General features: G+C 31.0%; 16 protein-coding genes, 1 long non-coding RNA gene and 2 other non-coding genes across 24 annotated transcripts; 9 read left to right on the top strand and 10 right to left on the bottom strand.

Moving 5' to 3' along the window:
* Positions 1-822: 822 nt before the first annotated feature.
* Positions 823-6,392, bottom strand: LOC114177871 (cellulose synthase A catalytic subunit 7 [UDP-forming]-like). The gene is made up of 13 exons (XM_028063460.2): positions 6,203-6,392; positions 5,884-6,079; positions 4,875-5,074; positions 4,663-4,750; positions 4,382-4,484; positions 4,032-4,298; positions 3,613-3,958; positions 3,274-3,537; positions 2,963-3,175; positions 2,604-2,814; positions 2,308-2,504; positions 1,865-2,218; positions 823-1,651 (listed from the first exon to the last, which is right to left on the bottom strand). The coding sequence occupies exons 1-13, from the start codon at positions 6,275-6,277 to the stop codon at positions 1,070-1,072; spliced, it is 3,096 nt and encodes a 1,031-aa protein (XP_027919261.1). The 5' UTR covers positions 6,278-6,392; the 3' UTR covers positions 823-1,069.
* A 3,273-nt stretch (positions 6,393-9,665) lies between these two features.
* On the bottom strand, positions 9,666-15,147 carry LOC114176678 (Translation initiation factor 3 protein). Its single transcript, XM_028061789.2, has 9 exons — positions 14,762-15,147; positions 14,636-14,675; positions 14,381-14,440; positions 13,675-13,727; positions 13,036-13,091; positions 12,917-12,950; positions 10,480-10,552; positions 10,297-10,389; positions 9,666-9,963 (listed from the first exon to the last, which is right to left on the bottom strand). Exons 1-9 carry the CDS (start codon positions 15,034-15,036, stop codon positions 9,814-9,816), a joined length of 834 nt encoding a protein of 277 aa, XP_027917590.1. The 5' UTR covers positions 15,037-15,147; the 3' UTR covers positions 9,666-9,813.
* A 1,240-nt stretch (positions 15,148-16,387) lies between these two features.
* On the bottom strand, positions 16,388-18,805 carry LOC114176677 (heat shock 70 kDa protein). Its single transcript, XM_028061788.2, has one exon. The coding sequence runs from the start codon at positions 18,558-18,560 to the stop codon at positions 16,611-16,613; it is 1,950 nt and encodes a 649-aa protein (XP_027917589.1). The 5' UTR covers positions 18,561-18,805; the 3' UTR covers positions 16,388-16,610.
* Positions 18,806-32,439: 13,634 nt separating this feature from the next.
* Positions 32,440-38,480, top strand: EIFISO4G1 (MIF4G domain-containing protein / MA3 domain-containing protein). The gene is made up of 9 exons (XM_028061602.2): positions 32,440-32,903; positions 34,105-34,176; positions 34,634-34,729; positions 35,023-35,217; positions 35,385-35,482; positions 36,098-36,185; positions 36,260-36,610; positions 36,704-36,949; positions 37,056-38,480. The coding sequence occupies exons 1-9, from the start codon at positions 32,721-32,723 to the stop codon at positions 38,091-38,093; spliced, it is 2,367 nt and encodes a 788-aa protein (XP_027917403.1). The 5' UTR covers positions 32,440-32,720; the 3' UTR covers positions 38,094-38,480.
* On the top strand, positions 33,539-33,642 carry LOC114179990 (small nucleolar RNA snoR103). The gene has a single exon (XR_003603570.1). It is a non-coding gene; the product is annotated as a small nucleolar RNA snoR103 (small nucleolar RNA).
* A 2,722-nt stretch (positions 38,481-41,202) lies between the features above and the next one.
* On the top strand, positions 41,203-44,616 carry MPS1 (multipolar spindle 1). The gene is made up of 10 exons (XM_028063240.2): positions 41,203-41,397; positions 41,473-41,530; positions 41,607-41,753; positions 41,837-41,902; positions 42,097-42,176; positions 42,548-42,602; positions 43,148-43,261; positions 43,480-43,672; positions 43,807-43,877; positions 44,093-44,616. The coding sequence occupies exons 1-10, from the start codon at positions 41,245-41,247 to the stop codon at positions 44,275-44,277; spliced, it is 1,122 nt and encodes a 373-aa protein (XP_027919041.1). The 5' UTR covers positions 41,203-41,244; the 3' UTR covers positions 44,278-44,616.
* Positions 44,617-45,336: 720 nt separating this feature from the next.
* SKIP1 (SKP1 interacting partner 1) lies at positions 45,337-47,018 on the bottom strand. The gene is made up of 2 exons (XM_028063241.2): positions 46,590-47,018; positions 45,337-46,257 (listed from the first exon to the last, which is right to left on the bottom strand). The coding sequence occupies exons 1-2, from the start codon at positions 46,934-46,936 to the stop codon at positions 45,684-45,686; spliced, it is 921 nt and encodes a 306-aa protein (XP_027919042.1). The 5' UTR covers positions 46,937-47,018; the 3' UTR covers positions 45,337-45,683.
* A 4,372-nt stretch (positions 47,019-51,390) lies between these two features.
* Positions 51,391-52,012, bottom strand: LOC114177740 (PMP3 family protein At4g30660-like). The gene is made up of 2 exons (XM_028063242.2): positions 51,799-52,012; positions 51,391-51,714 (listed from the first exon to the last, which is right to left on the bottom strand). Exons 1-2 carry the CDS (start codon positions 51,886-51,888, stop codon positions 51,577-51,579), a joined length of 228 nt encoding a protein of 75 aa, XP_027919043.1. The 5' UTR covers positions 51,889-52,012; the 3' UTR covers positions 51,391-51,576.
* Positions 52,013-65,681: 13,669 nt separating this feature from the next.
* Positions 65,682-68,637, top strand: LOC114176770 (uncharacterized). 3 transcript variants are annotated; one of them, XM_028061927.2, is made up of 4 exons: positions 65,691-65,996; positions 66,115-66,527; positions 67,697-67,988; positions 68,073-68,637. In XM_028061927.2, the coding sequence occupies exons 1-4, from the start codon at positions 65,882-65,884 to the stop codon at positions 68,423-68,425; spliced, it is 1,173 nt and encodes a 390-aa protein (XP_027917728.1). In that variant the 5' UTR covers positions 65,691-65,881; the 3' UTR covers positions 68,426-68,637. The 3 variants fall into 3 exon arrangements, with proteins under 3 accessions (XP_027917727.1, XP_027917726.1, XP_027917728.1); XM_028061926.2 differs by having other exon boundaries at positions 65,682-65,996; positions 67,700-68,637; XM_028061925.2 differs by having other exon boundaries at positions 65,687-65,996; positions 67,697-68,637.
* Positions 68,638-69,743: 1,106 nt separating this feature from the next.
* LOC114178626 (uncharacterized) lies at positions 69,744-78,596 on the top strand. The gene is made up of 3 exons (XR_003603359.2): positions 69,744-69,871; positions 70,332-70,386; positions 78,141-78,596. It is a non-coding gene; the product is annotated as an uncharacterized LOC114178626 (long non-coding RNA).
* LOC114178625 (ribosomal RNA small subunit methyltransferase G) lies at positions 73,917-76,919 on the bottom strand. Its single transcript, XM_028064634.2, has 4 exons — positions 75,950-76,919; positions 74,896-74,966; positions 74,394-74,793; positions 73,917-74,292 (listed from the first exon to the last, which is right to left on the bottom strand). Exons 1-4 carry the CDS (start codon positions 76,061-76,063, stop codon positions 74,098-74,100), a joined length of 780 nt encoding a protein of 259 aa, XP_027920435.1. The 5' UTR covers positions 76,064-76,919; the 3' UTR covers positions 73,917-74,097.
* On the top strand, positions 78,597-78,669 carry TRNAK-CUU (transfer RNA lysine (anticodon CUU)). The gene has a single exon. It is a non-coding gene; the product is annotated as a tRNA-Lys (tRNA).
* A 565-nt stretch (positions 78,670-79,234) lies between these two features.
* On the bottom strand, positions 79,235-85,110 carry BRS1 (alpha/beta-Hydrolases superfamily protein). Its single transcript, XM_028061961.2, has 9 exons — positions 84,618-85,110; positions 82,077-82,184; positions 81,787-81,882; positions 81,602-81,694; positions 81,441-81,523; positions 80,949-81,340; positions 80,717-80,812; positions 79,688-79,793; positions 79,235-79,464 (listed from the first exon to the last, which is right to left on the bottom strand). Exons 1-9 carry the CDS (start codon positions 84,883-84,885, stop codon positions 79,321-79,323), a joined length of 1,386 nt encoding a protein of 461 aa, XP_027917762.1. The 5' UTR covers positions 84,886-85,110; the 3' UTR covers positions 79,235-79,320.
* Positions 85,111-92,115: 7,005 nt separating this feature from the next.
* On the top strand, positions 92,116-95,975 carry LOC114177955 (uncharacterized). The gene is made up of 9 exons (XM_028063575.2): positions 92,116-93,214; positions 93,951-94,035; positions 94,145-94,240; positions 94,346-94,498; positions 94,594-94,701; positions 94,836-94,955; positions 95,231-95,356; positions 95,442-95,525; positions 95,612-95,975. The coding sequence occupies exons 1-9, from the start codon at positions 92,232-92,234 to the stop codon at positions 95,735-95,737; spliced, it is 1,881 nt and encodes a 626-aa protein (XP_027919376.1). The 5' UTR covers positions 92,116-92,231; the 3' UTR covers positions 95,738-95,975.
* Positions 95,976-100,253: 4,278 nt separating this feature from the next.
* On the top strand, positions 100,254-101,349 carry ENODL10 (early nodulin-like protein 10). The gene is made up of 2 exons (XM_028059792.2): positions 100,254-100,583; positions 100,706-101,349. The coding sequence occupies exons 1-2, from the start codon at positions 100,385-100,387 to the stop codon at positions 101,107-101,109; spliced, it is 603 nt and encodes a 200-aa protein (XP_027915593.1). The 5' UTR covers positions 100,254-100,384; the 3' UTR covers positions 101,110-101,349.
* Positions 101,350-104,732: 3,383 nt separating this feature from the next.
* On the top strand, positions 104,733-113,160 carry CNGC5 (cyclic nucleotide gated channel 5). 3 transcript variants are annotated; one of them, XM_028065673.2, is made up of 8 exons: positions 104,733-104,926; positions 106,234-106,321; positions 106,974-107,556; positions 108,042-108,254; positions 108,377-108,684; positions 110,352-110,463; positions 111,655-111,891; positions 112,226-113,160. In XM_028065673.2, the coding sequence occupies exons 2-8, from the start codon at positions 106,260-106,262 to the stop codon at positions 112,919-112,921; spliced, it is 2,211 nt and encodes a 736-aa protein (XP_027921474.1). In that variant the 5' UTR covers positions 104,733-104,926; positions 106,234-106,259; the 3' UTR covers positions 112,922-113,160. The 3 variants fall into 3 exon arrangements, with proteins under 3 accessions (XP_027921474.1, XP_085526851.1, XP_027921473.1); XM_085670725.1 differs by lacking the exon at positions 104,733-104,926 and adding an exon at positions 105,400-105,510; XM_028065672.2 differs by lacking the exon at positions 104,733-104,926 and adding an exon at positions 105,723-105,982.
* A 1,098-nt stretch (positions 113,161-114,258) lies between these two features.
* Positions 114,259-117,562, bottom strand: LOC114179559 (transmembrane 9 superfamily member 10-like). Of its 2 annotated transcripts, XM_028065941.2 has the most exons (7): positions 117,229-117,562; positions 116,630-116,794; positions 116,428-116,537; positions 116,213-116,321; positions 116,022-116,134; positions 115,781-115,934; positions 114,259-115,680 (listed from the first exon to the last, which is right to left on the bottom strand). In XM_028065941.2, the coding sequence occupies exons 1-7, from the start codon at positions 117,346-117,348 to the stop codon at positions 114,520-114,522; spliced, it is 1,932 nt and encodes a 643-aa protein (XP_027921742.1). In that variant the 5' UTR covers positions 117,349-117,562; the 3' UTR covers positions 114,259-114,519. The 2 variants fall into 2 exon arrangements, with proteins under 2 accessions (XP_027921742.1, XP_085526990.1); XM_085670864.1 differs by lacking the exon at positions 117,229-117,562 and having other exon boundaries at positions 116,607-116,707.
* A 5,750-nt stretch (positions 117,563-123,312) lies between these two features.
* Positions 123,313-126,363, bottom strand: LOC114176458 (DNAse I-like superfamily protein). Its single transcript, XM_028061502.2, has 7 exons — positions 126,116-126,363; positions 125,726-125,767; positions 124,577-124,659; positions 124,390-124,491; positions 124,075-124,289; positions 123,900-123,994; positions 123,313-123,812 (listed from the first exon to the last, which is right to left on the bottom strand). The coding sequence occupies exons 1-7, from the start codon at positions 126,255-126,257 to the stop codon at positions 123,559-123,561; spliced, it is 933 nt and encodes a 310-aa protein (XP_027917303.1). The 5' UTR covers positions 126,258-126,363; the 3' UTR covers positions 123,313-123,558.
* Positions 126,364-128,027: 1,664 nt separating this feature from the next.
* On the bottom strand, positions 128,028-133,566 carry LOC114178397 (leucine aminopeptidase 1-like). The gene is made up of 10 exons (XM_028064262.2): positions 133,303-133,566; positions 132,626-133,040; positions 132,338-132,532; positions 131,965-132,190; positions 130,358-130,484; positions 129,883-129,978; positions 129,615-129,692; positions 129,120-129,180; positions 128,698-128,885; positions 128,028-128,377 (listed from the first exon to the last, which is right to left on the bottom strand). The coding sequence occupies exons 1-10, from the start codon at positions 133,489-133,491 to the stop codon at positions 128,240-128,242; spliced, it is 1,713 nt and encodes a 570-aa protein (XP_027920063.1). The 5' UTR covers positions 133,492-133,566; the 3' UTR covers positions 128,028-128,239.
* Between the last annotated feature and the right edge of the window lie 7,882 nt (positions 133,567-141,448).

Genomic DNA, 141,448 nt, shown 5'->3' with positions numbered 1-141,448 from the left:
AATTAATGTATGTGTTTGGCTCAAAGGGAAACAAACGGAAGGAAGGAGGACATGGAGGATTTTTTTTTATTTTTTTTATTTTAGAGATGACGGGGCTAAAATCCCACCCTTCCCATTTTTGTCTCCCCTTTAAGTGTCGGAGAGGAGCTGTTTTCTAATTTTTGAAACGTGTTGATTAAATTATCCATGAGGTTTGTCCTCTCCTTTCCAATAATTCTTATAAAGGCACAGCATGGTACAATTATTTTCTCTCTCCTCCCCTTGCCAAGGAGACTCCCCTATCTTCAACCAACCCAAACAAGGGGGAAGCTGTCCTTCCTTTCCCTCCTCGCCGTTGAATCAAACATCAAAGTATCACATGCAGCACTTTTGTTCCTAAATGTGTTTATTATGCATTTTACATTAGGTATCTTCGTGTCAATTCCTGTGCTTGTAATTATTAGAAACATCAGATTTGAAAGTTCGTGTTAGCGGTTAATATGTTACTTTTTGAACTTAGACCTATGGTATCCCTTGCTCCCTTCCACTTTTACCACCAAGACTATTTTAACTTTAACTAAACATGAAAGTAACTGCTTTTGGCTCACTGTTGAAAGAGAAATGCGGGAGACCTGAACGCAATCCAGTCGTTTTCATCCAATTTTGCACTCTGTTTCATGGAGAATATGCAATAATAAGCAAGTGTTTTTACACTTCTCTCTCCGTTTCTTCTCATTTACTTCTTGTAGCAAGCAAGAGAATGCTGCTGCTCTTGCTTCCTGGGTCAAAGACTATCAATGATTTAAATTGGCCAGCATATATATGTGCTAACTTGCAAGAATGTAAAAGATAAACCTATAACTTTGACTTACTTTCCAATCCTCGGGCAACTGGAGCCAAAACAATTGCTAACAAACATCCAATACATTACACTGATGAGAAAACTGCATTTCCACTACCCAATTTTCACTCTTTTTTTCATCCTTGTACATGTAAAGTTTGTAGGTTCACGCATCATACAGCACAACAAAGAATTTACATTCATCTTCAAAAGATGCCCTCAAAAGGAAGGCGTAGGAAAACCAGTCTTTTAACAGTTGATTCCACATAGCTTGGTATCAGGTCCCTTAGTTTTTAATACGAATGGATCAATTCTTACCCAAAGCAAGGAGAAAATGGAAGCCAACAGTATCGACCATATAACAACTATGGTGGGTGTGCGGTTTTGGCGACCCATCAAACCTTTAAGGAATGGATACAGATGGACAATCACCCAAAATGAGAAGAACAATTTTCCAAATAGAGGTCCCCAGGATTGGTACCCATTGTTTATGGCATCTGAGATTCCAGCAACAACGCCGACAATATTGATTATTAGGATAGTGGTTGGAGGAATCAGGAGAGTAGTCCACTTAAAGGTGTATAGTTCTCCAAATTCTTCATCATCCGCTGCCTTTGATGTAACAGTGAAGTTAGTGTCAATTCCAGCCAAAACCTTCAGAAGACCTTGTATGACAGCAAAGAGATGAGCTGACACACCACCAATGACCCAGAATTGCTCATTTCTCCACCATTCCTCAATGCTCACTCCACTCCATTTCAACTCAAGAAGACCAGTTGCAATGATTGAAGAGAATAGAGCAACGAAGTACAAACCCGCAAAAGTGCTTATCTGCATCATCAGCAACCAAAAGGTATATTTATAAGCAAATAAGCTTGGCACCCATTCTATAATTACAGATTTAAGTCGTGCTCTACATTCGAAAGTCGTGAGAATTCAGATTTTTTTAAGCTAACATTACGGAAATTTGGAATTCTATAATTTCAAAAGCATGGTATGTCTAACTAATTTTTCAGCATGTGAGAATTAGAATGATGTTGTTACCGGTGGCATGATGAATTTATCAGTGAGCAAACAGACAGCAGGAAGGACACAGTAGGCAACTAGAGGTATGGAGGTGAAGGGGTAGACAGTTGTGTTTGCATACGCAAATCGCTCAAGCCACTTCAACTTCCCTTCCTTATAGCCATACCATAAAGGACAATGGCGACTGAAGAAGATTTCAATGGAGCCAAGTGCCCAACGAAGCACCTGGTTAAGCCTATCAGACAAGTTGATGGGAGCAGTACCCTTGAATGCAGGTCTCTTAGGCATGCAATAAATGGACCTCCAACCACGGCAATGCATCTTAAAACCTGTTAGAATATCCTCTGTAATAGACCCATAAATCCAACCCAGCTGCATATTTGAAAAGAAAAATACCATGGATGAGCTGATTTTCATAGTGTGAACAAGATATCAAGGAGTCTTTAGGTTACTTGTGTTACCTCAATTCCCCATTCAGTTTTATCTTCATATCCACAGCTGATTACGTGAATGGCTTCTTTAAGCTGGCTTGCTGGACTTGAGGAAGGAGGCACACCACCCTCTTCCATCAAGGTTGAAGTCACAAAGATAGATGACTGCCCAAATTTCTTCTCAAAATTCATCTGGGACATCAACATCTGTTTTTCATCATCCGGTCCTATTTAGACATGGAATGGAACATGAGTTAGAAAAGGTAAAAATTAAATATATTTGAATTGAAGTTACTGTCAACATTAGTGATCATAAATATTAGAACCTGTTAGGGTTGCAACCTCTCCATCTGCACCATTCCCTTCATACTTAACCTTCTTGCGCTTTCCAAAACATGGGCAGCAGTCACAGCTTATCATTTTTGGACGTTTGGTACCCTTGGGAGGATTATAACCGTATAAAGCTTGTCTCCTAAATACACACCCAGTACCAACATATGCAGGACCCTGAATACCATCTAGACCCTTCATATTTATCTGCACAGAAACAGAAAGAAGTTTTGGAAATGGTTAATACTAACTTACACTACTAAACAAAAGAGTAAAAATGAAAAAAAAAATAAAAAAATCAAATGTTCGAGAAAAGACCAATCCATGCTGATGTTATGTTTCTTGCAGGACTTACATCAAAGAAAACTGTGTTCCTATTGGCATAACGATCGTGCCTATCAATGCCATCGAATCTTTGAGGAAACTGGACATAGCAGACCTTCTTCCCAGTTTGGGGGTCCATTAAGAAACACATGGCCTCTCTAGCAGCTTTGCTGTTATTGACATAATGATCACAATCCAAATTCAGCATGAAAGGAGCATTTGTAAGCACAGCAGAGACCCGAATCTGTAAATTGCAGCATTAATTTTAAAAGTCTAGTATTTGTGGCTCATAAAGGTGAATGGACATCATAAGAACAGCAAAAACTGCTAAAAAAGCTCTACCAAAGCATTCATAGCCCCAGCTTTCTTGTGGTGCTGGAATCCTGGCCTTTTCTCTCTGGAAACATAAACAAGACGAGGAAGCTCGTTTCCTTCAGTATCATGACCTCCACTGTGACCAAGAAAGACTTGAATCATACCAGGATGATCCTTCGTATTGTTTCCTGGCCATGGTGTTCCATCCTGCATAATCCATCCTCCCTGTGGAACCTTCTGAGCTTTTGCCACAAGTGCATTGATCCTTACCTTAAACTCTTCATATTCTCTCTGTCAAACACCCAAATAACAGTGAATAAACTTTAAAGTAACTTCTAATTCCATATTTTCAAGTACTATACAAACCTTCATAGCTCGACGCTCCTTGACAAAGGTGGGCTGCACCTTGTCCTTGAGGTAATCAATTTTCTCAGAGAAGTACATCTCTGGTGCCCGAGGTTCGATAGAAAATTTCTTGCAGAATGGTACCCACTTCCTAGCAAACTCTGCAGTTTCAGATAGGGACTCAAAAGTACACATTGAAGCTCCATCATCAGAAATGTAACATGATATCTTCTCAACCGGGTAATCCATGGCCAAGATCGAGAGAACAGTGTTTGCTGTAACCAGTGGAGGTTCCTTCATGGGATCCACAGTACTGACAAAGACATCTACAGGAGCAAGCATGTTTGGTTCACCTTCACGCTCATACCTAACAAACAACTTTTCTGTCAGCAATGTAAGTTGGAGGTTTTGGACTTCAGAATGAAGGTGCCTCATTTTACCTTATTGAAAGACGATCAAGGTAGGTCTCTCGATCAATGGGAAACCACTTGGGAAACTGATCAAGAATCCATGAAAAAGCAAACCAGATTTCACATATAATAGATGTTAGCCACAGCCCCAGTGCATCATGCACAGGATTCATGAGTCTATATCGGAGAAAGAAGGCAAGGACAACAAGCCGTGCTACGATCACCATCCTATACGGATTCACTTTGCTGGATGCTATTGGTATCTTCCTTGACAGTGGTTGCCTTGCTTCATCCAACCTGCACAGTTAATTTCTTTCCATCATTACTATTAATCAAAATCAATGCATCACAGTTTCATAATGGTAGCACTGTAAGCATACATGGCTGCATCTGGATCTTCATCAGGTTCAGGCCCCAAATTTCCTTGTTGCAACTTCCAGTCATCCATTCTATCATCTTTGCTTTCATCCCATCTCCCATTCCCTGCTTCGATAACAGCATTGTAAGCAAAAATTTAACCGTGTTTCTATACCAAGAAAATTCTAAAAGCCACATTTCAGAGCTGTAGTTAAACAAGTTCCGGAACTATACCAAGAAAATTCTAAAAGAAAGCTATTAAATTCTTTCTAAAAGATAAGATTATTATAAGCCACATTCTTACTAGGATCAGATGCCGGATAAGGATGCACACGATTATGCAGTGAAGGGTGCTCCCCATAATGAGATGATATTGGCAACTCTCCACTGACCTGCATGCATGCAAAGTTAATGTAAGATTTTTTTTGGTAAATACATGCAAAATTATTATAAGTGTATTGAACATGGGAAGTTTTGTAGAGTAAAATGAAGCGATTAATGATTTGGAAATCTTACAGGGCGAGAACGACCACCGGCAATAACGGCTGGGAATTGAGAATTGTCCTCATCTTCAGGACCTCTTCCGTAGCTCATCTTCCCATGCAGCATGGCCTCCGCAGAGTGATTATGCTTGTTCATTTGGTCATCAATGTTGAATTCATGTTCGATATCATCCACGTCTTCCTCATCATCATCTCCCTCAACCCGTGGGCTACCTTAATTTACAAAATCAGAACACAATGAATTGACACAGTTCCCTCATCATTTTTTGTTTTTCTCCATTTCAATCCAACCAACAAAACCAAATACTACTATTAGCTAACTACAAGTGCTAAAAACTAAATCCACTGAAATTAACGTATGGATGAACATGTTTTGGTGCTTACCATCTCCGTTGAAAAGAAAGCTCAATATTTTTAATGGAAAAGTTTTGAAAACTCGTTTTAGTAGTATTCAAGTTGATCCAACAAAAAACACACACAGACCTACCTATCTATCTATATATATGTTTCTATATGTTTAATAGTTTCATTTATGAGGCATGTCGAAGAACAACTTAAATACACCATATTCTCTTAACCTTCCAAGACACTTTTTATTCGTAATAAAACCATTGATTGATCTAACGGTATTATCTCCATAGCATAAATTCTAAAACTCTTATTTATACTTATCTTCTTCTCAGTCATATGCTGGCCACAATCCGAAGTCCTCATTCCTAATTTTCATTCAGCAATTAACGGTATTTCTGATTTTTATTAAGAATATTTTACTTTTATACAAGTTGTCAATCAAATAGCGTCAAACAATTTTTTTCCTTTATACATTACATTAATCAGAATTTAAAATTAACATGTAGTATTAAATACTTTTTTACTTCATATTTAAGTTATTTATTTTCATAAATTTTCTAAAAACTTCTACAAAGCCTCGATATTAATTGTAAGAAGTCTAAATTAGATGCAAAGAAGTGTTTTGAAAGACATAAAGGGTTTGATTTGAAAGATGGTTAAAAGTTATCTACCTTTAAGACGCTTGTATCTGGTCTTGCACTGTGGACAAACTTGTCTCCCTTCTCTTCTTTCATACTCATAGCACGGTCGGCACGCCGGAAAACCACACTCATTGCATGCTACAAACAAATCTCCGTCCACCGTCACTCCCACATCATCGCCACATATCTCACACACTTGCCCATCCAAGTTCTTCAAAGGCTTGTGCTGCACCAAAACCAACAATATAAATTAATCAATAAACTTTCTGTGAACTCAATGAGTGCCATGGTTAAACACCCTTTTGAATTTTCTGCAAGTAGCTTTCGTGCATGGTTAGTGATTGATTACCTCTTCATGGCCATGAATGACAACGAGCTCGTTCCTATTGTGAGAACCAGCGACCAGTCCAGCGCTGGCTTCCATGTTGGTGGTGGTGACTGGTGAATGGGACAACAATGTGACACAACACAACACAACACAAAAATAGTGAGTGGTGAAGTTGAGAGCAAAGTTTATGTTTTATGAAGGAAAACTGAGGCTTGCAGGTTTTGGTGTGTTCACCTAATATGTGCATGTTGTTGGTTGCAGGGTCTCCATTGCCTTGAAGTTAAGCTTCTTCCTTTTGTTTTTTTCAACCACCGTCTCCTTCATGCAATCATCAACAATGACTACACGTTGGTGAGAGATGTATATACGTACCTTTCTTTCCTCATTATTTTCCAAGAACCTTAATATCATTTCATAGGATGTTTTGTTCTTAATTACTTTATATTTGTGACATTATAAATCTTTTTCATTAATTAGGAATTGTAGTTGTACAAATAAGAGAGATAAAAAAAGAGAAATATAAAATAAAACTTCAAAAAGTATCGTAAATTTAACAGTGTTCATGAATAATATAATATCGTTTTTATATTTTTCATGCACTCGCTTTGAATTTGTGTTTATTCTCGTCTTCTTTTTCTTTTCACGAATTATCTTACTATGACTTCATAATTTACTTTTAATGTATAAATTAAAAAGAGTGTCAAAATGGTAAAAAATTACACTAAATTTTCTTCTTCTTTTCTCAATCATCCAAAAGTTTATTAAGTTTTGAAAAGAGTTATAGCTAGTTCGAGTTAATTAGAAATTAAAAAAAAAAAAATATGTTCATACAGTAAAATTATAAAGTGAGAAAATTATACTGTAATTTATATAAGTTTCGTATCTTTATTATATCAGTTATCTGTATTATTTCCATATTTGTTTTTAAATTGATTTGTGTTTCTTTGTAGCTGTTGTTCATACAAAAATAGCGTAAAAAATGGGCAAGAACTGTCAGATGCGAAAGGATGGCATTTTCATATGTAACTACTACTAGTTTATGCATTAGCTTCTGCTTTAATTTTTGGAATAATTTAAGCAACAAAACTATAAAATTGGAGGTAGCACAAAAGTACCAATAAAATAATTAAAACGTGTATTGAAAATTAGCGATATATATTCAAGAATTAAGGTAATAGTAAGTAATTAAAAACTTATTTCATATCATAAAAAACTTGTTTTGAATTTACTTAATGTTAAGAATTTTTTGCATGGCAGCTTTATATTTTCGGGGACTAGAATAATGTTTTATTTATTAAAAAGAAAACACTTAAAAGAAAATAATTCAAAACTATTCTCATATAAGCAACCATCTATCTCCGAGAATTTGAAACTTCCATGTAAATGAATGAAGAGATAATTTGATTTTAAATAACGTGGAAATATGACCTCGTGTTAGTTACTCTATCGCTTAACATGTTCTTTTAAAATAGATTTTTATTCTCTCATGGTTGTTAGCCAAAGTAACCACATGTTATCTGAATTTTAAAAACAAGGGTCTTTTTAATTATTATCTTCAAGATAATGGTTCAAAATTTAATAAAAAAAATTATCGAATATCATGTTAACATAATACATTAGCAAAAATCTAAGGCGATCCCAAATAAAGCTCTATATAAATAGTAATGCAATCTCAAACCACACAATGTCAAACAATTTCTTTTTATATATAAATACGAAAAGAGTTACACTTTTTTATATTAAAATATTATATAAGTTAAACTTGTTCTTTCTTATAATTGTTAATTAAAAAATTATACGAACAATTAATCTTATTAAAGAGGAGATTATTGTAAATGGTATCAACTGTCCTGTGACAAGAGTCAAGTTGACCGAGTCATAATACTGTAGTGTTTGAACTGTTAAACTCTTAAGTAAGTGAAAAGAGTTACATCTTAACTAATAGTATAGCTTTTAATCTAGTGATAAGCGTTCGATCCAACAATTAGTATAAAATTGAGTTACCTGAATTATGGTAAAAGAACTTTATAATTTTAAAGTAGACCAATCCCTTTACGTGTACGTTATTAATAATCTTTTTTTTTTCTTACAGAAATGCAAGAGTAGTTAAACTCATTACATTTTTGGTTGTTTGATAATAATGGGTGAGAAGTATCCACTTATGTATAGGCCTTTTCTCTATAAGAAACTATATGAATATCCCCTGAAGATTAGGCACGTAATGGACCAGAAAAGGGGCAATCAACGTCTCAACAACAAAACAAGTCAAAACAAGTCACTGCAGAAAGCAAAGGATGTTACTCGACTTACCTTAAATACACTTCCTATTACTTTGGCTTAATTGCCTCTTCTTTAGGAAAATGCAATTAGAAAGTGCACTAAACATTCCAGTTAGAGAAGATTTCACGTCATCTCACAAAAACCAGAAGATATTACTTAGACTTCATTAACATTTTTAGTCACTCTACTTTAGACTTTTTAGGATTTTTGGTCTTTTAATTTTATGAGGGTAAAGTAAGTCTATGTTAAATTAAGTAATGTTAATCCCCAGATAAACCTATCAACCAAAAATATCAAATTGAACTAAACAAATTCAGTCTTCTTCACTCCAAACCGTAATTTTATTGCATAAAATATTTCAAATTTTTATAATTTTGTTACTAATTTCTTAGCTTTAAACTTTTAATCTCAGATCATCCTAATCCACCTTAAATATTTATAAAAAAAAAATAGAAATTTAAGATTATAGAACAGAAGAACATCAGCAAATAGTATTTTTTTTTAATTTCTAAAAATGAATAAATATATGCAAATAGCTTAAGTGATCACGTCCAACGGAGAAAATATGTCAAAGTATCACACGATGTCTTTCGGTCTCTCTTTTCATATGTCACTTATAAATATAAATAAATTTCATCTTATTAGTTTTTAAAATATATACCAACTTAAAATATATTTATTATAAAATAAAATAAGGCGCAGGATAACGTGTTGCTTTCAGGAGGAGTGGAGTACGTTGTGCTTACTCATGCGAGCAAAAACATGTGGAAGATTTTAGTTTTCTTGGGACGTAAGCACTTCAAAACTAAGCTACCTTCAAATCGTTAGGTCCGTAAGTTGCAGCCTCTACATCTTTAGTTAAAATAACAAGCGTTAGAGCAGAACCTACACATAAGCAGGATCCAGAAAGAGGTACTTAGCGTTAGCTTAACCAAATTAGGCAGGAACAAACCCAAAAATTGACGGGCTTCCTTCCAAATCAATCGTTTGTTAGGACCATGTGCTTCTTGTCTTCATCAAGGTATGGACCCTTCCACCTGTCACTAACTTTACATGCATTGAATTGGAACACAAGTATGCAAATATTACTGTCAAACTCAAAAATTAAATGAGCATGCATATATTACCCACATGCGATTGTCCTTTTATGATTAGTCTTGCGAAGACGGTTAGTGGTATACTGGTATGGTATCCCTTCAGCAACTTGTGTTCGAAAAGCCAAGGCTGCCTCTATAATTAAAATCCTCGAGAATTTATATGATATTATTGCACATGAATTATAAATCATACAACTCAGACCAATAAGTTACTCAATTCATTCTACAATTAGAAACTAGCTTGGAAGTTTTCGGTTACGCTTGGACACTGGCGGAGACTTCATCTTTAGCGGACTTATCTTTTTTCTTTGGTGGTTCCTGAGTTTTCTGTACAGCAGCTTTGTTTGGTACCAAAATTATGAAGATATTTCTGTCACGGAAGTTTTTTGCCTCCTCTAGTCCAGCCTGCACATATGTGGTTTTGATAGAAAATTTAAACAGGTAATAAGATATGTCTCTAATGACCATAAAATTAGATATCGGGACAGAAGACTGAAATGAATTCACTAAAAGTAAATCCAATGCACAAAAGAAATCAAACGGAAATAGAAAATGTAGTGGTGCCTGAGAATTATTAAAGTGTGCTAAGTAAGGGACTATAACACAATAAAATACCAGAGTATAACATATCAGGATCTACTTTTCTTGTAAGCAGTATCGTTTTGTATGGAAAATAGTCAGGTTTTTAATACCTAAAAATATGATGAGTATAACACACGGGAAAGTGACATGACGTACCTCCCCAACATCATTCTGAAAACGTGTAATAAGCTCAATAGCAATATTCCTGAATTCATTTTCACGACCCTTAAGGTTTACTATGACCTTAACCTGCAGGAATGGATCCCAATGATCTCAATATATTAGTATACGTGTAGGAGCACCGTGCTTAATATGACATGACAATATAATTCATGCAACCTTGTCACCATCTTTCAAAAATTTCCGTGCAGCTCTCAAACGCACTGAATAATCATGCTCATCTATGTTGTAACTGTTAAAATTAAGTACAAAGAATTAGTAACAGAAAGCCATAAGTACAAGACTGTTCTAGTAAAAATAACTGAGAATAACTACAACTCAACCACAGCTCATGAAAGGCAATAGCTGTAACTGCTCTAATTATGGAAGAAAAGCGTAATTACAGAATAAGTTTTATGCATGTAATTAGTACTGCAACAGCAGTTTCCTATATCTTTACAGCGTGATGATCATTGATCACATAAAACTTCCTCAGTTCATCATTGAGCAAATATGGTAAACAAACTCCTTTTAGCGCATCTTGGCCTAATTGATCCCATGTTCAATACCAAGAAACAGTATATTAATGATAAAATGCCCAACATACGCAATTTTTTTTCTATATTACTTTCATCTAGTCTCTTAAAATAGTAGACAGCCTGATTAAGACCAGAACAAATTGTCTCTAGAAGAAAATAAGGCTGGTAGGAAAAAACATGAATTAGAGATACCTAAGTTTTAAGTTGTAGCTTGTTGTAAAACTTAAATCAAAGGGGGAAGTATTTAATTATATATAAGTATTGAGAAAATATGTTGTGAATGTACAGAGGTTAGGAGATAGGACCATAGCTCTATAATTTGTAAAGGGTAAATATGTTAAGTTCTTATAAAATGAACGAACAATATAAATACCATTCATTTTAGGGACCAAAATAATTTCTGGAAGTCAAGTGTTGACATGACACCACATACACACTATTGGATGCCACCTAGGTTGCTATGCAACCTCCCATTAAACATGTAAATGGTTAACTAATGTTTATAGCAGTTGGAATCAAAAGTATTAATTTTAGATTCTAAACGGCTAAAGTCCAAGGGAAAACTTTACAAGAAATAAAAATTAAAATGTGCTCATTTTACAAATTTAACCCAATTTGTAAAAGAAAGGGGGGCTTTAAATGTGATCAATGCTTATGTACCACTAGAAAAGGTAGAAGGGTGCCACGACATAAGATTTTGGGAAGATTTCGAAGCTTTAGAGGTAATATTACCACTAGGAGAAAAAAAAATAGAGGGAACATAAATGGCTGTGCAGAGAGCACATCTAGAAGTGTAGAAGATACATGGATTTAAATGGGGATTATGATCAAGTAGAAACAAATAAGATGGTTATGTTCTCATTATTATTTTTCATAAGGAAATCAGAGAGAAAACTTTGCATGGACTACAAAGTCAGACATAGTGAGAGCTTGAGTCCCCAACATTGAATCTTGATCACGGCCATAAGAGATGAGAGGGGAGTAAGAAGGAAAAGCCAAGGCAGGATTAAGAGGTGAATTGAATTGAAAGAATAAGAAAAAACTTTCAGTGAAGAGTTATAGAAGTGAGTTAGGAGCCACATGGAAGTGTAGATGATATGTAGCACTGCACCAAAGGTCAACTTTGAACCCTTATCCCTTTACCTTACTATTGAATGCGTTTTGAGCATACTGAAAGATTTGATGCCATGATGCGTGCTTTATACCACTGACATAGCTGTAGTTGGAGAATCAAGAGAGGAAATATATAAAGTTGAAGATGTAATGACGAGCTTTGAAATCTCACGGATTTTGCTGACGCAATAACCCTAGCAAGAAAGTAAAACTAGGAGAGTATAGTACACCACAAGTCATGTTATTTAAGTATCTAGTTTCCATCACATGGACTAACAGAGAAACGGTGGGAAGTATATACAATAGGATTCACGATAAAGAAAATGGAGGAGTTCTTTGGGTATCATTAGTGACAAAAAGGTACCAACCAAGCTTAAAGGAAGATTTTATCACACAACTCTGTTGTATGGAACTGAATGTTGGGTGGTAAAAAGCTAAGAGATAATTTCATTGTAGCAAAAATGAGTGGACACACCAAACGAGATAAAATTAGGAATCTATTAGAGAAAAAAGTAAGAATGGCTTCTATAGTAGAAGAAATGATAGAAACTCACGTTAGGGGATTTGGACATGCATAGAAAAGATATTTAAAACCCCCAACAAGGTGAGTAGATTGGATGAAAGGTAGCCTGATCAATACAGACAGAGGAAAACTGAGAAAAACTATATGTGAAACCATATGACATCATTTGGTCCATGTAGTCAAATTCGTCTAGTGGGGAAAGATTAGGTTGTTGTTGCTCCTCTAGTTTCCTGACATTAACATAAATAATTAACTTGTGTAGATGTGTGTGATACCTTTCCCGAGAACACATAGTTAACCAAAACCAAACTAGATTGCCTGAAATATCGAAATATACTTCTTCAGATTTCTAACACTTATTAAAAATATTAATAAAAGTGGTATTTGATCCATAATTAAGAAATCTGAAGAAAAATAGTTCAAGATTAGCTTAGGACATTACCCCATTTTGAGCTCCTTCAAATCCATCCGACTAGCTACATTTAAAAGACTTTTAGGTCAGTAATTTATTGTTTTTTTCTGAGTTTTGCATATAATTTAGAAGAAAAAATCAATGTTTACCAGCACTTTTCTTCTGTTGTCCTCTTTTCTTCTTCTGTTGTTCGTATCGATATTTGCTGTTCAGAATAAAATATAAGGATCAATTACATGGTCCAGCAACTCTTAAACTATAAGAATACAAGTGCTCAATCATGTCAAACAGATGTAGATTTAGGCACGTCCTTTCATGCAGATTCATTTCATTTAGTCAAACGAACATCAAATGCTATAGTCTTTATTGAAACAACTACACAAGTGTCAATTAATCTCCCCATTGATCCCCGGTTACTTATTTCTGTATCATGAGTTCACAACACCCCACCCCAAAAATACGTGGAAGCACGACATTCATTTACAGACAGCTGAATGCAAACAATACTCCCACCTCAGCCGCCACTGTTCCCAAACTAATAAAATTGAACACAACATAGTTGCACAAGGCCAGAATCAAGAGAAACTGGAAACTAAATTTTATTAGTCCTCTATCAACCCGATTCAAACTACTTAATTTTCAAGTATTGTTAAACAAGTATACACACAGATCATTAACTGCTAAATAGATTGAAAAAATGCATAAATATTTTGATACGGCCATCAACCATCGCCATTTTGATACCAGAAATGCAGAGGTTTTTCTCTCGTGATACACAAAGATCATACCTGTAATTCATTATTCTAACAACAGGAGGATCTGCTTCCGGGGATAATATTACCTGACCAATAAACGAGAGTAAATAAGCTTAGACATTGACGTCACAAACTTCCCACTGAATGAATTGTCAACTTTCCTGAACCAATTAGGTTTTCAAGACCATATTAAAACAGACTGCATTCACTTTTATTTGTGATATCTGTTTAAAGCTTTGTTTGGATAGATTTCTCTGTAATCACTCATGGGGAAGAAAATAAAAAGGTAAAATGAATTGAGATTCTAATATAAGTTAAAACCAACTTATCACCTGTTGCGGAAATTAGATGAGAGAACTTCTGTAAAAGTTAAAGTGCTTAAGTTTATCTTAATTTATGGAAAAAAAAAAAAAAACTTGATTCATTTTACCTTCTTGTTTTCCTACAAGTGTTTATAGAAAAGTTTATTCAAACATGAACTAAGTGAAACTATAGGAAGTACTTTCGCTTTCTATTTACTGCCATTTCCATCATCTACCGAAACTAGGCATAGTGAAAATAAGTTATATTAATTAAGCTGAAATTATATGGCAAAACATATACAACTAAAGAGTATACTTTCGAACTCAGACAAAAACATAAGATGGGGAAATGTAAATGAGAAAACCACAACATTGTAGTCAACAAGTAGTGGAAAACTTAACACAGAAACAGCAATCTCAGGCACAAGACATCATACCAAATCAAGTTCGACATCTTCAGCCATTTGAATGGCGTCGTCAATTGACATTACTCCAACCTACAAAAGCACAACAAGTTCAGCAACCTCCGCTAGCTTGAGACCGAATTAGAAAGATTCACAACTCAAAGAATACAATCCTCGATTCAATCAATCAAACAAAACTTCTAAACGTAGTAGCTTAGTTTAGAAGTGCTTCTCTAGCGCACAGAATTGAAAGCGTTGAAATACAAAAGAAGGAAAAAAAGAACAAACCATGTTCTGGTTCTGATCAATAAGCCTCACGGTATCTGACCTATTTCAAATTCAAAGCATTCTCAATCACGAAATTCCAGAGGAAGCATAAGAGAGAAAGGAATAGACGAGGAGCGAGTAGAGAACCTGAGAGTGGAGAGGTCGAGAGCTTGGTCGTCATCGGTTTCGGGCTGGCGTCTCCGGGGGTCGCCGGAGCCGAAGGAGCGAGAGCCGCCGCCGCCGCCACCGCCGTAGCGTGCGGTTACGTAGAAGAGAGAGGTGGAGAGAGAAGGATCGTATTTGAGGGAATTGGGATTAGAGAGGGAAAGGCCGAAGACTTTGGAATGAGAAGAAGTGAAGAGAGGAGAAGGTGTGGCGTGGTAGTGAAAGAGTTTGAAGGGGACGGAGGTGATGCCAGCCATGGCACGCGGACCCTTCCTTATTCACGCTTCAACTATGGCGCATATCTCTTATCCTAAACTCTGAGACACATATTAGCTCCACTCGCTCCTTTCAAACTCCAGCAGCGCAAAAATACTACTACATAACTCAAACATTTAAGCCTAATAATAATAATAAGCTCTATTTTTTTTTCATTTATTTTATTTCTTATCACAAATTTTTGGTTAAAATAATAATTACAATATGCACTAGTGACTGAAAATTACAAAATGTTTCGGTATTAATGTTTTTATCAACCGAGAAAGTATTTAATACCTTTACATTTTTAGCATGTTGATATATTTATTTTATGTTAAAATGTTTTTGTTATCATCTATCTAGGGTTATATATAATGTGAAGAAAACATTAAATATATCTTATTTTGAACAATTTAAATTACTTAAAAAAACAAGTACGACTATTATGTCAGATACTTTTAATGAAAAATCAAATTTAATTTATTCCCAGTATTATCCATTAATTTTAACAAAACATCTTATAACACGTTTATTATTTTAAAGTTATAGTTACATGTGAAAATCATAAATCCTTGAATCTTATTTTTAGTTTTTGCGTTTCTTGGCACCTCTTTTATATTAATTATTGTTCAATTTTATCAAAATAAAAAAAAAATCATAAATTCAAACTTCGTCTTCTACACTGATCTAGAATTAACTAACTATTTGAGGAAGTGTCATCATCACCTTATAAAAAAGTCTTAACCTCGTCCATGCGAACATATAAAATTTTCATTTCATATCCTATCTTGTAAAGCAGTGATTCATTTCATACAATTCAGTAACTGAAATCTTGTAACTTCAAAATTCTTGTAACATATTATATAATGTAATTCTTAAATAAGGTAAAGTGTTTATATTTAATAGATGAGAAGTGATACTTTAACAAAGTTTTTTTTACAAATTTTGACAAATAACCATCTTTGATAAAAAAAATCTTAAAATTTTATTATTTCATTATCTTAACTTCCATTAAAAATAAAAAAACTACTCTATTTAGTAATTTTGTCAACTTTATTAACCTAATCTTTGTCAAAAAATTATTTTCCAGATTAATTCAAAAACTGAGTCTAGTGACTTTCAACATCAAAGTCAGCTTTCCCATACAGGTGCAGGGCTGAGTGATCTTTGAGAGTGGCAATGATACCTAAATATTCTATTTTCTTTCCCTCGATAGGTATTTGATAATTCAAAATATTTTCTTTGAAATAAATTATATGCAATTCTTCTGACAAGATAGGAAACATAACCACAGGAGTTACATGCAATGAAAACAAATCAACATATTCCTTTAGAAAATTCACAGTAGCAAACTTGTTCTGAATCAAAACATTTATTGTTGAACCAAACTGTAAAATTACATTAATCTCAGCTTCCTACTGAAAGAACTAAACAAAGTTTTATTCACTCTTCATGAAACTTCACATCACTAACCTTACCAAAATAAGAACAGAATTAACAGAGTACACAACAACAAAGATCCTGGTCTTGATTCACTCTGGAACAGAAGTTGAAGTTAGTCACACACATCTCAGTCTCAGTCAACTTCTTCAATCTTAGGTCCAGCGCCAGAACCAGAACCAGATCCACCACCAGGCATGTCATCAGCCATGGGAACATCTCCACCAGCCCCACCCTGATACATCTTAGCAATAATGGGGTTGCAGATCCCTTCCAACTCCTTCTGCTTGTCTTCAAACTCATCCACTTCCGCCAACTGGTTCCCCTCCAGCCACTGAATCGCATCCTCCACAGCCTTCTCAATCTTCTGCTTATCATCCGCCCCCAACTTCCCCCCAATCTTCTCATCCTTTATCGTGTTCCTCATGTTGTAAGCATAGTTCTCAAGCGAGTTTTTCGCTTCCACCTTCTTCTTCACCTCTTCATCCTCTGCCTTGTACCTCTCCGCATCCTTCACCATCTTCTCTATCTCCTCCTTGCTCAACCTTCCCTTGTCGTTGGTGATAGTAATCTTGTTCTTCACACCCGCGGTTTTATCCTCCGCAGAGACATTCAAAATCCCATTAGCATCAATGTCGAAGCAGACATTAATCTGAGGAACCCCTCTTGGTGCAGGAGGGATCCCAGTGAGCTCAAACTTCCCCAGAAGATTGTTGTCCTTTGTTCGAGCACGTTCTCCTTCAAACACTTGGATTAAAACCCCGGGTTGGTTGTCGGAATAAGTCGAGAAAATCTGCTCCTTCTTGGTGGGAATCGTTGTGTTCCTCGGAATCAACACTGTCATAACACCACCGGCAGTTTCAAGCCCAAGACTGAGTGGAGTCACATCCAACAGCAACAAATCCTGAACCTTCTCGTCCCCTTCACCGCTCAAAATCGCAGCCTGAACAGCTGCACCATAAGCAACAGCTTCATCGGGGTTAATGCTCTTGCAAAGCTCTTTCCCGTTGAAGAAATCCTGCAATAGTTGCTGAACCTTCGGGATCCTAGTGGACCCTCCAACAAGAACAACTTCATGAACGTTACTCTTGTCAATCTTGGCATCACGCAGACACTTCTCCACCGGCTCCATGCACTTCCTGAACAAGTCCATGTTCATCTCCTCAAACCTGGCTCTGGTAATTGTTGCATAGAAATCAATCCCTTCGTATAAAGAATCGATTTCAATGGTTGTCTGCGCGGTGGAAGACAACGTCCTCTTGGCTCTCTCACACGCTGTCCTCAACCTCCTCAACGCTCTGGCATTCCCAGAAATATCCTTTTTGTGCTTCCTTTTGAACTCTGTAACAAAGTGATTCACCAACCTGTTATCAAAATCTTCACCTCCAAGATGAGTATCACCAGCAGTGGCCTTCACTTCGAAAATCCCCTCCTCGATAGTCAATATGGAAACATCAAAGGTTCCACCACCCAAGTCGAAAATAAGCACGTTCTGTTCACCTTTTCTTGAAGCCTTCTTGTCCAACCCGTACGCAATAGCAGCGGCAGTGGGTTCGTTGATGATCCTCAACACATTCAACCCTGAAATTGCCCCTGCGTCCTTAGTGGCCTGCCTTTGCGAGTCGTTGAAATAAGCAGGGACAGTAATAACAGCGTTCTTCACGGAATGACCAAGAAACGCCTCTGCCACTTCCCTCATCTTGATCAACACCATGGAAGATATCTCTTCAGCAGAAAACTTCTTCTCCTCACCCTTGTACGTGACCACGATCATGGGTTTGTCGCCCGGACCCGGCACCACCTTAAACGGCCACAGCTTCATGTCGTTTTGAACCGACGAGTCGGAGAATCTGCGTCCGATTAGACGCTTGGCATCGAAGACGGTGTTCTGCGGATTCATAGCAACTTGGTTCTTGGCAGCGTCTCCGATGAGCCTCTCGGTGTCGGTGAAAGCCACATAAGAGGGTGTGGTTCGGTTGCCTTGGTCGTTGGGGATGATCTCAACGCGGTCGTTTTGCCACACACCTACGCAGCTGTAGGTAGTGCCGAGGTCTATGCCAATTGCTTTGCCTTCCTTCGCAGCCATTGATCACTGAATTAGTAATCCAGAAAACAAGATTCTGAAACTTTGAGAGCTTTGTTGTGTTTGGAGAGTAGTTTGTATTGTGCAGAAACTATGTGTGAGGAGAGAGTATAGCCACAATGGTATATATAGTAGCAGTTAGAAAGTAGAGGGTGAGTTCGAGAATTCACCGGGTGAATTTGGAGGAAGAATGTTTCAGAGCGTGCTAGAGTGTTCTGGACTGTTTCTTCAACATTCGAGAAGGGAAGAGAGAGTGGGTAAGAACTATTTTATGCACTCAATTTATATTATTTTTAAGGAAATTGTTATTTTTACATTCGGACATTTTATATTAAGTATTTTATCTTTTAATTTTTTGTTTTTTTCTTATAAATATAAAAGTTATTTTTTTAATAATCAAAATATTTGTGAAAGTGAAGTGTGTAAAAAATCTTTTTTATTTATAATAATTAATTTCTAAAATAAGTCTTTAAAACCATTTTGCGTTTTATTTCTACTCTTAAGTGATAAAAAGGTTATAGAAAAACAAAATAAATTATTTAAGTTTTAAACTTAAATTTTGATATAATAATAAAATAAAATTTTAGAAATTAGATTGAGTTTTGAAGGAAGGTTGTGAACGTGGCGAGAGTAGAAAGGTGGAAAGTGGCGGTGCATGGGTGTAGCTCCGTGACGACGTTAAAACAGGTGTTGAAAGGAGGAGGACCGCAAAATCGAAAGCAATGACTAGATGGAGATCAACGACAACTATTCATAAGCTGATATCAATAAAACCATCTTCAAGTTTTGGATTTTCCTCTTCCACAGCTCATATCGTCAGATATTAGAATAGGTTCTGTTATTTACTTTCACACTTTAATAATTTTTTACGCCTATTTTACATTTACTTTTTTAGTTTTTATTTCTTTTCTTCCTTACTGATATCAAAAGTCAGTTGTCAAAGTGTTGAAAATACACCTTTCATTCAAATATATTTTTTAAAACTATTAAATAATACATTTAATATTTTAAACACTAAATAATATCTAAAATAACAAATATTTTTATTATTATCAAGTTAAAAATAAATTAGTTTAATTTAATTCTTTGAAAATCATAAATATTTTATTATTTTAATATTTTATATATTTATTATAATATAATTAAAATAGATTAATTTATTATAGTGTTTCAATCAAAGTATTCACCTCTTCATAAAATATTATTATAAAAATAATGATCCAAAATTAAATTATAAATTATATAGTTTTATCAACATAATAATATTTATAAATATCAAATTATTGATCTACAAAATTAAAAATAATAAATAATTATGATAAAAAAGTTTATAAAATTACTAAAAAAACTAATAAAATATTATTCTATATTATAGATTGATTAACTCTCAACATAACTCAAACTCATTTAAACATCAAATTAAGTAAGTAAAATTTAATTTGATTCACTTTTAAAAAAATAATAATATTTTGACTTATTTTTTTTATTCATTCCAAAATATAATATTTGATTCATTTTTAAATTTTCATATCCCGTCATTCAAACAAATTCAAAATAAATAATTAAATAATAATTAAAATGATAAACTAAAATTAATAAAATATTATTATTAATTCGAGTTAATTTTTTATTTTAAAACTCATTTTCACACGTAGTTTTACTTTATGGATTTATCTAATTGGAATTAAAATAATTATTTTTTTTGAAAAATAATGATACAATCATTTTTAAAATGTATTAAATTTTATTATATATTGTACCCTCATTGTTATTATGCTCTTATGATAAAACTAATCACTCAATAACAAAATTAATATACAGGATAAATCATTCTTTACTAGGGGTGGTAATTAAGGTCTGGTCCATCGGACCAATCCACAGACCCACAAAAAAAAGCAAGACGGGCTAGGGTAATGAGTTTGCAGGCCCACAGTGGATCGGCTCACATAAGCCCACAGCCCGCGCAGGACGGCCCGCAAGCTTGCATAAATTTTTTTTTTAAAAAAAAAAACTTCCACTTGTATATATTAATTATTTTTTTATGACTATTGCATTAACATTTCAAGTTCTTGTATAACTGGCAAAGACAAGTATTATGTATTATTTAATATGCTAAAATTTAGAGAATACATTGTGTATGTCATAGTATGAATATGATGAAAATGTTAAATTATCAATTTATCATCTAATTTCCCAAAGTCTTTACTTAATTTTGTGAACTTCTTAAAGTTTCTCAATTTTTAAACATTGAAAGTTTTATCACAAAAATTAAAAATTAAAAATAAAAATAAAAAAAAAATAAAAAAAAATGAGCCAGTCCGCGGGTCCGCAGACCATGAAATATGCAGGACAGATCCGTATTTACAATCCGCATAAAGTGTGCGGGACGGAACGGACTAGCCCGTGTTGTGCGGGTCTTATGCAGGTCGGGCCTAAACGGGCCGGGCCGCATTACCACCCACCCATGTTATTTACCCTATAATTGACTAGTTATGAGGTAGAAAAAAATATATTGAGTGTCTTTAGATCAACCTTATTGACAAGTGATAATAATAGGAAGAGTATTTCATTGTTCGTGTTTGGAATCTATTTTTCTAAAACTTTTCGTTTAGAAAAATTGTTTTAAAATTATCTTGAAAGAATTTAAAGGAGATATTTTCTATAAATATAAAGTACTTTTTTATGCAGAGAACATTTAAACTGTTAACTTTGAAATCACTAAATTTTAAACAACAAAATATTATTTAATTAAACAGTAATGTATATTCATCATAATTTATATATATATATATATATATATATATATATATATATATATATATATATATATATATATATATATATATATACATGTGTTATTTTGTAAATATGAATGATAGTATGTTTGTAGGTAATAATAGTGTAATATTATTAAATTAATATATAAAATAAATTTATATTTATTAAAAATAAAGTGAACTGAACAAAGAAATTAATTGTTGATGAATAAAAGAAAAAAGAAAGATAAACAATTTTATAAAAAATAGGTAAAAATAGCCGTTAGTTTTAAAATTTTTAATAAATAATTATATTGTAAAGAGTATAATTGGTATTATGAAATATGAACATAGAAGAGAAATTCTCTTTATATATTGTTATAGATATATAAAGTACGAGAATTATGATAAATATATATTATTATTTAATTCAATAAATATATAAAAATTACCATAAAATAACTTTTAATGATTATTAAAATGTGTATTAGATACGCTTACCGAAAAATTAATACATGCATCTTGTCTAATAATTACTAAGAGAAACTAAATCCTTATTAAATAAGACTTGTGTAAAATATTAAAAATATTAGTTCAAATTTAGCAAAACGTGTAAAAAGTCACTCAAATGATTTGTGGTATATATAAGAAATTTCAAATTTTACTTTAAGAAAAAAAAATCTTAAATAGTAACTAATTTTAATAATCTAAAGTTGTCCGTGTCCAATTTTTATATCAATTTATAAAATAAAAAAATATATTGATTATTAAAATAATCACTATTATGAATAAAAAATTATAAATAGTGACTAATTAATTACCAAATAATTTATAAATTAATTTCTTTGGTAAACATAACTTGAGTAACTAAGGTTTAACATCAATTTATAAGATAATTTCTTTGGTAGTGAACACCTTGATAGCTAAATTTTAGAAACCAATTTAGAGACCACTTATAGTTTTTTATGCATAATAATGACTATTTTAATAACCAATGATTTTTTATTTTGTAAAATTTATAAATTGGTCACCATAATGATTAACAATTTTTTGTCACTAAAAATGGTTGTTAGTGAGACATTTTCTTATAGTGTTACAAGTTAATTTTGTAATGTTAATTAATGTTTAAAGTTCAATTTTTAGCATAATATCAAAGTATTCAAATGGACTTTATCCTAGCAAAACTTGTTATTATTCCACATGTTATTGATTCGCTATTAGAACATCCATTATTATCAATCCACGTTTAAGATGTATATGTCACAACGTGATGGGAGTGTTGGAAGTCTCACATCGATTATAAATAAGGTCAATTTATAATATATAAGTGAGTTTAAACCTCACATTACAACCCGATTTGACATGGTTGACTTAGACTTGCAGATTATGTCTTAATAAACCTTTTAATATGTGGCTTAATTGGTAATTCGATTTTTATATTTAGACTTTTTTATTCGTTTTAGTTTTTGTATTTATTTTTTATTCAACTGAATCACAATATTTGTAAAATAGTCAATGTGGTCCTAGATCACAGATCCCAAACATGTTATTTTTTTTTTCTGTTGCATTGTCAAAAATAGACATTTAAACCTAGTTGTGACTTTTAGGCTTGTTTTCAAAATATATAGAGGAACGACACCAATGTGAAAAGAGACCATATTGTCTCCTTTTAAGGTTTTTTGAAACCCTGAGAAGTCCACGTTCCATTACTGGAATGCGAGAGATAGGTTTAAGTTCCGCTACGAGTTTGCAAGTTTTGGGCGAGCTTCTCTAATTCAAATATTCTGCTACAAGGTTTTCGATCTTCCACCGTTACAATGAGTGCGTGGTTGGACGAACCTTACCTGGTTTGACACTTTTATAGTTTTTAAAGTACTCCTTCCAAAGTTCACAATCACAAATAATTGTGTCTACACGTAAGAACATGAAATAAATAATCTTAATATACTACTAAGATCACTGCAGTGAAATATTTAGTATAATTGAATTACATGTAAAAAAATTATACTCACATGAAAAATGAAAAAAAAAAACATATTTGACTATAAAAATGGAGCGAAAAAATTATTTATTTTATTCGTGTCTCTGATCGGATAAAATTGCAACATTTTATGTTGTGAACCTAATGATAATATTTGATTGTAGAATAAATGAAGAACGAACTATAAATCTTATAGAAAAGTGAAAAAAAGATTAAAAAATGTTTTTAGAGAGACAAAGAGATTTTATTTAATAAATTTGATAATAAAAAATATATATTTAAACTATTACTACTTAAACAACTTTTTTTAGATCTTCACGTTGCTTTTATTTGTTTATATAAAATATCTAAATATAGACCTATGTATAAAGTAAATTCCTTTTATGTTCACATTTAATTTTCAATTTTTTCTTTAAATATCTTTTTTAAATTAAAATGATTATCTTATCAATTTATTGTTTTAATTGTTTTAATTGATCTTTTTTTAAAATTTATTGATATTTTTTAAAAGAATTTTTTTAAACTTAATCATTTATTAATTAAAAATTTGTCTACAAAATAAAATAAAATAATTTATATTTAATTTTATAATAATAAAAAAAATATTATTTTTTATTATTATAAAATAAAAATAACACATATGTGTTTTCACTAATATTTTATAATTCAAATTACCTATCATCTTTCCATCATATTTTACTAATAACATATTAAAAGTCATTTATTTAAAATATAAAACGTAAAGGAATATTACATAACAAAAAATAAATTTATGTTCAAATTATTTAAGTATTTCGAGAAAAAATAATTACAGATTCAACTTAATTTATATAAACCTAAAATAAGTTTAAACCATTAAATAACAAATTGTTAGAGAAAAAATATATGAATAAAATTATGTTCATGTCATTTTATTATTCCTTGAAAACAAGTAATTTTACTATTCCTAATTTTGTAAGATACGTTAATTTTCGCTATTTCACTCAAAAGACAATGACAAAATGGAAATTTAAAACTATTATATAAGTTTTTTTTCCTTACCAGATTCAAATTGCTATTATTTTCTAAAAGGTTATGATTTTTAGATTCAACCAAATTCTATGTCAACAAAACGAATTATTTTAATCAATTTTAAGGAACAAGAAAATAAATACAATTTTTTAAATTTAAGCCACATAAATTAATATAATTTTGTTTAATTACCTTATTTGATATATATGATTAAAACACATGTTTCAGTACAATAATATTACTTTTTTAAAAATGCAAATATTATTTGATCTAGTTTAAAAAAATGCCTACTCTAATCTAGATCACATAACTCACTTAACTAATTTATTCATCACGAATCTAATTTATCCCTACAAGTTTATAAAGATGCAACTTGATAAAGCGAGGAAGATTTTCATTATTTCATATTTATTTTTTAAGAAAAAAATTATCTTCATTCTCATATCAATTATTGATAAAATAATTATTTCAATTTTAAAAAATATTTTAAAAAGTAAATTAAAAAATAAATGTAAAAAATAGGAAAATCCCTTTATAATTAAACTAACATAAACACATGTTATCGTAAGTGGCAGATTTTCAGACAAAACTTAAGAGGTACCAAGATAAAATGTTGAATATGTTTTTAGTCTATGAACTTTGATGCAAAATTGAAATTCGTTATTATTTGAAACTTTGATACATTTTAATCCTCAAACTTCAAATGAATGGATATAATTATTTTAATTCAATTACGTTAATTTTTGTAAACTTAAATATACATTTGGTCCCTATTTTTGTTGTTTTTATTCAATTTGGTATCTATTTTCGTTTTGTGTTCAATTAGGTTCTCATTTTCGTCACATTTTTGTCAGTTTGGTCATTTTCACTAACGGTGTTTAAAAAGTTAATCTTTTTGAACAGTACATGTCACGTGTCAGCTTCTGTTTTTTTTGTTTTATTTTTTTAATTATTTTAATTTCAAAAAAATTATCCACGTGTCAAGTCACAATTATGCCACGTGTCAACACTAGTGTCACATGTTAGTGTGTGGTAGTATTATTATTTTTGTTCAATTTAATCCCTATATTCGTTATATTTGTTCAATTTAGTCTCATTTTTTGTTAAAATAAACAAATTTTGTCCCTTTCAAATTGACACTAAATTTAATATCTTTTTTTCAAATTATATTAATATTTTTTCTGAATTTGACATTTGAATTTATTAATTTTGAAATTCAATTATAAATTATTAAATTGAATTATAAATTGAATAAAATTCTTATATTTAATTGCTAAATAAAATATAATTATTTAAAATATTATAAGAATATAATTATTAATTTTTTTTTCTAATATTTATATTCTAAAATATTTTAAAAATTGATACATAAAAATATTTTAAATATTCAAAATATTTTAAAAAAGTAAACTAATATTTGTAAAATTAACATTTAAATATAAAATATTTTAGATTTTAATATAAAATAGTAAATATTTTAAATTTAAATGTGAATTTTACAAATATTAATATATATATATTTTTAAAAATTTAATAACTATATTTTAATAATATTTAAATAATTATATTCTATTTAACAATTGAATCTTAGAATTATATTCAATTTATAATTAAATATTATAATTTATAATTGAATTTAAAAAATAACTAATAATAATGTCAATTTTAAAAATTAAATGGTTATATTTTACCAAAATTTTGGACTAAATTAAACAAAAATAATGAATATAGGGATTGAATTGAACAAAAATAATGAATATTGAGACTAAATTAAAAAAAAAATAAAAATACAACCACAAATTGACATGTGACATCAGCATTGACACGTGGCACAATTGTGACTTGACACGTGGACATTTTTTTAAAAATTAACTAAAAAAAATTAAAAAAATAACAAAATAAAAAAAAACAGAAACTGACACGTGGCATGTAATGTTCAAAAATGTTAACTATTTAAACACCATTAGTGAAAAGGACCAAATTGACCACAATTTGACAAAAATGAGGATCTAATTGAACACAAAACAAAAATAAGGACCAAATTGAATAAAAATAACAAAAATAGGAACCAAATGTATATTTAAGCCTTTTTTTATGTGTCGAACGCGTTTTTCGAACAGATATTAAAACGATAACGTGTCAGACACTGTAAACAACTCAAATGCTAGAATAAAACGCATCTATACTTTCAAAGAAATTTAAAGTAATTGAATTAAAAGAACTATATACAGTCATTTCTAACGTTTTGGAACCAAACTATATTAATGTTTCAGATAAAGACATACTTTAATTTCACATGAAAACTTAAAAATTAAAAGCATATTTAACATGAGAAATATATAAATTTTTTAAAAATATTAATTGCCCTAAAATTATATATATATATATATATATATATATATATATATATATATATATATATATATATACTACCTACATAGAAAAAAATTTGGGGGAGGGCGGCCATGGCTCCCCTATATACACTAAGGTTCGTCCCTAGCTCTAGCTATCACGTTTATATGTATGCATTGTTTCACTGTCTATAAATGTATAAATGAATAATATTATATTAGTAGGTGAGAATATTGTAATTAGTGGTGGATCTTGAACAATATGTTTGGGGAGACAAAATAATATATTCAAGATTTACATATTTAAATTAACTTATGCAATAAAAATTAATATATACATTAATATAATTGTAATTGTAAAATAAGTCACACATATATGAAGGATTGTCCTTCATTCCTTTAGATTTTCTAACTCATCTATAATTTGAATCAAAATTAAAATTTTCAGTTATTTTTTTTCTTCAATGTACATAACCATATTGTCGGCAAAAAATTCATCATTCATTTTACTAATGTGAATATATTGATTCAACAAGTCTTCACAAACTTTCATTATACATAATTGTATTGTCATGTTTTCATCTTCACTAATAATTCTCCTTTTATCAATTTTAAAAAATAAATCTATTATTTTATTTTTCATCAATATACCTATTTACAAAAATTGAAACTAAACAATAATTTATTACAGTCCGATAAAATATTGTGAAATGTAATTACTAAAAAAAGAATATATTATAATTAATCACATTTAAAAATCGATTACGAAAACAAAAATTAAAAATACTAACACTTTTATATAGATGTATGAAATTTTTTAAAATAACAAATATATCAAATATATAAAAATATATTAAAGTTTTTTAAAAATATTAAATTATACGTAAATTAATATAAAAAATCTGGGGAAGGGGACCAAGGCCCCTTCTGGTTCTCACTAAGCATAGTTACTGATCATAATCTCATTAAATTAATATATAAAATAAAGATAAGATACAAAGTAAATCGATATTTATTAAGAACACGGTGGAATGAATTAAAAAAATGAGAAAAAAATAAATTTAACATAATTTAAAAATGGATGGTTGGTTGTGCTGGGACGGGTGAATCAATCCAAAAGTGAATTTATATTATTATAAAGAGTAATGCATCTTAATTGTCACTAATTAGGCTTTTTTCGATGGCATGTTCGGAGTTAGAGATGTCAAAATGAGTTTCAATCCGTGAGCTAACTCGGCTCACCACGGGTTCGAGCTGGGTTGGGTTGAGAAAAATTTAACTTTTTCAAAAGTGGGTTGAATTCAACCCGGCTCACTTAACCCACGGGTTAAACGGGTTCGAGCCGTGTTGAAGATGGGTTCGCCCACTTAACTCACCAACATTTTTTTACAATTTTTTTTTATTTATTTTTTTATTTATTTTTTTATTTATTTTTTATTTATTTTTAATAATTATTTACTACTCCTATTATATTTGTTCACAATTTCATTTTTTAAATGCTAGAATGTTGCTTAATTATATTTGAATAGTTTGAATGTTTAATTAATTTGATTGTTAAGTTATATATATATATATATATATATATATATATATATATATATGTTGATACTTTAATCTTTAACTATAATTTTTATAGTAAATTACTCAAATAACCATCTTATAAACATTTTTTTCTAAATTAGCATGAAGAAAATGTATAGTTTTTTTATTTATATTTTGTTGAATAGCATGATAGAAAATTTGTAATATTAGCCATGCTTTCTTAGACTAATGGATACTTTCTTGGAAATAATTCTTCATATATTAGTGGTATGATCAAAACATTGGTTCTTGATTTTACTATGATTGTCATCTTATGGGTTACTTAAAAATTTATTTAAATATTTGAATACTAAAAAAAATAATAAATAATTTTTTTAGGTGGGTTGGTGAGCCAACCCACTTAACCCACCAACCCGTGGTGGGTTGAGCCGGGTTACAAAATTTCTGGCTCACCAGAAAGTGAGCTGGGTTGGGTTCACTCATTTTGAACCCGACTCGTGGTGAGCCAACCCGTGTGAGCCGGGTTGGCTCACTTTGACATGTCTAGTTAAATCTAAACATTTGAAAGCTTGATAATTTGATAACTACGTTATTGTTGAATGGTCTATTTTAACAATTTCAATCAAGTTATTAAAACAAAAAATGTTAGGTTCTGTCAATTAGACAATTAGATTATTGTGAATAAGTAAACTTACGAGACTGTACTATTTTGATAAAGTAATTTGAATCTTATCTGATCATTTATCTGTGAAAATAATCATCTAACTTTACTTATTACATATAGACATGTCAAAGTAGTTAAATCTGGGTTCATCACGAGTCGAGTTGAAAAATGTGAACTTAACCCGACTCATTTTATGGTGAGCCAAAAATTTTGCAATCCGACTCAACCCACCACGGGTTGGTGAGTTAAATGGATTGACTCACCAATCCACATAAAAAAATATTTATGTATTTATTTTTAAGCATTCAAATATTTAAATAATTTTTTAAGCAACTCATGAGATAACAATCATAAAAAATCAAGAACTAATGTCTTCGTTATGCTCACCACCAATATATAATATATTATTTCCAACAAAGTGTTCATATAATTTAAGAAAATATGGTTAATGTTACACATTTTTGTCATGCTATTCAACAAAATATATTAAAAAAGATACACATTTTTGTCATGCTAATTAGAAAAATTTGTTTATAAGAATGTTACTTGAGTATTTGACTATAGAGATTATAGTTAAAGATTAAAGTATCAACGTATATAACTTGACAATCAAATTAATTAAAAATTCAAACTATTTTAAAATATGAAATTTTGAACCTATATAATTAAGAGTAGTAAATAATTATTAAAAAAAATAAAAAAATTGTAAAAAAATGTTGGTGGGTTAAGTGGGTCAACCCACCTTCAACTCGGCCGGCTCGAACCCGTGGGTTAAATGAGTTGGGTTGAGTTCAACCCACTTTTGAAAAAACTGAATTTTTTTCAATCCAACCCAACTCAACCTCGTGGTGAGCCAGATTGACTCACGGATTGAAACCCATTTTGACATCTCTAATTACAAATATATAATAAAATATTGAAATAATTATCATATTAATACAATATTTAATCATTTATCTATCATTATATACAAAGAGATTTTCTCTTTATGTTTACAATTATTTATTCACATTTTATCCTTTATAATATAATTATTTATTTACTTTTTAAAGACTAACAATTATTTTATAGGTTTTCTATAAAATTATCCTCACATTTTTTTGACTACATATAAAATGGATTACTTTTTTTTTATAACTATCTATTCATATTTTATCCTTTATAATATAATTATTTATTCATTTTTTAAAATATTTTTATTACAGGTTTTCTATAAAATTTTCGTAACATTTTTTTTTCATTCATCAACAATTATTTTCTTTTTTTTTCTTCATTTATTCAACTTTGCTCTTAATAAATATTAATTTATTTTATAAACTAATTTATTAATATTACAATATTATCATCTAATAATATTATACATATTTAAAAAAATATACACTAGTCATAATTGATTTGTTGAATTGATGAGTTGTATGTTGAACTGCTTATTATGATTTTGTTGAATTAATGAGTTGTATGTTGAACTATTTGATTTTGATATGTGTTTGGTCTTAATTTGGGGAAATGTCTCAAATTGTGTTTTGAGTGATTGGGTACCAGTTATTAATTCTTCAAAACTATTTGAAATCAAGAACACTAAAGGACAGGTGTCCAATCAATCAATTTCATAAGACCAATTTCATCCGAAATGTTGTTTATGATATAGTGTCGGTTGTTGTTACAATGTCATTGGTCGCCAAGCCATTGACTTGGTATCATCGGGACTCGGGTGCCACTTTTGGACCGCCAGGCTCTGAAAGTTAGTGAATTCCAAGGGTTGGGCGCCCGATGCCATCCTATTTGTGTTCCTTTGATAAAATAAAAAATCTCGCTTTGTTAACTGTTAGTGGGATCTTTGATTTGAGGTATGTAGTTAGACCAGCTAGTTTCTCATGTTTGCACTTTACTTTATGTTTCTCTTTTATGAAGGGTATTCCTATTTGATGAGTTAGTAAGTTCTTATATAGTGTTGTGGTTTTGGGTTGATCATGATATTAAAGTATGCGTTTTAAGAATAATAAATGTGTATGATATGCATAGTAAGACATGTTAAGATGATGAAATGATTTTATTTATATTTTGTGAAATCTTGTTATGGTATTTGTAAGCTCATTTGGGGAAAGTTATATTATGATAATGAGTAGTGTATGAAGTGAAAATATTGGTGAAAAGAGTTGTGAATTGTGTTTAAGGAAGTGTGAAACTGTTACATGATTATTTATTTTATAAACTAGGGTACCCTCTTCTATTGTTGTTTGTACGTGTTGTGTGCTTCTTTTTTCAATTATCACCTATAGTGTGAGCAGATAGAGATACAAGTGTATAAACACCTCTTTTTAAGGAGTTTAATGTTTGGATATTAGCAACTTTAAATCATATTATGTATAATACTGTGATAGAATCAGAGTATAATAGCTTGAGAATATATATATATATATATATATATATATATATATATATATATATGATATTACTATACTGTTATCTTTTAAGATTATACTAATTTACGATATACATTAATTTATTTGTCTTTTAATATTCATAATAAAATGCTTTATTTTAATAATATTATGTTACTAGAATGGGATGTTGCGATCACCACTATTATTATAATAAAAGATAATTTTTAAAATAAAAAGAGGAGAAAAATGGTGATTATAACTTTTTTTTTATACATGTAGCAGTACAAATCACGATGAACAAATTTTAAAAAAAAATCTCAATTACTTATTTTTAAATTTAGAATTATATCTTATGTTTAAACCTAACCAAAAACACAAATCTATATCTTTAATTTAATCTCTTAACTACATCATAAACAACCTTTCAATTGATAGTTAAAAAAAAAAACTCAAAAGATGTATTTTTACGAAAACATATTTATCTTTAATTATAGATGTCACCATCAATAACATAATTAAATTTATAATGTTATGAATTTTACAGATAATAGTTAAACAATATTATATAAATTTATTTAATTTAATTTAATCTTTTTAATATTTGAAACACAAAAGTAAAAGGTCATATATATATATATATACATTTATCTCTCTCTGTCTATATATATCAAATATCTATATTTATAAATATAGATATATTTTTCTATTTATATATTTATTATAATAAGTATTATTTGAAAGATATATTTAAGTATTTTATTAGTTTTTCACTCCACTTTATTTTAAAATAATATTTATTCTGGTATATATATAGATATAGATATATATTTTACCATAAATAATTGATAGAGTTACGCGATATAAGGATGCAATGATTCATTTCTAGAAAAGGATTTAAATCTGCAATATTTGATCGAGTTAGTATTTTTTTGAAGTAGAAAAGAAGCCTGTTAAGTAAAAGGATGAATTATATTGGAACGTGGGCCGTAACCTAGCTGCAGGCCCACATACATTTACGTTAGGATGTGGGTAAATGAATGAATATTTTGGAGAAAAATCAGCGTATGATGGTGGGCGAATGTGAATTTAGGGTTATTGCGGGGGTGTAATTTGGTAAACCTAATTTTGGGAAGAAAGAGTTTAAAGAAAAGGTGGGGGCGATTGGAGATACGTATAGATACGGTACGCAAGGGTGAACACAACTCTAAGAAGGGTTTTTTGTGACCCCTCCGTTCTCACTCACGCACGCAGTTCTCTCTTCTCTTCTCACTCCGCAGAAGAGAGAGAAATATCCAATACCTAGCGTACTCCCAATCCAATCCTTTCAATCTATCATCTATTTATCGCTTCCCTTCTTCCCCTTTTTCTCCCTTTACCCTTCTCTTCTCCTATTCGCTGGGCTTCGCTGTGCTTCGGCGTCGCTGAATCCATTACCGCTCTGTCGAATCGGACGGCCAAGATTGCATCGCGAGGCATGCAGCAGAGTGATCCGACGGTGTTGAGCTTGAGGCCCGGCGGTGGAAAAGGCAGCAGGCTCCTCGGCCCTCGATTCGACTCCTCCTCCTCGTCTTCTGCTTCCCCTGCTTTTGGCTCCTTTTCTGCTGATCTTCCTCTCCTGCGTCCTCATGGCGGGGCTCCCTCTCCCTTCTCTATCAAGGTATCAATCCCCTTTCCCTGGATCTGCCTTTTTGCCGCTTCAATTTACCTTTTTACTCACCAGAACTTGCTTTCTCCCCCTCTATTTCTTGCTTTCGATTGAAATTAATCTCATGCTCATACTCTTGAAGGATTCTCTCCATTTTTTCTTTTTCTATCGTTGTTTTTTAATTAATTTTTAATAGCTGGGTGTGTGTTTCCTAAATCTTTTCTGCTGGGTATATTTGGATCTCGTATCAGCTTGATGAATAATATCAAGGCTCAATTATCGGGCTTGTTTTTCCCTGTAAAGTTTAGATTTTTGAGATGAATTATTCGGCTAAACTTTGAATTTGGAAATAGTCATTGACACTCGTCTTTTTTCTTGTTTTGTTCAATGCTTAGATTTGGATGTGTATGGATTTGATTTGATGGTGGTGTGTTTTGGAATTTAAGTACTTAAGCCAATTTATTTAGGGCTGTGTGGGTGCTGAAGCATAAAGAAAACCTTTGGGAAAAAAAAATCAACTAACTGAAAGGTAAAAAAAGAATATCTTTGTTGTAATGTTTTTTGTTTTCAGTTTCTACAGGGATTTAAGCTAATGGCCCTGAGACAAGGGGCAAACTGAATTTGAATGTCCTAATTCTTGGTTGGGCACTAAGTATGTGTACCTGCTGTAAATATGGACAAAAAGCAATATGTGGGCTTTAGGTGGGATTGACTAAATTTCAAGTTACCCATAAAGGTCCCACATACATTGAACTAATTTCACAATTCTAGAGGATGTCACAACTTCTGTGTGGCACAGGATATGATATCGTTTCCTTGTTACACTGTTTTTCTTAATGAGTCATTCATCTACATTTTGCCGCGATGTTATTGGCCCCCTCTCAGATTCAGTGCTGGGGAGTTTGTGATAAAGCTTATACTTTTTCTCTAAAGGAAGTGCTTGCAAAGGTTTTAAATGAATCTGTTGAACTGTTGCTGTGTTACAAAAATTGTTGACAGAATGATAACCAATATTGTATTTACGTACTGGTTGCGATTGTTTGTGCGTTGAACATAGTTTAATTGAATTCTGCATTTCTTGTAGCACCGCTTGTGATCTAAATACATATCTCTCTGACTTTTCGTGTACTTTTTGAAGTTTTCTTTTTGATTTGTGATAGTTAAACTGTGTTTATGTCACGTGATTTGTATTTAAAGGCTTCTGAATTTACAGGCTGGAGATTCCCGGTTTGAGGGTCGTGAGCGTGTGCGATATACCAGGGAGCAGCTCTTACAACTCAGTGAGGTAATTTTTATGTTATTGCTGCTTTAATGTTATGGTTAACTAATTATACTTTTTCCTGAGGACATTTGTTTGTTCCATCTGCTGCCTACATGTTATTCTTTTACTTTTAATTTGAAAATTGTGACTAATTAATATTGTGTGATGTTTAGTGATTGGATTCATCTTTCTAATAGCCTGTGTGTATTGCTTGCCTTGTGTGTCTACTGTCATGTTATGAGTTTACTTGTATTAATTAAACTTAAAGAGAGGCTGCCAGATTTTCTACAGAACTCTCTCGTTCCTTGAAAGGCAACCTACATTGTTACCTATGCCTCTGGATAAATTATTGCATATGATCTTTTGTTTTGTTAAATATCTTGTCTCTTCTCTCCAGACATCCTCTTTTTCAATCTAGTGCTCCAGTTTTTGTGCCTAATGATTCATCACTTGTCTAATTATTGAACCTTTTTGTTCTAAGGGTGTTGAGACCCTTGATGATGTTTTGAAGATCAAACAAGAATTTGAAGCTGAACTATTTGGTGAAGATCAAAGTTGGGCCCGCCCAGAAAGTAACGTGAGTGTGTTTTCTTGCTCCTATTTGTGCTGTTAACTAAGACCCTATTCTTCCTCCATCCTTTTGGTAAATTGATTAATGCACTTGATTATGGCTGATTTATTTTCGGGGTGAACATTATAGTATCTTACTCATCAGTGACCAAGGAATGGTAAAATGTCTAATTGAGTATGGGATGCTGCTATTTCTGTTAGTTCAATTAAATCGTATCATTTTAATGAATTTAATTTATTGTTAGAATTATAAATTCAACTATTCAAATTGTGTAATGATGTATATACTATATTCTGCAGCCCTCACATCAATTCCAAAATCGATATTCTGAGCCAGATAATCGTGACTGGCGTGGACGATCTGGCCAACAACCTTTTGGTAATGCAGATGAGAGGTCTTGGGATAATCTCAAGGAGAATAGGGAGTTTGGAAATAATCGTCAAGAGCAACTGAATTCTCAGTTTGCAAGGGCACAAATATCTTCTAACCAAGGGGTACTGATAACTGGCAGAAATGTTAATGTTTTGTATTTAAGTTTGATCTAGGGGCCCTAAAAGCTTTTTGAGCCTTTAATATGGTGGCATTAAATAGTTCTCTCTTTATGCAATGTGTAATGAATTGTTTTATCTTATTTTCAATTCTTCTGTCTCTATTAAATCAGGGGGGACCTACTCCAACTCTAGTCAAGGCTGAGGTGCCATGGTCAGCTAGGAGGGGAACTCTCTCTGAAAAAGATCGTGTCTTAAAGACAGTTAAAGGGTAATAGATTTCTACCTTTTAGTAGTTGTTAATATGTTAATGGGGATTTCCTATTATGAGAAATGCTAGCGAATATTTCAACGTGCCCTTTATTATTTGGAGAGTTTCACATGTGTCTCACTTAATATAGAGTGATGCCCATTTGATATAGGTAGAAGTCGAACGGATTTTTCCATATAATAAAGGGTGTATTAAAAATGGTATGATGGCAAGTAAAAACAACAAAATAACAATCTAGATCATTTTTATGGGACCGGACCATACTATATGTGAAAAAATGACTTCTCTTAGTTGGTTAATAAAAATAAGTGAGGGTTTCTTTGATTGAGTTGAAGAAATTTGTTACTTAACTCCGTAAAATCAAGAGTGGATGCATTCTTTCTTTTTCACTTTACATATTTACTTACATCAGATAAGTTGAATCTGTGAAAAGTAATCTTAAGTCAATATTTTTGGGTTTTGACTAGATTAATTTATTTTCTGTGTAACTAATGAAAGTTAACTTTCTTTTTGAACCTTTTGTATTTGCTTCTTCACCCATGTGAGTGGTATGATTCGTCAGAATTACTTGGCTACTGATACTGATAATTAGTACTGTGAACTATTTCTATGCAGAATACTAAATAAGTTGACTCCTGAGAAATTTGATCTCTTGAAGGGTCAGTTGATTGATTCTGGCATTACATCTGCCGACATATTGAAGGTTCATTTTATTTTCTGTTAAAGAAGTATTTTAATATCACATCCTTGTTTTTAATTGATTGTTTGGTAATGCAGGGAGTTATTTCACTAATATTTGATAAGGCAGTGCTAGAACCAACATTTTGCCCAATGTATGCCCAGCTATGTTCTGATCTTAATGAAAAGCTGCCTCCATTCCCATCTGATGAGCCTGGTGGGAAGGAAATCACTTTTAAGAGAGTGCTCTTGAATATCTGCCAGGAGGCTTTTGAAGGTGCAGATAACCTGAGGGAAGAAGTTAGACAGATGACTGCTCCTGAGCAGGAGATGGAGCGAAGGGATAAGGACAGACTTGTCAAGATTCGAACCCTTGGAAACATTCGTTTAATTGGTGAGCTATTGAAGCAAAAAATGGTTCCCGAAAAGATTGTTCATCACATTGTTCAGGTTCTATCAGGACTTGAGACTCAATTGTTATTTAATTTATTATCGGTTTTGGAGTTTGCACTTACCTTTGTGGTTGACTGATGCTTGATACAGGAGCTTTTAGGTCCACAGGACAGCAAGGTCTGTCCAGCTGAGGAAAATGTTGAAGCCATATGTCAATTTTTCAACACTATTGGTAAGCAGCTTGATGAAAGCCCAAAATCACGGCGTATTAATGATATGTACTTCAGTCGTTTGAAAGAATTGAGCACCAATCCCCAACTTGTTCCACGGCTGCGGTTTATGGTTCGTGATGTTCTAGAGTTGCGTTCTAATAGCTGGGTTCCTAGACGTGAAGAGGTAAATTTACCCAATTTACTATTGAAAGTATGCTACGACTCAGTTTGAAGGCATTTCCATTGCTTTCTTTTATCTAATAATTGCTACTGTTTGTTTAATAATGTAGGTGAAAGCCAAAACCATCACTGAAATTCATTCAGAGGCAGAGAAAAATCTTGGATTGCGTCCCGGTGCCACTGCAAGTATGAGAAATAGCCGTGTAGTTTCTGGTGTTCAAGGAAACGCCAGTCAGGGAGGATTTCCTATTGCCCGACCTGGTACTGGTGGTATGATGCCTGGGATGCCGGGGACAAGGAGAATGCCTGGGATGCCTGGAATTGATAATGACAACTGGGAGGTGCCTAGGACAAGATCAATGCCGAGAGGTGACATGTCAGGCATGCAAGGTGGAGGACGTGGTCAGTCTCCTCTCATTTCTAAGACACCAACTGTTAACTCAAAGTTACTACCTCAAGGTAGTGGTGGTACTATAAGTGGGAGAAGCAGTGCCCTGGTGCATGGAGGTGGTGGTGCTCCTTCTGCTCGTCCATCAAACGTTGGTTTGAGTACCGAGCCCACACCTCAAATGCCTGCACCTGTTAAACCTGTTTCTGCCATACCCTCTGAGAAGCCACAAGCTTCAGCTCCAAAATCGAATGTTGAGGAACTTCAGCGTAAAACCAGTTCTCTTCTGGAAGAATATTTCAGTGTTCGACTTTTGGACGAAGCATTGCAGTGTGTGGAAGAACTAAAAGCTCCAGCTTATCATCCTGAGGTTGTGAAGGAATCCCTTTCAATTGGTCTAGATAAAAGTCCGCCATGCATTGAACCCGTTGGCAAACTTCTTGAGTATCTGTTCGTGAAGAAGATTCTTTCAGCCAGAGACATAGGGACTGGGTGCATGTTATTTGCCTCTGTGCTGGATGATATCGGCATAGACTTACCTAAAGCACCAAATAATTTTGGTGAGATAATAGGGAAACTAGTTTTGGCTGGGGCTTTGGATTTTAAGGTGGTGAGAGACGTCCTGAAGAAGGTGGAGGATGACCGGTTCCAGAAAGCTATATTATCCGCAGCATTGCAGGTAATTAGCTCTGCATCTGGGCAAGCTGTGTTGGATTCACAAGCATCTGATATTGAGGCCTGTCAGAGTCTGTTCAACTGAATCAGATGAGTCTGCATGAGAATATTGATCTCTGTAACTGAATGAACATCAAATTCCCTTCCCTTTACGCTCTCACTTTTTAGAGCACTTTGTATTACAGTATGTTATAAAAGTGGGAGCTTCCAGTATCAGGTATTTTCTCGAGTTGTATAATTTTTTTTTTTTGTTTTCATGTCGTAGAGGTGTTTTTTGAGGGAAAAGTTAAACCATAAAGCTACGGATTTTGTTTTCCAGTTGGCTAATCATGTGCCAAGAGAGTGGCCCATCCATCCGGGGGTCCAAATGTTTTTGTACTTCATTAGTTTCATTTTTTCCCTTTATTTTCTTGACAGAGTAATTGTTAAACTGGTCAGTTCATAAATATCATTGTCGTTACTTTGGCATGTATTTTTTGAAGGTTTGAATTCAACTGTTTGGTGCATGTTCAGGTATAACTTCTTTCCTTCCTCTAGGGTGAGGAACATGTCCCAACAGTATCAGAGGGGGATTATTATATATAATTTCGATATGCCAAATCCCATCTTGTCATATACTCTGTTTCGTAGTCTTTGCAAATTTAATTCTGAACTATCTTTTCTTAAAATTATTTTTTATAGAAATTATATTTGAAAAGAAGTGATTAATATTTAAATGTTGATTGAAACATACGGTTGTCAGTGACATTTAGGAATAATTTATGGTGAAATATAGAGGTAACAATATTTCAGATGTTAGGTTGGAATTTAATTGGAAAGAGGTAACAATATTAAAAATAGGTAATGGTTTATAGTTTTTTGTTTTTTTTTAAACTTAGGGATCTAGGTACCTGAGTCGATGATATCTTAAAAATGACATGGTTATATATTGCGTACTTGGCACAGGTTTGAGACTTATGTATGAGTTGTGATGGATGCAGATTGCTAATGTCTATATTTTGACGTTTACTATGTAAAACAATAGAAACAGTTTTTGTTCTCTCAAAATTTAATTAAATTCCGTATGAAATTATTTTATGAAAAAAATGTAACGCTTGAAACACTATTAAGGTATCCTTTCGAACCTAAATTGGCATCACGGGATTCCCTTAAAAAGTTGTTCATAAAGTGATCCAATTCAATTCATCTATTAGATCGATCTGAAAATAGATAAAAATTCAATATGCCAATAATCGACATAACTTATTATTATTGCGTTAACTTCGAATTTGGATGTAATTTTGATAACTGCTTAAAAATTTAAATCACATTCGTATATTTAATTTTTATTTATGAAATTGTCATATTATTAGTACTTATTTAATTTAGAAAGTTATAAAATTATTATACTTTTTAAATGTTATTATCTAAATTTCGTATTAATATAATATTTGCATATTTATTGGTTTAATTTGATTCTGATATCTCTTATTATTATATAAAAAAATTTATATTAGTATTAAAGAACTAATTTTGATGAAAAATGTATCAGACAAACAAATTAAAAAAAGAAGTCTGAATTCAAAATTTTAATACTTTGTAAAACACATTATTTAATTTATGTTCGACCACGAATTTATATACTAAAAAAAGTTATCGTTTAACTAATAATTTTCAATTTAAACCGGTATTTAGAAAAGTAAAAGATTTAGACTATATAACTGAAAATTTGTACAAAACCATGAATTTAATATTTTACTTATTACCCATAAAAAGGTGCAACATATAAATAATCATTTAGTAATAAAAAATCAAATATAATCAGATTATAAATCAATCCGCATTTTATCTTTATAAATAATAAATTAGCTTAAATATGTTTTTATTCTTAATTTGACATAATTATTTTTAAGGTTTAAAAAATATGTGTAGTTTAGTTCTAAGTTTCTATCTTAACTTTTCAATTCACAGCAACTGTTGATCGGGATGATAACGAGTACGCATTTTATCATCTCATCACATTTCTAACTAATAAAAAATACAACTAAACAAGTTAGATATTATCAAATTTAATGACAAAAGCAATACCAAATATCAAGAAAAAACTATAATTATATAAATATTAAATAAAAAGTAAAATAATTATAGATAATATAAAATATATTAAGTATGCATTTTAGAAATGAATTACGAAACTAATGATTAAAGAAAACTTGATCCTAAATCTTTTATGTTATCTAAAAAATTAAATTTTGTTAGTAATTTGAGAGGGATATTACTCGTATCTATATCCGATCAATCTATAATTTTTTTTCTTAAAATGCTTTTAAAGAATATGCGTAAATGCATCTTCTATCCCTAATTGTTGTTGCTTAAGTAAGAAATAAATAAGATGTTTTCAAGTATCATATATAATTAACAATTGCACAAGTTAACATAGCTTCATTTTTTATTTAGTTTTATTAAAATAATTATAAAATACAAAATATAAAATAGTAAGAATTCATGAAAAAGAAAATACTTACAAAGATCATTTATGACTTAACGTTTATAGATGATAACAATAACAATATGTTAGAAAAATTAAAGTTAATTTATGACTTGAGTTATAAACTTTAAAAAAATAACAGGAGCTAAAATGACCATTTAAGTAACACTTCACTGTAAAAAACGAGATATTTTAACGGAATTAGGTTGTAGAAACACATTTTCAAAATTTAGATTCAATCGAAAAAAAATAAAAAATAAGAGCAAACTGAAAAAATTGATCCAAAAATAATATCAAATGACTATTTAAACTTAAATTCTTTGTACTAAATTTGTCAACATGATGACATTATATTTCTTTAAATCACTCATCTTTAAATAATAGTATTTCGTTCAATTTATTTTTATCTATTTTTAATTTATCATTTCAATTCTCCTTCAATTATATATTTTTATTTTTTGGAGTGATATGATGTGATGATTTAAGGATGATTGAAGTTGTGAAATTTTTTTGTAATAATATAATATGATAATTTAAAAATGATTGAAATGATAAATTAAAAATAGATTAAAATATCATTAAAAAAAATACCATAATAAAAAAAATTGTTTGAGATATAGAATACCTAAAAGTGTAAATATATCATAGCTGTTTTGATTTTTTTTTAGTAGAGTGCAATATATACACTTTTTCCATATCTATTTATTTATTTTAATGTAAAACTCCAACAGGTTTGGCGCCTTTTTGATTTGGATTGGTGTTCAAGTAAATGGCAGAGAAGGAAGATGCAAGAGGGAACGATGAATCGCTGAAGCTAGCGGTGGCGATATCACTTCTCAGATCGAAGATTCTGAAAAATGGAAACGATTCCGGTGCGCTATCTCCTTCGCAGTCTAACGCTCTTCTTCGTTGGAAGCGAAAGGTTAGACACTTCTTTCGTTTTCATTCCAATTTAATGCCTTCCAATCTTCAGTTTTATTCACCTTTGGATTCTCAGGCTAAAGAAAGAAAGCAAGAGATCCTGAAGCTCAGAGAAGATGTCAAGAACGCTCAAGGTTCGTTCTCATTTCTCTCGCGTATACACTCACGTTCACTCGAAATCACGGATTCATTCTGAGTTTCTGGATGTAGATGCTTCGCACTGCGATCTGTTTCCGGAGAGTGCTGCTTGCAAGTGCTATTTCTTCGACAATTTCGGAGAAGTAAACCCTAAGCATCACGGAACTGGTTGTGACAGTAGATTCAGCGATGTCCTTCGACGCAGATTTCTAAGACAAGGTTTAATCATAGTCGTTATTGTTATCTACTTTGTTACATAACTACGTTTTTTGAATTGCCTTTGACAAATTGGCTTTCTGTAGTGCGATTCAAGGAAAGGAGGAGAAAAATAGGTTCTCCTTCTTCAAGTCAGCAGCGGCTTTCTTTAGGTACATATTAACAGATAGTTATAAACAACTAAGTGTTAGACTGTGTGGTGAATCACGCAGATTATTTGCCTCTTTCATTATTTGTAATTAAAACGGTGTTTTATCGAATAGTTCAGGATGTCGTGGCTAATGTTTGATGTTAAGTGCAAGGAATTGTACCAAATTTGTTTTCTGATTTGAAACAAAACCCGCAGGTTTAATCAAGGAGGATGAAGCAGAACAGCTTAGGGCCTCTGTTGATTTTCTCGTGGACCTGTGCAGCTCGCCATCACCTGTTAGGATGCTTCAGTGTTTTTTAGTATTTTATTTTCCTGAAATGATCTATACAAACATTTGAATAATGCAGTTATTTGGATTATACAGTTTGTTGAATTTTTGTTATCTTTTAGCGGTTTAGCAAGTTTTTTATTAGCCTGTTTTGCTGCTACTATATATTGTTATCTTTTTTCTTTTCTATATATTTGTTGCTCAATGAATTTATGAGAAATTCACCCTCTAAGTCTTTCATTCTTTCTCTATCAGCAGTTCTTAGCAGAGTTCATAAATACTGGTGATATTGAATAGAATGTGAACAAATAATTGTTTGTGACATGCTTTGTTGATGTATTTTTTTTGGTCACGTGGTGTATTCAACTTAGTTTGCAGGTGGATGATTCCAAGTTTGCAAATCTAGCACATCAAGCTGTAGATTTTATATTAGGTATGCTTCTCATTTCACTAATTGAAAAGCTTTTCCGACCTTTCTTTTTCTAATTAAGAAATTGAAACCACTATGTGCTATTTATTTGAGAATCCGGTGTATCAAGCTGCAGAGTTTATATTCCGTTTACTGTTTTTGTTTTTTTTTTTTTGGAACAGCAATTTAGCCTTTCCATTTCTTTTGGTTCGATTAAATAATTGAAATATTGTGAACCCAAGACTTAGGGCGTTGGCTATCATTCTAACTAACTCCTCTTCATAGTAGTTTATGTTGTAAACATGCAAGATCATGATCAGTCTCCCACTCTCCCATTAAAGAGTATGATGAACTGTAAGGTAACCTAGTACTGGTCCCTATTTCCCATTCTCACATCAAGTTGGTAATTTGAGCTATGAGCGATTTACATCCAAATTTAGTTTTTGAGCTATACTAAGTTTAACTCTGATTTTTAGGTTTTTGTTATGGATCACCATAACAAATCTAGCCCACGATCATATTTCTTTGTTATTTACTCTGAAGATTATATTTGTATGTCTTTTTTGAAGTTACGTTGAAGAATCTTTTATCTACGGGAAGGAACCACGAACTTGTTGAAGGAATTGTCAACAGCCTAGTTACACGTTTGATTAGGCAGATGTGCACGTCCTTGGCAGAAAATGGTATGGATAGTTTAAGATTATGTGAATAATCGTAGATTACTTTTTAAGGTCGATGTGTAAAACGGTAAACTACTGTAAAATTGTAGCCATTGTGATCTTTTATGCTGTAGCTTCTCGCCCTCGCCATTTTATGACCGTTTATTTCTTGATCATTCTAATCATTGACTTACTGTCTCTTTTTTTCTTTTTGCCGTTCCTTTTAAATACTTATCTTCTAGGGTCTCAATACACTGGCACCAATGCTCAATTTTGTGTTCAGCATTTGATCCGCAAACTTGGAAGCGAGCCTTATATTGGTCAGCGGGCAATTCTTTCAGTGTGTCAAAGACTTCTGGTGCTAGCAGAACGTTTGCTTTTCTGTGATCCTTTTGACGATGACTTTCCTGAAATGCATGAATGTATGTTTATAATGTAAGTTCTTAGCAAAAGCGCAATAGTATAATGTCCAAATTCATAAATCATAACGAATGGCTCAACACAGGTTTCGTGGAAAGTGATGATGTTTTTAAAGACAACAATTTATCTATTTTTTATGCGGTTATCAGGATCCAGCTTATCGAGTTTTTGGTTGTGGATTACTTATTAGAGTGGTCAAAAGCTGAAGATTTTGACAACGGTATGCTTCATACTTTATACCGAACTTAACTAATTAATTGACATATCTGGTCTTGATTTTTCTGACCCAAAACAAATACAAGTGAGCCAACATTTAGCATTTTTCTCTACTGTTACGTTTTTACTGTATATTCTTGCCAACTGACTATCATAAAGATGAAGCAAGTTTAAAAAATTTAAACTGAGCGGTAACTTATGGTAACAATGGCATTTCAGTGCTCCTTGAAGATTGGGTGACATCAATTGTTCAGGCAAGAAAAGCATTAGAACTTCTAGAAAGAAGAAATGGACTATATGCGCTCTATATGGACCGAGTCGCAGGTGAATTAGCGAAACAACTTGCTGGTGTCTCATCATTTCTGAAGCTTAAACCGGATATAATTAATTGCCTTTTTCGCTAAGCATGATTGGATATTGGAAAAAATATTATGGATGAGAATGAAAAAGAGAATATGATGCTGGTAATTGAAATCGTGTAAGCGAGAACCTGCCCACGAGCGCTGCTGAAATGTCCTGCTCGTGAACATGGTGAGTAGCATTAGCTCTTCTCGGCTTTTTTATCAGGTTGCTGCCAATTCATGGCAGCACTCGGGTATCTTGTTTCGGCATCACTTTTGGTTATCCAATTCCTTAGACCTGTATCTTCATCTTGCTTTACCATGCCACCCAAAAACATTATCCCACCTTCAAACTTTCTCGGTTTAATTTTCCTAGCTAAAAGCTTTTTACATGGTCTTTTACTTTTTCTGTGGTTTGATGAAGTTATTTGGTATTTTAGTCAATAATAAAAAATATAATAAAATAAAACATTACATCTGCAGCTTTAATTTGTCTATTTGTACTCATGCTTTACTTTAATAATGTATAATGCTATGCATAACAAACGTATAACTTTTATAAGTGTGTATCGATTTACACACACTAAAGATAAATATTTATATTAACTTTAGAAGTGAAATTCTTATTGTTTTTTATATTTGTAGAAGATAAATGTATATCAATATAAACGGTACCAATAATAATACTCAACAAAATAAAAGCTTGCAAAACATGTATACAAAATTACTTATAACACTACAATACAATAACCGCAAACATTAACATGTATTTGCTAAGCTTTACTGATACTACTATACTATGGCTTAACTCCTATCGTGTTACCGTGTACATGTTTTGAATAGGCACATAAAAAAAAATATTTAACCTTTATTCAAAAAATAAAATAAAATTGAATAGGTATATAAAATGTAGAGGTTGGCGAATTAAAAAAACTCTTTTGAATGTCTAGATACAAAATGAAAGCATACAGAGAGGACTAGCATTCTGAACAAGGAGTGAACTCATCTCAAACATCAGAATCAAAAACTTACCCAATGACAGTAGCTACAATAACAAGGCAATATTCACTCAAGGAAATCTATTCAAATTGTAGCTGCAGACAAATGTTCTATAAGCATATATATTTGGCAACAGTGAGGGTACTAACATTAATTTCTGAGACAATTTATGGTACATTAGAATACTATCAGGTAAATCCATTATGGGAGCCTGAGACAATTAGAATACTATCAGGTAAATCCATTATGGGAACCTGAGACAAGACAACACATATAGTCAAATAATTCCAAATACATGGAAGTCAAACAACATATAATTACATAGATTATAATTTCTACAATATATACTTGACTGTGACAAATTGACAATGACCTTAGACACCCAACTAAGATCTTCACAAAGCAGTAGAAAGAAGATGAAGTGATGGATTCAGAGTGTTTATATCTTGGATGAATCTTCCCCTCACTTGTCAGATTCGGAAAATATCTGTTTGAAACCTCTCATCATATAAACTCCAATGTCCATACCTTTCAGTGTGGAAGACAGACCTGGGGATATAGAAATTTGGCTTCTTAATTTCTTTCAACTGCACCAAACTAGAAGAAGAATTTGCAATGTCTCGACTAGTTAGGTTAGCACACCCAGACAAATCCAAGAACTCAAGGTTAGGACATCCCTGAGATATGGAATTGAGACCCTTGGCTGATAATTTGGAGAACCTTATCTCAAGATGCTTAAGATCAGGCATGGAATTCGCAATTGCAACAGCCTCATCATCTCCATCTTGTGGACAAGCATTTAGATACTCATTAGGAACAATGCCTTGGTGTTGGGAAGGATCAAGCCAATTCATGAAATTTCTTTTGAGAACCTTTAGGTTGGGGCAGTTTCTTCCAATCAGCACCAATGACTCATGGCTTATCTCATAACAATAGCTGATATCCAATTCCCTTAGCTTCTTACAACTCAAAGCTATCTTAGACATAGAATCATCAGTCACACGAGGGCAGCTTCTGATAGACAGCACCTCAATATTCGGGCATCTGAATTTCAAATATATTTAAAAAAGTGTTAAAATGCTCCAACCTAATGTTCTATTCACAATTGAAGGAACATACACATAAACGCGCGGCTTAAAATATTGGAATTTCGGAATCAAAGCCCTAATTTAAAAGAAAGAAAAAAGAATATATATTACTGAAATCTTAAAAGCTACCATAACGAATTATGACATGTTTGATTTAAATGATCTAAAATTACGTGAAAATACTAATTACCCTAGTTTGATTTTACAAAGAAAACATTCATTACTTTTCATTCGAACATTCAAACATTCAAACCAATGGGTACGGGAATTTGGGAGAAAGTTTGAAACCTTTGGGCGACGAGGGCGAGAGAGCGATCGGAGCAGTGGCGAATGCGTATCTGGGTGAGAGAGGATTGGGCCCATTTGACGACAGATTGAAGCATGGAATCGATCTTGGCCTCGAACTGGGGGGTCCACCAGCGAGTTGACTCGAGGGGTGAGTCGAATTGGGGATCAAGGTCGAAAACAGAGTGAAGAGAGGGTTCCTTGAAGGCGTTGAACCATGACTTGCAGACCATCATGGTGCCGCGCCATCGATCCTCAACGCTGAGTCGAGAGAGGATGTTGATCAGTAACTCACGAGTCAACTCGCCCCAATCTGACTCAGATTCCTTTGGCTCAGTTTCCGCGTTCATTCTTCCTTTGGGATCAGATTTCACTTACAATTCAATCCTCTGTTTATTACAGTGTTTCCATTTCATACCCTGTTTTAAAGCTGGATATAATGAAGGATAGATTTTGATTTTATTTTTTCTGAAATATTTGGCCTACGTATAATTTTTAAATTCTCTATAATGTTTTTTTTTCTTGTTACGTTATTCACTTTCTTTAAAAATAATGTCCACTTTTTATAGTAAAAATTTATTAAATTATAAAATAATTATAAGAATAAATAATTTAATAACTTTTTATTATTAAATAATTTTTATTATAAATAATTATTTGAATTTTAAAAATTAAAATAGTAAAATAATTATGTTAATTCATAAAATAATTAAATTTAAATTAACGAATAAGCGCAACTAGATAGAGCAACCGGCTAAGCGCAGGATTAGAATTGAGTTATGTCGTAAAACATGAATTTACGTCTTTCCTTGCTTTTACTTTTGCTGGTTTGGATGATGGAATTGAAAAGAGATTATTCGACACTTGAGGTAAAATAGTTAAAAAAGTATTTTTGTATTTGTAAAGGGAAAAAAAGTAAAAGGTTTTTAGCTAGAAAACCTCGAAAGGGGATTTTTTTTTAGTGTTATTGCCAATGGGATTTTTAGCTGGAAAACCTCGAAAAGGATTTCCAATCACACTATAATTAACTGAATTGACAGTTGTACAGAAGCCTAAACAAATTAACTAACAATTACTAGTTATCACTTTGACACCTTCCTGCAAGCTGGAATGTGGATATCCAAAACATGCCAAGCTTGGATGCAAGACTTTGAAACAGACCAGGAGGGGTCTTAGAATGTAGAAACCTGAGTTTGTTGCAGTAGAAAGCAGACACAAGACCCAAGATTGAACCTTCTTTCACATTAATGAATGTGTTTTGGGCCATGGAACGGATTGTAAGTTATGTGCAATATGGATGGATAGTCACAGTAAATACAGAATCCACTGTGCTTCACAAGTGACTTGAGCAAGCCCCGTATACTAAGCTTCAAAGGAGACCTCACACACACTCTGCCTTTTGGTTTTCCATAAGAAAAGAGATGACTCCAAGAAAAGAAAAAACTAGCATACCTGCAATTGCAACGCTAAATCCTTAAGTTGAGGAGCTCAGCTTGCAAAGTGGCTTCCAATATCTGAGAAGCCACATTTCTGCTTGACGATGAAGGATAGTTGGAGACTGTAAAAGTTGGCTCAGTGACTCGCTCCATGAGATATTTGGCCTTGTACCCGGGAGATTAAAGACTCTCCCGACTAGATATATATGTAGCTTTGCCAAGCAATTCACTGCTGTGGAAATTAGCTAGACAGCAAGAGCACATTCTCATTGATAAGATTGATTCCTTGTTGACACCCGAGAATTTCAAAGCCAAGGAGAAATTTGAATTAACCAATATCCTTGAGGCTTAGTTTTACATTCATCAATTCCTTCACATGACTAATTTCGAAGAGGTCAACACATAGCAGTAACAAATTGAAAATCGCAGAGTACACAACGAGTACCGAACAGATTATAGACATTTCTTATGCCTGTGACCTTGAACGTCTCAAGAAGCTAGGAAAAACTAGTCATTTTAATAGTAACTTCGGAAATTAATGTCCTTGGGCATTATGATGTTTTTCTGTGTTTTTCCCATGTAGTCAGATTAAGAAATTGAAAAACCTGTCTAAGTGAGACAGATGGTTGCTTAAGCAGGTGGAGACAGTCAACTTCGTCCAAATGCCAGTTGAATGTTAAAGCAAGTGATAGAAGCCCTCCTAATGGTCCTCCTGACCATTTGACCGAGTCTCTTAATAATCAATTTCATAAATCCACGCATACCCCTTAGAAACTAATCAAGCTTTTTTATACCTTTCCATCGTGCCATCTGCATGGTGCTTCAACTTGAAAACCTAGCTTTATCTTATTGTCATCTTCTGTGGTGGGAGAGAAGTTGGTGTCTTGGTTTGGTTCTTTTCTAAAGTAATTAGTTCAGCTCGAGAGCGGATTGGCTCTTTTCCAAAGCAAATAATTCAGCATGGATAGTGATATCATATTTTTCATAGCTTATGCATAAGATGTAGGATTGAGAGAGGAAGAAATACAAAAATAAAATAAAATCTTCGAGTTAGATAGTGGATACCTAACCTGTGACTCCAAACACAAGGGTTCAGTTGTAAAGTTCGTTAAAGAACAATGAGTCCTGTGCATACTTTAGTGCTGAAGTGCTTCGATGAAGATACTGATGTAGGTGGTGCTGAACCCAGAGGATCAATTATGGAAGGGTTGGAATCATTTTCGGTTGACTGATCAGAATTTTTTATAATTCGTTGAAATTGTGGTTGTCTGGTCAGATTTGTATTATTTTTGAATTTTTTGGTTGATTGATCAAATTTGTATTATTCGTTGCATTTGTGTTAGGGGTGCAAATGAAATGTTTTAAAGATATAGTAAGTTGGCTGATCATTCGGAGAATTAGTGTTTAGGAAATAAAATCAGTCTCATTGGTTGAGATGTACAAAAACTTACTCTCACATAAGATCACAACCCTCTGGAAGAAATTTTTCTCTAATTTTAGATAAAACAAAAAATACTCTTTCTGCTTGACTTCAAAAACAAAAAAGATGCATTTTCAAACTAAGATCAAATTTCTTCCTCTTGGAAGGAAGACTTTCATCAACAAAAAGGCAGCTTGTTCTTTGAATTTAATCTTCAACATGTGCAGCAGTGATACCTTGGAAGGTTGCTCCAAGAAGTGAATCGACTATCTCAAGTTCCAAGGGAAGAATCCATGGTTTAAGGCATTAGATTTCTAGCACATCCCTTGGTTTGGATTGAAAGAACATGTGGAGCAGTGAAGAGAACCTTGGAAAGTTGCTCCAAGAAGTGGATCGACTATCTCAAGTTCCAAGGGAGGAATCCATGGTTTAAGGCATTAGATTTCTAGCACATCCTTTGGTTTGAATTGAAAGAAGTTTCTTGATGGGTTGTCGAAGGTTTCTTGGTTGGGTTTTGGTGCAGAGGTTTGCGAAAGCTTTAAGGAAGAGAGAGTTCAAGATCTTGCTTGAATATTGATAGTTGTAGGTGTTCTTTGTGGGGGTTGTGATCGAAAATGAATTTCGAGGGTGGAGGAGTTTTTAGTGAACTTAGATGGTGTTTCAAGGTGGTGTTTGGTTGGAGCAGGATGGCCAAAGCTATGTTGGTTATGCATAACCTATAGGAAGAAGAAACTAAGCAAAAGAGTGTAGTTATGCCATAACCAATAGGAAGAAGAAACTTGGCAAAAAGAGTGTAGTTATGCATAACCTATAGGAAGAAGAAACTAAGCAAAAGAGTGTATGAGATTAATGGAAAGAATACGAAAGAACAAGATAGAAATACCTAGATGAGGTTAACTTATCTTGTATGTAAACCAAGATCATGACAAAAAGAAACTAAGAATTAGAAAGAAGATTGTGCCACTCAAACTCAAGGCGATAAGCAAGGTGATCATCCACTTGAGACTTAGTTCTCAATATAAGAATATAAAAGATAGAAATTCTCGACTTCTTGCAATAATTCACGACTCTTGCAAGCAAATGACTTTTATCTCCCAAAGTATAATAAGTGTCTACAAAATGGCCTAAACACTAGATGTAAAGAGGCCTGTAGAAAGGGAAGAAAGCCAAACACGCCTCCTCTTATAAATGTGACCAAACAAAAGGAAGTCGTCTCATGTATCTTTCATAGCTCACCTTATACACAATCAAATAATTTATTACATGAAAGCTATTATCTCTTTCCTTCTTACAAGTTTCTAACTTGTAGAACTCTTCCTTTGCCTTCTTTTGTGTAAGCTTAAATATTTCCTTTCTATCCATGACCACACCAAGAAGAAACCAAATAATGCACTAAGGTTTCTTCTGGATCCACGTGGAAAGGGATAGAAGGTCCCGGAATCCGATTTGGATTCACCACGGTTACTTGAATATGAAGATTTCAGTAACCAAACAGCGAAGAAAGAACTCAAGAATCAGAGATGAAGAATCTTATACAGCAGTAACAGAGCACCCTAGGAAAGGAGCTCTATTGCCATGACAGAATTAAATCGAGAAGGTGAAACTGTCAGAGAATGAGAATCTTTTTTCTGAGATGAAAATTAAGTACTAATGAAAGATGAGGGTTTCCCTCGTTGCTAACTAGATCTTGAAACAGCTACTAATCAATTGAATCAACAGTAGAGAGAATGAAAGACGTACCAGAAATGAATCAATTAACTGTATCAGTTATCACTCCCACAGTTCGCAACAGCTAATAAAACAGTACATTCCTCTTATCCGTTTGAATCACTTCCAACAGCCCCAAAACTACGTAGTGTTGATTTAAAAAGTCCAAACCCCTAAAAACTAAAGACTCTAGATGCTACTATATTGCTGAAGTCATAGATCTACGCTAAATCAAAAGGCATCACAGAAGAATCCTGATTCCATAAAAATTGTTGAAGCTTCAAGAGAGAAAACAATAGATTCTACAAACCATAAGCAATTTCAATTTCAATTACAAAACCATAAGCACATGAACTTAAATTTGTAGTAGTTACGCTACGCACACGAGCAAGACATGAACATCAATAATGCATTCGAACTTAAACTATCAGTATTGCGAATAGAGAGGACGCCTGTATTCATCAAAATACTGGTCACGATCAACGAAGATAATGGCATAGAGAGCATAAATGATGCCAGGAATATAACCTAGAATTGTGAGGAGCAAACAGATGATGAATTCAACCTGCAAAAACGAAATCACAGTCTTAGATCTCGCAGAGAGAGAAAGAGAGAGATCAAGACAGAGAGAGGAAGAGAGGATACACACGCTGCAACAACCGTGGCGAAAGCAAACTCCGATTGGTGGAAGCAAGATCGCGATCATTATCTCGCAGCATATTTCACAACGTGTCGGCATCTTCCACTGTGATGAATGATAATGCTTCTACACTTCTACTCCGTTTCTTCCTTTTCTTCTAAATCACTATCAGAATGGAAGCTGCGTGGTTCGCGAGGAGTTCCCGGTAAATTTATTTAGTTCTGATATTCACACGACAAGTGTACTGGTACGCAACTAATTCTCTTCCGTTAGATTTATTATTCTTTAACTGAGGGTTGAGATTTTGTGTTTCTTCCTTTTCCATATTTGCCCTTCAACTCATCAACTCTTCACTTGTCCTTCCATTCTTGACACTCTACAAGGTCAACGCAAAACAATGTCGTTTTGGGAGGGTTATTGTATCGTAAGTTATCGAAATTGTTGAGAACAGCGCAAAGCACCATCGTGGAAGTAAACAATGATGGTGGAAGTAGCCTCCGTCAGTCACATGTGATGATGGGAGGAGAAGAGGATGAAAGTTAAATAAATAGTAATTGTTGGATAAACTCAAATGCAATATGTTTTGGTTACAACGTGTAATAGAGTTCATTGATAATTTTGGTAGTAGTTGTGTTAATGCATGTAGTTGAAGGTTCAAGACAAAAAGTTTATAAATAGTTTATCTACTGCTCAAAATATTTCACAAATCATAATATCAATGAATATATTTTCATAAACATTTGATGTCAACAAATTAATGTTAAAGCTAAAAAACTTGAATGTCCGAGTGCCTAAGAAATAACTATAGAGAGAGTGCTTGAGAGATAGATAGTTTGAGTGAGACGACCAACCTTGCAAACAATATGCTAGCCCAAGTTGACAAAGGTGATAAAGTATGATAATTGGAGTCTAAAGAAAAAGGGTTCTTAACTCTCAAGAAAATTAGGAGGTGGTTGAATATGGTTTCAAAGAACCAACCAACACCACGAATTGGTAGAATGTCTAGTTAAAAGCGTTGAAAGAGGTGTGTGTGAAAGACAAAACAACTTTATACATCATGTATCAAGTTGTGGACGAGTCTGAATTTGAGAGATTGCAATTGCAAAATCTTCAAAATAAGCATGAAACATTATGGAGATGGCATATAAGGGGAATGATTGTGTAAAGAAGGTTCGACTTCAAACTCATAGGGGGGAGTTGGAGAGCATAAGAATGAAGGAGACTGAAAGAGTAACCGAGTACAACTCTCATGTTGAAACAATGGAAAACCAACTCGGAAGAAACATAGAAATACTACCCACTAGCTAGCGAGTAGCGAAAAAAATATTAAGGTTGCTAAGTGATGACATTAAGAATATAGTTTGTGCTATTGAGAAGTCCAAAGACTTGTTAACGTTCTTGGCTGAATAGTTTGTCAAGTCTCTTGAAGCACACGAGCAACAAAAGAACAAGTGGGAGCCATTTGATCAACTACTTCAAATAAAGGGAGAAGTTCATAACATTTAAGACAAAAGACGATATTGAGAAGGTATAGGAAGCAATCTTGGTGATAGAGGCAAAGGAGGACAAGAAGAGAAAGAACAGTTCGGTTAACAAAATTGGTGCGATCAAGGTCGAGGTCAATAGACAGAAGGTCGGACAAGCAACTCAAGTGTTGAGTGTTTCAAGTGTGACAAATATGGTCATTGTGCAAAGGAGTGCAAATCAGATTGCTTCAGTTGTGGCAAGTAAGGTTGAACATTTCGCAAAAAAATTTCCGATATGAAAATAAAATAGAAGAGACAATCAATCTCGCCGAAGAAGTTAAAGAAGTAGTAGTGTTGTTCATGATGGGATGCAGCCCAAGCACAAGCAAATGGATAAGTCGACAACAAGGTTGAATATCATAAGACAGTCGAGTAGCATTGATAGGTCAATAAGACGTGCATATAGCCTAGACAACTTGATGGTGCCTGGATAGCTTAAAAAGCTTGACATAGAGTGTGGAGATCTTAGATAGCCTGAAAAGGGACATGGAAAGCTCAATGGAGAATGTAGATAGCTTGTTGAGCAAATGAACATTTCAGAAAGTCCAGTGGGACATTTAGATAGCTCGGATAGCTCAGTATGGAGTGTGGATAACTTAGATTTTGAAGAAGACAAGTATGTTATTCAAAGGTTAGAGATTGTAAAAAGAGATTTGCAACATTAAATTAAAAAAAAGGTTAGAGACAATTTTGCAAGCAAACTTAGAGAGAATAAGTAGGTTTTGCATAAAAGGCATTTGAAACTTGAACAAGATGTTTCAAGCAAGAATAATTGTGTGCCAAGAAGGATATGAGAGTTGCACTAGAGGTGCGTGCAAGATGAGAAATGGTGACTTGAAATGAATGAAGAGATCGATGTGATTGAGCACAACAATACCTGAGAGTGGTTTGATCTCTCAAAATAAGCTCAAACTATTGATAAGAACCTAGGTAAGAACAAGTTGGTTATTAAAATAGCAGAGAATCCAATGAGTAACAAGTCGACCAAAGCAAAAAACAAATCCATCACAATGAAAACGAAATATAAGTCAAGTGCATCGAAGAACTTGGCTATTTATAAAAGGAACAAACATAGTGTAGACTCCACCTAATAAGAGTACGATAAAAGAAAAAAAATAACACAAGAAATTGCAAAATTTATAAATATTTCTAATAATAATTATAATATATAATATAGTTCATTAATTATAATTCAATAATAATTGTACTTAATACATTTAATTAAAAGTCCAAAAAAAAAAAATGCTACCCTCAATTTATAAATGCTACACTCTTCTCTTCTACCTTACCCCTTACTTCATTCCCAAAAAAAAAAAATAAAAGTAAATCAATATATATATATATATATATATATATATATATATATATATATATATCATTGCTTAATCTAAAATAAATTTATAATATTTAATGAATAAAAATGAGAAAAAACAATTAAGAGGTAAACAAAATTGCAAGAGAAGCAATGAATGATTTTTTTTTTTTCTGTTTACCAAACATATAACAAAGTGTTCAAAGCTGTTATTTAAGGAAAATAGAAAAAAAAATCGTTTCATAGGGATCATGGAATGTATTATAGACCTCAATTAACTCCAGAAATTACCCAATCATGCATAATCTTTCAAAACTCATAAAACTTAAGTTTAGATGCATAAAAAGGGACAATGTAAAAAGGTTGTTATTCTGCATCATTTTGTCGCAAATCATATCTTTTTAAGAAAATGATACTTTAACAATTTTTTTAACAAAGTTTAATAAATTACTTATTTAAATAAAAAATTACTTTATTTTAATTAAAAAATAAAAAATAATATATTTTAATTATATTTATAAAAAAAATTATCAAATTTATAAAAAAATTGTCAAAAACTCATTTTCCAACTTTTTACTTTGCATGAGGCATCACCCTTTCTTCCTAGTCCTTATTCCAGTTAAACCACCAGTACCCAAAATCATTTTAATACACACTTCAATGAACACCTACTAATTACCAAACCAACTACTCATGTGAAAACCAATCAAACCATCTTATCCTCACCAACCAACCACCTCTCTGCCTATCAATCAATATTCTTCCTTACTTATGAACAAAAAGATAACGTATAAATTTTTTTTCAGAGATATTATTTGAATTTGTTTTTAATTTTAAAGAGAAATTTCTACATTGATCAAAGAATGATATATGAATAGATAGTACTATAATTTCTAAATTAAATATTAAAATAAGTATGCGTATATTTCTCTTGTTTTCTACTCGTAGTTATTCTTATTTTAAATTAAAAACAAGTTACTAATGAACAACCTAGAAAACTGTTTCCAATGTTTATTATTAAAACATAGTGTTGTCTTGCAAAAATTGTGATCTCAGATTGAATTTCACAATTAACAGAAAAAAAAAATAGAAGGGATAAATGGATTGTAATAACGTGTATTATAAATTTCTTTTTAAATAAGAACGATAGTGAAAATACCTATAGTTATTATTTCATAAGTAAAACTTTTTGCTGGTGAAAAAAAATGAATTTCAAGTTAAAATAGTATAAAACTAAATATATATATATATATATATAAAAGAAAATTATATATTATTATCAGAATGTTCGGTTTTTCCTTGTTAATTTATACATAATAAAAAGTTAGTTTTAAAGGTTTAAGAGCTTTACTTCTGAAACAGTTTCTTAAACCCCTTTCTTTTTTCAATTCCCAAAAATTAGGGTTTCCATCTTTCTTTCTTTCTGAAACAAAATTTCATCTTTTTTTTTTTTTTATTTTCTTGAAGTTTTAAAGTGTTTAGTACGAAGGTTTCTACCATATAATCCAGATTTTATTTTAAGTGAATTTAAATTTCTGTCATTTTTTAAATCAATATGTTTTTATTATACATGCAACTTTTTTTTGGAATGAATATAATTTTTTTGTTTTCTAGATAAATTCCATCTTCTTAAATTCCTCTCGATTTTAAAGTTATATTGTTAAATTTAAATATTGAAGTATGAAGATTGTAGTTGCATATTGACTTAAATATAACAAAGTTAAGAAATCATTGTGAAAAAATATTCTGGTTCAAAATGCAAGATTGATCGAAGTTTTTAATGTTGTGAAATTGTGGATTTTCCTAATATCAATGTGGTTTGTGAAATTTTCAGTTAAAATATATGATTGGAAGCATGTTGGATTGATGAGTTGTTTGAAAACATCGTTAAATTGTTGAATTGATAATTTTTGAGACTAAAAGAATTAAATTTAATGTCATAATAATGAACGTGGCATATTGGGTTCTTACTACAATGTTGTGTATGTGTAAATATTGTAAATTAAATATAGGAATGAGAAAATATAAAGTGATGAGAAAAATTGTTTTGTTTATAGTGTTGCTGTTGGAAGATAACTTTGTGACATTTTTTATATTATTTGTGGTTTATATCTTGTTAAATGAATTTCTTTGTCTAACACAAATTTTATTTATCATTGTATTGTGTTATGTGTTACAATAAAAATGATATGAAAAAATTTCGTACCATAATATTTTATTAATAAATAAGAGGTAAAATATAAATAGACTCATACACTATACCATATGAAAAAAGAAAAAAAAAACAAGGGACTCACCCTTGAGGAGAGATTGTTGGGAATAGTCCAAGTGTGAGTCAAAAGTCCCACATTGGATAGAAAAGACAGTTAAACACTATATAAGAATAAAGACCCATAACAACATTGCCTTAAGGTTTTTGTGTAAAAGTGGTGTCTAAGGTCTTATATGTGTAAAACTAATTCCTGTAACCATATAGAACCACAATCTCTCAATGAGCATAATCATGACTATGAATATAAACCACATATATGAAAAAATATATAAACCTATCAAGTATTTATTATAGATTTCATTTTACAAACTCGACTATCTCTATAACTCTATAACATAAGATTACTTGTGAAAGTTCAGTGTTATGGTTCTCACGGTAAGTATTTTGAAGAGATAATGTTAATCTACGACGAGTTAGTATCAAATTCACATAAAGGATGATAATTCGGGATGAGAGTTGAATGAGATTTCACGAATCAAACAATATGATATGAAGGAGATCGATAATTATAACTAAAGATATAGTGAAGTTCATTTTATTCATTGAGATTGAGATATGATACTTGTTTCGGGTGTAGGGACCAAGCTCATACTAAAAACCACTTCAATTTTACTCTTTTCTCCTCAATTCCTCCTCTCCAAGTAATCTGCCAAAACTTCCTCTCCACGCGATCTTCTGCCTTGCTCGATCGGTTGAACAGACGATCGGTGTATCTGTCTAAAAGGCTCTGATGCTTAAGTCAGTTGGGGGACCGATCGGTCGATAATCGTAATGGCTGTAATAAATGCGAATCAAAGATGCTCATCAACCTACCTTTGGGCCCTATTTATAGTTTCCAGCGTGGACCTATAATTAGGGCTCCTTAAGCACGACCCAATGATCCCCTAATCGTGATTATTGACTTGTTTAATTTTAATTAATCCCGCTGACTGGTCCAGGTTTTCTGTTTGACCGATCAACCGATGGTCGCTTGGCCAGGCGGGTTATCTTTGTGATTTAACAGTTTTAAGTAATGAAACACATTTAATCTGTGCGACCGATTGACCGGTGGTCCTTTTTAAAGACTTGTACTTTGACCAGTGAAATGTTTCGTATGTGGTCGATCGACCGATGTTCTCCTTGATGGATTGCTTCATCTGTGTGGCCGATTGACCGATGTTACCCTTGATGGATTGCTTCATCTGTGTGGTCGATCGACTGATGTTACCCCTTGATGGGTTGTTTCGTCTGTGTGGCCGATCGACCGATGGTCTGTTCAGTGTGCAAGCCCTCCCAACCTTATTCGATGGACCAATGGGCTTGCGATGCCGATAGTCCAATGGTCCATACAGTACAATACTAAACATAAAAGATAAAGACAAAAAATGATAAATTAAATATAGATTGTGTAGGAATTTATAAAATAAATAATAATTTTGAAATATACATCTAATTAAATAAAAGACAAGATGATCCAATTTAAAATAAATATAAAAATAAATTGAAAATAAGAAGTAAATTTTTATTTTTTATATTAACATTTTATATAATTTTACATTATATTAGTGTGATGATATTTAGTATTGTGTCAAATGAATAAAATTTAAATTTAAGTATTACAAGGTCATGTATATTTTTATATATGTTAAAAGTCCAAAAAGTAATATTTTAATATATCTTATAGTATCACAAATTACTATTTTATGTATATTTAATGTAAATATTTTAAATGATTAAGTTATTGTTTTAATTTTGTTTTGATGAATTTGAGCATTAATATATCTGAAAAATATAATTATTATTCTGATACTTGAATTTAAAGAATTTTTTGAATTCTCGATATGGAACTAGGGATGGCAACGGGGCGGGGCGGGTACGGGTATCATGATCCCATCCCCATCCCCATAATAAAAATTCATCCCCATCCCCATCCCCAAACCCAACGGGTATACAACTTTTGACCCATCCCCATCCCCACCGGGTAACGGGTATTTTCTTATACCCATACCCATACCCATTTTTTTATTGTTCCATATATCAATTAAATATTTTTTATAAAAAAAATTTAAAAATCACACCAACGGAATCATGATACTATCAAAATATTCAATATTAAAATAACATACTCTTTTTGATTTTCATGATGTCAAATATTAAGAAAAATATTATAATAGTATAAATCTCAAATTAAAGTATCAAATAACAACTAAATAAAATTCAAATAATTATATAAAAGCTAAAAAATTACACATTACTAAAATTTTATAATAACCAAAATATTTATTAATTTTACAAATGATCAGTGGTTTCATTTGCATTCGATCCACCTACACATAGAAAAAAAATGAAAAATTAGATATGATATAATAATTGAAATTGAAAATTTTAATTACTAGAATATAATGTACCTTCTTCATCAGATTCATTTTCACTCATGAGAACATCTTTTCCTTTTAATTTTTTAACACCTACAAACACCAAATGTAGAATATTAGATGAGAATTCACAAAAAATACTAACAAAAAATATTAATAAATTTGAGTAACTTACCTAAATGGTTTGAGTTCCATATCCAACTTCTTGTACACATCAAAGCCTCTATAGTAATATGATGAAGTCGACTACGGTGAGAAGTTAATATCTGACCACCAGTACTAAAAGCAGATTCAGAAGCTACAGTTGTTATTGGAATAGCTAAAACATCCCTTGCAATTGCTTGAAGGGTTGGAAACTTTAACCCATTTGTTTTCCACCATGATAGGATATCAAATTCTTGTGTAACCGACAAATTATCTTCTTCCAAGTAATAATCCAACTCTGTTTTCATAACTGTAGTTCTAGATTTTTTCTTTTTTGCCATAAACTCTAAAAATTCATTCGCATCATTATCAACATCCTTTCCCAACTCCAATGATGTAGCTCTATAAGAAGAAGTTTCATTCTTTTTTGATTGATATTCCAAAACCAAATCATAGCACATTTGACGAATCCTACTAAGTTTCAGATCAAAATCATTACCATACAATTTATAAAAATAATATTCTAACATGTCCATCTTGTACCTTGGATCTAAAACTGAAGCAATTGCCAATATATCATGAATAACACTCCAGTAACTTTCAAAATTGAGAATTAAACATTATCATGAAACAAAAAATAAATAATAAATAAAATTATCATAAAGGAGTAAAGATAATTAAATGTGTGACCCAAATTTGAGAATATCCATTTGAACATAACATAACGGAAAAAAAAATGTATAATTAAGATTATGATAAAAGGAAAAGTACCTTGAAGATCTGCTTAAACCTTAAAGAACAAGCCAAACAATTAAAAGAGAGTAAAAAAGTGTATAACCAAAGTAACAAAAAGAAGAGCTACAAAATAAGAGTCAAACATTTTCATGAAAATAAATAAATAAATAAAGATAATCAAATGTGTAACCTAAAAATTATTTCATAGAATGAAATTGAGGAACACCTATTTGAACATAACCATGTACAGAGAGTAAAAATTATGTAATAAGAAGAAGAAAAATTACCTTCAAAATTAAATCTTGAAAAACAATCCAGACAATTGAGAGAGTAAACAAAGTGTATAACAAAAAACAAAGAGAATGAAAAATATGTTATATATATATATATATATATATATATATATATATATTATATTATATTATATTATATTATATATTATATTACTATGTATATATATATTATATGTGTGGATATCTTATGTTTATATATATATATATATATAATTATTTATATATATTATATTATATTATATATTATATTATTATTACTATGTATATATATTATATGTGTGGATATCTTATGTTTATATATATATATATATATATATATATATATATATATATATATATATTTTTTATAGATATATATTTATTTTAAGTATATATTATATTATATTATATAATAATATAAATATAATAATATATATTATATTATTATGTATATATATTATATGTATATGCGTAGATATTTTATGCTTTTATATATATATATATATATATAAATATATATATATATATATATATATATATATATATATATATTTCTTTTAAATTTTTATAAATTTGTAATGTTATAAATTTGTTTATAAAAGATCTCACTAGTTAAATGATTAATTTGTTTTATACGTATATATTATATATATTATATTATATTATTATGTATATATATTATATGTATATTATATTATATTATATTATATTACATGTATATGTGTAAATATATATATATATATATATATATATATATATATATATATATATAAAAGTATATTTTATTTATATGTATATATACTATATTATATTATATTATATTATATTATATTATATTTTATGTGTAAATATATTATTTATTTATATATATTTTTTAGATTATTTAATAAATTATAAATAGTTTAGTAATTTAAGCGGGGACGGGTATTTGGGCGGGTATATATATATCCCCATCCCCAGTTGAAAATTTCGGGTATTACCCATACCCATACCCATACCCAGTCAAAGCGGGGATTCCCCGTCAAAACGGGGACGGATTCGGGTGATATCCACGGACACGGGTTTATTTGCCATCTCTATATGGAACTGGACTTTTGACGGTCTCTCTTCAAACAATATTTTCAGTAGACATTTTATTTATTTATATTTATTTTTCTCTTACACTGACTACAAACTCTATCGACATTATTCGTTCAAAGTATCAGTTCTTTTTCTCACACATATCGGTGCATCATGAATGTGTCACTGTTCTACACAACTACCACAAAACCTGAAACAAATTACAATTACTTTTAATTTTAAAATTTTATTTAATTATTGAAGAATTATCTTTGATAGTTAATGTCTAAGTTTCATACAATATTTAAATTTAAATTATGGAAAAAAAATTCTATTACTCACTGTAAACTTATTTCAACTGAAATTTATTATAAAACTTGAATGCCAAACTTAAGAATATTTTCAGTTACAAAAGTTATAAAGTTATGCTTTTTGTACTAAGGAAACATACCTTTGGAATGTCCATGATTGAACAAAATAACAAAATAATAGTCTAGAGAATAAAATTGAATTGAATTTCGACATTACATTATCTCTGTGTACCTGAGATAATCAAAACAAATTTATCTGTCAACATTCTATTGGAGTGAGAAAAGGCTTGTGAAATATAAAACCCTTTTATTTGTTTTTTTTTTTGTAAGTTATGCAATAAATTTTGGTCACTCTAATAATTTAGATGAATTAACCATAATTTTTTATAATTTATTGAGATTTATAATGGGAATTGTGTATGATGAATATGATTTGTAAAGATTAGAATATATTTAAAATAAAGGATATATATAAAAAATATTATAATACAGTTTTGTGTGAATGCAAACTTTTGCAAATCCTTTTGTATAGTTAACTTTGTGCATTAATGCTGCCACATATTACATAATTTTATATTTTGCATTTCACAAAACGACTTCACTTTATAGAATCACTAATCACTAATTTGATATATTTCACAAATTATTTAATTACACTAATGATTTTATTCCATTACAAAAGCTCAAAAAAAAAAAAAAAAACTTTCATTTCAACATATGCACTAATCTTACCTCAAGCAATCATAGTTATGTATCCTTTCAAAATCATATAAAAAAATTTATCAACTTTCTACTTTCATGAATGAATAAACCTGACCATTCAATAACATATTCAACTTTACTCTTAAATATAAATCAATTACGAGGATAATTACATTATACAATTAGTATCAATAATCAACAAAAATCAATTTTGACCATTTTATATTTTTAGTTTTAAAAATAACTTTTCAAAAGTAACTTATTCCTTCTAATGCAATGATTCAAAATAGTAACTTTTAACTCTCTTAAGGAAAATTAAAACTTTATTACAAAATTTTACTCTATTCCTTTGTATAATTATACCAATTCGGACTTAAGTATGAAATAAAAATAAATAAAAAGTTATCCTTCGATCATAATGTTTAAATTCAAGCTCATTCATACATGTAATTCTCAAATCAATAGGTTCAATAAATTATTATTTCTCTGATTAATTACTACTTCTTAACCAAGTCTAAAACATAAAAATATTCCAAACATAACTTTTCCTCTTTAATTTACGGAATTAATCCATAAACTTTGAAATTTATACCCTCTTTTTAATGTATATGTACTTTTTAATTTCTATCATATTTTTAATTTATATACTTTAAAAATAAAAATAAGTTAAATAATATACAGTGAACTTTTGAAAATAAATAGGTAAACATTTAAATTCTAATTTATATATTCTTAATATAACTTTTTTTTTTACACATACTCTCAATAAAACAAAATTTAAATGATCCACTAACAGTATAGTTGATAAATAATAACTCAATTTATCATACTAGTAAAATTTTATTTTTATAATTAGAAATTGCATAAACACGTAAACTATAATGTACCATTCCTCTTAGCTGATCGGGTGTGAAATTAACATATATTTACACTCTTTCAATTTTCTAAAATTAGAGATTTTTCAAAGTATATATATATATATATTAATTAGTGTAAACACAAGCGCTATCGTATCTGTGTGTGTGTGTATTTTTTACATATGCATAATATTATATTAGTAGATGATGATATTGTATTGTTATTCAGTTAATATATAAAATAAAATTATATTTATTAAAAATAAAATGGAATCTATAACAATATATAAAGGGGATTATCCTTTTTGTGTTCACTTTTTAAAATACCAATTTTACCCTTTAAATATAATAATTTATTAAATTTTTAAAAATTGACCGTTACTTTTGCAAACTTTTTATAAAATCGGATGTCTCTCTTCTTCTCTTCTTTTTTATTTATCAATGATTATTATTTTATTTGTTATGATATATTTTACTTTATTTTTAATAAATATAATTTTAATATATATTAACTTAATAATATTATAATATTATCACCTACTAATATAATATCATGCATATTTAAAAAATACATACACACAGGCGCGATAGCGCCTGTGTTACGCTAGTATATATTAGAAAAGATAATGATTGATAAATAGGAAAAAAAAAGTTGAGATAGACGATTTTATAAATAATTTATAAAAATAACGGCCAATTTTCAAAAATTTAATAAATAATTATATTTTAAAAGGTAAAATTGGAATTTTGAAATATGAAAATAAAAGAGGAAATCTATTTATATATTGTTATATATATATATATATATATATATATATATATATATATATATATTCTTGAATTGTATTTTAAAATTTTAATATTATGAGGTTTAGTATATTTTTAATTTATATCTTAAACTAAAATTCATTTTTTTTTTAAATTTTGATATATTTTTATTTTCAAAACTTTAAAAAAGAATAAATATAATATTTTAACCTAATTATATTTTTAATTTATTAAACAATACTATAATAAGATTATATATATATATATATGTATAATATAAATAATTATAAAATCTAAAATTATAACCGGTAAACTTTTATAATTACATTAAATAAAAACAAAAATATCTAAAAGATAATAATATCCCTTTCTTAAATCATTAAATAGATGTTATACATTTTATATGTACTGTTAAAAAAATAATTATGAGAACAAGAAAGTCAAAATCTAAATAAATATAATTGATTTTGTAAATTTGGTCTCCTTAAACAAGTAAAAAAAAAAATTAATTTAAGAAATATAAAAATGTATATTTATAAATTTTTAGCTAGATCACCACAAATCTTAATACAATGATTTGATATATAAAATATAATATATATTAATAAAATAATCATAGTTTAATTTAAATAAAGGTAATAATTATTTTTAAAAGTGACCCAACCTATACATTTAAAATTCAACCGATGCATATTTAGACTTTGAACAAAAGGCTAATTTTTTTAAATTACAATTCTTCATTGTATTTTTCTCCTTTTAAGAATGTTTAGAGTTCAAACCTATCTTCAAAGCTCTAATACTATTCAAAAAAGAACTAGGTGACTGTTATTACATAAAAGGTTTTATACATTTTTTTTTTCAAATTTATGATTGAAATTTAATTAACTTCAGTATTTCCAACAAATCTCACATTTTTCACAATTTTAAATTTGAAACATATAAATTTCAATCCTCACTACCATATATGAAAACAAAACAGTTTCCTTATTTAATATTAGAGATTTTAAATTTCTTCTTTAGTCTTTTATTAGTAAATATGTCCTAAATATAGTTAATTAGTTAAAGATAAATTTTCTGAAAGTAATTAAAATATTAAATAACACAATAATAAGTAAAATTAATGAATGCAAAATATACAAATACAATATTATTAACTACTTAATGTTTCTCTTTTGAAATATTTAAATTATTAATTACAAAGATAAATATAATTTTTTAATTTACTATTTACTGTTTCTAACCAGCTTGGTATCACACGGACTCAATCTTTAACCATGAATAATAAAAAACTTCAATCTATTGAATATTTATTCACATCTAATTATTATTTTTTAATCAAATAAACTCTGTGTTGAAATTTGTTCCACAGTGAGAGATAGATTCCAATCAAAGTCCAACTGAGAAAAAGTAACACAGAACCCCCAACTCGTGGTCCCATCCAAAATTGGAACAAAAGAATCATCTTCTATTATTTTCCGAAAAGATCAAAGATAAGCTGAAATATCAAAAATTGATTATCATACACAAAACAGAATCAATTTTAATCTTTTTGATGAAAAAAAAAAAAAAAACCCAGAATCAATGGTACCTCAGATTACATACTTATAAAAGGCCAAAATCAAACGCGTCAGGGGCGCGTGTCAACACGATCTGTCTCTTCCTCTATTTAATCACTCTTTCAATACATCAAGTACCCAGTCAGTCATTTAGTGTCTCTGTTTTTTTCTCAGAACAGTTTTATTTTCTTTATTTTTCTCTCTGCTTTTCCTTTGTTTTTCCAATGGAATTCAAGTTTCGTGATGATGGCGGAAACCGAAGCACTAGCACAACACTGTTAGCGCACCAGCGCTCTCTCTCCACTGTCCCTCTGGTTTCCGGTCATCACCCATTACGAGGTAACGTTCACTTTTACTGAGATTTCGTGTTTCTCACACCATACCCATTTGCGTTGCTGTTTGAAAGACAACATTTTTCTCATATGGGTTTGTCTTATTCTTCGGGTTTTTGTATCAGGTGGTTTTTCAGGTATTATCCCGGCTCCTCCGAGAATGTACCCAACACCGGTGCCGATCAACTCCGAGGAAGCAATCCGGCAAGAGATTGAAAGGGAACAGATAAGGCGAGAGATAGAGAAAGAGGAAATAAGGAGAGAGATTCTCGCCGGCGAGAGGGCCCGGCGGTTGGAATTGGAGGAGGAGGTGAGGAGGGAACTGGCGTCGGAAAGAGCACTGAAAATGCCGATACACAGGATGGAAGGAATCACTTATGGTGAACGAGGAGTTTCCTTGACTATGATCCCAGGAATGACACTGCACAACTCTGTTAATAACAACAAATTATGTGGTGGACCACAACCCCAGTTACGTCCTAGACTTGAGATTAGACAGTTATATAAGCAGAGGCCAAATGAAACCTTAACTATTAAGGTTAGTGATTTATCTCAATATTCAATTTACCCTTTTTCCTTTATGTCTTCTCTATTTACAGTGGTGTTTGGATTGTGAAAAGCTTTCTTTCATTTTTATATTAGACAATAGTTTTAGTAAGAAGTTTTCACATTGTTTAAGAATGTTCTTTGAGTATTTTTGTGGTGTTTGGTGACATCTATTCTGGAACCTTGATATCAGAAGAATCATTTTTTTATTTTGAAAGTTCAGATTTAAATAAGTATTCAAAATTTGAGTCATCTATCTTCATCTGAGTGAAAAGTTAACAACTTGAACTGCAGTTTCTCCATGGAGGTTTGTATTAGGAGGAACTAAATTTAGTCCATTTTATTTTATTTTTTTGCTGCATGTACTCATTTAGCATTGTTATGATGACCCTTGGATGAAAATGGGAGGGTTGAAACTGAATGTGAGAAGATAAAATATAAAGGCTTTCTAAGTAAGGTTTTAAGCACAAATAAAAATACAGAAAGTTTATTAAAATAGTTGAATTGAATGTTAGTATAGAGTATGTATATTTTTACATTTTTCAATGAGAACTTCTCTTTAATTTTTTAACAAAGTTATCTTGGGACATTGCTCAGAATAGGGAGAGTAGTGTGTGTGTGTGTACAGGGACCTGTTATTCTTTTTCAGCATAAGTTAAAAAGAATAACTTTGAAAACAGTTTGAGAGATGAAAAGAAGGATGACTTTTTGGTTTATTACCTTGGGAATATATATTTGATTGTTTGCTAGTTTCCATTACATAGGTGAAATTGAATTCTTTTCCCAAAAGAAGTTACTCAAAGCAGATTTATTTGCTTGGCAGATAAAAATTTAATATCTTTACAGTGGCCCAAGTCACGTGGCTATTGGAAGAGTGATTTGTATTTTCTTCTGTTGGTGAAACAGTGACCTTTTCAAGGTCCCATTAGACTTCATTTCTATTTATCTATCAAACAGTAAAAAGCCAAGCCATACTGTGTTCCATCATCCATAAACATGTGATTCAGCCTTTTCTTTTACTGGTGCTCATTGGCATGTGCATTCATTCTATCACCTTCAAAGTAGCACACACATACTCATTACATTTTTCTTTGTAGTGTACTTTAATCTTTGGATTGACTAGTTATTATAATATATTGTGTTGTGTTTGTGATGTTGCAGCAGTCAAATGCTGCTCTTTCTGTTGCAAAGTGCAAAGAGATGGTAGATGATGATCTTTCTGGTGTGAAGCACAAAGAGGTGATAAATGTTAATCTTGGTGGTGTGAAACGAAAACGGGAGACACCTTTTCTGCTTGATGACAACCATTCTGGAACTAGCTTGGAGAAGAAACCCAAGAAGGATTGGGGTTGTGCATTATGTCAAATTGTTACCACAAGTGAAAAAGGCTTGAATGATCATCTTCAAGGGAAAAAGCACAAGGTTAAAGAAGCATCCTTTACTAGAAAAAAGGGTAAGAGCACCACAACAACGCTGTCATTACAGAAAAGTAACCAGTGTGAGAAATCTGATAAAGTGGTTGTTACCATGAATTCAGGGTTGGATGCAAGAAAGAATGGTGAAACACTTCAATCTGACATGAACCCTGCATACAAAGGTAAAGTGGAACCCATAGAAAAGGATTTGGCTGTGGAGAAAAGCCAAGATTTGGGTGGCACAGATAATGAAAATGAAGCAACAACCACTGAGAAAGAAGTTCAGAAAAGCAATGCTACAATGAAGAAGTTTAGTTTTTATTGTGCATTTTGTGAGGTTCGAACTCACTCAGAAATTGTGATGCAGAGTCATAAAAGTGGAAAGAAGCATCTGGCTAATATTAGAAAACATAATAACCCAAACAGTTCTGCTGGTGGTGCTTGTGATGCTGCAAATTCTGAGAATTCTGAGTAACAGACATGTTATATGTCTTGTGCTTAGATTCATGAATACTTTTCCTGAGTTATTAATGTACCCTATTTTAGTACGTTTTAGAGTTGCAAGACATTCTCATTCTCATTGTCATTTTTGTTTGGATTGAAATAGAGAGTAGAAAAAATATAAACTATATAAAAAGATGTATTGTTTGGAGGAATAGAAATAAGAAAAAGAAGTATTTTAGGAAACTGATGTTTCTAAGTTATCTAATTTCAATTTATGAGACCCTTTTTATCCTTGTAATGATTAAACTTGATTGCTTGATTATGTATTTTCGTGGGGATGTTTATTGTAATTGTCAAAACTCTAATTAAGCATTTTCTTTTATAATTTTTTTTAGTTTAGTTCAAACAAAACAAGATAAAATATAATATATTGCATAACAGAGTGAACTTTGAAATAAAGAGAAGTACAATGTCAAATATGAATACAGAGAATTGCAATGTGAAAAATAGAATATGATGTTTTAAAAAATAAAAAATTAATCTTTTTTAATCTTATTTATAGAAAGTTTGTCAGTTTGTCAAAAAATTTCTTGTTAAAAACTCCTTTTTCATGTTTTAAATATATTAACTATTCATAGTTATGTAATCAATAAAAAAATTTATTATTTTGTCTTATTACATTTAAAAACAATTAAAATCAAACTCAGGATAATTTATTTATTTATTAGTGTAAATCGATTCATACAGGAGAGAGAAGGAAGTTTAAATGAATACACTCTTCATGTATCTGTGTGCCATGATTTTGTCGTTTGTTTGAAAAAAAGAGAGGGAAAGGATGGAACGATAAAATTACCTCGGATTTGAAGTTTATAGAGTGGTCCAACCATATCAAATGTTGAATAATATAAATATTACAAAAAATATGTAAAATATTATGATCTTGTATATTAATCTTAAGTGATAACAGTTTAAAAATTATAAATTGAATCAGGAAATAAAAAAGAACCTTACCTACAACATTAACAATTTTAGGCCGCTTAAATATTTATTATATAAATTTCTATCTCTTTTAAAAAATATTTTCCCACGAGATTTTTAAGATTTTTAGAAAAGTATCTTAATTAACAATTTCTTTTAGTGTATAAATATTACAAGTAATATCTTACTAAATAAATTTTGTTTGTAAAATTAATATGTATGAAAATGTTATTGCTGTTGGAAAATGGATGTTGGTGGAATTTTTTTTATAAAGTAAATACTTATATTTTATTATTAAATAAAGTCATGTATAAATAGAAATCTATTAGAAACAAGTTCATTTCATGAAAACTTTTATCTTTCTAAAATTTTTTCTTTAGAATTTTTGTGTCTTTCTTAAGATTTCAACTCTATTTTTTATCTTTTTTAAGATTCAAGCACACCAGTCAGATCTTAGCCTCAAGGACAAAGTATCTAACAGATCAATCTTTCAAATAGAGTAAGTTCATTTTTTGTCTCATTTTTTTGAGTAAAAATTTGATCTGGATGTATGTGAACTTGTTGGTCTTGCATGTCGTCTCAGGAAGTTCGATAGTTTTTCTTGTTCTGTTGTGATTCTAAGGATGTGCTTAGATAATTAATCTAAGTTTTCTTTGTGTTTTGTCTCATTTTTTGAGTAAAAATTTGATCTGGATGTATGCGAACTTGTTGATCTTGCATGTCGTCTCAGGAAGTTCGATAGTTTTTCTTGTTCTGTTGTGATTCTAAGGATGTGCTTAGATAATTAATTTAAGTTTTCTTTGTGTTTTGTCTCATTTTTTGAGTAAAAATTTGATCTGGATGTATGTGAACTTGTTGGTCTTGCATGCCGTCTTAGGAAGTTCGATAGTTTTTCTTGTTCTGTTGTGATTCTAAGGATGTGCTTAGATAATTAATTTAAGTTTTGTCTGTGTTTTTAGAACATTTGTGAGACACAGAGCTTAGAAGCAACCTTAAATCAAGAGCCCTAAAAAGGTAAGGAAAACTAGTATTGATTATTAGTTGTTATGATTGTTGAGATTTGTAATTTATGAGTGATTGGGTTATATGATATTTTGATTTGAATTGGTGAAATGATAAATTATATGGATATAATTTGTTAAATGAGTTTTGTCAAATAGGAATATGTATTTGATTGTGTTTGAAATTGGGGAAAGATTGAACGAAAGTATTGGAGGTTCGAACAATTGGTTTCTAATAATACACTTAAAAATTGCATTAAACTAAAACTTTAAAGGAGAAAAAGTACCAATTAGAACCAATTAAGCAAGTTGAGATGCTCACATTTATTGATTTCCCGAGATGAACGGTGGATGCAAGACACTGGGTGCTAGTTTTGAAATCAAAGTCAGAGAGCTCTAAGGGTCAGGATGTCGAGCTTTATGTTTGCATTCTTGGACCTCTCACTTGATAGTGAGCCCATGAGGTAAGAGCGCTTGATACTCTTCCTGTATCGTCAGGTGCTACATTTTGTGTTTTTGTGGATTTCTTGTAATTTCACTAGCTCTCTGAGTAATGTTTGTGCGATGACTGGATTGATAAGGAAGTTCTTAGGAAGGGAATTCTACCATGATTTGGTTCAATGTGAGGTGTATTGGCGTAGATACATACAATAATAAGTAATTATTGGAGTCATATAAAAACCAATAACTAGTGGTGAGAGTCGAGGGAGTTCATATCTTTAATGTTAGCAATAGTCGAACTTAGAAGAGATACCAAATTTATTCTGCCATGCTCGGTGGATTATGGGAGGCTGCCTGTATGTGTTATAACTATATCTCATGTACTACGTGTATTACATGAGTGATGAAGCATAGGCAGATGTAGGATCTCATAGTGCTAGTCAACACATCAGTTCTATTGAGATTGTGCCTGTGGTTATTAGCATATGTTTGTACTAAATGAACTTTGGTGTTTGATGTTGATAGTAAGTATATAACTATATTAAAATTTGTAGTATATTTTCTATTATTTAAATTTTAGAAATTTTAAATCATCCCTAGCTTACTTTGTTTGTTTTTATGTGTTGGTGTTCTCTGCATGTAATTACAGTAAATTTTACAAGAGTAGAAAGATGATTTAAATTTTAAACAGGAGCATGAATCAGTTAAAAATGGGAATTAGTTTAGTGTTTATAACATTATGTGTGAGTCACTCTTCTTATATTTTCAAATATCCTTTTAAGTTTCTTTTTTATGATAAAAAAAAGATTATATATAGACAATAATAACTAATTATTGGAGTCATATAAACAATAATAACTAATGGTGAGAGTCGAGGAAGTTCATATCTAAAGTGTCAGCAGTAGTCGAACTTAGGAGAGATACTAAATTTATTCTGCCATGCTCGGTATTAGGGGAGGCTGCCTGTATGTGTTATAACTATATCTCATGTATTACGTGTCTCATATACTATAAGTGATGAAGCATAGAAAGATGTAAGATCTCATATTGCTAGTCAACACACCAGTTTTAGTGAGATTGTGCCTGTGGTTATTAGCACATGTTTGTACTAAATGAACTTTGGTGTTTGATGTTGATAGTAAGTACATAACAATATTAAAATTTGTAGTATATTCTCTATTATTTAAAATTTAGAAATTTTAAATCATCCCTAACTTACTTTGTTTGTTTTTATGTGTTGGTGTTATCTATGTGTAATTATGGTAAATTTTACAAAAATAAAAGATGATTTAAAATTTAAAAAGAACATGAATAAGTTAAAAGTGGAATTAGTTTAGTGTTTATAACATTATGTGAGTCACTCTTTTTATATTTTCAAATATCCTTTTAAGTTTTTTTTTTGTGATAAAAAAAGAATTATATATATATATATATATATATATTAATTATGAACTATATTTTTGTGATTTATGATTGATATAATTACGTAAATTTCACTTAATAGTATACTTTGGAATGATATAATTAGAAGTTGGAATGCTACTTTAATTGCAATTGTGAATATTTCAGACCTAGAAGTTTGATTACTAATTTTTTGTGAATTTAAAATTAGCAATAAAATTATTTAAAACTATATTTTTCGTTTAGAAATTTCTCACAGTTTTTTTTTTTGAATTTAAAATCCACCATAAAATTTACAGAAAAAATTGTGAATTTTGAAATCCTAAGCTGTTTTTCTATAAATTAGTAATATTTACGAAATTTTGTTAGTAATTTTCTTGCTAATACATTAGCCATTTAAAATAACTAAAAAATCATTAACAAAATTTTCCAAACTTATAAAATATCTATTTTAATACTTTTATTGTAACTAACCTTTTGTTGTATTTTTAATTCGTTTACAAACGGAATACAAATAAAGTAACACATCTCTCTACGTATAAAAGTATATATTATATTTTCTTTATATATATATTTTTTTTTGCATTTTATTGTTTAAATGATATATTTGAGCAACAATATAACGTACAAGAAAAAAAATCACATATGTAGTAATATATTATTTGTTGTGCATAGATAATTTATCTCTATTTTTTAGTGTTAAAAAATAATTGTATTATGTAGTAATATATTATTTGTTGTGCATAGAGAATTTATCTCTATTTTTAGTGTTGCATGTAACGTAATGATAACTTTGTTTAAAATATTATGATTTTAAAATATATTCAATAGACAAAAAAAAAAATGTCTCTTATAAAGAGATCTCAATTATAAATTATTATAAATAGACATATTATGAAATATTTATTTATTTTTTTGTTTAGAACAATTTTGTTCAATTTGAAAGTTATGTTCAAATTAAGACAAAGGATAAAAATGTAAAAACATTAAAAGAAATAAAAATAATACTACCGAAACAATTGTCGATAAACTATAAAATACAAAACGTGAAGTTCTCTAAAAGATCAATATAACAAAAAGAGATTTTTTTAAAGACTAAATGTTTAGTGTAAAAGTTATCAAAAAAATAAAAATATATTACAAATGTCAACTAAAACAAAAAGTAAAAACTTTATTAAAAGAGCGAAAAAAAATAATCATGGGAGAACTCAACAAGAAAAGTGTCATCTAAATTACAATCAACTTAAATTATAAGTACAAAATCAGACACTTTTTTCCTGGTTGGTAATTGATGGGGTTAATATCCAACCAAAACAATCAAATATCAATAATTCTGGTACTAGACATATATTGCAAGATTTCTTAACAACTTCTGCATAGTAGACATTCAACAACTACTATGTTTTTGTAGCTAAGGTCCCAACATCTTCGCCTAAATTCTGGTAAAATAGACGGTATTCTTTTATACTTTTCTAATTATGGTTGATAGGTTAGGTAGAACACAACCAAGAGCAAGAATCTTATGATTCGTAGTTTCAATACTAAAATGAACAAAACAAATCTCTGTCATGTGATCTAACAAAAAGACATAGTAAATCCAGCCACAAAGCACAAGAAACTAAGATCACCCAACTTAACCAAGGACTTTAAAACCAATTTTGGTGAACCTTTCTCATGGAAAAAGATAAATCAAACAACTCATGAAGAGAAGAAAGATATGATGAATTAGGAGAACATAATTCTCCATTTCATCTCATATACATATATATATTGAACATATGATTCTATAATGTATGTTTTATCTTTACAAAGAAAAACATAAAACTAGAATCGAAGGTTAAAAATATGTTGCATTGAAATCAGCCTACTGTACTTTTAAAGATCAAACCCTCAATGCAACCTGGTCTTGCCATGAAATCTTCCTCTTCCCTGCCCTATTTGATCCATCGCCAACACTTCTACAAGCTGAGAGCTTGATGTCGTTGTGCTGCTCATCACTTCCAACTCTCTGTGTATTTCTCTTTGGTTCTTCAATCCTCATTAGTTCACTGTTGCCTTGCAACTCTTCTTCTTCTCTCTGCATCACACCAACCAAAAACTATGAGCATACTTGAACTAAACATAAACAACAAGAACCCGTGATGTAAACAGTATGTGCAAGTATGTGCAATTAATTACCGATATCTGGTTCAAGTCAAAGAATGGAGTTACACTCTTCTTTGTGGATTCTTTGCTGCTGTGAATTCTTTCCTTGTGATTCAAGTCTAGTGCTGGAGAAGCAGAATTGTGAATAGTACTGTCTTTTTTACTATAGGTAAAATTTCTAGCATTCTGGTTTAGATCAAACAGATGGCTAGTTTTTTGCAATGACACTTCAGCCACATTGGGTATCTTTCCATTAGGGTTCAAATGAGATGAAGAGTGGGATCGTGAAGTATGATCCTTTCTACTGTAATTCTTTCCCTTCGAGATAATGGGAGCTTGAATTTTGAGCTTTTGGGACTTTACAACTTCTTTCTTTGGTTGAGGCTTTGGAATAGGATGTTTTAGCAAGTATTTGTATCTATGCCTCAAAAATCTGCAGCCATAAGAGTGACAGTGATGTGAATAAGCACCTATGTATAACAATAAACTCCAAACTATGAAGATCCACAATCTACTTTGAGACATGAATCATTACCTAACTTCATCTTCCAGTATCAACCTTTTATGCTCAGCATCCTGCAATTTCCTTCTCATGACTTCTGTTTCCTGTGCATGTTAGAAATAAATTAGATTAGACCAGTTTTTGCATACTTATGTTGGCAAAAAACCTTTGCAGCAAAGCCTTGATGAGGCAAATAGAGAAATAAACACACTAACTAAATGACTGTCTAACAATCAAGTATTATTTAATTATTGAGTCCAGGATAAGATAAAGTGTAAAGTGGAAAGCCGAGCGGAAAATAAATGACATGAAACATAAACACACAAAACTAATGATCAAGTATGATTCAGTTCTTCATAATATAACTAGTTCCAATTTGATTTACAAACCCAAAATCCAAAAGAGACAACAAAACAAAGAAGTAATTAGCAGAAAAACCAAGAGGCTGAAGCTGAAAACTGTGCAGAGGAAAGAAGTAGAGCTTTATTAAAAATATATAAGAAAAAAAAAACAAAAATAAGGAAACTCACATCACAAGAACACCGCATGCTACTGTGCTTTGTGTTATTAAATACCCAAAAATTGGACATATAAGAAAATATATTTGGTTGGAGTCCAAAAACATTGATATGTGAGGAATAAGGGAACCAAGAAAGAAATATGAGATGAAAACAGATACCGTCAAGAGAGAAATGAGAACAAACCCATCATCCATCAGATCGGAACATAAACATGGATCAAATCCAAACAAACTGTCAAACACATGCATATTAATCAAAACAAAAGATCCCTTCATTGTTCCCACAGAAGAAAAAAAAACCCTCAATTTTCACAACAATCAACCATCACAGACCCGTTAGACCAAACAAATGATCATACATAGGAAACAAAATAGCAAACAAAACACAATCCTTTTATTGATTCCTCCTAAAAAAAATCCTTAATTTCAAGAACAAAGAACCATCATAGCCCCAAATCAAGCAAAAGCCCCGAGTACATAAAGTAAACACCCAGATCCAGAGAAACCCACAACCAAAAATTACAATCTTGGAGGAAAATACAAAAGAGGGGAAGACAAAGGCGTTACCTTGTGCAAGTCTTCATAATCCTGCAAGAGACTGTGGTGTCTGAGCCTAGACCTCTGATCCTGATAGACCTCAAAAGGAGGGTCCATGGAGACAACGCCTTTCATCTTCTTCATGAGATCAGAGAGAAATAAGAGGAGGCACAGGGCAAGAGCAAAGGAAAGCTAAAGGGAAAAGGCAGAAAGAGAGAAAGAAGAAGGTGGGTGGGTGGGGTGGGGTGGGGTGAGGGGTGATGGGTGATGGAACAAAACGTGAGTGAAAGAAATAGGAAAAGAGAGGCCCAAGAAAGAGAGAAGAGGGGAAGGGGTAAGAAGGTTCTCGCTTTCCTGTTTTCTCTGTGAGAAACTCTGACCGAGACAAAGAAACCCAAAAAGCCCACATAACTCGGTGAAAAATATTGTTGTTTTGAAAGAGCAGTGATGAAGATGGGATTTTTTGGGGGCTTGCAGAAGGGCAATTCGGGGAACATAGTTGTGATGAGAGAGAAAGAGTGAAATGGAGAGAGATGTATGGTGGGTTTGGTTGGAGGACATTTGAACACATCTAACTTCTCTCTTTTGTTTCCCATTCTTTGTTTTTTGTTTTTCTTTCTTCTACATAAATTTTGGTCCAGCTGGGCCATTGATGAGAGAGAAAGACAGATAGAGGGGTTGGGTTGGGTTGGATGGTGTGGTGTGGACTCTTTGGTTTTGATGGTAGGATGATGCGTGGAGTTTCCATGTTTCTTCTTTCCTTGTGTCATTCGTTGTTGGTGTCTGTGTAGAGAGAGAAATTGACGAACGTGTTAATGTGAATGGGTCAGAGAGAGAAAGAGGGTATTGAATTTGAAGATAGATAGATATGGATAGATAGATACATAGATTAGGGGCTGGAAAAAAGGCAAAGATAGATAAATGAGATGATGGGATGATGCTGTTTCTCTGCTACGCTGTAGCAGTTGTTGGTTCCAACCTTATTTTTAGGCTTTGGTTTTGTTTTGGCTTTCAGTACTTTGGTTTTTGTTGCCCTTCACCTCCCTCATCGTGCCATGGTGGCTTTTAGGAATCATTCAGATCCCCTTCCAACCATTTTTTTTTTCTTTTTTTCTGATATTCATGGGTCAATTGCTCTGCATTTACCTGTCTACCCTTCTCATTCATTTTCTTCTTCTTTTTTTTCTGCTTTTCACCCGTGTCCTGGGTGGAGAAAAGAGAAAACCCAACATCCTTTGTTTTTTCATCATGAACCGGGTAAAGTAAACAACAAAAATCCCACACACCCACCAACCATTTGCCAAATTGCCACATTATTTTCCCATGGAGAGAAGGGTTGATTGGGTACTTTACTTTGTCTTCTACACACTCCCAACTCAATCCCTATCTTTATATTTAATGTTTCCTCCATCTTCATGAATGGAATTACAAAGATCCCACCAGCACCTACTTTCAGACTTTTGTGAGTCACACCAACCTACCTACTTAATAGCCACTAATTCTCTTCATTGAAAGCTCCATCACCATTTTTTCTTTTCCTTTATCTCCCTCATTTTCAGATCTCATCTCTTCGTCTCACCACCTCCGCACCTCCCCCCTTTCTTTTGACTCATTTTGCACATAAATTAAAAAGTTTGGTTATAATTATTTTGAGTGTACTGCAACTAAAGTGCATGTTATGTTGGGTGGAAAACTTGTAATGGTGGCAATGTAGTTATTGTGTGTGCTGATAGGGGTAGTATTGGTTGTACAAAAGGTGAACCCACCCACTACTCAGCATCCACAGAAACCATGGTAAGAAATTTAAAACTACAACACGCATTGCAGAGAACTCTCCTCACACCACCAAGATTCTGAAAGGTGAGCAGTGAACAGAAGTTAGGGTAAAATAAAGCTGCTGGTGTCTGTTGATGTTGGGGTTTGGTTTAGTGCACCTGTTAACGTTTTTGTCGGTCAATATTTCCCCATGAACTCTGCTCTGCTATGTGTGAGAGTCTTTTCAATCACCCTTTAGCTTTCTCATATTCCCTGCTATCTAAGATCTATGTTAATGAAAAAAGTACTGAACTTGTAATCAGTTAATTAGTGAAAATTCATGTCGGTTAAAACAATTCACTAAACATGTTAAAAAAACAAAGAAATTTTGTTAAAAATATGTCACTAAGTATTTTTCATATCTACAGTTTTTACAGTTCTTTCTAAGTATCTTCCTTCAATTCAGGTTTGTGACGTGAAACTGAAGTTTACGAAGTTGAAATTAAGGACACATTTCTATTCACTTTCTTTGAAATCATTGAGAGGAAAAGGAAGAGTGACCTATTTGATGAGGTGTAAATTTGACAGTAACAAGTGAGAAACACATGGCATGCGACAATGAAAGCAATTCGAAGGGATCACTTGTTTGTTACCTTACGATTGGTCCAATCTACGACTAATCTTAAACACAAGTACAAACCGAGTTTTCGGTCTCATTGTCCAATTCATCCATTTAACCAATGCATCTCCATTATGTACTCCCGATTCCACCTTTCACCCTCCAAGCAAAAAACTTTGCCTTCTATCAATTTCTCCCCTCCCTTCATTAGGGTTGCTCCTAAGTTCAATAAAGTTTCAAACTTTTTCACTTCAATTAAATCTCATTTTAATTTATAAGTTAGGTATAAATTTTTAAACAAAAGCCCGTCTAGCTCAGTTGGTAGAGCGCAAGGCTCTTAACCTTGTGGTCGTGGGTTCGAGCCCCACGGTGGGCGATTTTGTGATTTTTCGCTTTTTTCTAAACTGTGGTTTTGTTACTCTGTTAATGGAATTGCTTTTCTATTCTACTACTTTTTGTATTCTGAAAAAATATTCAATTAATTTTTTGTATACATTTTGAATTAAAAGTATTTTGTAACACAGAACACCCCAGTTAAAAACTCGGGTAAGATTATTCAGTTGTTTATTCTTTGACCTTTAATTTATTCAAAACAATTTTTCCGTCGTCTTTTATTTTTTATCATTGCGATTTTGTTTTTCTTTTTCAGAACTGTTAAAAGTACTTTCTAATCCACTTTTAAAAAACTACATCACTATTACTAGTTACAATACATTAAAAGCAACAAAAATATTACATGCTTTATTTATTTAATTTGCACCACTAATGTTTTTATAGTATATAGCACTTTTCGTTCTTATTTATAAGATCTAATGATTTTAATATTGGTGTCACATTCAAATAAAAGTTTTCTTAATGCAACATTCATCACTGAGTGAAAGTGAAAAGTAGATTTTATCTTGTGAAAAAAGGATGAAGTTTATTAGTAGAATGTGTGTAAATTGTGGAAGCAAGAAACTATAAGATATATATTAATGAATGGTGCATTGATTTAACATGCTGAATTAACGTGTTACAGTGCAATATGTCAATGTTTTGGAAGTTGTTTTCCTGCCAAAAAGGACTTAAAAAGGGTGTAAGCTCGTTTTGGCTGAAACAAAGGAACTTCATGGCCTGCTCCTCTTACTGTTGCAAAAGTTAGACCATTATACACCTCTGTCCATCCTCCAACCTAATATATATGAAACAGTGTTATTTTCACGATTAAATTTTGTGACATTTTTAAGTAATTTTAAAATATAAAAAATTAAAAAATAAAAATAAAAAAATAAAAAAGTCATTTAAAAAATATTATCTCATATTATAAAAAAAAGTTATCAAAATTTAATGGTTAAAAAATCATTTCGTATATCTATGTTTTGTGGTTTTCAAATTTAGTTAGTTAACTGTAATACCTGTCCACCAGAGTACCATGGATACCAACGAGTTTTGATGCTGAGGTTAAGGTGGTTCAGAGAGAACCTTGTGGCAGTTACTGGAACAACAGAATCTGTGTCCCCGCTGTATTATAGCAAAACCAAAACACTGTTCATCAGTTTCTATTTTATGCAGATCAAGTATATCTGCATAACGTACAAAATTTAAAAATATTAACAAGCTTCTTAATTCTTATTATACTCATGCTGATGCTGCTATTGGGAGGAGTTTAGGTTATGGATGTAGGGTCTAGGTTGTCATACAAAATTTTATATACTAATGGTAAAGAATAATTCTAAATCTTATAATATTCTCTTATTTATATTGTATTTTACATTTTAAAGACATTAAATGTAATTTTTATGTAATAATTTTCTTGATAGAGTAGGTACATTTTATGAAGTTGTATGATGATTTTTAAGAAAAATTGTTAAATGATAGCAAAATTAGTCAGAAACTGAGCAAGCAAAGTATAATATTATTTTTATTTTATATTTTAAAAAATCACAGTCATTTGAAATAAGAAATAAACTTAAAATAAAGTTATATTTTTTTAATTAGCATAAAAAATTAAACATGTTTTTTCCAAATCAATATAGGACCAAAGTATATATGTATGTGAAAGTAGGGAAAAAAAAAGACTTGTATTTATCCTTAGTTTGTTTGGGAGACTTTGTCCTTCCTAGTCATAAAAAAAAGAAAAGAGTATTTAATAAACCTATTCTAAAGTTAAACAATAGTAATGAGTTTGATTTTTTTTCTTTTTTCTATTTTCTATATTGCCTCCTTTCATTTTAATTACAAGAGTCGAATAAAAAATACGGTTTTAAAACATTTGAAGTTTTCTACTGAATTTCAAAGGGTGTCAAACTTTGAATAGGTCGTGAATGTGATGAAGCAAATACTTTCATAAAATATATATATATGAAAATAATTGAAAGTATTTTCTATTTAACGATCATGACTATATTTGCATGTAAAGAAAAAAAAACGATATAAAACCATACCTGAATACCCATATTTTCAATCCTGCAGCAATTAACTCTTTGTATATAGGCAGCACAGAAATTTCAGAATCCTTCCAATTCTTTAGGAGCACTTCACTGTGCAACAAACCAAAGTTCAAATTTTGAAACTCGTAAGTTCATACAATTTATATGAACTGAATTTTGATTTCAACTCATTAGAAGCAAAATATCTAGTTTCTGCTAACAGTAGAATGCAGTGAAAAAACCAAACCTGCAAGCAGTCCATTTGTAAGGAATGCTGGTAAGATTTGCATGCATTGCTTTCTGCACTTCAGGAAGGTTATAGTATTTCTCTGCATAATTTTCAGTACATGGATCGTATCCTGAAATCATATGAAGATTCTTGAACCGTATGTGTTTGACAGTATTGTTCAGTGATATTGGGCACGTTGGGGTGTAGATGCTGTACTGATCTATTTTTCCAAATTCATAGTTAACTGCATAACTATAAGCATCATCACATTTTTTAGATGTTTCTTCTGAAGTGAAATTGCAGTACTTGAGAATGGATTTGTAGGAGTGATCAGATATCATAGAATGGCTCCACCAATATGTGATGGTTCCAATGCCATCATTGTAGCTATCAGTCACAGCATTTCCAACCTGCAGTTTTCATATCACAAGCAAAATGCATAGTTTTACTAAACAAAAGATGTAATTTTGATCCTTAGCATATATATTGAGTGAAAAATAATTGACTTACAATGAACCCTTTGAGATTAATAATTTGAGGATTGTTTTTGTTATAGTCATGGATTTTCTTAGCCAACTGGGGGACGTAGTGCCCTAAAGCATAAAATATTCACACCAAATGTCAGATAAAAAATTTCATTACACCAAATGTCAGATAAAAATTTCAAGTACCTGCATAGCTCTCCCCAGCAATGTAAAACTCTCTATATTTATACTGTGGAAACCTTGACAACCATCTGATTAGAAAAATCAGTGCATCTTGAGCTGTGTTACCAATTTGAAATTCTTAGAATGATATGAAAAATGGTGACAAAACTCAATTATATTCACAACTGCACATCAAAATTTACTTCTACCTGTTCTTTTGTCCCCTGAAGTTTTGAGATCGGAGCTGGTATTTGTGTATGAGAAGCCAACACCAGCAGGTGATTCAAGAAAAAGAATATTTGCTTCTGAAAACCAATTTGAAAAAAAGAAAGCAAAATTGTGTTTTCATCATATATTGTCATTCTGAAAGGCTTAACATGAATGAAAAGAGAAATCTTAATAAAAATATGTGGTATATTGTAATCGATGTGAATTACAAATCCTATGTAGTGAAGTGACCCAGTGTAATAATGATAAGAGTTGATTCAATGGACATTACCTCTGTTCCATGCATCTGGGTTGAGATACAGAGAAGATCCAGTTTTGTTTATACGGAATGGCCCAATTTCCTCTGATGCACCGTATGCTACAGATGAGCATCCAGGCCCTGAACCAGAAATGCAGAAATTATCAGTTCATTGTGACTGTTCAAACCTCACTTTTTGCAAGTAGATTTTGTAGAATTAAGTTAAATTTAAAAGTTTAATTCTTAACACTTTTAAACATTATAAGCAATAATGCAGGTGCCTTTTGTGTAGTGAGGAAACTAATGTTTGATACTGAGTTTCATTGTCATGTTTTACTTGAAGCTTTAGGTTGTATAAGATTATGTATCTGCCATATTTAACAGATACACTAAAAAAATTACTACACAAACTTTACTTGCTAGTAGTTTGAAATGTGGTGCCCTTTTTAGCCTAATCAGAGAACTGATATGGATATGCAAGTGCAGTGTGGAAATCCTTATAATACCTACCACATTCTCTAATTAAGCCATAAAGTTTTCAGCCTTAAATTTCAACCATTATAACTTTTTGGTTTGTTGATGAGTGTGGAAAAAGATCTCAAACTTTCTGGTCCCAGAATTTGGATGGGACAGGACCACAGTGGCATTTTGCAGCATTATAAAGTCTTGACTTTCTTCTTAAATTTTTGTCTTTGTCAGTTAACACCTTTTGATTACTTATGGTTTTTGGTTTAAAAAATTGCAAACCACAGGTCTTAAGGATACTGTTAAACAAATAAAAAAAAGTAATACTTTGTTCATATATATTGATTTGTATTTCATACATAACATGTATATTAGTTTGCATACACAAGTAAAATGTAAATTTTAAAAATACTTAAGTAGATGTTGTTAAAATTATAAATTGTATATTAAAAAAGGTTTGATATAAGGATTTACTTTGTGATATAAAAAGAATTAAGCTGTGAAACATGAATATATTTTTATATAGTGTTTGTATAAATACTTTTACAATGTTAACTAATTGGAGATAATCTTATAAGTGATTAAAGTAATTATTAAAAAAATAATGAATTTAATGTTATAAAAGTAATTCTTGGATTAATTGAATTGAGGTAAACTTTATACTAAACTCCAATTAAGTTCTGAAAACATATAATTTGAAACGTAGAAAATAGATGAAAAAGTCAAACAACTCCGGTTGAATCGTGTGATTTCAATACCCTAAAAAATATGAGAGAGACAGGTACCCAAAAGGGGAGAATTAATGAGAAAATAAGCATCTTTTTGAAGGTACAAAATGGAAAGGTTAGAGTTCACTATGCGTTGAGTTGCTGTTGTTTCTGTTTGTTTTTCTACCTAAAATACAAAGAGGGAACAAAAAGGTTTTGTTTTTTCTTGGGTAAAGCATGGAATAGGTTCTTCCAAACAGGGAATATATGTCAGAAATGGAACGAATATGGCCCAAAAAAGATACAGACAGAGTTAGATCACGAGGCCACACATGGGTCACCTTAGGGTTTTTTTTTTTTTCCTTATTATTTTTGGCTCTTTTCTTCTTTTATTTTCTCCAACTGTGCAGAAAGACTTCTGCGTTTTCTTAAGCTGCTTCTTGTCATTTTTTCTTCCTCCGAATCAGTGGAACATGGTAGAAGAAAACAGTGTTAATTTTCAGCAAAAGAGAAAAAGAAAAGAAGGAAAATAGTGAAGATTGTAAAGTCAAGCGTGGCAGAGAGGTAGATGGGTGCATTAATAGGCCCAATCTAGATAGGGTTGGTCATTTCAGAGAACGGTCAACACTCAACATGTGCAATAGTGTAAGGTTTTTGCTTAATGCTTCAGCAAGTACATAGTCACGGAAACACAAGCCATCAACACTTCAAACAAATGCAACGGTTCAGGGATATAATACTCAACAACTTAATTATGCAAACCTACCACACAAAACTTCACCAGTTGTAAATATCCATACACCAGACTTTATTTTTCAAAATCCTTACAACTTAAATTTCAGTTAACTTAATGTTGTCTTGTCTTATACCGAATTTTAGGAACTCACACTGCTGTTCCTTACTTTGCTTAGTTTTTAATGTTTGGATTTTACTAGAATTCATCTGTCAAATGAATAGTGTTCAATCGTTTTGGTTAGAAAAGCCAGCTGTGCTGTGTTTTGGAAGTTCTTGTGATTCTTTGCTGGTGCATGCAATAACAATTCATTTCCTCAGTAACTTGCAAAGCTTTTGAGGATGCAAGGAACCTTCTGCTAAAGTTAACAACAGTGGATCGCCTACATAAACCTATAATATCTCTTTCTAGGGTAATACATATGTAGACTAAACAGCAGTTATTGTTCATGTTGTTTCTTCCAATGAGAATTATAGCTTTCTTTCTACAATTTGTGTGGTATATAAACTAACATCATGAAACTCTAACTTGTATTGTAGTCAAAGGTGGAAACAAAATATGTATGTTCATCAGACAGTGCCTTCAAAAGAACTGAAGCTCTCTCTCTCTCTCTCACACACACACACAATATACGTATATATATAGATAGATATAGAATCATAGACTAACCTCCATTGAGCCAGAGAACAAGAGGCTTATTCTGAGGAGAAGAGGGAGATTCAGTGAACCAGTAGAAGAGTGCTCGACCATGTTGCTCGTTCACACTGACATAACCAGAGAACTGAGAGAATGCCACACGTGGCTGCCCTGGAAGTGCTGAGATCCGATCTTGTTCTTGCTCTTTTGGCACAGCAACAGCAACAAGGGAAGAGAATGCAGAGATTGATAATAAGCACAGGAAGAAGGTATGAACCTTCCTTTGGAATAATGCCATCATTATTTTGCACTCTAATTTAAATTTGTAGCTATATATTAATAGCACACACCAAAGAGGTTTAAGGGCAAGTAGAATATATATAAATATAATATGTTCCCCCTCTCTCTATCTCTCTGTGTCTATATTTCTCCGGTAAGTACTAATAAGAGTCTAAAACTGTTGTTTGTACGAGATCTATAGAGAGAGATAAAAGAGAAGGGAAGGTAGTAGTAGTAGTAGCTATAGCCAGAATTATATGCAAGACAGCTTATATATATGTATATATATATATATATATATATATATATATATATATATATATAGGTATATGATCATGGAACTGTTGAGGATGTTGATGCCTCAATTATAAGGTACTCATAGGGTGGACTCGGTTGCATTACTAAAGACAACTTGCATGCCAACTTGGATATGAAGAGAGAGAGAACTGAAACTTTAATCAGATACTCATGCCCGATGAAAACAAATTAGAAAAGAAACATACATATATATAGATACATAATATATGCATTGCTTTCTCAGACCCTCCCTCTCTTTAATTATCTCAATATCAAAATGACCAGTCAAAGTTTTCAAATGAATGGCCATCAGTGTCACACATATGTTAGATATATTCTATCACTTGCAGATTTTTCTGTGGCTATGCTGATAAACTGGTAAAAAGTTTCTTTCAGTATATATCAGTTAAGAAACAAGTTCACAGAATAACAATGAAATGCTTTAAAAAGTAAAATTAGAAGGCAGTTTTGTCATCAGTGTTGTTTGTTGATACATATATATATAATATGGTAGGATGCATGTGCAGTGATATATCCAATATAGCCGGCTACACTTGTTCTTGTATTGAACTAAAATATATAATAAAGAACACTAAAAACTATAGAGACAGCACAGAAGTGATCCTGAATGTTAGCATTATTAGGTTGATTTTGACTAAGTTAGAATGAAATAGATTTAAAAGCTGGATTGGAAGATTGTGTAACATGAGGTAGCTTAGCGATAACTTCAACGTCCTGAAAGTGTTGAATGAAAGAAGAATAATTTATGTGTGGTTTTGGAAGAGAGTGAAGAATAGTTTATTGGATGTTGAGAAGGAAAAAGAGGGAGCATTAAGTTCTTTGTTGTGAGGTTTAATGGATTCCTTGAGAAGCATTAAAAGTGGCCCCAAACCATTAAGTTGAGGGCTCACAAGAAAACGCTACCTCTTGTCGCCTCACTTTTGTTCCAGAGTGCTCTTCCTGATGCTGCAACGCTCATAAATGCTGCACACAATTATTTTCTCCAACCATGCATTCAATACAAAAACAACTGCTAAATCAATTTAACTTTTCACCCCTCATGGGTCAACGTTAGGTTTCTGATACTTATTTTTTAGGTTTAATTAATAGTAAGGTACCCAGTTTGGTACTAGAGTGTCAAATTGGTACCTGCTTTTAAAAAAGTGTCAATTGCATCCCAACTTTTGAAAATTGCTTCAATTAGGTCTCTTTCAGACAGAGTTGACTAACGCCGTTAGTCAACGTGCCACGTGTCAATCTGTGGTTTTTTTGATTTTTTTTTTAAAAAATTTTAATTTTTTTTTTAATTTTTTAATTTTTTTTTAAATTTTTTTTTAAAAAATATTAAAAATGCCACGTGTCAAGTCCCTGTGTGTGCCACGTGGCATTTTCAGTGCCACGTGGCATTGTAATGCCACGTATCAGTGTCACTATCAGATGCCATTGTGATGATTTCGATTTAGTCCCCATTTATGTTTTTTCGTTTCAATTTAGTACCTACTTATGTGTATTTGATTTAATTTTGACCTAATAATTTTTAATAATTAAAATATTTTTTAATAAAATTAAAAGTAATTAAGTATAAAAGTTTAAAAAAAATTAAGTATTTGATATTTATATTAAAATTTAGTGGTAAAAGTCATTTTAGTACTTATAAATAGCATAACATTCATACAAATAATAAATTTGGTCTGAAATTGAGAGAAACATTATAAATATTAGTACTTAATTTTGTAAAAATATTTATACTTAATTATTTTTAATCTTATAAAAAATGGATTACAAAAATATTTTAATTATTAAAAAAAAATTGGGACAAAATTGAATCAGATACACATACTTTGGTACTAAATTGAAACAAAAAGACATATGTGGGGACCAAATCGAAATCAACATAATGACATCTAATAGTGACACTGACACGTGGCATTACAATGCCACGTGGCACTGACAATGCCACGTGTCACACACAGGGACTTGACACGTGGCATTTTTAATTTTTTTTTTAAAAATTTAAAAAAAATAAAAATTAAAAAAACCACAGATTGACACGTGGCACGTTGACTAACGGCGTTAGTCAACTCTGTCTGAAAGGGACCTAATTGAAACAATTTTCAAAAGTTGGGATGCAATTGACATTTTTTTAAAAGCGGGTACCAATTTGACACTCTAGTACCAAACTGAGTACCTTACGATTAATTAAACCTATTTTTTAATTGAATTTTTATTAAATTACTTTTTTCTTATCTAATATTTCAAATTTTTACATTTTCTTAATTGATTTTTTCTTTTCTTTCATTTTTGTTCATTTAGCTCGAAGTGGTAAAAGAAAATGCAGGTTCTCATGTAAAACAAAGAATAACAAAGCAAAATGGAAATGGTGTCATCAATGAACATAACGACCACCTTGTCTTATGTCAATTTAATATAAACTATGAAATGATTTCATATGGATATGATAATGAAATCTCATATCTCTTACCATATTGATATAATAATACGTTATTTAATTAAAAAATTAAATAATAAATATTCAATTATAAAAATTATAAAAAAAATTCATATTAACTAATTTAAAAATACTTAAATTAATAAAAGTTGTTAAATTTAATTAAGTCTTTTACCTAAAATGTCATTTATAGTTATTATGTGCTGACTATTTTGTTTTTCTCCTCACTTTTTTTAATCAATCGTGTAAAAAAACTAATCTATTTCCATTCAATGTGTTAATACCTAATTAAAAGTTTTTTTTTATTATTACATTATGGTCGCTTTCTAAGCGTTAAATAATATGTACTTGTTGAACAACTGTTTTTATTTATAAAACGAAATATAAATTGTTGTACCACATGGCATGTGGGTTGAAATACTAGTCCTGTAAGTATTAGAATATGTATATAATAATGCAGTACTAAAAAACTAAAAAAGGTGTTGTTAGTTCTTTAGACGTTAGCAATACCTGAAATGAATTTCTGAAGTTAGCAAATATGTTACACTCTCAATTTTACAATATGTAACTTCTTTATGATAACACTTTATTTTAAATTGGTGTTATTGCCGGGCTTATTTAAATTATACATTTTCATATTTTTTATTTGTATATTTTTTTGGATGTATAAATATATTTAAAATTTTTAATATGTAAATATAAGTATGCTAAAACTGAAAGAGGGATTAATTACGTTTATAATTAATAAATATTAAAAAAAAATCTAAACCTGTTAAAATTTATTATAAGATTTATTTCTGTTTCCATACGAACGGGAGAATATCTAAAGAAATGCATAAATTTTAAAAATAAACATTGGTTGTAATTAATAATTTTAAATATGTTTATTGTAAAAGATATTTTTAATTTGAAAAATTAGAATAAAATAATTATAGTCATTAATTATTTTAAAATAATATTTTTTAAGATTGAGTTTAATTGTCATCATATTTTCATAAACGAATACTACAAACAAATTATATGTTATTAATTGACACGATATGTGAATAATAAAAAAAAATTGTTGAAAGTTTGAATTTATTGACTAACAACAAAATGTATGTCTCGTGGATCAATTTTAGAGATGATCACAAAATCCTACTAATAATGACAGTAATTACTCGTTCTTAATAAAATTTATCCATAAATATCACAATTTTGTCTTATCATTTTTTTTCCTCTTCCTCCTTTTTTCCTTATTTTCTTTTTTATCTTCTCTTTTTCTTACTCCTTTCCTCATTCTCTCTGTTTCATCCTCTCCCTCCTTCCCTTCATCCTTGTCATGTTTGTCTTTGACTCTTCATCTTCTTTCTTTTTCTCCTCTTCCTTTTTAACTATCATTACAGTCACACAATCGTTGTCATTGTACCACCGTCACACATTTTTTATTTTCTGTTATTATTTATCCTCTTCATTATCCTCACATTCATTCTCATATTCTTCTCACACATACCGCTTCAATATATAAATAAAAAACATCACCAAACTTAGCAAAAAAGTTATCGCTCATTTTACAAACGAATTTATTAATAGGAAAAATTATCGATAATATGAATTACAAATTATCCAAGGATTTACTAACATATAGATTTAACATATAGATTGTGCAATACATTATCATCAGAAGTATTTATCGACAGTATAAATTATAATTTGCCAATGAATCTCACTAATAGATTTTACCGACGGAAATCCGTTGATAATTTAAATTCTAAAATCTGTTGGTAAAATCTAACGGTAAATTTTGGTTTTCTAACAAATTTATTTTCGTTAGTAAAAATTTGTTGACAATTTAAAATATTCTTGTAGTGCAAACCCTAGTAAAGAAAATTCTCTCTTTCTTATTATTGTTATTGTTATCAAATTTTTAAACCATTAATATTTGTTGAGAATCCATGTGTGAGTTTAAGTCTAATGTTGAATGGATATAAGAAAGTTGAGCATCTTATGAGATACAAGACTCGCCTACTCCCTTAAGGTGTGTATGGATGAAGTAATTTAAAAGAATAATTTACATATTTGGATAATTTGAATGTTTTTTAAAGTAAAATGACTTGTTTGGATGAGAAAATTAAAACAAGTTGAAACTAATAAATTCTAAGTTGTTATTTCAAATATTTAAAATAATAGAATTTGAAATTCACAAAAAAAAAGGAAATTGAAATTTCATAAGTTGTGTAATTCCTCATTGGTAAGGATAAAAAAAGGTTGGGGTCGACTCAACCGATAATCAAGACAAATCATGTGTGGTTAGAGGTAGTTTGGAGTTCATAAAATTGTTTGGGTCTTGTGAGCTACTTGGTCACGAAAGGGAAGCTAGTTGGTTTTAGTGTGCATGAGTTTGATAAATTTGATGTTTTGCATGCTGATGAGATCTGAATTGTTTGATAAATCTAGTTTGATGTGTATTGTTGGGGTGATCTTTTATGATTTACTTGAACGTTGCATGTTATAATGTCTGTATTCGGTTGGATTGATCTTGTGATATTTGAAAATAATTAGAATTTGAGTAATTGAGCAATTCAGTACGAGCTTCAATGTTTTTAAATTATTTTTGAACCAAAGTAATAAGAGAGAAGTATCAAATTGATCAATTAAACAAGTCCAATTTTCCTAGTATCACATAGTGCATTTTATGGTTTTTGATACAATACTTAGCGGTAAAAGACTGGCTCTGAGCACTAGCCTCATTGTGCAGGTTTAGGAGCATTTACAGTACAGGTCGTTGAGCGCCGATTATCGATTTATGTTGTTGAGTGCTAAAATTTGTGAGGGCTTGGGCATTGAGAGGCACCAATTATTACGAAGGGAATGACACTAAGCGCCAGTTTCCCTTGCTGGTTTTATTTTTGTGCCTTGTTAATAATAAATATGAGAATGATGTTAAGAGCATGTGGAATGATGATGTTTAAAGAGTTTTAAAGGAAATTATTTGTGATGATATTGTTAGTGTTTGCCCTGATATTAGAGATGTCCGAAAAGAGGTATCCTGAACTCAAATAATTATTCACACTCAAGTAGAGTATAATGAGTTCTGGTAAGAGTAGTCTTTGGATTTGTTATTTGGTCTTAGGCGTGAAAGGGATTAACCTTGTGTGTATGGATGTCAACAGAGCGGGTAGGATACGGGTAATAGCTCCCTCGTACCCTACTCGCTGGATAAATATTCGTCCCGTACTCATATCCATATCTGTCGAGTATCCGTTATGCGGGTACCCGCATAATTTGTTAATATCCACGGATATTCACGGGTACCCGCGGGTATTTACAAAAAATAAAAATAAATATTTAACAATATATTTCAATCGTAAATTCAAATAAAATACAATACATAAGGTTCATAATTTTCAAATAAAATCCAAATAACCCATTTAAATAGTGTCGAATGACAGTTTACAAAAAAATGTTTTTTTTTAAAAAACTAATTGATAGAAACACAACTCATTCAAAATTAATATGTTAATATTTTAATCATGTTTTTTTATTTTTTATTTAATTTAAATTAGGTATAGCAAATACGGATATTCACGGGTACAGATACTATGATACCCACACCCGCCCCATTAACATGTGGGTATTAAAAATACTCATACCCGTTACCCGCGAATATCTATTTTCTACCCGTTGCGGGTTTTATCCACGGATACGAAATTTTTTGACATCCCTACTTGTGTGTGGTCAGATGATCACCCCTTGAGGCTATGACTTTGCAGAGTGCAGGAACCATCACAGGTGCATAACTCTAATGAATTGAATTCTATATCAAGGACATGTATTGGATAATTGAGTTAGTGTCAACTGTTTGTATGTATATATTTGTGTGTGTTAACTATGTTTAGTAGTATTTAATATGCTTTAATTGTGTAAGATAAATCTTTTGTATACTAACTTACTTTGTGTTTGTGTTATTTGTCTCTTTCTTTTGTGATAATCATCTATTTGATGAAAGCAAATAAAATTGAAGGTTTAGAAACACTTTGAAAGATGAGGAACCATCACTTAGAGTAATGAAGATCGCATTAATATTAATTAATCTTTGTATAAACCTTGCACGTTAGTTTAAGTCTATAAATAATATATTTTTATAATTATATTTTTTATAAACTTGTATTAATATACACTTAAATTATCTACTGTAGATATAAATATATGATGAAGATTTTTTTCCTTTTCTAAACTGCTAAAATATTACATAAATTAGTAAAATTGTAGCTTTAAAATGATCTTAAATTTAAAATGATAAAATTAAAAGATTTGGAAGACAAAAGAAAAGTAAAAGATAATAATAAATCTTATAAAGAAAAAGAAGATGGGTAGTTTCAAAAATAATATCTGTCTAACTTTTTTAGAGAAAAATCAACCTCGAAACGACGTCGGCATAGACGGTCCGAGTCAACGACGGCGTGCGCGGTTTCCACCGTCCCTGGAATCAATCAATTTAGCACGTGTCAGTGCGTATTCCATCATCATCTTCTGCATTTTCCGTATCCTCCACAAACCTAACCCACCTTTTCCATTTTTTTTTTCAATTTCCCAAATCAGAAAAAAATCTATCTCAGACGGAGGCATTGCAGTGATCAAAGATGTTGGAGCAATTACTGATATTCACGCGCGGAGGTTTGATCCTGTGGACCTGCAACCACTTCACCAACGCGCTCAAGGGGTCTCCGATCGACACGTTGATCCGCTCGTGCCTCCTGGAGGAGCGATCCGGTGCGGCGAGCTTCACCTATGATGCTCCTGGAGCCTCCTACTCCCTCAAATGGACCTTCCACAACGACCTGGGCCTCGTATTCGTCGCCGTCTACCAGCGCATCCTCCACCTCCTTTACGTCGACGATCTACTCGCTGCCGTCAAGCGCGAATTTTCTGGCCTATACCAACCCCAAAAGACCGAATACCGAGATTTTGACGAGATCTTCCGCCAGCTGCAGATCGAGGCCGAGGCACGCGCCGAGAATTTGAAGAAAACGAATCCCCTTCCCGCGGTGGCTCCTCAAAGGAAACAGCCAAACGGCACGTGGCAGGGGAAAGGGAAAAACGCTGGAACAGAAAAAAAGAGTGATGGGGATGGGGATGGGAAGAATGGGCGTAGAATTGAGAATGGTGGTTTTGTTGTAGCTAAGAATAATTCTAATGCTAACTTGAAGAGTAGTGGTAATGGTAGTGTGAATATTGGGAAAGAGAATGAGAGTGCTAATATAGGGGCTTTTGATGTAAATAGGCTGCAGAAGCTTAAAGGAAAAGGGCCCAATGGAAATGGGAATGGGAAAAAGAAAGAGGCTGTTGTTGCTGCCAAGGCTGAGCCAAAAAAGGTGGTTAAGAAAAACAGGGTTTGGGATGATTCTCCTCCGCAAACCAAACTGGACTTTACGGATCACCTTGATGGGGAGGGAGATGGGGATAAAAAGGTTGACTTTCTGGCTAAAGAACAAGGGGAGAGTATGATGGATAAAGAAGAGGTTCTTAGCAGTGATAGCGAGGTTGAAGATGATGATGATGATACTGGGAAGGATAGCAAGCCTGAGGCTAAGAAAAAGGGTTGGTTTTCGTCTATGTTCCAGAGGTAGGATTTCATTGCAGATGTCGTGAAAATGTGAAATTTGTCTTTACGTATTATGCATTTCATTTGTTTTATTATTGTGTTTCATTTGCTTTATAATTACTGCTTTATATAGTACGGGTTTGGTGGCGTGGTTCTTGAAAAATTATATATGTGCTTGCTGTGCATTGGATTTTTCTACTCTTCTGTGACGATTTTGCTGTTTTTGTCATTGTTGCCTTTACACTGATATCTGGAGAATTTGATTGTTTTGATGATTATCCCTGTGATCTGGTACTGGTGACAAAAATTATGTGATAGATTTTATTGAGTTGGAACCTTGTGGATATTTTTTTTGACATGTTAATATGTAATACGTGATCTCTCCGAAAGATACATTCATTGGCAAGATGCGCAGTGATTAAACTAGTTGTGTTAAGAAATTTAGGAAAGGAGTTGGGATAATAAATTGTTGGGGGGAAAAAAGGTTAATGGAATGAAATAAATTAAGAGTTATTCTTGGTCGTACTTTTGATAGGGAACTATGCGGCATTTTGAATTAAGTTCCGTTTTTGTAGATTTAGGAATGCTGCCTAGTTTCCATTTTCCTTTTTCTGGTATCGACTGGTTTGATGAAGCTTGTTATGTTGTTTTTGATGCAAATAACTTGCACCTGCTTTTATTTTTAGTACTTCTTTGCAATTTCCTTCTTTGAACTGAAAGGAAATATAAGAATATTCATGTGCATCTTTATGCCCAGTATTGCTGGAAAGGCCAATTTGGAGAAGTCAGACTTGGAACCGGCTTTGAAAGCTCTGAAGGACAGGCTCATGACCAAGAATGTGGTATGCATCTGTCCTCAATATAATTAATATCTAAATGGTTATCAATTGTTTTTTTTTTTTTCCTGTTACGGAGCTTGCTAATTTTGTGTACATTTTGGGTCTCTTGTAGGCCGAGGAAATAGCTGAGAAACTATGTGAGTCTGTGGCAGCAAGTCTCGAAGGCAAAAAGCTTGGTTCATTTACAAGGATATCTTCAACAGTGCATGTGCGTTACTATCCTTTGAGCTGTCAACATGTGATACTGGCGTTTTCTTTATATTTATTCCTTAACATTCATACTGATGCTCTATGGTTTGAAAAATGAATACAGACAGCAATGGAAGATGCACTTGTTCGTATTTTAACCCCAAAGCGATCTATTGACATATTGAGGGACGTGCATGCTGCCAAGGAGCAAAGGAAACCATACGTGGTTGTGTTTGTTGGAGTTAATGGAGTTGGAAAATCTACTAATTTGGCTAAGGTACAGAAAAATCATATTATTTTCTCCTATTTATTTAAATTCCATTAATGGGACTTGCTTTTTAACCAGATATTCTATTTTGTGCATTTGGGTAGGTTGCTTACTGGCTTCTGCAACACAACACTAGTGTCATGATGGCTGCGTGTGATACATTTCGATCGGGAGCTGTTGAGCAGCTGCGGACACATGCTCGTAGACTTCAGGTTTATACTGATTTTACTGCTAAGAGATTAATGCAATGCATGTACACATACTACATTCACACACATATATTATATATTTATATCATGATTAGTTATTGGAAACATGTAGTCTTAGAAGAAAATTCCCTTTTCAGATCCCTATATTTGAGAAGGGCTATGAGAAAGATCCTGCCGTTGTGGCAAAAGAAGCAATTCAGGAAGCTTCACGCAATGGTTCAGATGTGGTTCTTGTTGATACAGCTGGCCGTATGCAGGTAATTATTGCAGTTATTGTTATTGTCAATTGCTTGGTGATTTTATGAGCGTTGTACAAAGTACTGAGGGACTGCTATGATTTTTTATCCCAGTTTTAGGTTCCTATGATGAACTCTGTATATATATATATATATATTTTGTATTTTGTATATTGGAATAGCGTACCACCCTTGTTTTAGGTTGAAACCTGTTAATCTGCTTTATTTAGCTGTCATCAATGGAATTTATTTCAATGGTTTTACATGTTCATCTGACTGTCAGTGCTGGCTTTCAGGATAATGAACCATTGATGAGAGCCCTGTCAAAGCTCATCAACCTCAACAATCCTGACCTTGTCTTATTTGTTGGAGAAGCACTGGTTGGTAATGATGCAGTTGATCAGCTTTCAAAATTCAACCAGGTTTGGTTCTACATAGTATCTGTGCTACCACATTGTTTGTTTTTCTTTCCTACATCTTGGTTATTGAAAATCTGTTTCACTGCAGAAATTAGCGGACCTCTCAACATCTCCCACACCCAGATTAATAGATGGGATCTTGCTCACAAAATTTGACACTATTGACGATAAGGTATTATGCATGTTCAACAAGGAAGTGAAATTTCTGCTGACCATTTCGATCTCGGTGAAAATTTATTGACATGTTTCCTTTGTCAGGTGGGAGCTGCACTTTCAATGGTTTACGTATCTGGGGCTCCAGTGATGTTTGTGGGCTGTGGACAGTCCTATACTGACCTCAAGAAACTGAACGTCAAGTCAATTGTGAAGACGCTCCTTAAATGAGGGATCAAAATATAGGTCTCATGAATGTTTCTGTTGGATGAGTAACTTGATTATCCCCTAAGACCCCATTGCTTTGTAAGACAGTATTGGAGACACGTTTGTTGTTGTTATTTGTAATCTTCTTTCCTCTTTCCACCAAGAGAATGACGTGTTTAACTATGTATCGTGTCGTATTTAATTTTCCTCAACTTTATAGTCCATGCACAGATCATTCAAATATTCATAGCGTGTTTTGTCAGATTTTGTTCATGTGATTTTCCTCTACCTACTTCTAATGTTATATTTTGATTGTTATAAATTGGTGTACATGTGTTATATACTTAAAAAGAAGAGTTGTCAAAACGGATAATTTGGTTTGATTTATCACCAGTTGATGATTTAGTGAGTCAATCTAACTTAGTTTATTTTTTAGTGAGTCAAAAAGATTTGAATTCAGTCAGGTCCATTATGGATTGACGGGTTAAACGGGTTGGTTTAGAGTTTCACTTAATTAAAAACAATATATTTTATTTTAAGTTAAACTCAAATTATAATTCTAACTAAAATTTAAATAAACTTTAATACAATTCAAAAACAAACAAAAATAAAAAAATACAAATTATTTGTGTTGATTAAAAAAAACAACTTAACATGATCCAAATGTAAATTCAACTTAATAAAAAAAAATTTGTGTGATCCTTTTATCTACATGTTAGTGAGCTATCATGGTTTACCACAGATTCAACCTAGATGAGCTGAGTCAAAAATTAACCCGTATTAAAATTTGTAAAAAAGATTTAACCTAATCCAATCTGAATCCGTGATAAGTCAGGTTAACTCGTAAGTTCCAATTCATTTTGACAGCTTTACTTAAAAGGTAAAACAATTGAGTTAAGAAAAAAAAAAGAAAAAAAAAACTATTACGAGCTAGAATTCCTTTTCATGATTAATCTTTGATGAAAAGAGAAATCGAACATTTTGATTATTGTATAGTTGTACATTATAACTCCATTTTGTATGATTAATTATATTAAAACAATAAATTAATTTGCACACATCAAAACTACTAAAATATGTTTATAAATAAAATAAAACGTGGTTTTATTATATACTTTTGTATAATGTAGATTTATGTTTTGGAAAACAAAAAGTGTACCTACAGAAATAAATGATAAAAGCTTTTTTTATTCTAAGGACAGGTGAACCACGAGTCCAGTCTAATTTGTTACACTTTAGTGTAATATTTTGTTTATTTATTTAAGTTTCAAGTTTAAAACATATTTAGATATTTTTAATTGAGTTTATATTAATAAAAAATTATTTTGTTGAATATATAACATCGGTATATTTTTTGATTGGGTTTGTCGTAACATATTTACGATGATATGAATATTACTTGATGTTGTTTATTACTTACCTGTTGTTACATTGAAGATAAATATATGATTTAATTAATCTTAAATTCATAATAAATTTAAATATTTTTAATTGATTCTCGATTAAATATTATATCTAATATTTAAAATATTTATATTTTTGTTTATGTTTATCATCGTAAATTGAAGTGTCATGATTGTTTGATTATGTAGTTACAAGAAAAAATACCACGAACTCGAAGATCAAGAAAAATAAAATTTTCACTTAATTGATTTGATTTTTTTAATATTTAATTTATAAATTAAAACGGAATTAAAGATTCAATTAAAAAAATATTAAGATAGTTGGTATTCAATTTATTAAGAATTCAATTAAAAATATTAAAATCTAAAATTTATAAAAAACTTAAAACTCAATTAATTTCTTTTTATTTTCACACCGTAACTAATAAGTAATGATAATGCAAATAGTCATGTCATATAGTTATTTAAAAAATAAAATGATAAAATTTTTAAATATTTAATAAAACTTTTTTAAATAGAAAATCAATTGAAAAATTCAAATATGAAAATTTAATACTTTATTAAATTTATCATTTTAAACTTTAATATTTATACTATTCATTTTAAGTGTAATAACTGATATTATTAGGGATCCTAAACACTACTTATCATGGTTTATTGCATGTCTAAAATACCTATAGTCAAAATCTTGCTCCGTTTAATTAAAACAAATAGGACATATATTACTTGTATTAAATTGGTATATATGTAACATGTTAGAGCTCCTTATGTAACCACACATTAGCAGATCTAAACTTGGATAAATCTATTAAACTAATTATAAAATTATATTTGAAAATAAAATTTAATTAAAATATTATAAGTGACTATTAATTTTTATCGATACTAATAATATCTAATGAACTAACAATTTTTATTTTGATAAATCAAAATTTTGATTAAGAAGAATAAATTGATTATTTATTTTTATTATCTTAGTAATTATTTATGATTTCTATCAACTTAATATTAATAATGTCTCAACAAAAATTAAATAAATATTATTATTTATTAAAAATAAATGTTAAATAAAATACATTATGACAATTTAATAAATTATTTTACATCATAATAAATTTGAAAAAAATAATTTCAAATTAAAATCATGACATATTTAAACTTAAATTATTTTATTAATACATACAATATTTCCTTTTTAAATTTCCTTTGAGCCCCGATAATAACTACGTAAATTGTGTATTTGGCACCTGTATTTGAATGTGATAATGTCCGTTTTTTAATTGTTAAGGTTGAACTTTAATTTTGATAATACTATTAATGTAAAAAAGTTATACTAAGCAATTAATGATAAATCATTACAAAATACATTTGTTTTTTAATGTGTTCTTATGTATACTTTTTTATCAAACGAATATTCCTATATCTGTATACAGATGGTTTGATGCTCAATTGTTTTGAATTATGTATACTTTTTCTATCTCTATTCAAACATTCTTCATCTTTTCTACAGCTACAATAAGAGCGTCCATGAGACAAATTGGAACAGGTTAATTTATATTTTTATCTTTGTTAAAATCAATTTTATTAATCTGATTCAACTTAATTAAAATTGCGATAATTTTAAACTGACTTGTTAGCAAATATATATTTTAAAATACATTTCACGATGCATAATTTTAAAAAAATTATAAGAATAAAAATATAGTATAATGTTATTATTTATTAAGTCGTGAGAAGTTATATTAATTGTAATCCATAGTTTTTAAACTATGTAAAATTATATTGTAATCCATAGTATCAAAGTATATATGTTATAATTATTAACATGTGGCATTTGCGATTGTGATAAGTCACTAAGACGAACAGGAACATGATATTGCCTCTACTTTCAAACGAAATAACAGTAACTCCTCACAAAAATCAACAGTTATATATATATATATATATATATATATATATATATGTGAACACTAAAAGAGACCATCCATGTTTTTTCTATATTTCAGAAAAAAGATAATGTAGTAATATAATAGTAAGTATTAAATAATTTATGTTATATTATGTGGTTAGAAAATATAAGTGATTCTAAAAATATAAATGAGGTTATAAAAGAAAAATAATAGCAATGATTGTAGAATTAAAATAAAATACAGATTATGTATTCACACCAAATAAGATATCAGCCCTTAATATAAGGAGTTAAGAGGCATGAAATTTTAAATTACATGTTAGTTGGCATTTCACTTTGCAAAAAGAATGGGTTGTGTTTGAACAAATTTGGTACACAGTTTAATTAAATGCTTATTTAATAAACTCTTTACATATATTGGAGTGAGTAACTTAATTAATTGATTATTTGATTGGTTATTATTAAGTGAATGATTTATTCTGTGAAACTCTTATTCAATTAAGTAAAAGAAAAAACGAGAAAGTTTGACCTATGAAGAATATTTAAATTTATTTCTTGAAGAGATTGGTTAAGAAAATAAAACTAGGAAGCTTTTATTAAAAAGTGTAGCAATTATTCTTTTAAGGTAGTAATTAAAAGTTATCATGGCTGTACATTCTTATGATTCTTTTAATAAACATATTAAACATTAATTAATGAATAAAAAAATGTAAAAATATTTAACAACTTTTTTATATTATAGCTCTATCATATTTTTTTACGTTTCTACAGACAGATTTTTTCTGATTTTCGTTTATAACTTAGCGATCAACCTTCTCATTTTATTTGGAAGGGTACACTTTATTTTTTTTTTCGAAAGAACAATTTTTATAATATTTTTTAGATAACATATATTATTGGGAAGAAATATTCACCGATAACTTTGTTTGTGGCTATTTTAATTTTTTTTTTATTGTAAACTTGATTCACCGACCAACATCAATGTTGTTTCCTTTTCTTTAGTGTCTATACTAAAATAGAAATAAAAAACATTTTTTTTTTCAAATAACCCTTTGCCGTCTTGTTAATTATTATTATAAAAAGATGGAATAAAGTAAAAAAAAAAAAAGAGCAAGTAATATATACCCCAGGATTGTCTAGGAATTCGTTTACTTTAATAATTAATTAGTGATTTTATATAGCTTTTAACGAAATTTATGTGCTTACATCCTAAAAGTGATGAAAAGGTGTTTCCACCATTGCCATGCTGTGATTCACAAAAAACCCTATTTATTTACTACTAATCAGCAACACAAAACCCATTGCCACTACCACTACTGCTACTGCTACCAGAGCTTCGCACATCTCTCACACTACTCAATGATTATGGCTTCATGTTTAGCAAATAATGCATCTCCATTTCTGGTGATGCTCTCAATGTGTTTGTTAATTTGTTTCTCTGAAGCCAAACAGTATGTGGTTGGAGGCAGTGCAAATTCCTGGAAGACTCCTCTTTCCTCGCCAGATTCACTCAACCACTGGGCCAACTCTCACCATTTCAAAATCGGCGACACTCTCGGTATATATATTTTTCTTTATTTTCTTATATGCATGTATGTCTCGAGATGAATTGAAAGTCTCGTAAGGTTGAGTTAAATTTAAATTTTACGGTTGTTGAAGTTAGTGTATGTATATATGCAGTATTTAAATACGACGAGAGAACTGAGTCGGTGCATGAAGTGAACGAGACAGACTACGAAAGGTGCAACACGGTGGGGCAAGAACATGTGGTGTTCAACGATGGCAACACCAAGGTCTTGCTTACAAAATCTGGATTCAGACACTTCATAAGTGGAAATCAGAGTCACTGCCGCATGGGGTTAAAACTCGCTGTGGTTGTCATCACCGGCAAAACCAAAAACAACCCTACTTCTCCTACTCCTACTCCTACTCCTTCTCCTTCTCCTTCACCATCACCTTCACCATTGTCATCAACACCTTCACCGTCACCTTCACCACTTCCAAATAATCACGGTGTTAATGGTAGTTCAAGTGCTGGATTCATTATGATGTGGTTGTTGGGGGTGATGATGTTACTGGTTTAATTTCGGAGTATGTTCCGTGTTTGCATGATAATGTTTTCGTGGCTATATATATGCGACATATATTTACGTAGTTAATTAGGTCAAGCATTTTTATTCTTGTTTTTTCAAGTGTCAAACATTTTCCTTTGATGGGAAAAAGGTTGTTTGGATGAAGATTCCTGGTCTTGGTGGTTTTGAGATTGAATAAGTCGTTTGGATTTTTAAATGCACGTGCGATGGCTCTTCCAAGTCATTTTTGTTGCCTCTTGTTCTGTATCTTACTATTTTGCATTAATAAAAATAATTTCCACTCACCTACGACATCTTTTTACTCTGCTCAGTGTGCATTATAGAAAGATTCAATGCTCTTGCTTTATATATATTTCATCCATTTTTCTTTTTTGTCTTGGACGGGAAGTAATTGAGGTAATAAATGTTTTGCATATAATTTTCCAAAATTTAAAAACTATAACAAATACTATTAATTTCTAAATATAATTACCTCTTAAAATTAGATATCCTAACATCCTTTCACGTGTTTGGATCAAATTGAAAAAGTGTACAAAATACGCTGAGGATACCATGGATCCTCCAGCTGGCATAACACTTGACGATCCATGAAATCTGGGTACTTTATTTTTTTTTTCTTTTGCATATTATTTATCTTCCAAATTAATTTCTTAAACAGGGAGACACGGTTTGATAGAAACAATTTACTATTTACGAGGATTTGAGGGAATTTATTGAAATGATTTGTTGTGTCTTTAAGTTGTTCTTTTTACCTTGTCAATTAACACAGTTTGAAACCAATTTTGAAGGTCAACCACACTACGTGTTTGATAGAAACATTGTTTTTCGCCTTCAATTCCTTCTCACCACTCCCACATTCTTCAACCATAATGCATAAATGAACCCTTCATAATTCAATTCTACATTCATCGGGTAAATAGATATTAGCAAAGAGTCAGAGTCACAATAAAGATATATATATATATATATATATATATATATATATATATATATATATATATATATATAATAAAAGTCACATAGACTAAAAAAAACAAGGAAAAAGAGAAAACAAAAATGGCAAAAGCTGAAACAGTGAAAGAGGGTTCTTCTTCTTCTTCTTCTTCTGCTTCTTCTGCAACTCGGCAACATTCGACAGAGGTACTTCACCAACGTAAGAAAATGCCTCATTGTCCCATGAAAATGGCGATTGGAGGGTTTGCAGCAATCTCTGTGTTAGGTTACTTGGTTTTGTACTCCAACAAGAAACCTGAAGCATCAGCGATGGATGTTGCTAAGGTTGCTTCTGGAATGTCCAACCCCGACAACACTCGTCCTCGTAATTAGATTTCACCAATTAACATTTCCAACCTTCCATCGTCCAAGCACATACATATATATATATATATATATATGTTTTGTTGTATTATCATTTATCCTTTTCGTTAAGTTTCTCCAAATTCTGTGTTTTTCTAAAACTGTGTTAATTAGGAAGAGACGTACGGCAATAAACATGTAGTTAATTATTATTATGTTTTAAGTACAATTTACATTACAAGTTTGTTTAACTCCAACTCTAATTAAGAAAGTACTATATATATTTTGTTGTATAAATTTAAGGTAGCAATATTGTTTTCTATTCTTATAATAACACCAACGTGTTTGCCACTGAACAAAAAAAGTACTACAAATTTGGCATTTGACTTTTTGCGATTATTGACTCTCCAAAAACTTATATAGCACGTGACGTTTTAATACAAGGAAATGTTTTTTGTTATACTGTAGTTCCGATTCAATCCTTAACTAAGCAAGAAAAAAAACTATGTAGACTCACAATATCAACTAAAACACCACCTAGTGATATTTAAAAAATTTTAAATATAGTTTGATATTAAAATATCTGTTTATGAATGATAATTAAAGAACTTTAAAGAAGATAATTTATATTCGTTCATTTAAATAAAATATTTAAAAATAATTTAAATTAATATTTTTTTTCTGTGTGAAATTTTATACAGTGATAAAATTATATCATTGGTTGTTAAATACAAAAAATACATACATACATACATACATACATACATACATATATATATATATATATATATATATATATATATATATATATATATATATATATATATATATATATATATATATATATATATATATATATATATATATATATACTTCATTTAACACACAAGCGGAAATTAAATTAGAATGTTATTTTTTTTAACACACTACAAGAAGAAAAAGGCATTTACTTAGTGATAGCAAATGACAATCACCGATTTACGTTAATCATTTAGTATATTATTTTTCAAATGTTTATCATTATATGCGTTTTTTTATTATTGTGTAATTATGTTATCTTATAAGTGTTTTGTTGTGATGAAATGAATTATATTTATATTTTTTTCATATAAATATTGTTTATTTGTTTAATATTTATAAATTAAAATTTAATTCAAATACTTAATTAATTGGTTTTATAATATCATTTTTATTTAACTATGAAATTATTGTGTTATATATTTATGGAGATGACAAAATAGACTGGGACTGATGAATCAATATTACAATGCTTTAAAATTTTACATAAACACAAAATACTAACAAAATACATGAAGTACATACAATTTTTTTAAGAAAAAAGAATGGGTCAGATGAGTTAGCCCATCAATCCGATCGGGTTGTATTTCCTGTTTTATCACTCATATATTTAAAGTAATACAATAATTAAATACTTTTTTAAGTTCCAAGAACTAGAAATATAAATAAAAAACATTAAATAAAAATCTTATAAAATTCTTACAAGGGATTGCATTAAATAAATTCCTTTCTAGGCGTGTAAGATTGTTACATGATTTCTAACATGTTTTAGAAATGTTTTTAATTATTAAATGAAAATTTGTTAAAAATAAAATATATTTTTTTATTTACTGATTTTATTCATATAGTTCTTAATAAAATTTAATTTATAATAAAACGTCGAGTTAAGGAGAATATTACTAACTGTGAAGTTATAAATATATAATAAATTAAAAAAAAAGTTATGCAGAAATTTCATTCACTTATAAGCTCGGCTTGTTTCACTTTTAGCAGTGCAAAATTTTCAATTAGACAAAGAAATATCAATTCTGAAAAAAAAAAAAAAACCCAGGAATGCAATTTAGACATTTGAAAAATTAGAATGTCACACAATTATTGTTTTTAATCAATCAGATCAAGATTAATACTGTTGTTGTCAATAAATCTTAGCAATATCAATCACTCAGTTTTGTATTGTTAGGCACTAAGATATAAATGATAATAATTCATGTGATGTTACTTTGCAAAAATGATTGATCCACTAAATATGAGTTACAATATTAATAAAATAATATTTTTGGCCACTTAACAAGTATTTGTAATTACTGAAAGATGAAAAAGAACTATTACCAAGTGTTGTTAATTAATACAGTTGACATTAGTAAATCTTAGATTGTACGATGAATACAAAATTTTAGTATTTTCTTTAAATGAGAAAAATACACTTTAACAAACGAATACTGCAACATTAATTTCCATATTTTAATATATATATATTTTTGTTAAATTTTGTTTTAACCCGTTATGGGCTGAATTACCTGTTATTACAGTGTTTTTATTTTTCAATATAATTTGACAATTTTTCTTTTTGTTTCTGGCTGCGTTCCTTCCTCTTTCCTTTTTTCTGTGATGACAGCGACTCAGTCTCAGAGAAGAGATTCCGCCATAATAAGTGCATTCTTCCTCTGACTCCGACTTCTTCTCCCTTTCAACATCGCCGTTTCTCTCACACCAGGTCAGTTACCTTTTTATTTTTTCTACTTTTTCTGTTCTGTATTAATGGAACCACCTTTCCAATTTCTAATCTGTTAATTAGTTTCGAGTTGCTGCTTTTCGATGGAATTTTGATTTGAATATTGGTGGGAGATTGTTTTGGAGGTTGATGCTTTACTTGCTCTTGGTGGAACTTGAACTTCATCCACAGTTAACCCTACCGCGAATTTTGGTGAGGCGGAGGAGAAAATTTCGGAATCTTATTTTTTGTTGATAAGATAAGGACTCGGGAAAGAGATTTTTTTTTTTTGCTAATTTTTTCGGTTATTTTTTTATTTATTTTTGGATGCTTTTAATCCAACTTCGAGTTATGAGCGTTGACGCCAATTCATCACCGGCGGCAAAATTTTGGTCGAGGGTTGCCGTCCATGCGCGATTCATAACCGAGTTTTTTTTCTTGATTTATTGTATTATGCGGGTTTTTTGAAGATGAGTTTGCAGTGAGGTGCAGGAAGATATGTCGAAGCACAGATAGAGACGTGGAAGGCTAACTATTGCCTCCATTTTTTAACAACAAAAGATAATAACTCTGCATCCGTTGAACTTGTACGACTGAGGATTTTTTTTTTTTTTTGCCTGAAACTCTCCTATGAATTCATATCTCGTTAATTTTAATTATGCACCGGTACAATTTGTGTGATTGGCTTAGCTTAGTGGCCGATTACCAACCAATAACCAGTATTATAATGTTGAAGGATGAACTGTCTTTATTTAAATCTCTTGAAATAGTTGTTTCAGAGTATCAATGCGACATTGATCTGCTTGTGAATCTTGAAATTAGAGGTGGGGGAATAGAGGTGGAGAGTTGTAAATGATTATTTCTGAATGGTGCAACATCTAAAGAATGATACTTCAGGGAACTTTATGCCAGCTTAAGAGTATGAGCCTTTGATTTTACCATGTTGAGATGGTATATATAAACTAGAGAGTAAACAGCAATTTGGTTTAGAGGATGAAAATTTTCGCAAGTATCATGCTAGAAGGAAGACGATACACAACAAGCAAGTGACAACCTTAGGTACATTTGGTTGGTGCAATCGATCTTCGCTAAAAAGTAGATCTACATTTATGGTTTATCTCCCAAAGAAAGTAAACATGAGCACAAGTTTCAAATCTTTGCAATTGCATTTCTTGAAACTATACATTTTCCGGATTTTAATCAGAAACCTTGAGCCTGAGCCTTGTAATGAACATTTGGAATCTAAACGTGAGGATGCCAATATTAATTTTATTATTCATTGTTTTGAATTTTGTTTTGTTTGTCTGCAGGTTATACATATGTGATCAACTGCTGAATGATGTTTGACTGTGGTCGCAAGTCAGAATACATGGGTGGCCAGCGGGAAAATTTTTTGAGGTATCACCATCCAATATATTTTCATTGTAGAGTTATTGTAGATATACGAAGCAGAAGATAGTGATGTTAATGGTATTTATTTACATGTTCTTAGCTTATGTAAGTTATAGCAATTTTATTGTTTTGATTCAAACTTTTGGCATCAGAGCATTTGGCATTCAAACTATGAATAAACTATGTTAATATGATTCAAACTTTTGGCATCAGTGCATTTTATTGTTTTTTTTGTCTATAGAGTGTGGAAGGACATATAAACACTGAACCATATGCTATGTCACTCATTCAGTCAGTTGTAAACTGTAACGGTTTTAGAAGTAGAAAATTTGCTATTGTGTAATTTTCCTAGATGGCTGTCCAGTTGAACCATAGAGAAACTAGTTTCTCACTTACAATGCTTTGCACTTTAAATTTTAAAATGCTTTACATGGATCTTAGCTTTCTTAAATAGAATTAATGTTTATCATGGTATTCAACTCATTGTGACCTTTCACCTTTCATGATATATGACAAAGCATTCTCTTATTTCTTAATTTCTCCCCTTTGTTTCTCTGGTCTGGAATTGATCTTGACATTCCTGGTTATGGACATGCAATTACTTAGTTATGGTTTCAGACAAAAGTGATCTGTTTCTGTGCATTTTGTTAATCTCTAGGTTGGAGGCCTTGGATTCTACACTATCTTCATCTTCTGATGCTGGAGTTATAAAATCTGGATTTAGTATTGATAAATTAGGCCATGGTGGTCATGGAAGCAGCACGACTTCTAGGTCTTTTAAAAGGGGTATGAGAAGGGGATCTGAAGGGCTGAAATCAATTGGGCGATCGCTTGGGTTGGGAGTATCTAGGGCAGTGTTCCCAGAAGATCTTAAAGTGTCAGAAAAGAAGATATTTGACCCTCAAGACAAATTCCTGCTATTATGGAATAAACTCTTTGTTACCTCGTGCATTTTGGCTGTGTCTATAGATCCACTGTTTTTTTATCTCCCAGTCATTAATAATTCGTTTCGCTGTCTTGGCATAGACCGAAAGTTGGCAACAATAGTTACAACATTAAGGACGGTGATTGATGCTTTCTATCTTATGCACATGGCTCTCCAATTTCGTACTGCTTATATTGCTCCATCTTCTCGTGTCTTTGGGCGGGGTGAGCTTGTGATAGATTCGGCACAGATAGCCAAACGATACTTGCAGCGGTATTTCATCATTGATTTCCTATCAGTGTTGCCTATACCACAGGTCAGAAAAAAACTGTTTTTATCTTGAGTCAGACTTTTTTGTTTAGCTGCTTGAATATTCTGACGTAAGACCCTCTTGTATTCAACGTGTTTGTAGCTTGTTATCATTCACTTTGGATTGCTATAAAGTATAAAATAATATCTTGGTTGGCATCCGTTCCTTTTTTATTTGTGTTTGGATCTAGAGTTGGTATTATTAGTATGTTAAAGCTCCCCCAATCTTGTATTTTTGTTTTCCTGGTTTGAAACTACTAAAAATAGGGATTCTCTTTTAAATTTATTTGATCTGTTTTGGCTTATTATTATAGATAATTATTTCTACTTTTGGTGTCCACTGAAATTTGCAACTGCTTACTAGACATTGATTTATATATTCAAAACACTTCGTAGATAGCTCTAATGCTTGTCTTTATTGTCTACAATTTTAAGTAGTATAACAAAACTCAACACCTACTTTTGTTTTCTCTGGTCTGTTCTTGATTTCAGATTGTGGTTTGGAGATTTCTTCTGAGGTCAAAAGGTTCAGATGTGCTAGCAACAAAACAGGCCTTGCTATTCATTATCCTGTTTCAGTATGTTCCTAGATTTCTCCGTATGGTACCATTGACTTCCGAGCTTAAGAGAACAGCTGGTGTCTTTGCTGAAACTGCATGGGCAGGTGCTGCATGTTATTTGCTGCTGTACATGCTTGCCAGTCATGTAAGCTTTGCTTTATTTTTTCAAAATGCTTAATTCACTAAAATTCTTGCATTGTTCTATTTGAGCTATAATCTCACTAGTCATGCTATTACGGGTTTTTTTCCACCAATGATCATTTGCAGATAGTTGGTGCATTTTGGTACTTGTTAGCTATTGAACGCAATGACTCGTGCTGGCAGAAAGCTTGCAGTGACAATGGCAGTTTGTGCGATAAAAATTTCCTTTATTGTGGGAACCAGCTCATGAAAGGTTATAGTGCTTGGAACAATAGAAGTCAAGATATTCTAAATTCAGCGTGCTCTGCAGAAGGTGATCCTGCACCTTTTGATTATGGAATTTTCGCCCAAGTCTTGACATCTGGCATAATTTCATCTAAGAAATTCATTTCCAAATACTGTTACTGTTTATGGTGGGGGCTCCAGAATTTGAGGTAATTAATTTTGTTTTCTTTGGTGTTTGGACATCTGTGTCGGGCATCCCATAACGGGCTAATAGAGATTTGAAAGACTGAAACAAGTATAATTTATGTGGAGGCTGACCTGAATACACTGATATAACAATAGCAAGCGATCCTCCAGTAGTATGTATTTCTGAATGGAATGATTATATGACGTCTACTTTATCTTCGAACAAGGTACCTAGTTTAAACAAATTAGAAGGAAAAGCTGTTGGTTATAGTTGTATCAATAATGGAATGGGTATTGGATAAATTAAACTCTATATGGGTTGTACCTCTTGAATATTCCTTGTGTTTCTGCTGTTTGAATGAAGAAGGAATTGGGCAACAAAGAAATAAAAGGGAAAGAAGTATAGAAATTTCTTTCTGCTTGTTTGGATAACTAGAAAAGGAAAAAATTGTGAAAAATTAACCAAAAAAATTGTACTTTCTACACCTATTTTTGACGAAAGATAATTTTTTGTTTTCAAAATTTATTTATCTTTTAATATTTGAAACAGAAAAGAACAATCCCCCGGCCCCTTGAGGTGGCTAATTCTTGTGGTGGGATTTATCAATCCCTTTTTCTCTCCCTCCCACTTCTATTTTTTCTCCACGTCTTTCATCTCTAATTCCTTCATCCTTATTTCTTATCATCGAAATGCAGTTTGAGTGCATGAAAAGTTTAATGCAAAGAAAATTTAAATATGTGCTAAACCACTGGATGAATTGTATGTTCTAGTAATTAGTTGTTCATTATGAAATATTATCTTTGTTCACTGCTACTGTTGACCTTTCTTTCTTATAATCAGGGTTCAACAGTCTCTCAGACTATGTTGATTTTGTTCTTCAAGGCAAACTCTAAAATTAATTTCTCAAAGTAGGTTACTAGCCTTGTCATTAAGTGCAGTTAATGGCATTACCATACCATTTGAAGAATATCTATTAATTTTTATCATTTTAGGTAGTTTGACACCTAGTTCAGTGGTTTCTTACTTTGAATCTAGAAAAGTGATATGTCCTACAGTTTTGTCCTCTTTTACGATTTGTTCTGAAAATTTGACCTTTTTAACTTGTCTTTAAATTTACCATTGTTCTAGATTCAGGAAATGTATCCTCCTTTTAATAAGATTCTAGGACATATAAGGTTATTAATTCCATGTTCGAAGATTCTTGGACTGAAGTGTTTTATGGAAAGAGGCTTATGCCAATCTGCCCATAGTTCAAGGGACATGGGGAGTTCCAGGAGTCGGTTAATAAAGAAAAGATGATAAGAGCATGGTTCAGGTAGAAGTTGAGTGCAAAAAGGATGGGAGGTTTCCATGTCATTCAAAGAAACTGTTGCATTACCTTTTATCTTCCATTTTCCAATATTACGGAAAGTGACAATGACTGATACAATCTGTAACCTTTCTTTTTGATAGTGATAGTGATTCTATATCAGTTCAGAAAGGGAAAGATTTGTTTTTATGAATATTAACACTTATCTGATTAGTTGCTATCAAATACTGAGAAATTTTGGATGTACTTTACATTTTGAATTTAGTTTTGTTGAAGAAATTATTTGTTCCCATGTCTTTTCCTTCCCCTACCCACCTCCCTTTCTTTTCTGTCCCTTCATTAGATTTGCCAAAACCAACTTTTCATTGACTTCACTGCAGTACACTTGGCCAGGGGCTTCAAACTAGCACCTATCCTGGGGAGGTTATCTTTTCAATAGCACTAGCTATTTTTGGTCTCATCCTCTTTGCACTTCTGATTGGCAACATGCAGGTATACTTCAAATCACTGAGCTTAACATATCATGAAAGTAAAATTTCCGGAAGTCTTATCATTCAGTTTGTTCAGAACTTGCAAGAGTTTCCATGGGCTTGTATTTGATTGGGTCAAATATACTGGATATATAGTTGAATAATCACCCAATGCTAATTTTCATACTTATCAACAATATTTTGATATCCAAGTGATTAAATTTTGCAATTATATGTATGGTGTGGGCGGGATCAAAAGCTATTAAGTAGTGCCAAAATGTAGCAGCTAGCCCCTGATAGTAATTTAGTCACTCTTTTGTAAGAGACTGGAGATTGTATATGATCTTCATTTATTTGACTTAGAGAAAGTATTTACTTGCCACTTGACTTTTTTCTCTGGCTAAATCATGTATTGTTGAAGATGAATGCATTATTGGTAAATTTTCTGTCTTAACTTATGAACTACGTAGTATTCATGTCGCGAACCTACAAATCATGAATTCACTATTTTGGTCTGAACACACGGAGCCAGTGTGTTTGACATGATGCATTGATGACATTTGTCTGACATGTATTTGTTCATGTACTTCTGTTTTTTTCTTTTTTTTTTTTTTTGGGGGTAACATGGTGTGAATAGTTAATGAAAAAACAGAAGTTGGTTTGTTTTAAGATTCTAAGCAAATTTTTATAATAATTAAAAAGGCACCAGTGCTTTTCGTCAGGTAACAATTTTTTTTCACCCATTTTTTTCATTTCATGTTGGCTCTTGTGGCACCCATCAAGATGTTGTAAACTGAAGCAAGCTCACACACACACACATGATATTACAAATAATAAGTATCAAACGAAAGTGTGAGAACTGATCTTGACTTTTCCATGCAAATTTATATTGTTAGCATTGACTAGCCTAATATGCTCCTTACATGAAATAAACAAAGTATGTTCTTCAGAGTTTAGAACAATCCTTTTAATGTCAAGAGAGATCTAAGAACTAATATGGTTGTGCAATAAGAAACTAAATCAAATGGACATTCTCATGGACACAGATAATGTGCGGTGATCATTTGGTACTACTGAGTTTGTTCTAAATTTTGTTTCTTGTTATCACTGAATAGCCATGCAAATAAATGGCGTTGAAGTTTGTCCATAAAAGTATGAAAAAGAAGATTGTTTGAAATTGATACTGAGGTTTGTGTCTTTCCCATGATTACAGACATATCTTCAGTCTCTCACAATTAGGCTCGAGGAAATGAGAGTCAAAAGGCGTGATTCAGAACAGTGGATGCATCATCGGTTACTCCCACAAGAGCTTAGAGAGCGTGTGAGACGGTATGATCAATATAAGTGGCTGGCAACGCGTGGTGTAGATGAAGAAAATCTAGTTCAGAGTCTACCAAAGGATCTTCGAAGAGATATTAAGCGTCATCTCTGTTTGGCCTTAGTGAGGAGGGTATGCTTTCAAAACATGAAAATAAACTAACACCAAGAATGCCCTCTATCTGAAACATGTGACTAAATAGGACCCTCTTTTCTGTGACAAACTAAGGACCAACTTGTAGTAATCTGTTCAATATTTATGGTTAGTGGTTATATTACAGCTGAACCATCACACCAGGTTATGTGTGTTTGGTTGTTTTGCATGAGCATAACTTTCTTTATTTCACTGTCTATCTAGATTTGGTTTTCAAATTCTCTTTAGACATTAAATGATGCAGTTCCTCTCAGATATTTTTGGCCCTGATCTGAGTTTGTGAATTCATTGATTGGTTTTCATGGATTTGTAGGTTCCACTATTTGAGAGTATGGATGAGAGATTGCTTGATGCGATCTGTGAGAGACTGAAACCATGTTTATTTACAGAGCATACTTACATCGTTCGGGAAGGAGATCCAGTTGATGAGATGCTTTTCATCATACGTGGTCGCCTTGAGAGTGTTACCACAGATGGTGGGAGGAGTGGATTTTTCAACCGCAGTTTTCTAAAGGAAGCGGACTTCTGTGGGGAGGAGCTATTAACCTGGGCCCTGGATCCCAAATCTGGTTCTAATCTCCCATCTTCCACTAGAACAGTTAAAGCATTAATGGAGGTTGAGGCTTTTGCCTTAACAGCTGATGAGTTAAAATTTGTTGCCAGTCAATTTAGACGCCTTCACAGCAGACAGGTTCAACACACTTTCCGATTTTACTCCCAGCAATGGAGGACTTGGGCTGCATGCTTTATTCAAGCAGCATGGCGTCGGTATTCTAAGAAGAAACTCATGAAGCTTCGTCAAAAGGAAGAAGATGCTGATGAATCAGAGGGAAGTCACGAAACTGGTGGTGGGAGTTCCTACAGCTTTGGTGCTGCCCTGTTAGCCTCTAAGTTTGCTGCGCACACTCTTCGTGGCGTTCATCGTAATCGACTTGCTAAGACTGCTAGGGAGTTGGTGAAACTACAGAAACCCCCAGAACCTGATTTCTCTGCAGATGACGCTGACTAAAATTTTCAAGTATGACTACTCTCTTAAAATGCTTGTTTTCCATGACTGTGATTGAATTTGTGAAAGAAGGTTGAAAGCAGTGTATTATACAATTATGCTTGTAATGACTCTTCCTCTGTTACCATGTAAATTATAATATTACATTAAAGCCAACTGTCATATTAGGCCTGCCACCTGGCATGTAAACTCATATATATTGTTCTCAACTTTATTGTTGAAGTTATTGGTTTGCACTTGCACACTCAACCTCTCTTATTTGGTTATCTTTTGCTTCACCATAGCAGGTAAGAATCTCACTCTTCACCATGAATAAAAATTTACGTTCAAATTTAGAAAATGTTTTTCAGGAAGAAGCTTTCTAAGATGTTCTGAAAAACTTCCCACAATAAAATATTTTAGAAGGCTATAAATTTTACATTTTTCAAAATGAAATTCATGAATATATTATAAATTGTTCTTTCAATGCTATTTTGTGATTAAAACTTTTATGAGAATCATCCATTCAAAATAATTAGAAATTATTATGGATTATACATTTTAGATCCTATTTATCTGGAATCTTTATTCTGAAGTATATTTTTTCATGATATTTATCTGACATGTAATACAAAAACTTTTTAACATATTTCGCTTTGCATTTATTAGAAAGGATTAAGATTTTGTCATTATAGTGTCACGGTGTAATAGGAAGGGGTAAGAAGAGAACACGGAATTCCAAAACACAATTGTCTTAAAATTGAACTAAGTAACGAGTTCATGAACTTTAAATACCTCGAATTCGATCCAATCCCACTATTTATTACATAATAAAAATGTATTTGTTTAATGAATTAATTACGAAATGTAATTTTATACTTTATAATATAAGCATTTTTATACATATTATAATCTATAATTATTAAGAAACATTAAAAGTATTTATTCTAAATTGTTCTTTTAAAAAAAAAAATCAAGATACTCAACCCAATTTAATTATAACTAAATTGTATCGAGTTACTAAATAAAATAAATAAATTCAGTTCAACCCAGTCGAAATAAATTTAATTTAAGTTGGATAAAAAAACTTGTGTTAAATTCAATCCAACCTGAAAAGTTATCCCTCATTGGCAAAACTTGGTCTTAAGTTGTATAATGATGGGTCAATCAGACAGGTAATAAGCCATTACATTCCCACCCTTATTTCCTTCTCTTATAATCTCTAGGCAATCAAGGTAACAATCAAGTAGAACTACTTATTACATACATATACCAATATTTATTAAAAAAATATTTTTGACAAAAAGGAAGGGTGGGGAATATTTTTATTCCCTAACAATAAACTCACATTTAGAATGTAGTACTTACAAAAATAATTCTTTTTCTAGATATGCATTGAGGACCAATAATTGGTCAATAGTTGAATGTGTTATACAAATTACAAAACCAAGTACAGTGAGAAGAGAGGGAGAATAGTATCATGCAATAATACAAAATATGGATACTAGAGATACATTTGATGACTTAAAACAAAAACAAAAATCAGAACTACAACATATCCGATACTACAATTTGTGTGCTTCAACTTAGAACTATGACCATTGCACTAAAAGTGGCAAGGTTCAGTCAATTTTGACTGATGCATAGATGAGCCTGGTGAACCAGAAGCATGCAGAGAAACCAATTGTACCAGTCAACACAAAGAAAGCATACGAAAGCAGCATCATGTAGCCGAAGTACAAGATTCCAGATATTGGTTTTGTGATCTCGAGTTTAGTGAAGAAGTAGAATACAGTATATAGAAAAAGGTAGAATGCAGAGGAACCTGAAGTGAGATATGACCTCCACCACCAATTGTAGTCTTCACTACACAGCTGAAAGTAGCATAGCACAACTGTGATCTCAGCACAGGTGATGATGAGGATGACAAAAACTATGAACAAGAAACCAAAAATGTAATAAAATTGGTGTAACCAGATTGATGTGAGGATGAAGAAAAGCTCAATGAAAACTGCACCAAATGGGAGAATGCCTCCTATCAGAATAGAGCACAATGAATTCATGTACCAAGGCTGCACTGGAATCTGCCTAGCTATCTTGTTTGTCTTCACAGGATCTTCAATTGGTGGCTTTTTGTTAAACCCCACAAATCCACCAACAAACACAAGTGGAAATGAGATGCCAAACCACAACAAAAGAAGAGCAAACATTGTCTGAAATGGCACTGCCCCAGAAGATCTCTGCCCCCAAATCAGAGCATTTAGCACAAAGAATGCTGTGAAAGCTGTGGCTGGGAATACAAAAGCTGTTCCAAAAGCTATTTTCTTCCAATCTGTTCCCTTGAACAACTTATAAAGACGTCCTGAAGTATATCCAGCAAACAATCCCATTAACACCCAAAGCAAGAGCATTGCTGTCATCAAACCACCTCTGTTTGAAGGAGACAGAAATCCAAGGGCTGCAAACATCATTGTCACAAGAATCATTCCGAAAAACTGAACTCCTGTTCCGACATATATACACAGTAAATCAGAGTTCAGTGGAGGCCTGAACACATCCCCATGTACCAGTTTCCACCCTGTCTCTTCTTGTGCTTCTTCTTGTGTCTCTAACTGGTTGTACTTTGAGATATCACGATACAGTGTCCGCAGCATTATCATAGCCACCATGCCCGAGAGGAAAAGAACAATCATCAGAGAGTTCACAATTGAAAACCAGTGAATCTGGTCATCCGCCATTAGAAGATAGGTATCCCACCGATATGCCCACTTCACATCACTTGCCTAGAAGGTAAAAATTTCACCAAGATGAAATCAACATCCGAATCCAATTCTCAGTGGCACTTCAAGAAGGGTAAAATTGTTGTGGTAACTATTAACTAACCTCGAACTCAACATCATAGGAGAAAATGATTTCCTTCTTGCTTTTAATCTCTTGGGGAGATTCGGAGCTGGTGACCAGCTTTTTGGCATGGGGATCACAGGTGGTTAAGCGGGTTTTGTTCTCATTCCATTCTCCTTCGTAGTCATGCTTTACGCTGAATTCATAGGAATAATTTCAGTGAGCAAGGTGAAATTAACAGATTATTATCACAAAACTAGGTGGAAAAGAATCACAACACTACCTGAATGGTTTAACCTCAAATCCTACAATCCTTGATAATCCTAGCTGTTGATCAGTGTGATACTTAACCACAAATGCTAAGTGGTTGTGGATGAAATACTTCTCCTCTTTGATCTGTCAACAGTTTAGTACAAGAGGTCAAGAGTAAATAAAAATAATGGTTACAAAGTTACTCGGTTAGCTTTTACATACTCCAGAATATTGTCCCTTAAGACCAACAAGGAAGCCATGGAGATACACCATGGGAGATTCCTGATCAAGCCTTCTGATAGGAACAACCAAAGGAAGATTGTCTAGAATCCTGCAACAATGCAAGAATAATAAAATACCCTTTTGTCACAAAGACATTATTTCCATAACAACGTTTTTTTCATGAGATATAAGCTTCAGGATCATTAGTGCCTCACATGTTCACCCGATACTCATCATCTATCATTTCCCTGAACTCTTGTGCAGTTTTGTCATCGAGAATTATACGACACACAGCATTGCACAGCTGCGGTTCTCTCATTTTGAACTGCGAGAATTAAAATGCTTCAATATTTCAGTTGTGAAACGTAATAAACAAAAGGTAGAAAGCTAGAACCTGCCCAAAATATTTAAACCAACCACATAGGGTGAGTTTTCAATGCGGTCACCCCGAAGAACTTCCCCCAGATTTTCTGCGCTGTCAACAATGCGTTTGGGACGACAATAAGGCAGTGAATAGTATGAATAAGGAAGCTGTGTTTTTGTGGAAGACAGTTTGTTCACTTTCACCCTCAATGGATCTCCCTGTCACCATAGAACACAACATGATATCAATAAATGTCACAAACTACGACAAATCATGTCATGTTACTCTAATGCGGCGTTGATTGGATTAGAAGAATAATCTGTCAAAGAATGCATGATGGAATGATGATTGGTATATACTAGCCATCAAAACAAAACATGGTGATTCTCTCACTATTTCTGACCACTAATCCAAATCATTTCTCATCACACATTCTAAATTGTTCATCACCTCGGCAAATGAAAATGAATGAAGCAAGAATCTACAACCAGCAAGGTAAAAAATATAGGACAGAGAAAGCATGAAACCAACATCATCCATAACCATAACTGATCTAACGAGAAATTAAACGAGGAAAGGAATAATAATGCACAGACTAAAGTGGTTAAAAAGATTAGATTTTGAAGGGACAGAAAAAGAAAAATGGAATAACCTTCCAGAAATCCTCAGGCGCAACACCAGGGAGGTAAAAACAGGAACTTTGGTGGGCAATGAGTAGAATGCAGATGCAGACATAGATGCATAGGTCACGAGCCAGAGGCTCCCTCGCCATTGTTTCCGAGCAACACACGGTCTATTTCTCTTCCCGTGTTCTGTTCTGTGATGATTTTTTTGTTGTTGTTTTGTTGGTTAGAATACAAATATGGTTTTTTTTAAGAAGTAGTTGAGACACAAAAAGTGAGACATTCCCAACCCATGACCATGAATGAGATCATGACGTGCGGCACTGAATGGATTACGATGTTTTAATGGTGATTAGCCAACCCTCCTCCATGTTTGGAACAAAACAATTGGTTCGGTCATCTTCATACTTTCAATTAACTTCTCACTCCCACTTAATAATAAATCTAATTACACTGCATCGTCCATATATAACTTTTTTACACTCTCGCATTGTCTAATAATTTATTTATTTTTTTTTTGTAATTATTGTTTCAATAAATAATTGTATCAAAGTTATACATGGCAAATTACCAAAATTTATTAGCTGATTGGATTCAACTTCGAAACCAAATTTAAAAATTCATTCAAGTCAATACAAAATCAGTAACTTATCACCCATATTATTTAATGGATTAGATTATATTTCTTTTTTCACTAAACTATTGTAACAAAATATGTTTTATCTTTAAACTAAATTATAAAGTATTAAGTCTCTATTATTTTTTTATGAAAATAATGAAAATTACGTTTCACAACAAATGATATATAGAATATTTTTCATATGATAAATGAAGTTCTAATGTCTTTTGCTAGAAATACCTGTGGATCTTCACCAATAATTTTTGTGAAGTCGAAATAATACACTTAAAATTTATAAATTTCTATTTGATAAGATATAAGAGAGAAGAGAGAAGAGAAAAGATAAGTGATAAAAGATAAAAGATAAGAGATAATAAGTGATAAGTCATAATAAGACATAAATGATAGGAGATATGAGATAAGAGAGAGAAGAGACAAGAGATAAGATATAAGTCATAAGAGATAAGAGATAAGAAGAGATAAGAGACAACATATAAGAGATAAGAGATGAGAGATAAGAGATAAGAGATAAGAGATAAGAGATGAGAGATGAGAGATGAGAGATGAGAGATGAGAGATGAGAGATGAGAGATGAGAGATGAGAGATGAGAGATGAGAGATAAGAGATAAGAGATAAGAGATAAGAGATAAGAGATAAGAGATAAGAGATAAGAGATAAGAGATAAGAGATAAGAGATAAGAGATAAGAGATAAGAGATAAGAGATAAGAGATAAGAGATAAGAGATAAGAGATAAGAGATAAGAGATGAGAGATGAGAGATGAGAGATGAGAGATAAGAGATGAGAGATGAGAGATGAGAGATGAGAGATGAGAGATGAGAGATGAGAGATAAAAGAAAGATAAAATATAAGAGGTAAGAGTTCTTAACTTGGTAAAAGTGTATTTCAAGATATGGTTAACATAACACATAAGTACTCCAAAATAGGAACTAAAAGCTTAATAGAGTCATTGAAAAAGCTAATACATTCTCTAACTCATTCCTATACTACTTCTTCCGTGAATAACTCCAGCTTCATTGCTACTTTAAAATTTGAAAGGAATTTAGCTCTCATTACCTTATTGAATGCACTTCATCATTGTTCTATCCCTACACAGCTCTACCACTTAAGATTGTTATAGCCACACAACAAAAAGTCCGACCAATGATCAAGGCACGATTTTAGAATCACAGCGATATGAAGTTTCATTTAGGAAATAGAGAAATTACATGCAGTGAAAACTGCATGTATAAAGGGTTACTATAGAGATGACAGAAACTTAACTTACCTTAAGATGAAGTTGAATTATACGGTAAAACCCTCCAATCTAACCAGTTCTATGACATTGGATCTTCAGGAAATAAGGGAGAAAGTCAATTTTTTTAGGAAGAATGAAGAAGGATCGAAGAATCTATTTCTGGGAATTGAAATTGGAAGAGGTTTTAAAAAATTTGGAAGTAACACTCTCATAAACATTTAACTTTATATATAAAAAAATGTAAAAAATGTAAAAAATTTAATTTTTTTTTTCACATTCTCATCAAAACTTATCATTTATAATTCTTTAAACATTAAGAAAAAGCTTCTCGAATTAAATAATTTAATTATTTGTATGATAGTTTCAAATTATGTAAAGTAGTTGAATTTATTTTAATTTTCATATTCAGGAGTAGTTTCTCTTTTATTACTTCAAAAAATCTATTTATTCTTTGTCAATTTACCTTTTTTTTAAATTTAAAATTAAAAAATAATTTATTATAATTTAAATAAAAATTCAAAGACATAATTACCATAAATTTTTTTATGATAATCAAGTTACATATAAAAACTAAATATTGGTTATAAAAAGACATACAATATATTTGTTTTTCTTCTATATTTATACAAAATGAACATCAGAGGCTCATAAGATAAAAAAAAAGAATATTAACTATTAAACTAATATTTAACTAATAAGTGAGATAAAAAATATTTTTTATTCTTCTAATTTTTTTGAAAAAACTCAAAAAACAATGTAAAATAAAATAAAAATATATCTTAATGGATATTTTTATTGTATGTTATATTTAATTATCTATTACCGTTAAATATTGCCTTTCATAATAAAAATAAGTACCTAACTTAATTTTCATCGGTTTCAATATATATTACATATGATTTAAAAATCTCAAAAAATATAAAAAAAAATTCAATATAAAAATTTTAAAAATCTTTAAAAAATTTTGGGACTATGCCCCCTCCCGGTCCCATAAAGGTACCTTATTGTCCAAAAAAAAACGTTTTACATAAAATATTAATTTTAATATATATATATATATATATATATATTAAATTTGTTGTGCATAATTTGAAGTTGTTTTCTTTTAGAGGTAAAAGCTTGCGCTTGTCAACCTCGACCAAATATATGATTAGGATTTTACTTTTTAAACTCAGGCAAACTGAAATTTGGCCGAATTGAGTTGAGTCAACTCGTCCAAAACCTGACAGAATTCAGCTGAGTCGATCCAGCCAAAATTTGTATGACTTAGCCTCGACTGAAATTTAGTCTAAATCTTCGAGTCGGCCAAGTCAAAATTCGGCCGAGTTTGTCCCGACCAAAATTTGGTTGAGTCATCCCTATCGAAACTCAGTCAAATTCAACCGAGTTTGTTCTTTCCGAAATTCAGTCGAATTTGGCTGATTTTGTCCCGACAAAATTTGGCTGAATTTGACTGAGTTCATCCCGATTGAACTCAGATTAGTAAGCGCTTTTGAAATTCGGTCAAATTCGGTTGAGTCGACTCTAACCGAAATTTGGTCGAATTCGGTCAAGTCAATCCTAACCAAAATGCAGCTGAATTCGGTCGAGTCGATCCCGACCAAATTTGGCGAAGTTGGTCTAGACTGAATCTTAATCAAATTCGAACAAGTCAACTTTCACCGAAATTCGATCGAGTTGGCTCCCGCTGGAATTCAGTCAAGTCGACTCATGTCGAAAGATCGACTAGCTGACATGGGTTTGAGATCAAGATGGGTTGGATTTGGTCAAAAATTGAGACGAGACTGACCTAGTCGAGGGTCGAGACTAGTTGGACTGTGATGAGGATCGAGATGGATTTTGTCAGACCACTGACATAAATTATAGAAAATTCAATTTTAATTTTCTTTTATAAAAAAGTAATTTTTAGATTTTAAACTTGATTCAAATAGTTGGAACTGATCTTAAAAAAAAATTCAAAAATTCAAACTAGTCATGTAACAAAATTAAATTCGGATATAAGATCTTATTCAATTATTTAAATCTAAAATGAATATGGATTATATCTAAAGTATTCGATCCATACTCACCCTCAAGGTTATTTGTTAATATATAAATAAGTTTTAAGTGCAATCAATGTAAATATTTTGCACTATTAATCGATTAGTAATTCACTTCTATTAAATATGATTTCTAATATAACTGTTTAGAGTAGATAAATAGTCATGGCATCATTTTAATATTTTTTGTAAGGATATGTATATGAAAATAATTCATAAAGTAAAACTAATTTATACATAAATTAAAACCAACAAGTTAAGTAAAGAACATTGTAACAGTCGATCTATAAGTTGTATATAGCAGCTTATTTCTTTATTTTTCATAACCTTTTGTGGAGAAATGTATGTATATAATCGGATAATCACATCAGAAACCATTACCGTACCAGATTTAGGTTTTATTTAAATAAATTTGTCTATACGTTTTTACATGAGAATAAAATAAAAATAGATAAAATAAATTAAAAAAAAAATAATTTGTGTATAAAATTAAACCAATCTTTAAAACTTAAATGAGTAAATCTTTATAAATTAGTCCTCCATGACTTATTTTTATTTTACAAAAGAAAATTATTCTTTTAATTCTTTTTCTAAGCGTTGTGATGGAATAACAATGTCAAAAAGCATTAAAATACATTTTTACTAAGGTGTTAAGAAAAGCTTAGTAAAGAAAACATAGAAGGATGAATGGTAAAAAAGAAGAGACAAAAAGGTATTAAGACTGTTTGAAAGATAGTGTGCAAAAGGATGGAAAAGGAGTGAGAATAAGAGAAAAAAAGAAAAAGAAAACAAATGTAAAGAGAGGTGCAGAAATAAAAGAATGAACACCAAAACTTCAACTTCAACATGACCGCTAAAATTTTCAACTTTTACTTTTTTATTTCGGTGCCACTTAAAATTTATTTGTTTTACGGTTAAGTTGATCTCTAATATTTTTTAATCTCGATCTAATCCTATTTCTTTAAAAAATAATACAATTTAATTCTTTTTCGTTAAATTTCTAAAATAATGAAAATTTTTCATCAAAATTTACATTAACATTATATCAATTATATCAACAACAAAAATCATCTTTATTCACAACTTTAATTTTAATAAAACCTTCATATTATTCAAAAAAATTAACAAAAAAATACTAAATTGCATCAATTTTATTAAAATCATAACCAAATTAAAATTAATAAAACTGAAAATTAAAATTAATAAAACTAAATGACCAACTTAATATTATTAAAAATAAATAAGAACCAAAATAATAATTCCAAAACTTTTATATGAACTAGTATAAAAATTATATTTACTATTTTTATGGTAATAAAAAAAATAAAATTATTATTATAATTATAAAATTAAGTATAAATAATATTTTTACTTATTAATTTTTATTTATTGTGATTAAGTTTAAAAAAACAATCAAATAAAAAAAATGATTAAATTATACAAATGATCAATTAAAAGATAATATTAACAAAAATATGACTTTTTCTTTTATATCTACTATTAACAAAAATATGACTTTTTCTTTTATATATAAATATAGATGTATACAATTTTTGAGAATATCAAATGTATAAAATATATTAAAAATATTAAATTTTAAAAAGATTATATAAATATAAAAAAAAATTGGAAAAACCATAGTCCCTGCCACGATAAAAATCCATCAGTAAAAAATCAGAAAAAATCTATCAGTAGAATCAAAGTCATATGAAGTTCTAACGAAATTTATTGGTTGTAAAACTTATTGTATCATGTATTATCAGATGAACCATCATTAATATATATATATATATATATATATATATATATATATATATATATATGTGTGTGTGTGTGTGTGTGGGTGTGGGTGAAAAGGTGAAGGAGATGAATACAAGTCATCTTAGTATATTACATTGAGTTCAAAAGTTTTCATGCAAACACAACATAAAGAGGTCAGGACATACTCCCCAAAAACTTTTAACTAGTACAGATGCAGCATGCAACACATTATTTAATTTTATTTAGCATAACCGTAAACAAGTAATTATTATGGAATCCTTAGTATTTAATGACATGAGTAAAAATTAAAAGGAATCTGATACATTAACCAGAAACACTTTCAAACTTTGAAGACAAAGTTGTATGAATTACTTGAATAGATAATACAAGAGGCTGGTTGGGTAGGAAAAAATGAAAAAATGCAACACTCTATCAATGTATAAAGAAACTCAGTTTCTGATATCATTTAATCCATCCATATTTTGGAGTGGTCACAGACTCACATCACACCTCATAAATATCACATTCTAAAATCAAAGTTGCAATGAGAAGCAAATGAAAAATATGTGGCCAGTATTCAGCAAACAAATTTTGCTGATAATGGTGTGTCCACATTTTCATACTTGAATATTCTTCTCCTCAATAACACTACACTATAGAAGACATGATGGAGGGAAAAATATTAGGTATCTTCTTGTACAGGTGATTCTAGCATTCTTACAGTGCGAGGAAGCATAAACTCAGTAAATATAGGAAAATGTGATGATGGATAATACCCATCAATGTTATCATTTACCACTTCACAAGAAACAGGAATCAGAGATCTACCTCTGAAAAGGATCCAATCAATGTGAAGATCCTGTGTTTGCCTATCCCAGCAGAGGCAAAGAGCTCTAAAAATCAGCTTCAAGAATTCAAGGGTTCCTTGTTTGTCACCTGATAACAACACCAGATATTGCTGAATAAGTGATTGTTCATGTCAAAAACAAATTGGCAGTATAAAAAATCACAGAAAAAAAGTACCCTTGAATCCATGATAAGTGCGGATTAGGTCAACATTTTTTCTCCTACGAGCACTAGGCCATGCATCCCTCATATCCCCAACAACACCATGTTCTCTGCAATCAGTTACATGAACACACAAATTACAAACAACTCTACAATAGTCACAAATCCAGTGTAAATGATAAGAAAGTACCTTGATCTTCCAAGAAGGAAGCGTCCAGTAGTTGATTCCTTTTGTGTATTAAATCCTCCACAGTACACAACTGGAAGGGTAGGGGGTAAGGATGCAATGTGCTGCCATGTAAGCAAAGCACTTCGCCGGCGAGCGCGAGGGCTGAACTCGTCCATGTTTGTATTTACTATCTGGAATGAGAATCCAGGAGGCTCAACTCCTTTCAGTTGAAATGTGTGGACATCATGATGTCAAGGAACCAAGTGATCCAAAGTACAACAAAGTTTGAATACAATTGATTGAAGCTGCAATTTCATTTCTAAATCATAAGGATATAGCCCATGTTGCAATGCAAGGAACTTCAGAACCCCATGATATGCTTCCAGGAACAGAGGGAGACTCGGATAACCAAAAGGTTCCACCTTCAAGAAGTTCCACCTGGGAAAAAAAATAGGCAAAACCAGTTAGTTCTTCAGCCGGTTAAACAAAAAATAATACAATAATACTGAAAAAAATCTTGTACCTTTTCCTTATCATAGAAGATAGTGCAATGTTCGTCAGTAGTATCTTGGGGCCCTTTTCTTGATATCCCAAACTGATCATAACCTGAGTATTTTTATCAAAGAAATATTAAGTACAGAAAATACTTAAATGGAATTGCTTATTTGAAAAACAAGTGAATTTATAATGTCTAAGGGTGACATTAGTCAGTGCTGAATACAAGTAAATGAAAATGAACAACATGCACTGCCACTAATATTCAAAAAGAAGCCCTTTTATATAAACTAGATTTTCAGAAGTGATTGAAAGACACGATCCTAGGTATCATTCTTGTGAAGAGCATTATTTTTCCTTAAGATAGCTAGTTTCCAGTTATCACCAGGTTTCACTGAGTTTATAAATATGCTTGATAACCACAGTTTTGTGATAATTTTAACTGAGTTTATAAATATGCTTGATCCCAGGTTTCCTAGGATTTAATTCACCATTTGCTTTTCTTGCAGAATAATTTTATTGCAGTTCACAAGCTAGTCAACTTCAGCTGAAAACATTCCTCGTCTTCAAAATAAAGTACCAAATGATAAAAGAAAAATAAAGAAGTCAGGAGAAAGATGGCCATACTAATACATAGCAGTGCTTATACTTATCTATGAGATTTTTCACCTAAATTTCAGATATTTTGATCATTTCGGCATTTTATAACAAGTGAAATCTTAATAAATTTCTACAACACTTACTCTTCCACTTCCCCTTGAATTTAAACAAAACAACCTTTGAGTGTATCTGCCTATTTACAGATGTAGATTCTTATTCTAGTTAGAATATTAATTTATGTAACCTATTGTCACTTTTGAATAAATATTCAGTCATTTTAACAAAACCAAATAATCTATTTGGGAGACATCACATTAGAACATCTGCGTAGCAAACAGTAGTTTACTTAAAATTTATGCAGATTTTAAGCAACATGATGCCCTTATTGAGATATTTCTCTTCATAACCAGCAGCTATATCATATAATCCTTCAACAAGGGCGTGGCTATGGCCTATGCAACGTGCATTATGTCTAAAGATACAAAACATGCTAGTATCACAACATGCTGCAATAAATTTGAGTACATAAATTAATTTTTCAGAAGCTTAAGAACAACTTGTTGAAAAGTTTCTTCACCTGGCAAACCCTGCTGGAGAAAATCCAATTGTGTTTTCACTCCTGAACCCAGATGAACATCAATACAAATAAGAGGATGAGTAAATTGAATCACAGTTATAAAAGGAGAAACAGAAAACATAACATCGACTAAACAATTCCAGATCAATCAATCAGAGGAGAAAGGGAATACACGAAATACAAAGAAAGCATAAATCTTGAAATCAAACAATGAATATCACCCCACCCTTAAAAAAAACTGCATTTCTGCCGACAAAGAACTTGTATATTCAAAGCAAGCTTCATCCAGAAGGATCAAGAATAATCTAGCAAAACCTTAACCCGAATCGCAGAAAAAAGCAGGAAAGCAAGCATTTTGAGCAACCCCAAGTGGAAATCAATAAGAGAAACCTTGTTGGGTACAAAGGATGATGGGTGAGTAATTGGTAATGACGCTTATGCACAAATCCCTTCTCTTCTCCCACGAATTAGGACTGTCATGTGGCTCATCATCATGGAGATTGAAGGTCATCACAGTCAATGATACACTCATTTTTTTCTTCTCTCTCTGTTCTTCTCTCTACTTCATAACTTCATAGCTAATCGATTTAAAAGAATAATGAATGCTTCAAGAAAGAACAAATGCTAAACAGGATGTCATGGTCTTATATAGATATAATATATAATCTTTGTCACAGAAGCACCCTTTTTGAAAAAAAAAAAAAAACACCAGACAGGAAAAAAGGGTGATCTTTTTTATTTTTCTTTTTCAAATTTTATTTATTTATTTTGGTAGGTGTGAAGTAAACAAGAACTTGAACTTGGATTGCATGTGTGAAATGAAGTTAGGGTGGTGATGTTCTCTGCCATGAATTCTTCCATTTTCCAAGTTCTACTCTTCCTACCCAACAAAAATAATAAAGAGACAAGCTTGAATTTTTTTTCTTGGTTTTTGAAAAAATGGAAAGTTTCTTACTTCATTTTCTGTAAAGTTTTGAACATTTATATGAAATTTTTTATTGTTAAGGTTTGTAATTATGTTGGATAGGTCATGTTTCAGAACAAGAAGAATCCAAGTAAAAGAAAGAAAAAATTAAGACCAAAACAATAGCAACTTAGTGCTAATAAAAGAACTAAAATGTTGTCTATTGAAAAAAGTATAAAAATATGATAAATATTATATTTTTATAAAATTAATAAAATATGACTTCGGTATTGATATTGTAAAAAGATATAGTTAATATAAAAATAACACAGTTAATGTAAAATACCAAATCATTATTTATAATGACAATGTTCTTTACTCATCATTTCATATTAATTATAAAACTTTACATTTTTAACAGGTGAAAAGTATAGCAGATTAAATAAAATAATTAAACAAAAAATTTCAAATAAACGAGTATAACAATTCTAAATACTTGATAAAAAAATAATAACTAAATTAAAAATACTTAAATATATTTTAAAATTGATTAAGTATAAAATGTTTTCGTATTCAATATGTCCAGGATTAAACTCACCGTCTCCGAGTTTAATAAACCAAACCTAAGACCTAATTGTATTATGTGAAATCCAAATACTTAATGAAGGGTTCATAAACTAGGTACATACACATGTACTGACCAATCATACCACACAAGTTAACTTGCATAGGATGTGTCCTATCTGTTGGACACAGATAATTAAATAATGTTACCAGATCATGGAGACTACAATATTTTTTTTTTAAAATTACCAAAATTAAAGTTTTTATTTTAAAATACAAAAGATATATTTAGTTCTTTACATATATTATTAAATTATCATATAATATTTTTATGCTATGATATTATCTTAGTGTGAAATCCCATTTTTGTGTAAAATTTCTTTTAGATCAAATTATTTTATCATAAACTCAACTGTCTTTGATGTTAATTGTGTCACAACGAAAACTACGGATATTCCTTAAATAACATCCGAATTTATAAAGTAGATTAGTTGAATTGAGATATAGAAGTATTAATTTCTAGTCTTTTCAGACTCAAACTAATACATCACTCATTTTCAACATACTAACATCTTTATTTCAGACTCAAATTAAATACAACTATGATTTGATCGTGCACAGCATAATCTATGCTCCTTCTCATCAATCCCTGTTAATTTACTTTTTTGTAATCCAGTAGTACCTTAACATTATCATGTTTATTTTATAAATTAAAATGCTTTATTCATTGATTAAAATATGCATTAAATAAGATATACAATTCATAATTTTTTTATAGCCAAGATTCATGGGGCAGAGAAACCAAATTATGAGGCAATCTGAATTATTGACGAATTGTTAAAAACCAAAACAGTTTCTTGTATTAACAAAAAAAAGTTTGAATACACTGAAACATGGCTCACCGCATCACATTTTTTCCCTTCAAATAACTTATTCATATCATTATAACCAAACCAAACCGAAGAACCCCATTGAAGCATAAACATTACAAGATGAGTTTTTCTCATCTGTGAGCTTCACACGCCTTGAACAGGATTTGAAAGATTTCATTTGGCATTTGAACCGTTTTTCAAAACCCATTCCACTAAAGTAGCAATGCCAAATCCTGTTGCTGAGCGTTTCTTGTCATTCCACACAGGACCAGCCATGTCAATATGCATCCATTGAACCTTTTCATCAACAAACTGCAAAGGGAAATTGCTTCAGAAACCCCTCACATAAATGAGCAAAAAGACTACATAACAAAGCCAGACAATAAGAAAAACACGCTAATGCAGCTATATTTTTTCCTCCAATAATTCCCTTTGAGTAAATGGTTTGTATGAATTTATTAAGAGTTTGCATGGCCCTTGGAGAACCAGAGTGAGAAAATGGCCCTTGGACTAATTATTTCATTCAGATATAATGATATAATTAGTCCTCCTTAGTCATGACTTCCCAACAAGTTTGAAGAGGAAAAAAAAAATTAAGAATGACAGGATTTATACATAAGCTAAATGCAAACCTGTTTTAAGAAGAGAGCGGCAATAATAGCACCACCTTGTCGACCACCAGTGTTCACCATATCAGCCACTCCAGATTTCATTGTTTCCCAGTAACTTTCCTCCATTGGCAGCCTCCATAGTTTCTCCCCACTCACATCAGAAGCTTCAAAAATTTCCTTTGCTAGGTCATCACTGGGTGTAAACACGCCTTCAAAAACAATAGTTTTCATAGTAATCAATCAGAAGTATTTTCACAGATATATCTTTCAGGCCCAGCCTCTCCTAGAGCTTACTTCTTCTATTTTCACAGAAGTATTTTAAGTGCTTCCATTGCTGACTAAAATATTGGGCCTCTTGTGACTCTCAGAATAAAATATTTGTATGCAGTCCATTAAAAGCTCAACTCCATGAACGACATATTAGTTTCTACTTTATAGTTTACCTGCAATTGAGGGTCCAAGAGCAACTACGCAGGCCCCAGTCAAGGTTGCCAAGTCAATAATCTGAAGAACAGTACCAATCTATTAGCATCATTCTAAAAACAAACAATTTTCAAGCTTCAGTGAATTGAAACCAAAATCAAAATAAGCCAACATGGTATGAGTTTCTAAATACAAAATGCCAAGTCAGCACTTTTCTCCAATTCTTGTATACAGGATTGAACTCACCCAGATAATTTTAAAGAATATGCATATTCATCAACTATTTGATTTCTTATTTCAGCCAGACAAATTATAATGTTTATAAAAATTTCTCTATAATGTTTATAACAATATCTCTATCTCTTGTTAAAAAAATAATTAACCACCATCCATCAAGCATACAAAAACTATTAAATGCTAAGCACTTTTTTTGGGGAGAGATACCTGGAGCTTTTATGATTTATGGGGACATTACCGGCATAAAAAAGCAAATGCGTAGCTGTATAAGGTTATACCTTTTCAACACCTTGGTTACAAGCATATACCAAAGCATCTGCCAGAGTAAGTCTACCTTCAGCATCAGTGTTGTTAACCTACAGAAGATGTTAAGCCCATCAAATCCTTAATAACAAAATGAGGTACAGCTATTACACATGGAAATAGCTTATGCCTTTCATTCAAATGTTCAAATAAAACGACCAAATAACATGACTCAGTATGACACAAAAGGTAAACTTAGTGTACTAAATCTAGAAATCAAAAAGAAAAATACTAAATTATCACCTCTATAGTCTTTCCATTTGAAGCTGTGACAACATCTCCAGGCCTCATTCCTGTTCCACTTATCATATTCTCACAAGCAGCAACAATAAAATGAACCTGCACATGCAGGATCTTTAAATATGGGCAAGCATGCAATATTATTATTATTACACCACAAAAGACACTACACAGTATTCATCAGAACTATATATAAATATAAATCAAACCACAGGAAATTAGCCACCAGAATGAAAACTCATTCCATAGGTTCATTATGGAAAACATTAGCTGAGCCTACGACAGAAATTGCACTCGGTTTTATGTATATGAGCCATGATTTGACACATTCAACCCATCACCGATAACCTTAAGTATAAAGCCTTGATGAAACATTGGAAGATTGAAAGACACAGGAAGAGGCTTATATGTTAATCAATTAAGTCAAATGTTATTCTATGGAAAGAAAAAGTCATGACAGATGATATAAATGACTGACCTCCACACCAGGAGGTTTGATTAGACCAAGTGCTTTAGCTGTGCCTAAAACTGCAGCTGAACCACCCATATCAAATTTCATGAGTTCAATTGAACAACCAGGTCCAGTCTTGATGTTGTAGCCACCACTGATAATATGCACACATCACAAGAATACAAATTAAGGAAAATAATGTTTTCATCATAATAACGAATAAAACAAATAAATTAAGAAGACAAGACTTTTAACATTATGGAAGAAATTATGAAAATATATTATTAACATTGAGACATGCTATTTTGCAGTGTCATATAAAAAAATTGAAAATAAATTCAAATAAAGATTGATCAAGATTACAATAATCTTAATTTTAGTTTGTCTGACACAGTATTGCAATGCATCAAAGATTTAATGATGAAATCCCATCAAAATTGAAATTAATTTACAGAAAGAGAATTTAAAAGGAATAACAAATTAATAAAAAAAATATACTAAATGTTCAACGCAGGAGAAGTCGTGCCTAATGTGGCTTAATGAGGATAAAAATAACTTTAAAAAACACTCTTAGTCAATAACGAGGACTCAGAATTTATAATGAATATGTTTGACAAAAGCACCTAATAAGCTAGCCAAAAGCTAAAAAGTTAATTATTAATTGAAAGTTAAAAATGATTAGGACAATGATACTATGACTCCCATTTTTTAACTCTCATCCTTTACTCCCTGACGTGACTTAATGTGGGTCATTGATTAATGTACCACTATCTTTTTCTTTGAAAGAATCAATGGTCCACACTAATCCACGTTAGGGAGTAAAGGATGAGAGTCAAAAAATAGGAGTCAAAGTATAATTTTCCAAATGATTAAGCTAACTTAAGCATTCGGTAAATAAATAGTTTAACTAGTTGATAGACGTATAATAACATAAAAAATGTGCTTACATAATTTTTTTACTTTGTAAATATATATACTTTAAAGTAATTATAGTTTTTTAGTTATTTTTGAACTATTCTTGCATTTTGTTTACAGAACAGATATTTATTGAAAAAAAAAAGGATAAATCATGTAATCATCAAAACAAACAATGAAATATTGAAGGGAATAATAAATGAAAATTTTGATTAAAGTATTGAAGATAAAAATGGAAAAGAAAGAAATGTTACATACTCAAAAGCTGCTTCAAGTAGTATCTTAAAAAATACTGCTGATGACATAAATATGTTCAAGTTAACTAAAATGTCTTGCCAAACACACTCAATATAGAGGTGGAAACAATGAAGCAATCTAATTAATATCTCATATCCAAGATATATCTACCATGAGAACATCAGCATAAACTTTACAACTATTTGAAATTATAAGACCAGAATCAAAAACATGCAAGATATGCAAGGGAAAAGAAGTTTCAATTGACCAGTCTAGTATTGAAGTTATAATACTGGAACCAAACCAAATGATCACAAGGGAAAACCCCAGTTATGAAGTTACAACATCATAACCACTTGAAATTTTGTCATGCCAGATTGAAGTTATAATACCAAAATCAGAACCACTGGGAAAATCCATTTCCAGTTTGTCCGTAATTGAGTTACTGGTAAAATAAAAGAATAAATAGGTCAAATAATTACCTGTCAAAAGTCAAACCTTTTCCAACTAAAGCCAACTTGACATTGACAGGTCCACTCGGTGGTTTGTAACATAGATGGATAAAATGAGGAGGATTTGCCGAGGCTGCAGCAACACCTAGATAGGACCCCATTTTCAGTTCCGCACATTGTTCAGCATTTAATATTTTTGCAGTGAAAACATCACTGTAGGTAGAAGCAATATTAGCTGCCTCTTCTGCCAACACCCCTGAGATAAACAAATTACCAAGCACAGATCAATTTTAGAAAACCATAATTCCCTCACAGATATGAAACTGGCCAATTGCCTGCCCAACAAGGACTAGAAACAATATATCATATATCATATCATGTACATTCAAAATGCCATATGAACCTGGTGTGAGCACATTAGCAGGAGAATTTACAAGCTCCCTTCCAAAGATAATTCCAGAAGAAACATCTCCTGCATACTTGAGTTTCTTCTCCAATTCAGGTCCTGTCCCTAGACCAATAATGTCAACGGACTGAAGCGTTGGTTTTTTTGCTTCTGACTTGTATCTATTATCTTCAAATAATCCCAGCACAGCCCCTGACACATTTCAAGCCCACACATCGTCAAGCGCAACTACATAATCACAGGCTTCAATACATTTCAAACAAACACAAACCGCAAATTCAATACCAGAAGCAATTGCATAAGCAGTGCTAAGCTTTGATGGTGCAGAGAGCCCTTCAGAAGAGGCAAGAACAACGGCAACACTGCTTGCTTGATAAGACTTGGCCGCTGCCACTACGGCCTCGCCAAGACCCTTAAAAGGTGCAGGAGTGGAAGGTGACTGACCAAGACCAATCAAGCTAACCCTCTTTGATCCATGTCCTGTAATTCTAACAACAGTTGATTGACCAACTTTGCCAGAGAAATCCTCTTCAGAAGACACTTCAGCTAAGATACCACCCAACTTTGAGTCGATCTTGCTCAAGATCACATTCTCAAACCTCGACTTTGCATCTCTAGCCAAATCTTTCTCCGTAACACCCACTGCCAGAATGTCCCCTTTCCATTCCGTCACATCAACATCCTTAGCAGTGAAAGAGATCTACCACGAATTTCCACAAACACAAAACACGCATTTTCAGCATAACGCCAATTAACACAGAAATACCAAAAAAACATATTAAAAATACATATGAAATCCAAATTCAATTTGGCAGAACCAAAAAAGTAAAATCGAAAGTGAATCCCCACAACAAAAATAATCCACAAGTTACCAGCTTTTGAATCGTTAAAGCAAATGCAAAGTTAAACAAAATATGGGGACGGAAGATTGAGGGAGAAAAAATGTGTTAACGAGTTTTGACCTTGGGGGTTTCGATATTAGAAGGATGTGTGAGACCGAGAGTGGCACGTGCGAGAGTTTGCGACATGAGTTTCCTCGCCGGAGAACGCAGAGGGAATGTGGCGAAGTGGAAACGCGAGGGGAATCTAGTGAGAAAGGGAGAAGACGAAGATGTTTTGAAACAAACGAAGATGGTAGCAATGGCTGCCATTCCACTGTGAAAACTCTTCCTTATTTATAATCTTCCATCTTTATTTTTCCTCAATTTCTACTCCCAACAATTTTGCATCTTCCTACAAAATTAAATACTTTTTTTTCAGACTTTTTCTCTTTGATATTTTCAATATTAATATTCCTCTCTCTGGTATATATAATCTTTTAAAATATGTTTTTAATCCATTATTTGCACATATAAGTTGATAATTAATTGATAGGTTTATAAATCCTACATTAATATAATCTCATGTTTCAAAACGAAATGGATTCCAAGTCTTGCGATTTATGATTGTTCCATGTGATATTTTGAAATAATTTTTGCTCCTCTCACATCATCCAAATTTACTTTTAGTTCTTATAAAAATATATGTATATTTAGTCATTGTTTCAATAAAGTTAAAATTATATCAAATTGGTTTAAGTTAGCAATTATGTTAAACTCCATTACACAAATGGCCTATTACACCTCTGAAAAAATTTCACCTTTACTTCGTCAAAGAGCATTTTGTTTGTTTCTTATTCTTACAAAATTAAATATGTCAAATTTGATTTTGATTAGACAAATTGAATTAGTATTTCGCTTTATTTATTGTTTTACATTGTTTTTATCGTTGATTTAGATTTCTTTTTATTTTTTGTTTCTTTTGGAAGGGTGATTAGTGACTAATGAAACAAGATATTTTCATGCTTATTGTAACTTTTGGCTTTGATAGATGCTTCTTTTTTTCATTGGATGCTTTGTCATCACTCTTTCATGATTTCGTAAATGCATGTGTATTTTTTTTTTCCATATAAGGAATAAAGTTAATTTTAAAAAAAAAAAAACAAGTTTACAAGAAACTTAAAAACTATTTTTCTTTAATATATCATAGAGCGAGAACTATGCTATATGTTTTTCTTTAATATGTTCTTTAATATATCTTAAAAGAAAAATGTTGGTTTATTTTATTTTTTAAATATTCAATATCCTTATTTTTTTTTCATGAATTTGAGTTAAAAAATGTTACTCGACTCATTTTTTATGAGTCGACCCGACCCACAATGATCAGTAGATTAATGGGTTAATAAATTAACTTATTAACGAATAATTTTTTTTAATTTATTTTATATATTTATTTTATTACAATAAAAATAAATTGACTTAATTTATATTTTATAATAATAAACTAATTATTGAAAAATTATTATAAAGATAATAATTAAATATTAAAATATCAATGAAAATCTAAATCTATATAATTAAAATATTAAATAATTACAACCATAAAAGTTATAAAAAACAATGTAAATTAAATGGATAAACCATTTTTGATTTAATTCAACTCAAATTCATTTAAATTTAAAAGTTAAATAAACCTAGTGAGTTGTACTACTCACTTTTAAAAATACTATATTTTTTGAACCCAACTTATCTCAAATTTATAATAAGTCAAATCCACTCAGGAATTAAAATACATTTTAATATCTATGTTCGTTGATGTTTGTTGAGATAATAGGTGGAAAGATATGACATCATCTTTTCGAAATTTATGTACACATCACGTGTATTATGTAATCGTTCCTTTGAAAACAATTATTTTATGTTAGTTTGAGACTGTGTTTTGGAATAATGTAATTATTAAAATATTTAATTACGGTTGTGAACCACAAAGGAAAGAACAAATCTACGTTCATTAAATATGGCGTAGTTATGAGGAAAATTTTAAAATTAGCATGCATTTCTTGAAGTTATGATGTCAGTGATTGACTTTTTGAGAACATTATAAATGAGATGTTATTTTTAAACATGTCTAGAAACTTATTTGCTTAATTTTGATATTAGTAATAATAGTTTATTATTTTTGAAATAATTAAAATTAAATTATGTTAAAAATTATAAAGGGTTAAAATAATTTTTCACATTTTTATAATAATATAATTTTCCTACCATAGAGGAATAAAATTTGTATACCCACTAAAATAAATTGGAATTATTTTTGGAATAAAAGATATCCAAAAATATTTTTTGATAAATTTCTCAAGAATACGAAAAGAAATATTTTTATTTTTGTATACTCAAGAATTTAACCCTAGTATTTTAGTAATCCCATTAGAATAAATATTTATTTATATAATTTAAATTTAAGCTTAAATAATTTGTTGTCTGCATAAATTTGTGAATTTTATATACAGTACCAAATCATACGTTTTTTTCTATTATTTGTCCTCTCCAAATTTGATCATTAAATAGTAAATATTAAAAGAAATAAAATATGCAAATCTTATTTAATGTAACAAACACTTGCATCACATTGATTTTTCTTCTCTCCTTAAAATAGAGTAATTAAAAAATAAATAAACAACAATTATTGAATGGACAACCAATTGCTTAAAGATGTCAACAAACAACAAAAATAAAAAACAAAAGTTAAAAATTCATGGAAGACCCAAATGGAAATACACTATTAAGGATAAAAAGACAAAATGTGAATATTTATTGGGAAAATAACAAATTAAATATGTTAGTCTTACTCAGAGCTTACATGTCACTTAATGGATAAGGAATCACTTACACTTGTCAACAATTATTTTATTGCTACCAATAAATAATTCTAAATGGTAAGGATAGACATGGATTAAAAATAATCTTAAATGGTATCATCTAACAACAATAATTATCAGCATTAGTCGAAAAATAATATTTAAAATTAATTAAAAAAATCTTAATGTTAAAGAAAATAATACAAATTGAAAAATAACAATAATCTACATATTAACGAAAATAAAATATCAAAGACTCAGAAATACTCCCAACTCCATCAAAATTATTCAAGAAAATGACACATTAACCTTAATTAAACTAACATTAATATTCAACTGAAATTAAATTGACAATATCTCGACTAATTTGAAGTAAATATATATATATATATATATATATATATATATATATGAAAAGAATAATTCAATTTGAGAAAAAATGTACTAGAAATATTTCCAAAAAAATCTTGTTTTTTATATTAAATTTAAAAATACCTAATTTTAATTGATTATATTATTGTCATAAAATCTTGAAGATTTTATTTTTTAAATTTCTACCCAAACAGCGTCGTATTAATAAAGTATTCGTTGGAAAGAACACTTTTAGTGCTTTAAAAATTTCAAGTTGTTATGTTGAATTTTATATTTTAAAAATAACATTTCCGTGAAATAATGTTTTAAAACTATTTTTACGAGTTTTTCCATGAAACATTTTCTAGGTGAAAATATAACTTTTTGAATTAAAATAAAAAAATCGAAATATTTGAAAAGGAAAACCCATTTTTGCATTGAAACTGCCTAATATTTTAATAATTCTCTAATTTATTTTTAAGTACTAAAAGAAGTTAAATTTGCAAACTGATAGAAGAAATAACAATATTATAGCCATCCAACTTTAAAATAAAACAACAACATACAGACTTTTTTCCCCTAAATACTTAATCAATATTTATAACTTCTTTAATTTTGTTTTAATATTATATCATGTCACTTTATAATACGTATATCTTTTTATTTGGTGTCATTTAAAATTTGTGAATGTATAAATATTAAGTTAAAAAAATGAGGACGAAAGAAAAGACATTACCAAAACTAAGTGTAGAGAAAAAAAAAATCATTTCTATTTGATTTAATTTATATATAGAATAACTTTCATTTTTATTATATAATATCTTTATCTATTATAATTTAACTTTAGTGGTAATAAGTTCGCTTTTATTTACAATATTTACGTTTTAATTATTATGTTTAAGTTTACATTTTAAAAGTTCTGCATATAATAGAAATTTAGAATAAAATCTCTAGTGAAAACAAATTTATTAATCCATAAGAAGTAATATAATGTAGTTTTTCTGGTTAAAGAAATAGTAAGATTATGTCTAGAATTTTATTTGAAACTATTGATATAAGTTTGAAAAATATTATGAGAGTTCATTTATCAAAATGAAGATAATTGCCAAAAACTCTTTGGTGGAAAAGTTATTATCGTGGAAGATAATTTTAGATCAATTTTGTTTATAGTAAAAAATATCAAATGATATTGTAAACTAAGCAGTAAATTATTCCAAATTATGGAAATACTATAAAGTTATAAAACTTACACAAAATATAAGATTAAAGACTACAAAATCAAATAAGAGTGCAATAACTATAAAAGATTTGATGATTGAATAGTTAATATTGAAGATGGATACATAGATTTCAATGAAAATAGTGAAGAAAATATTAAAATACCACAAGATTTTTTAATTGAAGACAATGATTCATCCTTACATCTTTCAATAGAGTTTGTTTATCCTGATTTTTTTCATAATAGGATGAAGCTTGGAATTTTTAATGATGGTAGAATGCTTTGTCCATTTTATCTTTGGTTTTAATTTATGATTGATTTCTAGTGAAGAAGATTTTTTTTTTAAACTCAGACACAATTTGTCAATATGACAAAGACTAAGAAATTAAAATTAAATTCATATTGAATGATATTAAATGTTCATAAATTTCCAATCAAAATATAAAATTGAAAGTTGCTATATTTTAAGAAATATTGATCAAACAAACAAACTTTTGTTTTTTGTTGTAATGGTACAAGGTTATTTTAAAAAAAATATTATTTTTGTAATAGTAATTACAGAAAAAAAACATGAGTAATAAAATATTCATACCAAAAATAGTTCAAAAATTTTAAAAAATTATATGTGTGGGTTATTGACTAAAGAGTAAGGGTGAGAAAACGGGTTGGGCCCAACGGGCCAGTCCATGAGTCTATATTAAAAGAATCGGGTTGGGTTGAAGATTTCAACCCATCAGCCTTGACGGGTCAAAGTACGGACCAGTCCGTCCTGGTCCGTTGGTCCGTTTTTAAAAAAATAAAATAAAATAAAAGTATTTAAAAAGATTAATTTTTTATATTATATATTTTAAATGTATAAATAATATTTTAATTTAAATCATTAGCACCTACAAATTAAGTTTGAATTATTAGTTATAATTGAATAATTTAATAATTATTTTAACTTATTTAATTAAAAACATTAACTAATCAATTAAAATTTTAAAAAATACTTTATTTGATTAAATATGACTTTAATAATAATTTATATGTATATATAAACAAATTTAAAAAATAAAAAAATTTGAAAACAAATTAAAAAACTTAAAAAAAAAACAAAAATTGGACAGGCTAACCCGGCCCGATCCATTTTTCACGGACCTCATACGAGTCGGGCCAAAACGAGTCGGACTAGCCCGTTTTGTCACCTCTAATAAACAGTGATGTACCGATAATTCAATTTGGATTATAGTTATATATTTGAGTCTGACACATATTCGTATATGATATTTTAGGATATTTTACCGATACTTATTAATGAAATATCTTATTTATTAAACAACAATACTCTTATATGATAATAATTTATAATTTTTCATGTTGACAACTTTAATAAATATGACCTTAGTTTGGATTCATACTCTAACAATCATAAATTTATCATGTTTTTAAAGAATTATTGTACACTTTTCAATATTCATATATCACATATTGTATCATATTATTTTCAAAATAAAGATATCAGCATATTGGATACGTGTCGTATCTGATACCAGTAAGGTATTCTGGTATTCGTGCATCATATATCATAGGTGAACATTAATGTCTCTCAAAAATTTGCAAAGAGACAAATATATGATTTTAAAAAGATAATAGTTAAAGACTAAAGGATCGATCTATATAACTTGACAAACAAATTAGTTAAACATTCAAACTATTCAAATATTATTGAGTAACATTCTAGCATTTAAAAATATGAAATTGTAAACCTATATAATTAGAGGTAATAAATAATTATACAAAATTAAAAAAAATCATAAAAGTGGGTCAAATGAGTCAACTCACCTTCAACCTGGCTCGAACCCATGGTTAGTCAAATTGACTCACACAGATTGAAATTCATTCTAACATCTCAAATAGATTTCATTAACATACATATAAAATATCTAGTAATAAACTAATAATTTAGGCCTTTAGTGACCTTCCCAAGCTCATGTGCTACTAACACACCTTCGTTCACATATTAATATACAATCATCACAAAAAAAATAAAACCAACCAACACAAGGAAAAAAAATAAGGGTAAGGTAATGCATTTTAAATGAAGAGAATTAATATATAAGATATGACAACATGGAAAACAATGTTATTAACTTATATTTTAGAGGAGAAGATCCAATTGCTAGATTTACGTGTCTCAATTCTAGGTCCTACTCAATTACTCACTCATCAAAGAACATTTTATTTAAGAGCCAACCTAAAAACTCACATATTCCTCATTCAACAAAATCAACTATCCACATCAATCTCCATGACTCTATATAATCATCTCATTCAAATCTCAACCTAAATGGCTCAAATAACAAACTATTCATTTTATAATCTAGTCCAAAAACATAAACAATTCACATTCATCAAAACAAAACCTAGATTCCAGCCCTCATGGCTCAAACAAATATCAACTCAGAGTTTTTCAAACAACACAAAGAATTTAGACTCTCTTGGAAGACTAGTGTATTGAATAGACTCGTGAGACTTTGCACGTATCACACTTACTTCCAAATTACTCATATTATAATCACATCCTGAATATTTTCTTTACCAAGTCATGACAAGATTAACTTCACTGGTTCCTTAAGTACGATAATCTTTCATATCATATTGTTTGCTTTGTGAAGCCACCACCTAGATATCCTTCTATACATGAGTTAGATACTAGTAGAGTCAAAACAGTCTCACTCACGGAATTACCTTTCAAAATAAACTTTGACATACATACAATAGTCGTTATTTTCCATTGAAAATACTACCTGAACTCAAACCTCACAATATCAATCTAAACAAAGTTCACAAAATCCTATATTTTCTAACAATCATCAATTTAAATGCATTCTCACACATTAAAATAGTGTATAGGAATTACATATATCATTAATGGCATATAAAATTCATTCTCAAACTGCTCAAAAGATCAAAACACATTAAATTATTCTTATTCTAATGTAGGTTTAACTTAGAGATTTCATTTCATCATATATATTCAGTTATAATCTATTTAGAGGTAAAAGTCCAGTCATAACCCACATTCTCAGTACCACTATACATTGTTACATGATTCAACAATCCAAAACACATTTTTTTTCTTTCCTCTCTCACCATTCAACAAGTCTAACATTTAAACTTTTCTTGAGCAAATTATCCTCCAAACAGTTCTACATATCTTCAATTAGTAGATCACAAACACAATTAAGTATACTATTCCACACAAATATTTCCGCAATTAGAATACATGTATCCCATATCTGTATTCATATAATTATAAACACAAATCACATATAGGTAAAATTATTAGTTTCTCTTACCTTAAGTATATTTCCAATACTACTCTTCTCCTACACAACTTCAATGCTTAAAAAAAATATCCATATCTACAGAAAGAAGAGTCCAATTAATGATCAAAGTATATGATTTTATGATCACTAACAAACAAATATTTACCTAGAGTGTAGAAAAATCACATTCAACTGAAAAATGCTACATGAAAAAAGGAAAACAAATTATTTAAAAAAATAAATGTTAGAAATTGAACTTCCTCTATTTTAAAATCCAATCTATTCAAAATTATTCTACTCAACGGTGCTATCAAATTTTGAATTGGATCAGCATGGAGAGAAAAATTGAGAAAAAAAATTGAGAGATGAGAGTTTACGTGAGAATATGACTTAAAAAGAAAAAAAAAAATAACAAAGAAGGTGCAACCTTTTTTTCACTATTTCTTTTCCTCATCTCTCTCCTTTTAAAAAAATTATAAAATTAGTTTATTTACTTTTTTATTATAATTTTTTCTCTGTTTTCATGTTACATCTATACCCTTTCTCATTAT

This window comes from Vigna unguiculata, chromosome 3 (assembly GCF_037176805.1).
Source record: "Vigna unguiculata cultivar grain cowpea cultivar isolate G323 ecotype 2 chromosome 3, ASM3717680v1, whole genome shotgun sequence".
Lineage (NCBI taxonomy): Eukaryota > Viridiplantae > Streptophyta > Magnoliopsida > Fabales > Fabaceae > Vigna > Vigna unguiculata.
Note: the sequence above shows the minus strand (reverse complement) of the source record. Positions and strands in the feature narration are given on the sequence as shown.

What these genes read in the sequence shown, in the direction of transcription:
- CNGC5 (XM_028065673.2), top strand. Translation starts at nt 106,260, where the DNA reads ATGATGTTTGACTGTGGTCGCAAGTCAGAATACATGGGTGGCCAGCGG. An exon ending in TGGGGGCTCCAGAATTTGAG is followed by an intron (nt 108,685 to 110,351) that starts GTAATTAATTTT and finishes ACTTCACTGCAG; the next exon opens with TACACTTGGCCAGGGGCTTC. An exon ending in TTCTGATTGGCAACATGCAG is followed by an intron (nt 110,464 to 111,654) that starts GTATACTTCAAA and finishes CCATGATTACAG; the next exon opens with ACATATCTTCAGTCTCTCAC.
- LOC114177740 (XM_028063242.2), bottom strand. Translation starts at nt 51,888, where the DNA reads ATGCCGACACGTTGTGAAATATGCTGCGAGATAATGATCGCGATCTTG. An exon ending in TTCGCCACGGTTGTTGCAGC is followed by an intron (nt 51,715 to 51,798) that starts GTGTGTATCCTC and finishes TCGTTTTTGCAG; the next exon opens with GTTGAATTCATCATCTGTTT.
- BRS1 (XM_028061961.2), bottom strand. Translation starts at nt 84,885, where the DNA reads ATGATGGCATTATTCCAAAGGAAGGTTCATACCTTCTTCCTGTGCTTA. An exon ending in TGCTGGGGAGAGCTATGCAG is followed by an intron (nt 81,524 to 81,601) that starts GTACTTGAAATT and finishes TTTATGCTTTAG; the next exon opens with GGCACTACGTCCCCCAGTTG. An exon ending in CATGGTACTCTGGTGGACAG is followed by an intron (nt 79,465 to 79,687) that starts GTATTACAGTTA and finishes CATATATATTAG; the next exon opens with GTTGGAGGATGGACAGAGGT.
- LOC114177955 (XM_028063575.2), top strand. Translation starts at nt 92,232, where the DNA reads ATGTTGGAGCAATTACTGATATTCACGCGCGGAGGTTTGATCCTGTGG. An exon ending in ATACAGCTGGCCGTATGCAG is followed by an intron (nt 94,956 to 95,230) that starts GTAATTATTGCA and finishes GCTGGCTTTCAG; the next exon opens with GATAATGAACCATTGATGAG. An exon ending in TTGACACTATTGACGATAAG is followed by an intron (nt 95,526 to 95,611) that starts GTATTATGCATG and finishes TTCCTTTGTCAG; the next exon opens with GTGGGAGCTGCACTTTCAAT.
- LOC114176677 (XM_028061788.2), bottom strand. Translation starts at nt 18,560, where the DNA reads ATGGCTGCGAAGGAAGGCAAAGCAATTGGCATAGACCTCGGCACTACC.
- LOC114177871 (XM_028063460.2), bottom strand. Translation starts at nt 6,277, where the DNA reads ATGGAAGCCAGCGCTGGACTGGTCGCTGGTTCTCACAATAGGAACGAG. An exon ending in CTGGGGCTATGAATGCTTTG is followed by an intron (nt 3,176 to 3,273) that starts GTAGAGCTTTTT and finishes TGCAATTTACAG; the next exon opens with ATTCGGGTCTCTGCTGTGCT. An exon ending in ATAAATTCATCATGCCACCG is followed by an intron (nt 1,652 to 1,864) that starts GTAACAACATCA and finishes CTGATGATGCAG; the next exon opens with ATAAGCACTTTTGCGGGTTT.
- LOC114176458 (XM_028061502.2), bottom strand. Translation starts at nt 126,257, where the DNA reads ATGAGTGTATCATTGACTGTGATGACCTTCAATCTCCATGATGATGAG. An exon ending in TCTCCAGCAGGGTTTGCCAG is followed by an intron (nt 124,660 to 125,725) that starts GTGAAGAAACTT and finishes AAAAATACTCAG; the next exon opens with GTTATGATCAGTTTGGGATA. An exon ending in TCTTCTATGATAAGGAAAAG is followed by an intron (nt 124,492 to 124,576) that starts GTACAAGATTTT and finishes TTTTTTTCCCAG; the next exon opens with GTGGAACTTCTTGAAGGTGG.
- LOC114178625 (XM_028064634.2), bottom strand. Translation starts at nt 76,063, where the DNA reads ATGAAGAAGATGAAAGGCGTTGTCTCCATGGACCCTCCTTTTGAGGTC. An exon ending in ATACTGGAAGATGAAGTTAG is followed by an intron (nt 74,794 to 74,895) that starts GTAATGATTCAT and finishes TTATGGCTGCAG; the next exon opens with ATTTTTGAGGCATAGATACA. An exon ending in TTGACTTGAACCAGATATCG is followed by an intron (nt 74,293 to 74,393) that starts GTAATTAATTGC and finishes GGTGTGATGCAG; the next exon opens with AGAGAAGAAGAAGAGTTGCA.
- SKIP1 (XM_028063241.2), bottom strand. Translation starts at nt 46,936, where the DNA reads ATGAACGCGGAAACTGAGCCAAAGGAATCTGAGTCAGATTGGGGCGAG. An exon ending in CTCGCCCTCGTCGCCCAAAG is followed by an intron (nt 46,258 to 46,589) that starts GTTTCAAACTTT and finishes TTTGAAATTCAG; the next exon opens with ATGCCCGAATATTGAGGTGC.
- LOC114179559 (XM_028065941.2), bottom strand. Translation starts at nt 117,348, where the DNA reads ATGGCGAGGGAGCCTCTGGCTCGTGACCTATGCATCTATGTCTGCATC. An exon ending in TTGAAAACTCACCCTATGTG is followed by an intron (nt 116,538 to 116,629) that starts GTTGGTTTAAAT and finishes TAATTCTCGCAG; the next exon opens with TTCAAAATGAGAGAACCGCA. An exon ending in TTTGAGGTTAAACCATTCAG is followed by an intron (nt 115,935 to 116,021) that starts GTAGTGTTGTGA and finishes CTATGAATTCAG; the next exon opens with CGTAAAGCATGACTACGAAG.
- EIFISO4G1 (XM_028061602.2), top strand. Translation starts at nt 32,721, where the DNA reads ATGCAGCAGAGTGATCCGACGGTGTTGAGCTTGAGGCCCGGCGGTGGA. An exon ending in AAATATCTTCTAACCAAGGG is followed by an intron (nt 35,218 to 35,384) that starts GTACTGATAACT and finishes CTATTAAATCAG; the next exon opens with GGGGGACCTACTCCAACTCT. An exon ending in GGGTTCCTAGACGTGAAGAG is followed by an intron (nt 36,950 to 37,055) that starts GTAAATTTACCC and finishes TTAATAATGTAG; the next exon opens with GTGAAAGCCAAAACCATCAC.
- LOC114176678 (XM_028061789.2), bottom strand. Translation starts at nt 15,036, where the DNA reads ATGGCTGGCATCACCTCCGTCCCCTTCAAACTCTTTCACTACCACGCC. An exon ending in GTTAGAATAATGAATTACAG is followed by an intron (nt 13,092 to 13,674) that starts GTATGATCTTTG and finishes TATTCTGAACAG; the next exon opens with CAAATATCGATACGAACAAC. An exon ending in TTCAGAATGATGTTGGGGAG is followed by an intron (nt 9,964 to 10,296) that starts GTACGTCATGTC and finishes ACATATGTGCAG; the next exon opens with GCTGGACTAGAGGAGGCAAA.
- LOC114176770 (XM_028061925.2), top strand. Translation starts at nt 65,882, where the DNA reads ATGGAATTCAAGTTTCGTGATGATGGCGGAAACCGAAGCACTAGCACA. An exon ending in CGGTCATCACCCATTACGAG is followed by an intron (nt 65,997 to 66,114) that starts GTAACGTTCACT and finishes TTTTTGTATCAG; the next exon opens with GTGGTTTTTCAGGTATTATC. An exon ending in ATGAAACCTTAACTATTAAG is followed by an intron (nt 66,528 to 67,696) that starts GTTAGTGATTTA and finishes GTGATGTTGCAG; the next exon opens with CAGTCAAATGCTGCTCTTTC.
- MPS1 (XM_028063240.2), top strand. Translation starts at nt 41,245, where the DNA reads ATGGCAGAGAAGGAAGATGCAAGAGGGAACGATGAATCGCTGAAGCTA. An exon ending in TGTGCAGCTCGCCATCACCT is followed by an intron (nt 42,177 to 42,547) that starts GTTAGGATGCTT and finishes CTTAGTTTGCAG; the next exon opens with GTGGATGATTCCAAGTTTGC. An exon ending in AGCTGAAGATTTTGACAACG is followed by an intron (nt 43,878 to 44,092) that starts GTATGCTTCATA and finishes ATGGCATTTCAG; the next exon opens with TGCTCCTTGAAGATTGGGTG.
- ENODL10 (XM_028059792.2), top strand. Translation starts at nt 100,385, where the DNA reads ATGATTATGGCTTCATGTTTAGCAAATAATGCATCTCCATTTCTGGTG. An exon ending in CAAAATCGGCGACACTCTCG is followed by an intron (nt 100,584 to 100,705) that starts GTATATATATTT and finishes GTATATATGCAG; the next exon opens with TATTTAAATACGACGAGAGA.
- LOC114178397 (XM_028064262.2), bottom strand. Translation starts at nt 133,491, where the DNA reads ATGGCAGCCATTGCTACCATCTTCGTTTGTTTCAAAACATCTTCGTCT. An exon ending in AAAGGTTTGACTTTTGACAG is followed by an intron (nt 130,485 to 131,964) that starts GTAATTATTTGA and finishes GCATATTATCAG; the next exon opens with TGGTGGCTACAACATCAAGA. An exon ending in GTAACCAAGGTGTTGAAAAG is followed by an intron (nt 129,181 to 129,614) that starts GTATAACCTTAT and finishes ACTGTTCTTCAG; the next exon opens with ATTATTGACTTGGCAACCTT.